The sequence below is a fragment of the Rattus norvegicus genome, chromosome 5, assembly GCF_021556685.1.
Source record: "Rattus norvegicus strain SHRSP/BbbUtx chromosome 5, alternate assembly SHRSP_T2T, whole genome shotgun sequence".
Classification (NCBI taxonomy): Eukaryota; Metazoa; Chordata; class Mammalia; order Rodentia; family Muridae; genus Rattus; species Rattus norvegicus.
This window is the reverse complement of record NC_141538.1, coordinates 172,244,543-172,357,339: the sequence shown is the minus strand read 5'-3', so window position 1 is coordinate 172,357,339 and position 112,797 is coordinate 172,244,543. Positions and strand designations below refer to the sequence as shown.

General features: G+C 46.0%; 4 protein-coding genes, 2 long non-coding RNA genes, 1 other non-coding gene and 1 pseudogene across 93 annotated transcripts; 5 read left to right on the top strand and 3 right to left on the bottom strand.

The window, feature by feature from the left end:
* The first annotated feature begins 14,936 nt into the window (after positions 1–14,936).
* Trnas-aga54 (transfer RNA serine (anticodon AGA) 54) lies at positions 14,937–15,018 on the top strand. Its single transcript has one exon. It is a non-coding gene; the product is annotated as a tRNA-Ser (tRNA).
* A 9,984-nt stretch (positions 15,019–25,002) lies between these two features.
* Positions 25,003–26,421, top strand: Eef1g-ps6 (eukaryotic translation elongation factor 1 gamma, pseudogene 6; annotated as a pseudogene).
* Mib2 (MIB E3 ubiquitin protein ligase 2) lies at positions 25,424–47,455 on the top strand. Of its 50 annotated transcripts, XM_087550371.1 has the most exons (22): positions 25,424–26,077; positions 31,246–31,417; positions 32,108–32,265; positions 33,259–33,415; positions 41,004–41,274; positions 41,359–41,530; positions 42,436–42,542; positions 42,644–42,838; positions 42,961–43,103; positions 43,238–43,333; positions 44,255–44,359; positions 44,454–44,616; positions 44,692–44,825; positions 44,900–45,048; positions 45,144–45,300; positions 45,406–45,566; positions 45,690–45,816; positions 45,904–46,137; positions 46,437–46,615; positions 46,702–46,889; positions 46,967–47,032; positions 47,143–47,454. In XM_087550371.1, exons 5-22 carry the CDS (start codon positions 41,028–41,030, stop codon positions 47,379–47,381), a joined length of 2,862 nt encoding a protein of 953 aa, XP_087406497.1. In that variant the 5' UTR covers positions 25,424–26,077; positions 31,246–31,417; positions 32,108–32,265; positions 33,259–33,415; positions 41,004–41,027; the 3' UTR covers positions 47,382–47,454. The 50 variants fall into 50 exon arrangements, with proteins under 50 accessions (XP_087406497.1, XP_087406491.1, XP_087406501.1 ...); XM_087550365.1 differs by lacking the exon at positions 25,424–26,077 and having other exon boundaries at positions 31,341–31,417; positions 43,226–43,333; XM_087550375.1 differs by lacking the exons at positions 25,424–26,077; positions 33,259–33,415 and adding an exon at positions 33,460–33,586 and having other exon boundaries at positions 31,341–31,501.
* A 1,487-nt stretch (positions 47,456–48,942) lies between these two features.
* Mmp23 (matrix metallopeptidase 23) lies at positions 48,943–51,586 on the top strand. 6 transcript variants are annotated; one of them, XM_087551460.1, is made up of 8 exons: positions 48,943–49,123; positions 49,644–49,780; positions 49,878–50,017; positions 50,087–50,155; positions 50,649–50,813; positions 50,895–51,005; positions 51,118–51,244; positions 51,359–51,586. In XM_087551460.1, the coding sequence occupies exons 1-8, from the start codon at positions 48,971–48,973 to the stop codon at positions 51,531–51,533; spliced, it is 1,077 nt and encodes a 358-aa protein (XP_087407586.1). In that variant the 5' UTR covers positions 48,943–48,970; the 3' UTR covers positions 51,534–51,586. The 6 variants fall into 6 exon arrangements, with proteins under 6 accessions (XP_087407586.1, XP_087407590.1, XP_087407585.1 ...); XM_087551464.1 differs by having other exon boundaries at positions 51,329–51,586; XM_087551459.1 differs by having other exon boundaries at positions 50,087–50,254; positions 50,682–50,813.
* Positions 51,587–52,347: 761 nt separating this feature from the next.
* Positions 52,348–78,379, bottom strand: Cdk11b (cyclin-dependent kinase 11B). Of its 24 annotated transcripts, none has more exons than XM_087660400.1 (22): positions 78,301–78,379; positions 77,901–77,964; positions 77,584–77,707; positions 77,465–77,511; positions 76,168–76,283; positions 74,253–74,380; positions 72,774–72,912; positions 69,141–69,277; positions 65,174–65,296; positions 63,996–64,091; positions 63,744–63,908; positions 63,262–63,327; positions 62,425–62,600; positions 61,556–61,646; positions 54,629–54,750; positions 54,260–54,365; positions 53,828–53,949; positions 53,637–53,744; positions 53,397–53,513; positions 53,076–53,224; positions 52,666–52,855; positions 52,348–52,583 (listed from the first exon to the last, which is right to left on the bottom strand). In XM_087660400.1, exons 4-22 carry the CDS (start codon positions 77,471–77,473, stop codon positions 52,491–52,493), a joined length of 2,253 nt encoding a protein of 750 aa, XP_087516526.1. In that variant the 5' UTR covers positions 77,474–77,511; positions 77,584–77,707; positions 77,901–77,964; positions 78,301–78,379; the 3' UTR covers positions 52,348–52,490. The 24 variants fall into 24 exon arrangements, with proteins under 24 accessions (XP_087516526.1, XP_087516531.1, XP_087516521.1 ...); XM_087660405.1 differs by having other exon boundaries at positions 63,744–63,905; XM_087660395.1 differs by lacking the exon at positions 77,465–77,511.
* Positions 78,380–80,164: 1,785 nt separating this feature from the next.
* Positions 80,165–106,101, bottom strand: Slc35e2b (solute carrier family 35, member E2B). 10 transcript variants are annotated; one of them, XM_087549522.1, is made up of 10 exons: positions 105,771–106,101; positions 105,334–105,542; positions 97,655–98,126; positions 97,337–97,472; positions 96,323–96,450; positions 93,585–93,705; positions 90,690–90,743; positions 90,048–90,120; positions 88,564–88,709; positions 80,165–84,711 (listed from the first exon to the last, which is right to left on the bottom strand). In XM_087549522.1, the coding sequence occupies exons 3-10, from the start codon at positions 97,974–97,976 to the stop codon at positions 84,474–84,476; spliced, it is 1,218 nt and encodes a 405-aa protein (XP_087405648.1). In that variant the 5' UTR covers positions 97,977–98,126; positions 105,334–105,542; positions 105,771–106,101; the 3' UTR covers positions 80,165–84,473. The 10 variants fall into 10 exon arrangements, 8 of the variants coding, with proteins under 8 accessions (XP_087405648.1, XP_087405647.1, NP_001101468.1 ...); XR_015619772.1 differs by lacking the exons at positions 80,165–84,711; positions 105,771–106,101 and adding exons at positions 88,167–88,407; positions 90,832–90,904 and having other exon boundaries at positions 105,334–105,614; XM_087549526.1 differs by lacking the exon at positions 80,165–84,711 and adding an exon at positions 88,167–88,407.
* On the top strand, positions 105,690–107,881 carry LOC148006200 (uncharacterized). The gene is made up of 2 exons (XR_015621386.1): positions 105,690–105,986; positions 107,742–107,881. It is a non-coding gene; the product is annotated as an uncharacterized LOC148006200 (long non-coding RNA).
* Positions 107,882–109,829: 1,948 nt separating this feature from the next.
* On the bottom strand, positions 109,830–111,589 carry LOC134487048 (uncharacterized). Its single transcript, XR_015621387.1, has 2 exons — positions 111,287–111,589; positions 109,830–110,106 (listed from the first exon to the last, which is right to left on the bottom strand). It is a non-coding gene; the product is annotated as an uncharacterized LOC134487048 (long non-coding RNA).
* Positions 111,590–112,797: the final 1,208 nt, after the last annotated feature.

Sequence of the window (112,797 nt, the reverse complement as noted above, 5' to 3'; positions counted from 1 at the left end):
CCCTAAAAAGTATAAAAACTGCTTTGTTATAGCCAAACAAAGTTTGGGGTTGCCTTCTAGTCATTAGCCATGAGGAGCTGATTGAAGGTTGACCCCAACGAGTTGGAAAAATAAACCTCTTGCGTTTGCATCAAACCCCGTTCTCATGTCTCACTTGGGAAGTTTCCCAGTAGCTAAGACTCACTTTGAGCCTTACAGTGGAAAGGGTTCATTTGGCTTACACTTCCACATTGCAATTCATCATCAAAGGAAGTCAGGACATAAAACAACACAAGAGGGTGGAGGCAGGAGCTGATGTAGAAGCCACGGAAAAGTGCTGCTTACTGGTTTACTTCCTATGACTTACTCAGTCTGCTTCCTTATGGAACTCAGGACTACAGGTTCAGAGGTGTCCCCGCCCATAATGGGCTGGGCCCTCCTCCATCAACCACTACACTTGATCTTAGCCAAAAGGCTGAGAATCGATTCCATCAACCACTAATAAATAAAATGACCCACAGGCTTCCTGGCAGCCTAATCTTGTGGAAGTATTTTCTCAGTTGTGGTTTCCTCCTCTCTCGAATCGACCTAAAAACTAGCCAGCTCGATCCCCATGTTTACCCAGGTGAGCTTCCTGAGTAATATCACCAAGGGAAGTTGAGGCAATACATCCCCATGGACTTCAGGCCCAGCCTAAGGCTACAAGGGGTGGGAAGAATCCTATCCCCCTAAGGCCATCAGATAGAGTCATGAGGACACTGTCTCAACTGATGCCAAGGGCTGTGGTCTTGCTGTGCCAAACTGGCTTTACTTGTGACAATGACCAGCACCCCCAGACTTGCTGTTAGCAGCAAGATTATGCCTGTTAGACCGTTTGCATACCTTACGTGCCACCTTTGGTTTTCCCTTAAAGAAAACAAGTGAGGGGCTGGAAAGATGGCTGAATGCTTCTGAGCTTGTACCACTCTTGCAGAGGATCTGAGTTCAGATCCCAGTACACATGCCAGACAGGTCACACTACCTGGCAGTCTAGCCCTTATACACACACACACACACACACACACACACACACACACACACACACACACACACTGTAAGGCTTGAAGTGAGTCTTAACTACCAGGAGACTCCCCCAAGTGAGGAGAATGGAGTTCGATGCTAACCCAAGAGGCTTATTTTTCCAGCACGTCAGGGTCGACCTTCAATCAGCCTCTCATGAGTGACCCCTAGTGGTTATAACAAGCAGTTTTTATACTTTTTAAGGGTACAGGTTACATCAGCAAGGTTATAGCTCAAATTTATTGGCTAAGCATATTGACCTTTGAATCTATTGGCTAGCAAGCACATGACATGCATTTGAACTCTCTCTGGGACCAGGGGGTCTGGTGACTCAGTCAGCAGACTCTGCAGGTTTTCAAGAATGTCCCTGCTCCTGGAGAGAACTGTGGGTGAAGAAGGGAACTTGGCCTAGCCTTGGCCTAAGGCGGGAAGCTGGTACTCGGCTTAATCTTAACCTTAGGCGGTGGGTGTAAGGTTGGCAAAAGTCTCTAAGGTCCTTCAACACTTCAAAATAAAATTAAGTATTAAAAAAACAACAAAATCCCAGCGCTTGGGAGGCAGAGAGAGACAGGTGAATCTCTGTGAGTTCTAGGTCAGTCAAAGCTACACAGAGAAACTCTGTCTCAAAAAAACAAAACAAAAACAAACAAAACAATATGCAAAAAAGTCCCCTGAAACAAACAAAACAAAGTGCCCCTAGGGTGAATTCTTCCTAGGTTTCAGTCAGAGGTGTGATGCATTTAAACATTTTAAATGTTTACATAAACATTTAAAAAGTCCCTTCTTGGGTGTGGGGTTTAGCTTACCTAGGTGCATCTCTGGGAATGTGTTGCACATACTTCTGATTCCAACTCACTGCTTCCTGATTCAATCCATCTGTGGAGCTCCACCATGCTAATATTGTCACGTGGTCATTCCATCAATCCTCCCATCCTGACTCCCACTCAATAGACTGTCATTCCTCTGGACTAATACAGGGGCCAGTCAATATGACTTGATCCAGTGCTCTCTGTTCAATGACCTGCAATAGCATTTTCAGTGTGTCTTCAGAGCAGGATGGCAGCAGGCTGGAAGCTCCTGCCTCACCCCTCAGACTTCTACCTTCTCACCCCAAAAAAATCATGGTGTGGAGGCCTCAACTTTCCAAGTTCCTACTCTCATTTGGGGGTCAAATGTTTCCCCTGTATTAAAAGCTTGGTATCCAGGCTAGGTGTTGTGTTTTATAAAAAGATAAAGAGAGGGAGAATATGTTTTGGTGGATGTGTATTCAGGTATGGGAGAAGGAGGTGCCTCCTTGGACCCATGTTGAGGCATCCCTTCCCCCTGAGGGACCACCCACAAAATTTATAGTATAGAATAAATTTTATTCAGGGCATGGGGAGGGGAGTTGAGAGGGTAGTAAAGACAGCGAGAGACAGAGAGAGGAGAGGAATAGAGAAGTAGAGAGGTTGGTCCTGAGCATATGGAGAAAGAGAGGGAGGAAGGGGCAAGGGGACAGAGTGGGAGCAAGAAGGCAAGAGCAAGAGAGTGAGGAGGGGGCAAGCAGCCCCTTTTATAGTGAGGGTGGAGCTTAGACAAAATGTTAACAATAGGGATATTGGAAGAAGATAGAAGTATTCAGAGGAAGGGCTTTGTTGGAGGACTTTAGGTAATTAGGGAACCCCACATGACTCCTTAGTGCAGAATGGCAGGAGAGCCCAAAGAACCATTCAACCACTACCTCAGCCAGTCAGCTAATAGCACTTGGTACAGAGAGGAAAACAGGTGTGGTTGTTTGAATATGCTTGGTGTAGGGAATGGCACTATTAGGTGGTGTGGCCTTGTTGGAGGAAGTGTGTCACTATGGGGGTGGATTTTGAGATCCTCCTCCTAGCCATGTGGGAGTTAGTCTTTTCCTACATGCCTTTGGAATAAGATGTAGAACTCTCAGCCCCTCCTGCACCATGCCTACCTGGATGCTGCCATGCTGCCACCTTGATGGTAATGGACTGAACTTCTGAACCTGTGAGCCAGCCCCAATCAAAGGTTGTCCTTTATAAGAGTTGCCTTGGTCATGGTGTCTGCTCACAGCAGTAAAACCCTAAGACAACAGGCTCAGGAGACTGGGAAGTACAGCCAGGTATCACCCAGGATTACCTTTTTCCCAAATTTATTTAGGTTGCTTTATGTCAACATTTGTCTAAAATATATTGAGCAAAAGCACTGGACAAAAGAATTCTCATGTGACATCTCCAAGGATCAACAAGAAAGGTGACCCAGGTTGCTTGGGTGTTCCTACTCTTTTTTTTTTTTTCTTTTTTTCGGAGCTGGGGACCGAACCCAGGGCCTTGCGCTTGCTAGGCAAGTGCTCTACCGCTGAGCTAAATCCCCAACCCCTTGTTCCTACTCTTTATGAAGCCAGTATACACCAAGGTCCATTAGGTTTGTGCCTTAATTGTCACCATGGCTTTGTGGGCTGCATGACATCAGCTAATCAACATTAATTCAACTGCCTAGCAGAGGAACAGCTAGTAGGCCTGGGTTCAAGACATCTGAAGATCTGCTGACCCCTCTGGCCAATTTGATGATTTAGTCTACTCAAATTTCCTAGGAATTTTTCATATTCAAATGTGTAGCTGGTCTTTGCTACTTTGTGGGTTCTTTTTTTCTTTTTTTTCTTTTTTTCTTTTTTTTTGGTTCTTTTTTTCGGAGCTGGGGACTGAACCCAGGGCCTTGCGCTTCCTAGGTAAGCGCTCTACCACTGAGCTAAATCCCCAACCCTGGGTTCTTTTTTTCTTAACCTTTATCCCCCCCCCCCCGCCCAGTTTCAACCTCTATCACTAGAAAGGAGAGGAAGAAGGAGGAGGAGGGGGAGGGGGAGGAGGAGGAGGAGAAAGAGGAGGAGGAGGAGAAAGAGAAGGAGGAGGAGGAGAAAGAGGAGGAGGAGGAGAAAGAGGAGGAGGAGGAGAAAGAGGAGGAGGAGGAGGAGGAGAAAGAGGAGGAGGAGGAGAAAGAGGAGGAGGAGGAGGAGAAAGAGGAGGAGGAGGAGGAGAAAGAGGAGGAGGAGGAGGAGAAAGAGGAGGAGAGGAAGAGAAGGAAAAGGAGGAGGAGGAGAAAGAGGAGGAGGAGGAGAAAGAGGAGGAGAGGAAGAGAAGGAAAAGGAGGAGGAGGAAAGGAGGAGGAAAAGAGGAGGAGGAGGAGAAAGAGGAGGAGGAGGAGAAAGAGGAGGAGGAGAAAGAGGAGGAGGAGGAGAAAGAGGAGGAGAAAGAGGAGGAGGAGGAGGAGAAAGAGGAGGAGAGGAAGAGAAGGAAAAGGAGGAGGAGGAGAGGAGGAGGAGGAAAAGAGGAGGAGGAGGAAAAGAGGAGGAGGAGGAAAAGAAGGAGAAGAAGGAAAAGAAGAAAAAGGTGGAGGGGAAGAGGAGGAGGAGGAAAGGAGGAGGAGGAGGAAAAGAAGGAGAAGAAGGAAAAGAAGGAAAAGGAGGAGGAGGAGGAGAAGAGGAGGAGGAGAAAAAGAGGAGGAGGGGAGGAGGAGGGGAGGAGGAGGAGGAGGAGATCCTTGAATCTAATTTCTTCTTGTTTCTTCTTTGAGCACTACAACTAACAAACTGCAACCAACCCCACTGAATGACCAACCACCACCAACCCAGCCTCTTGGTGGCTCTAGCATTTATATACCCTCTGAAAACTTCCCAAACTATCAAACATCACATAACCACAGAAACTATCTGTAGCTGGCAAAACCATGTCTCTGCTAGAGCACGAGGCGAATCACAATCAGCTGAGACCTGAGATCTGAGACCTCTAGTTAAAGTTTGACTGTTATTAGCCATGGTACACATCAGAACCAATACCGGTCATATCCCAACTGCACAGCCAGGCTTTCAACTTTTACTGAAACAAAATATATGGAAAAGAAAAAGAAAACCCAGAAAAATCCCCTCTGGGGAAATATCCCAGCAGTGGCTGTAGAGAGAATCTCTTGTACTGTATAGAAGTATCACCTGTCCATAAAAATGCCTCTGACCAATGAGCTGAGGCAGGAAATAGGAGGTGGGAGTTCTGGCAGAGGGGACACACACACACACACACACACACACACACAGAGAGAGAGAGAGAGAGAGAGAGAGAGAGAGAGAGAGAGAGACGAACAGTCATGTTTTGCAGGAGATTTTTCCCTGAACTCTGAGGAAGAGAAAATCCAGGAAACTGAGTAGATGATTGTCCATGCCCACACTGACATGGCACCAAGAACTGGGCGTAAGCCTGCAGGATTAAAAAACACACACATGCGGGTTATTCGTGTTAAGAAAGAATGCCCATTCTGTAGCTTTATTTTCCGAATATATACCCCAAGTTGACCAGGTGGAAAATTCTAGGAAGCACAGTGGGAAACCCTGGCTTAAAGGCTTTGGTAACAAAAGACCGAATACATGCCCCCAATTTACTGGGGAGAAATCAGGAAGACCAGCCTAAATCTCAAAAACAAAAGACTGGGAAGACAAAAGACAGGAAAGAATTTCTAGGAACAAAGGCTTCCACATGCATCAGCAGGGCTCAGCAGGGGTCAAACCCTGCAAGGGACCCAGAAATGTCTGACAAGGTGGGAGTGAAACACTGCAGGGGACCCAGGAGGCTCTGACAAGTCCCCCTATTTTATTTTTTTAAGCAAGTCCCCCTATATTAATTTTTAAGCAGCGCCTGTCTTAGGACACTTTGAGATATCAAGCCTCTTTCCCATCTTTGGAAAATTCTGCCAGTCTCAGAATTTCCTGTCTTAGGCGAGGCTTGGTCCCAAAGAGTTTCCCATCCTTAGCTAACTGCTTCTCAAGAAGGCTGAGCCCAATTTGGGCAGAAAGTTTGTCTCCTACCAAGGAGAACAACACCTGCTTAGTTGCTGCCCAGAACTGGGAGTGCTGTTTGTGCATGTGATAAGAAGCACAAAGTCGACTACTGCAACGTCCTAGGCCTGAAACTCAGAGGGCCATAACACCGAGGGCCATTGTCAAGCCGTTCCTGTATTAAAATTTAGAATTCCCAGTCATCAGCAACTACTCCAGAAAGTTAACCCACTGTGCTTGCCTAACAGTAAATTGGGGGAGGGTAACTCCAGACACTGCAGACCCAGTGGCTGCAGCAGCAGTGGCTGCTACAATAGCAGTGAAGATGTCAAAGTCTTTCCCAAGACAGTTCAGGATCGGCCATCCTTCTCTGGAACAACTGGCAGGCAATGGAACCATGTCTGAGATCCACATAACCAGGGCAAAGTTCCCGGGTCTCCAGCAGCTTCATGCAGATGGCATTCCTGTGAAGCCACAGACTACAAAATGGCAACACCAGTCACTGCAGCGACAGCCACCAGGGGAATGAGAAGGGGCAAGGATAACGGCCGGAGTTCAGTCTTCTCCGGCAAGCAGTGGTGCACAGAGTGTCAGAACGCAGGCCATGGTGGGACAGGTCATGTAGCGCCGGTAACACTGACTGCAGCAATGCCAGAATCTCTGTAGGGCGCCCTCCTGTGGTAAACAAGGGTACTGCGCATGGGCAGGCCTTGTACCTGGCATCAGTTGGCCGGTAATATGCTAATGAAGGAGCAGTACCATGCTAATGAGTTGATTCATGTTCCGCCAATCCCTGAAGGACAATTAGCATAGCCTCAGCCTGTTGTCTATATGAGGCGAGTGCTCTTGCTGCTTGGGTTCCCCGTAGCAGCAATGAAGGTGTCCTGCAATAAAGGCTGTTGACAAGGATCCGAGGGTGTTGCGTCTTCCTTACTGGACGAGGTGGGCGCGACAACTGGTGGCCTGTACGGAGACCCGAGAATATTCTCGTGGATCCAGAAGTCTTCAGCTTCAGGATGGCGATGTCGGAAAATTCCCAGATAAGGGAAGATAAGGTTCTCTGGAGGTAAGCAGAGAAGTTGAAAGCCTTGGTATAGAGGCAAAAAGGTTTGGGAACTACGGCAATGTTGTTTCCAATTGATCCTTTGTGGGTAGGACTTGTAATTTTGTTTCTTTTCTTCTTTGTGTGGAATAGAGAAGCCACAGACGGCAAGCTTAAGCCCGGTGGCGAATGGTCCCTGCCTGCTTGGAGGATAAACAAAGTGAGGAAGCCATTAGGACAGGTCAGAGGGTCCTTGCAGAGCAACAAGAAAGTATGTTGGAGGGAGAAAAGGTCTCGAAAGAAAAAAAAGAAAAGAAAAAGAGATAAAAGGAACAGAGAGAAGGCAGAGATAAAAAATGGGGTCAGTGCAGCTTTTGTTGTAGCTCAAGTTGAGACTATTGCTAGGTATGTGATTAGGCTCTGGAAACCTCACAGAGTCATACTGATCAGATTTGATAGAGGTAGACCACCTGAATTTTATTCAGAAGAATCAAACAAAAAGATAAACTTTTGTCTTGAGAATTGTATAGAGTGTGCCTACTTGGATTCCTGGTCTCAAGGAGATTTAGCAGGTGACAAGGTGCTTCTCTTAAAAAAGCAGTTTCAATCGGCCCTTGGAGCCTTGCACCTGTAGCTAAGATATGTGTAGCCACTTCAATTTTGTTTCTGATTGGTTTTAAATGTATAAATATTCTCTACATGCCTTGGTTATGGACTATTGGCTTTTTTTTTTTTTTGGTTCTTTTTTTTTTGGAGCTGGGGACCGAACCCAGGGCCTTGCGCTTCCTAGGCAAGCGCTCTACCACTGAGCTAAATCCCCAACCCCGGACTATTGGCTTTTAAGTTATTGGGTATAGTTTAAAAAAATGTAACATCAGTAACAGAAAGTTGACATAAAACTGGTAAATTTAGATGGAGTTATTCTACACAGCATGTGGCATGAGCCAAACTAGGGAAACAGGTCTAAATTGGGATGATATTTTTATGGAAATCTTATCGTAGAAACCAGGCTTCTAAAAAATTTTAAGGCAATGTCTCTTTGTTGGGGTATTGGAGACTGCACCATCATGCGTTCATATGTAGGAATTGGCAGTCAAACTTTGTAGCATGAAGGATAGACTTGGTGTTTTGGAGACTGGATTTTGGAGACTAGATCATTTGTTGGAGGTTGAGTTTTGCTTTCCAAAGTTGTGGTTTGCCCTGGAGTTATCTGTATTTTGATGCTAATTCCACTGCCCCAAGGACAGCTGCCTAGTCACTACTCAGAACTCAGGTGACCTTGTTGCTGTGCTCTGGTGGTACAAGGAGAACTTAAAGATTGTGATTAAGGATTGCCAGTGTTACATTGACTAACTCAAACTTATTTATAATTGAGAAAAAATCAAACAGGTAGAGATTGTTACAGGATTTACAAAGGATTGATGAGGTTTTAGAACTTGTGAGAGCACTACAGCCAGTTTGTTTACTCCAACTGCCATTTCAAGATAGATTTAGAGGATTGATTTTGAGTTTTCATTTCGTGAGCTTGCTTATAATTTTAGAGAGCCCATAAAGTGATATCATTAAAAATTTTACAAAAAATGGCTAACAGCCTTGTATTATGTAATTTTGTTGCTTCTTCAATGTAAGAAGTTAGAACTTAAATCTTTCAGTGTATATGGAAATTTTTACTACAAATCTTTGCTCTCAAAATGAGCTTTAATATTTGGGGAGTAGCTGTTACACTACTCCAGAAAAGAATGTTTGAAACTAATTTTAAACTTCTAAGGATATGTTAATTGGCTAAGTACCTCACCTTACCAGAGGACTTAGGTCTTTGTTTGTTATCCTCATTGGAAATAAAGCTTCAGTTGTGTTAATACAGAATTGTAGGCTAGAGTCATGGAAGTATTTTAAAAAGAAACCTGGTAAAACATATCTTATTCCAAACAACAGTTAATTGGTTATTACAAAATACTGATATTTGGCCTATTACATATACAAATTTTTCAGGCAAAATTGATAATTTTACTCTTTGCATGCTTTTGTACTTCCTGTATATTTGTGCATGCAACCCATAGGAAATGTGCTTATTAGAGACAAGTTTTCTACATGAAATCAGTGAGTGATGATTTCAGTGTGAATTGTCTGACAACTCACTGTCCTTTCAGTGCTCTGGTTCAGACAACTAAACAAAACCATAGACCCAGCTCTTTGAAAATGGTAATGGAGTTGATATGAAAAGAGGAAGACTCCATTTGCTTACTTTCAACGCCCAGCTTCACCCTGCCAGCTCAGGGATTTCTAGTAAGACTGAAATTAGACAATATTTACAAGATTTGACATTTCTAATTAATGCTTATGTTTAGGTAAATAAAGTTTGTGAGGTGCTAGAGAGATGGCTTAGTGGTTAAGAATACTAAGTACTGTTCCTTTATAGGACATTTAAGAACTCAAACTGGATTGCCTGAACCCCTTAACGAGAGAGGACAATGATACTAGACAGTCTATATCTTAATAAATAAAAAGGGGGAGTTATCCCTGTATGCTAAATAATGCTCCTTTTATTTCAATTTTAAAATTTGGATGCCAAAGTTTATGGCACCCTACAACTAGGCATACTTCTGCCTAGGTGAAATAGAAAGATCCACATATTGACATGATCCTGTCCAGGTATTTTATATGGGGAAGAGGGAATGTTTGTGTTTTTTCTACAGGATGCTACAAGAGTGTGCCAGCTGCCAGAGGTGGTTGCTGAGACTTGCTGATCCCGGTTGCATGAAGATTCAGCTCTCGTGGTTCCGGTCCCTAGAGTCATTCCTCTGCCCTGAGAGGAAGATGGAAGATTCCCCCTCATCTTTTGTCCTCACAGAGATTTTGGCGTTGCTGCAGTCAGTGTTACCGCTGCGTGTGTCCCGTCCCTCTATGGCCCGCTCTCTGACCCTCTGTGCACTGCTGCTTTCTGGAGAAGACTGGACTGCAGCCATTACTGCCCCCCTCATTCCCCTGGTGACTTTTGCTGCCTTAACTGGTGTTGTCATCTTGCAGTCTGTAGCTTCACAGGAATGCCATCTGCGTGAAGCTGCTGTGGACTGGGGAACTCTGCCCTGGTTATGCAGATCTCAGACATGGTTCCCTTGCCTGCTGGTTGTTCCAGAAAAGAATGGCTGATCCTGAACTGTCCTGGGAAAGATTTTCGCTGCTATTGTAGCAGCCATTACTGCTACAGCCATTGTGTCTGCAGTGTCTGGAGTTACCCTCCCCCCCTTCTATTGTTAGGCAAGCACAGTGGGTGAACTTTCTGGAGTAGTTGCTATCAATTGGGAATTCTAAATTTTATTATAGGAGCGGCTTGACTACGGCCCTTGGTGGTAGCAGCTGAGGAGAACCAGATGAGGTGCCCGCTACTTATCGGGAGTGGCTCTGTTTGGTGCAGCCCTATGCTGTGGATTGGTGTTCATGCTATGGTTGGTTTGCAAACTCAGATCTCAACAGAAACGTGACAAGATCGTTATCACTCAAGCACTTGTGGCCATTGAACAAGGGGCCTCCCCTGAAATTTGGTTATCTAGCCTCAAAAATTAGTCGACATCTGAGTTCTCTGCTCTTGCACCCCATGGATTTGTGGACCCATTGCACTGGGATGAGAGAGACTCAATGATTCTTTGATCAGCCCTTCTACATCACTGAGGTTTCCTCATTGCACTCGATAGGGTGATCATGATTTCCCCACTAACTCATTTTCTGGCTGGCCTCTTTTGTAGAGTTCGCCCTAGGTCGTTTAGCAGTTACTGTCACACAGCACTGCGGTATCCAGAGACGGGCAACTTTCCTCATGCACAGATCAATCTAAGACATGGGGCCCAGTGGCGATAGGGTTACCCTACGACGGATAAGGCTGTGACATAGAGGAATGACCTAAGACAGGAGCCACAGCAGATGGACGTAACTGAAGAGGCCTAGACCAGCCTCATTCTAGTAAAACAAAAAAGGGGGAGATGTAGGGCACCCTCCTGTGGTAAACAAGGGTACTGCGCATGGGCAGGCCTTGTACCTGGCATCAGTTGGCCGGTAATATGCTAATGAAGGAGCAGTACCATGCTAATGAGTTGATTCATGCTCCGCCAATCCCTGAAGGACAGTTAGCATAGCCTCAGCCTGCTGTCTATATGAGGCGAGTGCTCTTGCTGCTTGGGTTCCCCGTATCAGCAATGAAGGTGTCCTGCAATAAAGGCTGTTGACAAGGATCCGACAGTGTTGCGTCTTCCTTACTGGACGAGGTGGGTGCGACAAATCTCTGTGATGGCAAAAGACGAGGGGGAATCCTCCATCTTCCTCCAAGGGCACAGGAATGACTCCAAGGACCTGAACCAGGAGAGCTGAATCTTCATGCTCCCAGGATCTCACCAGCCACTCTGGCAGCTGGCATACTCCCACAGCATCTTGTAGGAAAAACACAAACATGCCCTCTTCCCCATATAAAATACCTGAACAGGACCATGCCAATATGTGGATCTTCCTATTTCACCTAGGCAGAAGTATGCCTAGTTGTAGGGTGCCATAAACACTCAGAGTTTCTTGGCATCCAAATTTTAAAACTGAAATAAAAAGAGCATTATTTAAATAATTGTATAGCATACAGGGATATAATTCCCCCTTTTTATTTATTAAGATATTGTTAAGATATTATTTATTAAGATAAGTCCTCGAGGATTAGCACTATTATGTGATACAGGAAGAAACTGAGGACACTGAGCACTTGTATTTATAAATTGACTTATATACCAAATTATTGTCTCCAGCATCATTGTTTTAGTGATATAAAGAATGAGATTGTAGGGATTGGGGATTTAGCTCAGTGGTAGAGCGCTTGCCTAGCAAGCACAAGGCACTGGGTTCGGTCCCCAGCTCCGAAAAAAAGAAAAAAAGAAAAAAAGAAAAAAAAAAGAATGAGATTGTTTGACTAATTGTTTCTATGTAAGGCCTATAATCTGCCTGGTGTCATTGCCCTCCCTTGCTAAGGGGTCCAGGCAATCCAGTTTGAGTTCTTAAATGGCCTATAAAGGAACAGTACTTAGTGCTCTTAACCACTAAACCATCTCTCCAGCCCCTCACAAGCTTTATTTACCTAAATATAAGCATTAATTAGAAATGCCAAATCCTGTAAATATGGTCCAGATTCAGCCTTACTTAGAAATCCCTGAGCTGGCAGGGCAAGGCTGGGAGTTGAGAGTAAGCAAATGGAGTCTTCCTCTTTTCGTGAGGGTGTGCTATCAACTCCATTACCATTTCCAAAGGGCTAGGTAACCAGCCATTTTCCATGCTTAGAATAGAGCAAACTGAATTACTGGGATATGAGCTAGTTGGTGAACAAAGCCGAGGTTATTGGCCTAGGCATTTATTCATAAATATTAATTAGAAATCTCAGAGTAGTTATTTTGGGGAAACAAAAAGGCCAGGTAGAAGGCACAAAGTTACAGTTAGCAGTCACAGTAAACCTTTGGCTGGCCTCTTGAAGAAAAAAATACCCATCCCTTCATCCATTCATCCCCTGCTGTTTTCTCTATAGCATTTGAAATCAAACTTCCCACTTTTATCTTTAACTTTCGAGTCCCACATTGAGCAGCCACTTGTAACCGGTCTTAGCTACTTCATGGGTTCTTTTTCCACACTTTATCCCAACGCCCCCACCCCCCACCCCAGTTTTACCCATTGCTAGATCGTAGGGAAAGGAGAGAGCAGAGAGACAGAGATCTCTGAATTTAATTTCTTGTTTTTCCTTTGAGCATAACACACTGCAAACAGCCTCCCTGAATGACTAACAGCTACCAACCCTGCCTTGAGGGGACCTAGCATTTATATACCTGTAGTAAGAATTTTAGTATTTTTTTTTAAAGATTTATTCCTTTATTATATATAAGTACACTGTAGCTGTCTTCAGATACACCAGGAGAGGGCATCGGATCCCATCACAGATGGTTGTGAGCCACCATGTGGTTGCTGGGAATTGAACTCATGACCTCTGGAAGAGCAGTCAGGTGCTCTTAACCGCTGAGCCATCTCTCCAGCCCTAGTATTTTTTTAAACACAGAAACATTGGACTGTTTTCATTTTAACCCCAGATGTGGAATACAGGACTGTCCGCAGCAGCTGACAATGGTTCGCCTCTCGCCCTAGCAGGGGGTGTGATTTTTTTTTTTTTCCGGAGCTGGGGACTGAACCAAGGGCCTTGCGAGTGCTAGGCAAGCGCTCTACTGCTGAGCTAAATCCGCAATCCTGTGATTTTTTTTTTTTTAACAGCTGCAGATAGTTAATGTGACTGTGTGGTGTTAGGAATTTGGGGGACTTCTCAGAGGGTGTATAAATGCTAGAGCCCCAGTAGGTGAGCTGTTGTTTGCAGTTTGTTAAGTGGTTGCGCGCAAAGAAGAATTTAGATATCCCGGAGGTGAAGATCAAAGTTTCCCCAAGGAACTTGACACTCCTATTGTCTAATAACAACATCACCCCCTTTCCTTTCTATCTCTTTCTCCTGTCTAGTATTAGAAGGGTGGAAAAAAGAACTCACAAAGGAGTCAAAGACTAACTACAGTGCCCCCCCATGTGGGGCTAGACAGAATGGAAAATTTTATTTCAAATGCCTTAGAGAAAACATCAGGGGGCAAAGAGATGGTTACTTTTGTTCAAAACACCAGCAAAAAATATATTGCAGCCCCTGGTTCAAGAATATTCCCCGGGGCTGGGGATTTAGCTCAGTGGTAGAGCGCTTACCTAGGAAGCGCAAGGCCCTGGGTTCGGTCCCCAGCTCCGAAAAAAAGAACCAAAAAAAAAAAAAAAAAAAGAATATTCCCCAACACCGCTCCCAGAGGGGATTTTCCAAATGTCACGCAATCTCAGAAATTATCTGCAGCTGGCAAAACCACACCTCTGCTAGAGCATGAGGCAAATCACGGTCAGCTGCTGTGGACAGTCAGAAGCAGCCCCACATCCCCACACCGGGTATTAAAATGAAATCATGTTCTTACAATATTTCTGTGGTTTTTTTTTTAAGATTTATTTATTCTATATAAGTACACTGTCGCTGTCTTCAGACACACCAGAAGAGGGCATCAGATCTCATTACAGATGGTTGTGAGCCACCATGTGGTTGCTGGGAATTGAACTCAGGACCTCTGGAAGAGCAGCCAGTGCTCTTAACCACTGAGCCATCTCTCCAGCCCCATTTCTGTGGTTTTATTGTTGCTTGAGACATGATTTCTCTATGTAGACCTGAGTGTATTTTCTGTGTTTATTGTTGTTGACGTTCGTTTGGCTGGTTGGTTTTTTTAAGAAACCAGAATTCTCACTACACCAATGTGCTGCCAGAAACCATCCAGTGTTCTCATTTCCACTATGTATCTAATTATGTCTGCTTTTCCATTCCCGGGGTAGAATAAAAACACCATAGTATCTTTTTTTTTTTTAAGATTTATTTATTTATTATATATAAGTACACTGTAGCTGTTCAGACACACCAGAAGAGGGCATCAGATCTCATTACAGATGGTTGTGAGCCACCATGTGGTTGCTGGGATTTGAACTCAGGACCTTTGGAAGAGCAGTCAGTGCTCTTAACCGCTGAGCCATCTCTCCAGCCCCCAACACCATAGTATCTTATCTCGTTCCTGTTGTGGAAATGTCTACTCCACCCTGTCCTGAATCTTTGATATCTTGGAGCCCTGTAGGCTTTTCCTCGGGAAGCTTAGCTAGGAGCTCAGTTCTGGTACCTCGCGGACAGCTGTCTCCCAGGGGACAGTGAGCAGTCCCTTGTGCCTGCCTCTATGAGGCCAGGACTGAGAACATACCCAGGTCTCTCTGGTCTTAGCCCAGGTGGAGAATTGGAAGCTTTCCGAGTTTTGTTTGCTTTGTTTTTCTATGTGGTATGGGTGTGATAAGGCATGTGTCTCCAGATTGCAACATTCCTTTTAAATGGAAACACTGTGGTATCAAAAGGAGCGCTGAGGCTCACAAACCTCCAGTGGGAAACAGCAGGTAAGCCTCAATGGGAAGAGTAAGAGTACAAAATTTTGGGTTGGGGATTTAGCTCAGTGGTAGAGCGCTTGCCTAGAAAGCGCAAGGTCCTGGGTTCGATCCCCAGCTCCGAAAAACAGAAAAAAAAAAAAAAAGAGTACAAAATTTTCCAGGGCCTGTACCGGCAAATCAATATGAAAGAGAGTAAACAGTTACTGAAGGTGGATACTCTGAACAGCTAAAGTTCAGTGAAAAAAAAATGTACTATGGGAAGAGGTGCCTTGGGAAGGTCCTTTAGGTAACCGGTGGACCCTATTTAATCCCCCAGTCCAAAATTATAGAATAGCAACCGCCCAAAGAGCCATTTTACCACCACCTCAGCCAGCCAGCCGATAGGGGTAGGGGTAGCTTTTGAGTTATCTTTTAAAAATATATTTATTTTATGTATATGAGTATAGTGTTGCTGTCCTCAGACACACCAGAAGAGGCATCGGATCCCATTACAGATGGTTGTGACCGCCATGCGGTTGCTGGAATTTGAACTCAGGACCTCTGGAAGAGCAGTCAGTGCTCTTAACCATTGAGCCATCTCTCCAGCCTGTGAGTTATCTTTTATCCTTGTACATAACCCTTCACCCATATTCCTGTTAGTAAGCCCAATAATAAAAATCGTTTGTGACCACCTTGCCTTTGTGGGGCAGGCGGTGGGCACCACTAAGCTAAACAAGCATGCAATGGAGATATGGTATGGATGGAAAAATGGAGAGAGGCAGACCTGGAGACACATCGGTGAGGAATAGACTGATGAAAATGACCTGCACTGCCACCTGGGGCCATGTAGATGTCCTTGGTCTGAGCTGCCCCTGAAGCCATGTTGATTTCCTCGGGCCATGCTGCCTTGGAGAGCTGTCTTAGTTTGGGTTTTATTGCTGTGAAGAGACACCATGACCAAGGTAACCCTTATAAGGGACAACCTTTAACTGACTGGCCTACAGGTTCAATCCATCATCGTGATGGCAGAAGCATGACAGCATGTAGGCAGACATGGTGCCGGAGGATCCAAGAGTTCTACATCTCGATCTGAAGGCAGCAGAAAGGGGCTCTCATCGCAGGCAGCCAGAGCGAGGGTCTCTTCCACTGGGCAGAGTTTGAGCATCCACACCCACCCCAACAAGGCCACACCTCCTAATTGTGCCACTTCCTATGGACCAAGCATATTCAAACCACCACAGGGGCCATACTGATCTGAATGGTGATGTCTGGGTCCCTGGTGCCACCAAAGGTCATGTCCGGGGGGATCTGTGTTGATATCCATGGCTGGTGTTACTATTGAGGGCCTTGCCGATGTCTATGGTCTGGGTTGTCACCTGAAGCCATGTTGTTGTTCATGGGCCATGCTGCCACCCGGGGCCATATTGGTGTTAGCAGCCCTGTGTCACCTGAAGTTATAGAGATGATTGTGGTCTGAGCTGCCTCCAAGGGCCTTGTCTGGATATGTGGACCTACTGCAGCTGGGGGGTGGGGGTGGGGAGACCCTGTTCAGGGTCTGTGCTGTCAACAGAAACCACACGGAAGCCAATGATTCTCGCTCCCTTGAACAGTAATAAGCAAGGGAGCTACTTTGGCATTGACATTGATGACTGCAGGTGCACAGTTGAGAAGAGGAGAATGCTTCATGATAACCCCAACTTCCACCCTAACTACCACTCCTTTTTAAAAAAGTAGCAACCTAAACAGGAGGCCATCGAAGAGAATTATTAAAAAGTGTGACAAGGATGTTGATGTTCTCTCTCCACAATGGATGGCTTCTGGTGGGATATGGGAGGGGACCATGCGGTTGATGAAAATTAGACTTTTTGAAAAAAATTTATTTTATTTATATGAATACACTGTAGTTGTCTTCAGACACACCAGAAGAGGGCATCGGATCCCATTACAGATGGTTGTGAGTCACCATGCGGTTGCTAGGAACTGAACTCAGGACCTCCGGAAGAGCAGTCAGTGCTCCTAACTGTTGAGCCATCTCTCCCAAAAATTAGACTTTTAAGGGATGTTTATTTTTTTGGTGGGGAGGTCACAAGGGTAGGGAGCAGACATGGAAAGGACTGAGAAACTCACCCTGAGTGTGATCAAGGTGCATAGTGTGAAATTCCCGAAGAATCAATAAAAATATGTTGAAAGAATTTATTTGTTCACCAAACTAGACATAGGCATACTTTGGTATGTAGTGAGCTTTCTCTCTAGTCTCAGTCTCTCTCTCTCTCTCTCCCCCTCTTCCCCCTCTCCGTGTGTGTGTGTGTGTGTGTGTGTGTGTGTGTGTGTGTGTGTGTTTTGCTTCCACAGGAAAAGCCTGCCACACAATCCTTGGCATCCAAACTCTCAGCAGAATCCAAAATAAGTTGGGTGAGTGCATTGTCCTGGCTATGGTTAGCAAGGCAAGCAACTGAGGCTGGGCAGCCTGAGGGAGGAGAATCCAAGGAGGAGATTCTGATATAGCCACCCGCTCCCATCTGTTGTGCCTTTTGTATGGCAGCACTTTCATGGTTCCTGCTACGGGTAGTGAGACATGTAACTAAGCTTAAGCCCTCAGGACATGGACTGTCCGAGGGGAACCCCAGGATGACCATCTTGGTCTACGTTGTATGGGGTAGCCTGCCTGCTTGAAGAAGAGGGTCCACGATGTAACATTTCACAGTCTTTGAGAGTACCGTTGAGAGTCATCAACTCTGGCAGAGACTCTCTGGCCACTGCTTTGCATAGTAAGAAATGCATCTGAGGTTGAGATGGTGGCCAGTCAAGAATGTGTTTGGGTAAAGAAGGAATTATAAGACGAGAAGGAGATGTGGCAGCATCCTCTTCTTTATTTAGTCCTTGATCTGACAAACACAAGGAGAAGCTGTGGATGCTGCCTTGTTGCTTCTTAAAGCTTAAAGCTGAGAGGAACAGAATACACATTAGATACACGCTCAGAAGCCTTTCCTGGGACCCAAGAATTTAGACCCCCTAGGAAGAATAAGAGTGAGGAGAAGGAGAACAAAGTAAAAAAAAATGATAAAAACAAAGCCCTTATATCTGACCATTAAGAAAACTAAAGACCTGTGACCCAACATGCAGATTGGGACCTTAAGAATGTCAGGTTTTGTTGAGTTCCATAGTGGGATGTGACCTTCATCAAGTAAAGGCTTTGAGAGACCTGCACGATCTAGACCAACATGTAAAGAATATTTGTAGAGTAAAACGACTTAGCAGAGTTAAGGAAAAAGCAAAGCAAAGGACTGGTATGTCTGTGTTCCTGGTAGACAGTTTGCAGCAAGCTAGAGTTCCTGAGGAACTTCTGGGATGCTTTAAAGCAAAGAGCAGTCACAAAAATCATTTTGATAAAAAGGATACAGATGAAGATAGTCCAGCCTTTCTCAGGAGCAGATGATTATCCTCCCAAATTACCCAGAGTTAATTTCTCTCTGGCAAAAGGTTATAGAGGGGAAGAGGGTATGCCCAGCCAGCACTTCCTGCAGCAGCCAGATGTGGTGGATGGAGAGGCAACAATTAGGGTGACAGTCACAGTGTCAATCCAGGACCTCTTGGATAGAGGTGACCAACAGATTCTGCAGTGGGAAGTGGGACCATGTTCCTCTTTGGTCTTGGACAGACCAGGTTGGTTCTGTCACACCAAATTCATCCAAGAAGGCAGGCTCTAAGAAAGGGCTCCAAGCTGTAGAATGTCTCAGAGAGGAAGACTGAGGTAATTAATTGTACCAAACCTTGATCTGGGGAGGAGGAAATTGATACAAGTGGATACAATGTATCTTTCCATGCTGTATTAAACATTGTTTGTGTTTGACTTTCCTATCATCTTTGCTGTGAACTTTTGAGATCACCTGACAGTTGCTTGGAACAGATTATAATGGACTCTCAGATTGATTTATTAAAGTTACCTTTGTAATCTCATTATTCATTATGGTTTGACTTTTTGTTCAAGATGTTGCCTTGTCCTACTCATCCTTCGGGAAAGGTTTTGTTATAAAGATGACCTCTGAGAGTTTTGTGAATTTGGAGACAAGAGTACACTTGAAGGAGCACACATGAGGCATTAATTAATTCACGAAGAGAAAACAAGGGTATCTCATTCACCGGGGAAAAGCCATAAGGTGGTTGATTGAAACTCTTAGAGCCAGAAGATTACTCAAGAGCTTGTTGGCCAAGGAAGCCCTAGAGATTCCAAAATGATAAAGGTGATTTGCCACAGTTGTTGACAGCATTACAAAACTAAATGGTGAGACTCTTTTGCTGAAGACATCATGCACCTTGGTGGCAAGACTTGGAGAAATAAAGCTAGGACTGGGCCTGAGGGCAGTCCCCTCCTTTGAGCTAGCTCCTGAAGTTCCAGAGGGTGCGATTAAGGAAGTTGTGAAGGAAACACAAAAGTCCTTCTTATTGTAAATCATAGAAGTGCCAGGCTAGTGTGATAGTGTTGAGTGATTATTTCTGATTGGAGTGTGTGTCTGTGTGTGTGTGTGTGTGTGTGTGTGTGTGTGTGTGTTTCATATCCCCATGAAATTTCTTTGTTTTTGTTTTTTATCTTTAAAAATATTTATTTTTATTATTCAAAAATTATGTTTTTATATAGCTTTTATTATGTAATAATAGAAAAGGGATCTTGAAGAGTCTACCTCCAGTAGAAAGACAGGACATCAAGTGGAGAGATGGGGTTGCCATCTCACAGTCAAAAACTCTGGCCCACAATTGTTCTGTCTAAAAGAACTGCAGGGACAAAAATGGAGAAGAGGCTGAGGGAAAAGTGATCAGTGCCCAGCCCAACTTGGGATCCATCTCAAGGAGAGGCTCCAAGACCTGACATTATTACTGATGCTATGGTGTGCTCACAGACAGGAGTCTATCATGACTATCCTCTGAGAGACCCCATAGCAGCTGACGAAGACAGATGCAGATAATTTCACCTAACCAATGGACTGAAGTCAGGGACTCCTGTGGTTAAATTAGGGAAAGGCTAGAAGAAGCTGAGGAGAAGGGCAACCCCATAGGAAGACCATTAGTCTCAACTAACCTGGACCCCTGAGATCTTTCAGACACTGAGCCACCAACCAAGCAACATACACGTCTGAGGCCCCTGACACATATACAGCAGAGGACTGCCTGGTCTGGCCTCAGTGGGAGAAAATGCACCTAACCCTGGAGAGACTTGAGGCCCCAGGGAGTGGAGAGGCCTGGGAAGAGAAGGAAAGGGGGAGCAGGACATCCTCTTGAAGACGAGGGGGAGGGTTTGGGGTTGTGGAGGTGGGGAATGGGATGAGGAACTGAGGAACTGTGGTAGGAAGGACCAAGAGGAGGGCAATGACTGGACGGTAAAAAAAAAGTAATTTAAAAAGACAGTGGGAGTTTTTTTTAATGTATTTATTTATTATACATAAGTACACTGTAGCTATCTTCAGACACAGCAGAAGAAGGGGCATCAGGTCTCATTACAAATGGTTGTGAGCCACCATGTGGTTGCTGGGAATTGAACTCAGGACCTCTGGAAGAGCAACCAGTGCTCTTTTTTTTTTTTTTTCGGAGCTGGGGACCGAACCCAGGCCCTTGTGCTTGCTAGGCAAGCGCTCTACCACTGAGCTAAATCCCCAACCCCGCAGCCAGTGCTCTTAACCACTGAACCATCTCTCCAGCCTGGCAGATTTTTTAGGACACTCCTTTTGGACATGTCTTTCTTTGCTCAGGGAAGTTCTTGTACACCTGACCTGAAAATTGAAAGAGCGAACCCCTAAATGGGGAGCCGAGTCTCTCGCTCCAATTGTGGGATGGGGTGCCCCCAGGAACCACGAGTAGCCATTCTTGATGTAAAAGCACAAGGTAGCTTTTATTAACGAGATCCCGGGTCTTAGCGGGATCCCGGGTCGACACGTATCTCACACAGGAGACAGAGGAATCGACCCTGAGCTTCCAAACTCGGGGGTTTATATAGGGGCATTCGAGAGGTTACACATGATTGGTCAATTCAAATGGTGCAGTTACTTTCGGCGCGAAATTACATCAGCAAGGTGTACGTGCTCTCTAGCAGCTCGGCAGGCAGGTAGGGTGGCTCATCTCACTCAGGGGGGTGAAGGAAGGGGAGGGGGTGGCTACAGATGGTCAATGTCCTTGGGGCTGATAGCTGGTTTGGCAAGTCCTATCTCTGGCTCTCCCTCAGGCACGTCCGGCCCTGCACATCTGGACTCTGACAATGAGTAACCTTTTAAAAACTCTAGTTCTAAAAAAATGAACCCCATCATCCCCGAACTGAATCACTGGTTGGTTCTGAATCTTGCCCTGGATTTTCCCCCCTCCAGTTAGAGTTGCACACAGTTGCTTGCACACAGTGTTGCACAAACTGTTCTTGGCTCCCTGCATGCTGTGACTTCAGGCAGGCGGGAGGTACCATGCCCTACTGCCCTAGAAGTGATCTCTCATATGACTTCCTGTTTTTCCCCCATAGAAAATTACTTGTGCATTTTCCTTGTGGAGCCAGAAGAAGTCTCTGGGGATTTCTCCATCTTCTTTTGCATTGAAAATGTAATTGCTCTAGGGCTATTGAGATCCCTCTTCTGGTAAAAATACTTGCCATGAAGAAGCCGATAACATGAGGGAAAGAAAGAACTGACACCACAGATTTGGACCCTGCCACGCACTCTTCATATCATGCACAATAATAATAAACTTTTAAAAAAAATGTCAAAGTCATGCTAAGTCTGTCAAGCTACCGAGTCACTTAAACAGAGCTCAGCCTTTCCAATCCCTTCTTGAATCCTTCATTGGCATCGCAGGCATTTCTGGGTTGTTGCACACCCTCTGGTGGCAGACAGCTGTCTGTGCTGTTTAGCTGTGATCTCAGCTGCTCTGCAAACGGCCAATCGTACGTAGTGCAGTCACGAAATACAGAAATGTTGAAGGATTAATATGCGTATGTCACTCACTTGTTATTCCAAAAACATTGGGGCCCTGCCAGAAATCAAAATGGGAAAGAATACAGAATTCTTTCTGATGCTAGGCCACCCTCATCCTGTCCTTTATCCTTCTTCTTGCCCCTCACATCTCCTGAACAGTGCCCAGTCCCAACCTGTGTCTTAACAGTCATGGTATTCTGCCTTTGGAGGTTCTCCTCCCTGTGTCAGTTCAGTCATTAATGTGTTTGTTTGTTTGCTTGCTTGAGACAGGGTTTCTCTTTGTATCCCTGGCTGTCCTGGAACTGGCCTCAAACTCACAGAGATCTGCTGCTGATTGCTGGCATTAAACGTATCCACAACCACCACCACCACCTGGCCTTCAGTCATTAATTTAACTAAATGTCTTTAGTATTTTATCAGATTTTTTTAAAAAAAGATTTGTTTATTTCACGTGCATGAGTATTTTGCCTGCGTGCCTGGTGCCATGGGTCACCTGGAACTGGAGTCACAGATAGTTGTAAGCTGCCATGTGGTTGTTGGGAATTGAACATGTGTCCTATGGAAAAGCAGCCAGTGCTCTTAACCACTGAGCCATCTCTCCATCCTGCCTCCTCCCTCCCCCTTGTTTGTTTTTCAAGACACGGTTTCGCTGTGGTGTTCTGGAACTAGCTCTGTAAACCAGGCTGGTCTTGAACTCAGAGATCTGCCTCTCAAGTGCTGGGATTATAGGTGTGTGCCACCACCACCTGGCTTTTGTTCAGATTTTTAAACTGTTTCTTTGAGGTCTTTCGAGTTATCTATTTACTATGTTGCTGAAAAGGGGAGCTTTTTACACCAACTGTTCATTTGCTTCGACACTATTATTTTTTTAAGGTTCACAAATAAAGCATTGTAGAAGTGTGTCCTAGGGCTATCTCTCCTCAGTAGTGTCTATAAATAATCCGTCAGTAACAGGTGTCGCCTCACTGGGATAATGATGCCCACCAGGAGGTATGGCTTCGTTGTCTGCTTGCCTCGTGTTTATAGTCATGGTGTAAGTCCTATGTTCCTTGGTCATTCCTCTAACTATATACCATAGATAGGTGTATGTGGAGATGTGTGGATACCTCAACATCCTTGATGGACAGGATTTGGTTTCAATCATCTGTTTCAAAATTGCCTTCAAACGCATGGTTTATGCCCAGGTATGTGCATTGTATCCCAGGAGACTTGCAGTCAGAATTGCTGGTTCATAGCCTGTGTGAAGTTAGTAATTTGGAAACATTTCTGTAGACTGCTCCCTGCAGAGTCTGAAATGCGGTGTATTACCAGGTTGGTTCAGGGCACAGGTTGTGGTTCTCTGTTGGGGAATGAGAAGAAGGAGACTCGGGGTTGGGGATTTAGCTCAGTGGTAGAGCGCTTGCCTAGGAAGCGCAAGGCCCTGGGTTCGGTCCCCAGCTCTGGAAAAAAAAAAAAAAAGAGAGAAGAAGGAGACTGATATCGTGCACTCAGCCCTTCTTAGTTCCTGTCCAGAACTGAAACATCATGGTAATCTTGTGGTCATCGTCATCTAGTCCTGGCTTGCCTGGAACTCTCTCTGTAAACCAGGCTGGCTTGGAATTCAAAGACATCCATATGCTTCTGTTGTGATTGTGTGACATCTGGAATGATGGGAACTTTTCAGAAGGTATATAAAGGGTAGAGCCCCAAGAGGCTCAGTCTGTGGTTGTTGGTCGTTGGGGTGGGGGTGAGGAGATTGGGGGGTTGGTTATGGTTTGTTAGTAGTACTCAAAGAAGAAACAAAAGGAAAGAAATTAGATTCAAGGATCTCTTCCCCATCCATCCTTCTTTCCTATGTAGTAATTGTGATGGGGGGGAATGGGTAGGGGTATAAAGGGTGGAAAAAGAACCCACAAAGTAACAAAGACCAGGTACAGTTCATACTGATTGTTTATACAGTGGTCTACAGGCCTTCTCCATCATGGTTTTTGTTTGTAATTAATGAACACCTTCTGGGAACATGGTTAGAGAGTGTGAGAATCTCCTGGTTCTCAACATATATTTGCCCACTAATTCCAGTATCCACCTGGTGGTGGTTCACGTCCACACCAGCTGGTAATGGAAGCTTGTCTAGTGGTTTTCTATTTCTTTTGTGCCTACACTTTTCACTAGAATTTGTAAGAAATAACTGTGTCTCCCCCCATCTCTTTTTAAAGACAGGATTTATGTATCCCTGTATGTTCTGGAACTCACTCTGTAGACCAGGCTGGCCTCAAAATCATAGAGATCCATCCGCATCTGCCTCCTGAGTGCTGGGGTGAAAGGCATGTACCACCTCTGCCCAGCTTCTCCCTCATTTTAAAAAAGTCTCTCTGCTGTCATTACAGACTCCTAGACATTTTGTTACTTATTTTATGATGTAGAGTTCTATATGGTCAACATTGAATCTGTTCCTCAAATACCTTCATGTGGCTGTTAGAAAACCTTGGGTTGGACCCTGAATCTCTTGGGAGATACTTTCAGACTTAGTTTGAATTTAAATGAAATTTGCTAACATGAAATTGGCCATTTTATGGGCTGGAGAGATGGTGATTAAGAGCACTTACTAGGGTGCTGGAGAGATGGGCTCAGTAGTTAAAAAACACTGACTGCTCTTCCGGAGAGGTTTTGAGTCCAATTCCCAGCAACATGGTGGCTCACAACCATCTGTAATGGGATCTGATGTTCTCTTCTGGTGTCTGAAGAAAGCATAAAATTTTTAAAAATCTTTAAATGCCCCATTCTGTAGATCTCTGAGGTTTTTGAAGACCATTTATCTATCTGTTGTATATTCGATTAGGCAAATGTTACTTGTTTCTATCTATATACCATCTGTTCAACTTTGAAAACAGCTACAGGATGCTAAACGAACCTTACTTCTGTAATTAAACAAGAGCCTATCATGATACAAGCTTGATTGATTGACTACTAAATTTCATTTTTTAATTATCCTAGAATGTTGGCAATAGCAGTCAACTCTCTCTCTCTCTCTCTCTCTCTCTCTCTCTCTCTCTCTCTCTCTCTGTGTGTGTGTGTGTGTGTGTGTGTGTGTGTGTGTGTGTGTGTGTGTGTATTATGTTGTGGCAAAACACAATCTTGTACTGGTAAAACTTTTTGTCTTGTTTATGTTTAAGAGTAGATTCAAGCAGCGCCGACAGCCCCACCCACTTTCTCTGCGGAATCACCATGGCGGCTGGGACCCTGTACACATACCCTGAAAACTGGAGGGCCTTTAAGGGCCTCATCGCTGCTCAGTACAGCGGGGCTCAGGTCCGCGTGCTCTCCGCACCACACCACTTCCACTTCGGCCAAACCAACCGCACCCCCGAATTTCTCAGAAAATTTCCTGCCGGCAAGGTTCCAGCCTTTGAGGACGATGACGGATTCTGTGTATTTGAGAGCAACGCCATCGCCTATTACGTAAGCAACGAGGAGTTGTGGGGAAGTACGCCAGAGGCAGCAGCTCAGGTGATGCAGTGGGTGAGCTTTGCTGACAGTGACATCGTCCCTCCAGCTAGCACCTGGGTGTTCCCCACTTTAGGCATTATGTACCACAACAAGCAGGCCACTGAAAATGCCAAAGAGGAGGTGAAGCGAATCTTGGGGCTGCTGGACACTCATCTGAAGACACGGACTTTTCTGGTTGGTGAGAGAGTGACACTGGTTGACATCACAGTTGCCTGTACCCTGTTGTGGCTCTATTAACAGGTCTTAGAGCCTTCTTTTCGCCAGGCCTTCCCCAATACCAACGGATGGTTCCTTACCTGCATTAACCAGCCCCAGTTCAGGGCCATCTTGGGGGAGGAGAAGCTGTGTGAAAAGATGGCTCGGTTTGATGCTAAAAAGTTCGCAGAGAGCCAGCCAAAAAAGGATACCCCAAGAAAGAAAAGGGCTCACGAGAAGAGAAGCAGAAGCCGTAGACTGAGCGGAGAGAGGAAAAAAAGGCAGCTGCCTCAGCTTCTAAGGAAGAGATGGACGAGTGTGAGTAGACATTGGCTGCTGAGCCTAAGACCAAGGACCCTTTCGTTCACCTGCCCAAGAGTACCTTAGTGTTGGATGAGTTTAAGCGAAAGTACTCCAATGAGGACACCCTCTCTGTGGCGCTGCTATATTTTTGGGAGCACTTCGATAAGGATGGCTGGTCCCTGTGGTATGCTGAGTACCACTTCCCTGAAGAGCTCACCCAGACCTTCATGAGTTGTAACCTCATCACTGGAATGTTCCAGCGATTGGACAAACTGAGTAAGAATGCCTTTGCTTGTGTTATCTTGTTTGGAACCAACAACAGCAGCTCCATTTCTGGGGTTTGGGTCTTCCGAGGCCAAGATCTTGCTTTTCCGCTGAGTACAGATTGGCAGGTGAACTATGAGTCATATACATGGCAGAAACTGGATCCTGGTAGCGAGGAGACCCAGACCCTCGTTCAAGAGTACTTTTCCTGGACGGGGGCCTTCTAGCATGTGGGCAAAGCCGTCAATCAAGGCAAGATCTTCAAGTGAACATGTCTTGCTAGTCGCCTAGCTGCCTGCACCTACCCTTCAAGGGAGATGGGGGTCATTAAAGGAAACTGAACATTGAAAAAAAAAGAGTAGATTCAGTAATCTACCCTTTCATCTTATCATTCCTGTATCTCCCCTTTTTCTTTTCATCCCTTCTCCACACTTTTCCCCTAACAATAGATAGGAGAGAAATAAAGATAGAGAAAAAGTAAACCCCTGAATCTAACCTCTCTTATTTTGTTTCCTCCCTGACCAAGACCATTAATAACTTGTAACCAATACCCTTTAAATGGTAACAAGCATCCATCACTCACTGAAGAACCAAAACCACCCACACCGCCTCTTGGCATCGTTCTCTTTTGGGATCCCTAAGATAATTGAGATGTTGGTCAAGTCTTAAGAAAGCTTACTTGTAGCATTTGCTGACCACTTTCTGCATGCTGAGAAAGTTCGGGGCTTAACTGAAGTCCTGCCTGGAACAGTCTGTGATGCTGGAAATTGGAGTCACCTGGAGTCAGCAGCTTTCTTGGAAGCTGTAGTGGAAGCAAGTTTTGATGAAACAGCTGAAGTCAAACAGGATGATGTTGCTATCCTGCCTAAGCTCTGGGAACAGACCAAGCTACCAACCCCTCCACCCCGCCATAGAATATTGAATCTGCGGATGAAAAGCACAGACATACATGTCACTCAATTTCAACTTGCCTCATTGGCTCTGTTGCTGGGCATTATAAGTCTCCCACGGCTAGCATGCCTTTCCCAATTCTCTTAGCTCCTCAACTTTAGATGCTCAGTTACCTTTAGTCCCAGCTCAACTTCCCATCCTCCTGCCTATGGCTGCATCTCCAAAAATCTCACATGGCTGGTTGCCTTTTGCCCCTCCGAAGCATGGCGAAAACTTTCTCTCCCCTCCTGCGGGGAACTGGAAATAAGCAGGCAGACACAGGAGAGAGAAGAAGGAAGGGTTCACTGTGTTTTGGAGAGAAAAAAGCCAGCGAGCCATGTGAGATCTCGGGAAGAGCAACCACAGGCTGCTCCTACAGGCAGGAGGTTGGGGGTGCTGAGCTGGGAATTCTGGGAAGGGCATGCTAGCCAAGGTAGATTGAAGGCGCCTAGCAGTTGAGCCAATAAGGCAAGTTGAAATTGTACAACTGTGTATGTCTGTGTTTTTTATCCTCGGATCCAATATTCTCTGGGTGGGAGGCTGGTAGTGTGTCTGTTCCCGGAGCTTAAGGGTAGCAAAAGCGACATGCAACAAGATGCTGAAATAAATATGTCTCAGTACCCTTCTCAACCTCCTCAAGGGTGAATCTTGTCAGATTGTTTTTCTCCGTGAACATAAAAGCCTTTACAGGTAACACACATTTCTGCATAGAATATGCAATGTGCACAATGTAGCTAAAGATAATTCTCTGCTCTCTGTTTAAGAAAGCAAGTAACCTGTCTTTCTTTACAAGTTAGTTTGAATTGTATAACCAAACTGCAATACAAATTTCTATCTATGCCATGACGAGTCTTGAGGATTCTGTAGCCAACAAGATTTATTGGCTATGCATTGCTGAAGTTCTGACTGCAAACATTTTCACGTCTCAGCCAGTCTCAGAGCTGTTGCTATGTAGCGGGTCAGCATATACTTTAATCCTTTTTTGTTTGTTTGTTTTTCTTCATTTCTTTCTTTCTGTTTACAGTCGAGATCTTCAGGGTCTCCCCCTATCAGATCTGATGGATTAAAGAGCCAACCTCTGCTATGTCTGGTTTATGGACAACTTAATCCCTGACTTTTTTTTCCAATTTATTTATGTAATTTTTTTTTAATGTAGTAGTTCTCTGTCTGCATGTACACTACATGCCAGAAGAGGGCGTCATGAGCTGGTCATGAGCCACCATGTGGTTGCTGGGAATTGAAGGACCTCTGAAAAAGCAGCCAGTGTTCTGAGCTTTCTCCCAACCGATGCCCATCGAGCCATCTCACTGACCCCCATGACTCTTCTTGATAAGATTTTTTTATAGCTTGTCCCTGAGGGTGGTGGAATGGTAATCTGTGCCTTCCACTGCTACAACAGATCTCTTCTCCACAAATCCATGGACGTATTCTCCATATATGACCTTAAATTTCCCATCTGTCCTTCAGGCCCTATACATTTAAGCATTATTCTTTGTTTTATCTGGGACAAACTTCCAAACCCTAGAAATTATATATCTCTGCACTTCTGAAGAGGCCAATTTAGAGGCCAAGATTTTGGTGATATTATTGTGGTAAATACTAGTGTTTACCACATCTTCAATTTCAATATTATTAATAAATACCGTTAGTTTTGGCCTCTGATCATTTATAGAAGTTTGCCAAAATACCTGTTTCTTGGTCTTTCCTGAGTTTTCTGTTTTAGCTATTGAACCTGCTCTGACCTTGATATCTGAGTTACTCATATTTATATCCAGAGCAGCACTGTAAGTGTTCTGTGGAATGCTTAAAATGGCTGATATGTGTTTAATAACCTACAGGAGGTTACCTTGTTTCTCCCTTATTAGTCTACACTCATTAGTCTACTACTGGCCCTTGCTACACTTTTGCATATCCCAGAAGGCTGATACCTTTTTCTGGAATGATTGTGGTTCTGTTGACAATCCTTTTTGAAATGACCTTTGTAAAATATAAATCCAGTGTTTCCTCAGTCACCCCTACTCCCAGAATGATGATTCTGAGACTAATTATTTATTTAAAAAAATACCTGGGCCATAAATTTCAGCTTGTTCTCTGACTTGCTCTTGACTTGTAATCCTTTTCATTCTAACCTGGGTTCTGCTACATGGTTGGTTTCCTCTCCTTGTCTTTTTACATCCATCTCCTCAGAGTTCTTGGAACGAATCTCCCCTGATTCTATCCTGAGTTCAGCTGTCTCCTCTGCGTTCCCAGCAAATCTCCCATACCTCTATTTCCCAGAACGCTATCCCTGCCAGATGTCCCACCTCCTAATTCTTCCTCAGCTCATTGGCCATAAGCTTTTTTATTGACAGGTGATCCTGATAAGAGTCTCTGCAGAACTTGCTCACCACAATTAAAACATTTGACACTTTTGAATTTTTTTTCCAAAACCTTTCTTGATCACTTCTCCTAATAAAGGCAAATCATATGAATTAGATCATTTGCCAACTGATTTCTCTAATCTATTTATCTATCGGTGCTGATCTTGCCTTTAAAGATCTGATCACCCTTCTTACATTCAGCATTAGTGTTTTCAAAGGCAAAGGTTCAATCAGCGCTTTTCTTGCTTGTGGATCTGATACCCTTCTATCTACAGTTGAAGTCAATCTTTGTAAAACGTCAGTGAATGTTTATTTTGGACTTTGCACAATCGGAGTTAATAGTTAAGGTCCTTTCTTCAACCTTGTCCCAAGCACTTAAATCTGCCATGTGGCACACTATTAAGGGTGCCATGTATGACTTGCATCTGGACTTCAGCCAGTCTCAGCTTATCTTGAGAAATTAGTACCTCTGGCCTTATATCTCATGTTATCTCCCTAGCCTCATCTCTCTTCCATGAACACTGTAATTTTGGACTGGATTCTAATATTGCTCTTCTTATAGCTTTTCATTCTTGGGGGATTATTCTGTTTGAATTGCCTAAGAACTTGATATCTGCTACACAAATGGTGAATGCATACCATAATTGAATACTGCCCAGGGACATGGCTCTGTCTGATGACTGAGCACAGTATTTCTGGCAAAGGAAAAAGTCAGTTAACTCTGTAGGTGAATTTCCTACAGAGAGGGTGGTACACGTAACACTTTGTTATGTCATTTCACCTAACACAGTGTAAAACCCAACACGATGGTGCTTGCCTTTAATCCTAGCACTAAACAAGCAGAGGCAGGTGAATCTTTGTGAGTTCTAGGCTAGCTTTAGGCTACATGAGAATTTTAGGCCAGCCAGGGCCATTTAGTGAGACCCCCCATCACGAAAGCCAACTAACCTACCAACCACCCACCCACTCCAACAAACTAGAAACCTGTCGACACATCTAAGGTTGGAGCTAGGAGGGGTGATTTATGCCCCCAAACCCCAGCACTTAAAAGGCTGCAATTGTAGGATTACAGAGCTACAGTGTTGGAGGTCAACCTGTGCCAAAGTAAGATGCTGTCTGTCCTTAAATAAAAATAGCCAGTGAAATAATTTAGTAGGCAAAGACACTTGCTTGAGCCTCTGACTTTGCATGAAGGTTATGGCACTGGTGTCCCCTCCCCCCACAAAAATAAATAAATATAAAGAAAAGAACAAAGAAAAACCAAGACTGTGCAGGAATAGACTGGGTTCACTCGTGATAGTGTGCGCCAGGGGAATATACCTGGACAGCAAGCTGGATGAGGGGACAGTTAGAACACGTGGAACTTACACAGGGAGCAAAGCTTGTGAGAGTTATTGGAGAACTAAGTTGTTATGGTCTAAGGAACATAACACAGAACTGTCTAAGATATGTAAAACAAGGTAGTGTACTGTTTATAAAAGCAAAGGCCTGGATGACTGTTTTTATCTTTATGCCTGTGGGACTAAAATCAGTAGCTGAGTGTGGGGTTGTTCAGTTCACCAGAGTTGATCCCCACTACACCCCAGATCGACGACAGAAAAACAAAAGAGAAAAACTGGCGCAACTCTGATTTTAAAACAAATTAAATCGTGCTGGGTGTGGTAGCTCATGCTTTTAATTTTCTGCATTCAGGAGGCAAAGGCTGTTGGGGCTCCATGGGTTCGAGGTCATGGCTCGAGGTCAACAAACTGAGGTCCAGGTTATGTTGCTACATGTTGCTACATTTTGCTACATAGTGAAACCTTATTTCAAAAAGAAGGGGGGAAAAAAGCCAAAAGAATTACTTTGGATGCGTTTTCGCTACATCTCTGGAAACCCCACCCGTTTCAGGCAAGACGTCACCCGAAGCTTCTGTCTCCAAGGCAACAGAGAGCGTCCTGGGAACTTGTACTGCGCAGGAGACACGTGCCGCTCTGGCTCCGCCCAGACGCACTTCCGGGCGCGACTTTGCCCGCATCACCTCTCAACGCTCACTTTCTGTTCCAAGGATGCCAGGACGCAGGTATTTCCAGTTTCTTCTTTAGAGTAGCAGAGCTCCCGCTGGCCATACCGCGGCTGTCGGTCAGTTTGCTGCCAGACCAGACAAGTACGTCATGCTCAGGGTACCTTGGTAGCTATATGCCCCACCCCCTGACCCTAAGCATTTTGCGTCACGCGCAGGGCCTCCTGGGAGTTGTCTGCCCCGCCCCCGGGCTGTCTCTGCAAACTACAGCTCCCGGCAGTCTGTGCGGCGGCCCGCGACCGTGGTCGGGGGGCCGTGGTGGGGCTCCCTGGTGGGCTAGCGCTGGAGAGGCGGCCTTGCTAAGCACTGTTGGGGGGCGGAGGACGGCGGGCTGCAGCTGGCGCCTCGGTGGCAAGCCGAGGTTCCACTGTCAGCCTCTGCGCTGCTCAGAGCCGGGTATTCCTGGGCCGAACGAGCGCGGAAACTCCGGGCAAGTGGGGGGCCGGGCCGGGCGCCCTCCCAGCGCCGGGGGCGGTGGCACGGGGCCTAGGGGGGCCTGATCATCCTGACGAGGCTGAGGTCTTGTCGGCCGACCTCGGCCCTTCAGCACGACCGGCTTTTAGTCCTTCCCCCCCGGACCCAGCTCGTGCCCGTTGCGCGTTCTCGGTGCGTGGGGGTGATGCAGCGTGTCCCAGCCACCAGACCCATGGGAGCTTTTTAAGGCGACCAGCGGCCTCTGTCCCTTCTCAGATGTTAACTGCGTCTCAGCACCCCTGGCCATAGGGTTGGATCTCCGGGGGCTTTCAGAAAGGAAGGTCAGCACGGCGGAGCCCAGTCCCAAGTCTCCAAGCATCAGGGCTTCCTGCCCGATTCTCAAGGCGGGTGGGGGACACTGGACCTCCAGACAGGTGAGCGCTTGTGAGTTTGGGTTTGGTTTGTTTCCCTTGAGGATGCCCTGTGATGATGTTATGTCAGGGTTTGTGTTTCTGTTTAAATAGGCTTGAGTGGACTGGGCAGTGAGAAATCGTCCTTTCTGCCTCCTCTGGGTTCAGAACCAATGAGAAAAGCGGAGATGCCAGGAAGGCTCCTAATGAGCTGGAATGGGCTTGGGGACAGAGGAAGGTTGGCCACTTATAGAAGATCTGGCTACACATTCCACTCTGGCCTGTTGCTTCTGATGCAACAAGTATCTGTATGTCATTATCCCACCCAAGGTCAGCCCTAGGCAGGGTGGTGAACCCCAAGCTACAGTGTACCCAGAGTTCTTCAGCAAGATTAGCAGCGGTGATACCCCTGAACCTTAATGATGTCCCCCAGCAGATGTCTCAGTGCAGGGCAGATCTGGTTTTCCAGCCTCTGTGTCTTCAGTTGACATTCTTGTTTGATTCTACTGGCATCTAGGACATCCACCTGCCTAGTAGGGGGTCTCTGATGAACCAGTTTTGTTAAACATTTTCAATTACTGTTTCAGACACCACCACAGGTATAGGGAGATGAGTCCTGAATGCTCTCTGTGTCATGTAGTTTTATTTGTCTAAATAAAGGCAGTCTGCTAACTTTTATATTATAACAATGACTTAATTTTTGTGGTTGTTTTGGGATTCCCAATAAGATATTCATATAATAAGGGGCAGCATCCCCCTACACTGTTCTGATAATTCTGACCCTATTAAATGTCCTGGCATGATGTCCCACAAATGCTTTTAATTTCAACACTTGAAAGGAATTTGGTTTATATAGTGAGATCCAGGCTAGTGAGGGCCACATTATAAAAAGAAGAAGAAGAAAGTTTGTTTCTTAAAGGAGGGAACACTGGTAGCAACAGCAGCCAGAATGGTCACTGTCTGGTTATGGCAGTAAATACTGTGTGTAAAACTGCCTCGAAAATGATCTTTCCCCAGCCTGGCTCCCTGCCTTCCTGTTTGGTTTGCTGTATTCTATGTTGGCAATGGCTGCTAGTTTCCCACAGGAAGTTTTGGCCCAGGAAGCAAATTTGTGGCCCAGGAAGTAGCAACTAAATGCCTGGGATGCTGACTAGAGGCTTCTTTGTGTTCTAAGGTGAGTTTTTGTTGTTTGTTCATTTGTTTTATTGTTTCTCCTAGCTTTCCAAGACAGGGTTTCTTTGTATAGCCTTGGCTGTCCTGGAACCCTGGAACTAGCTCTGTAGACCCGACTGGCCTTGAACTTACAGAAGTCTGCCTGCCTCTGCTTCCTGAAAGCTGGCCTAAAGTGAGTTCTACTTCTGCTGAAGCATATTTGCCAAGCACACCCTCGTACTTTAACACACCCTGCTATACTTGTAACTATCTATAGCAAAAACTCCAGGAGTGTTTGGATACTGCCCAGGGACATGGCTCTGTCCGGTGACAGAGCCCAGTATTTCTGGCAAAGGAAAAAGTCAGTTAACTCTGTAGGTGAATTTCCTACAGGGAGGGTGGCACACATAACACTGTGTTTTTCAGCATGCTTGTGACATTTAATGTGCATTTGAAAGTAGCATTGGTTTTTTTTATAAAAAGATTTATTTAGTTATTATATATAAGTACACTGTCGCTGTCTTCAGACACACCAAAAGAGGGCATCAGATCTCATTACGAATGATTGTGAGCCACCATGTGGCTGCTGACTCAGGACCTTTGGAAGCGCAGTCGGTGCTTTTTTTTTTTTTTTTTTTTTGGAGCTGGGGACCGAACCCAGGGCCTTACGCTTCCTAGGTAAGCGCTCTACCACTGAGCTAAATCCCCAGCCCCGCAGTCGGTGCTCTTAACCACTGCACCATCTCTCCAGTCCCTGAAATTAATATTGTTTGTACACTTAGTTGTAGCTTTTTTTTTTTTTTTTTTTTTTTTTTTTTTTGGCCCCATCTCTTCCCCTAGTTGTAGCTTTTAGACTGTCTGGAGCTACACAGGGCAGAACTCCAGGTCAATGCATTCAGACCCCAGGTCCTCTGTATACACTCAGGACTAAGGTTTCTGTAAGGCCACTGATGATGTCTTTGGGAGCTTCGTCGGGTTTCAGCACACATGGAGCACACAGTACCATCCTCTGTCAAGAGCCTTGTCAATTAGGGCAGGAGGATGGAAGAAAAGAGGCAGAGGCTTCCTATGTAGTGGGAAGGGCTAGCTTGTGGTAGCTGTTAGGTTGTGGCATGGCACATATATTATTCCTATGTAGTGGGAAGGGCTAGCTTGTGGTAGCTGTTAGGTTGTGGCATGGCACATATATTATTCCTATGTAGTGGGAAGGGCTAGCTTGTGGTAGCTGTTAGGTTGTGGCATGGCACATATATTATTCCTATGTAGTGGGAAGGGCTAGCTTGTGGTAGCTGTTAGGTTGTGGCATGGCACATATATTATTCCTATGTAGTGGGAAGGGCTAGCTTGTGGTAGCTGTTAGGTTGTGGCATGGCACATATATTATTAGTCAGGGTTCTCCAGAGGAGCACAACTAACTAACCAACTAAATATATATATATATGTACACACACACACACACACACACACACACACACAAACACAAACATACACACACACACACACACACACACACAAACACAAACATACACACACACACACACACACACACACACACACACACACACACACACACACATATATATACACACAGTGAATTGATAGTGAGGATAAGCAAGCAAGAGCAAAAATTTCTTCCCCTGTTTTTTTTTTTTTTTTCTTTTTCTTTTTTCTTTTTTTCGGAGCTGGGGACCGAACCTAGGGCCTTGCGCTCGCTAGGCAAGCGCTCTACCGCTGAGCTAAATCCCCAACCCCTCTTCTCCTGTTTTTTTATATAGGCTACCACCAGAAGGTGTGGCCCATATCAAAAGTGGATCTTCAGGGTTGGGGTTCAGGGTCCCCAGCTCCAGAAATGAAAAAAAAAAAAAGTGGATCTTCTCAGCTCAAAGATCCGGATTAAAGGTGGGCCTTCCCTCCTCAAACGATTTAATTAAGAAAAATCCCTCACAGATGTGTCCAGCTGCTTGGGTTTTAATAAATTCCAATGCGGTAAAAATGTGGACCAAGAACAGCTATCACAGCAGAGATGGTCAGAAAGGTGCAGTAGTGGACACTAAGATCCTTTGAGGGTGCATGTGTCCCAGAGGAGTTGGGCTGTCCTTCAAGACAGGCCTCCAGTCCTGCACCCTGAGCATATATACTCACTCAAGGTTTGGAGACTGGCTAGCCTGGGCAGCCTGGGCTAGCCTATTCAGATATGCAGGCTACTTCTTGGACTTGCCTAGAGACTTGGCATAGTAGACTCATGATTCTTTGGCTGGTGCTGTGCCCAGTATGCTAGGGACCCTCTTTCCTCTTGGCCTTGTAGTGCTTGGTCAGTCAGTCGACAGGTAAGCTTAAGGGATGAGACCTCCCTTCCAAAGTGGCATCATGTCCCCTCGATCTTTGTTGGTCATGAAGTAGACAGGCTCCTTCACTGTGGTCAGGGTACCCAGGCCATCCAAAGAGCAAGACCTCTAGGTGAATTGAAAACAAGAACTGAGTCCAAAATGGAGACCTTCCACCAGTCTGCCTAAATCTCATCTCTGCCTTCCTGCTTCCCATTCTGCTCTGTACCAACCATCCCACATACTCCTGGTGAACTTTTCTCTTCTCGGATAGTGATATCACAGGCCAAGGAATGGGACCTAATGGTCAGCTGATAACACTGCAGAGACATGGAGGCCTGGAGGGAGAGGAGAGGGAAAACCACTGGGTGTTCTTTTTTTTTTTTTTTTTTTTTTTGGTTCTTTTTTTCGGAGCTGGGGACCGAACCCAGGGCCTTGCGCTTCCTAGGTAAGCGCTCTACCACTGAGCTAAATCCCCAGCCCCACCACTGGGTGTTCTAATAGTGTCATAGAACGCCACATCCAGCTGCAGCCTTGGAGGCCCAGGAACCTGTCTCCTGTCTGGTCTGCAACTATGTTGCAGGCGGCAGTAGGGCGACATTGCCAGAGGCTCAGCTCAGGTGAGATGCAAGGCAGAGAGCGCTGCCTCTGAAGCAGAGGAGAGATCCTAAAACCTCCAGCGTACAAGGTAGTGGGGAGGGGGAACATAGGCTCTCAAGTTTAGTGCCACCAATGCCGAGTGCTTCTTGGATTTACCCATCCCAGGACTATGGGGAGGACTGTCTGTGAGAGACGTTGTGCACTGAATCTCCTGCCTGCTTTGCTACAGTTGTGGTGGGGCAGCCTTAAGCACTGAGATGCTGATTGTGAGCAGAAAGCCCTCTTGGTGTTCCTTATGGTTGTGTCTGACTTGGCTGGGCTGCTGCCGGGGAACAGCCCTTGAGACTGGCGGTTCACTGGTCAGGGCTGAGGAGAGCTTTACTTAACCAGGCCTGATGGTCATGCAGGTGCTCAATCAGTACAGGCCCCTGACAGGCCAGAGTGGCTGGTGGTGGCCTTTCTGCTACCCCATGTGGAGTCTTTGGTTGAGGCCTGGCCCTGATTCTCTTAAACCTTGTTGGGTACCCTTCACCTGAGCTCTGTGCCCTCTGACCATTCTCCTGAAGGCAGGTTCACACATGGGCTATGCTTGTTGTCATGTTTGAAGTCCACCCTACTCCATGTCTTATAAAAGTCCCAGCATCAAGTGGTTAGTGAGGCCGTCAGCCTGTGGATAAGCTGTAACTGAGAAGCCGGTCTCAGAAGGATATGCATGCCACACAGCTCTAGTGACCGCTACTGCTGATGCCGCCACCACTTCCTCCTCTTCCTCCTCCTCCTCCTCTTCCTTCTCCTCCCTACTCCTCCTCCTGCTTCTCCTATATTTCCTCCTATTCTTCATCCTCCTTTTCCCCTACCTCTTTCTTTTCCCTCGCTTTATTGCCCTGACCAGATTTGAACCTGAGAAACGAATGCCCCAGCCTCTCCAATTCAAGAATTACAAGTGTGCACCACAATGCACAGCTTTAACCTTTACTGCCCTTTAATTTTATTCCAGTGCTGGGCCGGGTCAATGGGGTTGGCTGTCAGGGTTTCCTCTGCTGTCAGAGCTGCTTGTTGAATGTGTTTGCCCACCTTTGTTGGAGTGTGAGGTTCTCTTGTAACAAGCCGTGCTCTGACTAACAGGTATGTTGGAGTGGGGACGAGGTCTTCTCAATATGCCTTCTGAGCTGTGCTGAGCTCTGGCAACAGGAAGGAAGGTTGATGTGGTTCCAGTGGAGATCAGTAGCTGGCAGAGGCAGAGCTGTCTCTGAAGAGCAGTGTCACCACTGTGCCCACAGGCCACTGTCTACCCCTGCCTCAGTCATGTACAAGGAAGGTTCTGTGTAGAGGACGCTGGGAGTGGACAGAGATGCCTAGCTTGAGAGTGCCTGCTCTTGTAGAAGATCTGCGTGGAGAGAATATGAAATCACAGCAAAGGCCCAGGAAGTGGCAAGGCCGGGAGCTTTAAAGATCAGGTAGTGAGAAGTTCTGTGGCTAGGAAGATATACTGAGAAGACCTCATCCCCACTCCAACATACCTGCGTAGCTAATTTCCCTCCAGGATATTTCTCAGTAGTACAGCCATGGCCATTATTAGGTAGGTGGAGCTGAGTGGATTGGAACTGAGTTTTCTTGTTGTCTGTCATGCCTTTGCCACTTGAGGCGAGGCACTGATGTCTGACTTGCAGCAAGCAAGCATTGTTTGGATGTACGGGCCTGGGCTATAAAACACAGAGCCTGTGGCTATTATGGGAGCCCAGCACAAACTACTTTCCTGTGTCTCACACATCTTTTCAGTCATGATTGAATCTGACAAGGCCTGCATCTGACTAGGCATGGGGTATGGACTGAGAAAGCCTGAAAAGGACCTGGTGGCTGCCTTCAAAGACCTTGTGGTTCAAGCTGCTTGATCAAGGGAGTTGTACAGAATGGAGGGGGACCCTGGATCCCCTAAGTGCAGCAAGGGACCACTCTGGCCATATCTGTGTCAGACTCCTGTGACAGACGATGATGGAGGAGTTGAGGCTACACAGGCTTTAGAGGAGCAGAGTTAGCGTCCACAAGAGCCCCTGTCTGGGGCTCACTAGCACCACAAAGTTTCCGACTTTTCACCATGAGTTCTCACTGTGGCTGCCCTGGCGGTTGTCTCTACCCTGTGGAAAGAGGAAGAAACTAGGATTTCCCCTGGTCTTAGGCCCCAGTATCACATCTTAGCAGGGACTCTAGAGCCCATGGAGAAAAGTGAGTTAAAAGAGAGGACAGACATGATCTGTGCACAGATGAGAGGGATTCCTCTGAAGAAACAGAGCTCTGCTGTTTGGGAAGACTTTTCATAGGCAGTGAGCCAGGAGAATGTGCCTGCCTGCTTTTGCTGTGGTTCTAGCAGCCCTGGGCCTGAGTAAAGGAATAAAAGTTGCAGAAAGGCCTTGAGAGTTGGTTTGGTGGTAAAGAATACTGCCTGCCCATTCAGAAGACCTCCAGGTTCAATCCCTGCTATCCACATGCTGTCTCACAATCACTCCAGTCCCAAGGGATCTCTGCCCTCTTTTGGCCTCTCCTGGTACTGTACGCACTTGGTGTACAGACACATGCCGACAAAATATCCACACACATAAAATAGTAAAATTTAAAAGAAAACCACACAGGGCCATACAGTCCAGGAGGCTTGTGCTCCCGAGACTGTGGTGAGATGCACATCCAGACTCTGCATGTGGCAGTGCCTTATACACACAGGCTTCTGAGTGGTGCTGGATTTCTCACTGTGCTTGGCTCTGGGACAGGCTGTGGTGCTCAGGCCATGACCCCTGACTGCAGACACCCAGCCATCAGCCAGCGTGTGTGGCTAGGCAGGGCTATTAGTCTTCCTTTCTGCCCACCTGTGGCTTCACAGTGGGAAGTGAGGAATGTTTTCTGAGCTGGGCAGGCCAGAAGGCTGTCAGTCTGGGGCAAGGCCTGGAAGAGGGCCCAGGCAGAAGGCTGGTGTGTGCTGTATTCTTCTTGTTGCCCACTTATCCCTGATCTGCCTCATAGCTGAGTAGTGCTACTGGGCCCCAGATAGAGTTGGCAGGACCTGTAATGCTGGCACTGCCCCAAAACAGTCTTCAGCTGCACCCAAACCATGTTGGGGGTGATCTTTCAGCCTCTTGCAAAGACTAAGTATATGTCCTAGAGCAAGACCGCTGGCCTTGCTCATTCTAGGCAGTTCCCCACTCCTTCCCCAGCTACAGGGCTTGGTGCATAGCATAGATGGGATGAAGTAGAAGTGACTCCTTGTCATAGTGTAGGAGCCCTGAGCATCCCCTGTCAGACTCTCTCAAATTCCTTTGTGTGCCTTGATGTTGGCATTTTGAAGGCTTCAAGCAGGATAGTGAGTTTGAGTTCAGTCTAGGAAAGATCTTGTACATGTTAAGACTTTATTTAAGGTTAGAACAGAGACATATCTAAAGTCAATATGATTAAGGCCACATAAGCAACCTACAGCTTGGCATGGCTGCCCACCATACCCTGCACTTTCCTGTCCACTTTTTAAACTTCTGTGATTAGAGTCACATCTTTGTTCTGCTTCCCCAAATAGCATGCATGGTAGGCTTATATTCTCTTGGGCACTCAATACTCCAGGGCCCAGTTCACCTTGAAGAACATGTATGGGGCCAGTGCTTCCTTGAGTGTACTGCTTCTGCAGCCAGACCATGATTCTTTAAAGACCGTTGGTCCCTAAAGCGTTGTGTGATTTTACTGCACTATCATTTGAAATGTGGAGCTGAGGACCGTGCCCTGCCTATGAACAGCATCCTGCTAACAAAACATTCCACCTGGGGTGCGTGTCCTGGGGTGCGTGTTTCTGTGTCTTGCCCATTTCCAGCCTGTCTGCCTTTTCCGTGCAGACCGGTGGGAGTTCTCTGTGGATGCACTGTGAGCCTCCTCACTCACATTGCTGCCTCTTCAGGTGCTTTATAACAACTTGTTGAAAAACAGCCCTTTAATTCAGTCCCGCATATCAGTGAGCTGCACAGGAAAATTCTTTGTTTCTGAAAGATGGATGGCCGTACAGTCTTCCACCTGGGTGTCTATAATGTACATCTATTAGCTTTAGTTTTTATTAATCTGATTTTTGGAGACAGACTCTCAGTATGTAGCCTTAGCTAGCCTAGAACTCACTGTATAGACCAGGTTGGTCTTGAACTCATAGAGAACCTTTCGCCTCTTCCTCCTCCTGGGCTCTGGTATTATAGTACGCACCATCACGTTGAGTCCAACTCTAGCTTGAAAGTACACCCATACTGATGGAGCATCATGGGCAGGCAGGCCTTTGGAAGCAGATCCACTAGCATGTGGCCACCGTGCCAGGCTCGGTTCCTGGCTCTTTGGGTCTGTCCACTTACGCTCTTTCCAAGGGGTGCTTTCCTCAACCCCTTCCTTTCAGGACACTGTAGTGACTTGTAAGTGTGGTGGGCACTCTTGCATTTGGCTACTGCCCTTCTGTGTCTACCAGCTTTGTTTTCCTCTCCCACCCTTCTCTCTCCTGGCTCTCTCTGGTCCTGGTCTGTAGATCCAAGCCCCGGATGGTCTTTGTTCTTTCGACCTAGTTTCCTCTGTCCCTGACCCATACTGCTCTCCCAGGTGGTCATCTCAACATGTATCCTATGATTAGCATGGCCACAGGGCGTTCTGACATAGACTAAAGATAAAACCTCTCTGTTGCAGGTCTTTGAACAACCCCCCCTCACCATGGACCTGGACCCCCATGCAGGTGTGCAGGTGGGCATGCGTGTGGTACGCGGAATGGACTGGAAATGGGGCCAGCAGGATGGAGGTGAGGGCGGTGTGGGCACCGTGGTGGAGCTTGGCCGCCATGGCAGCCCCTCGACCCCCGACCGTACAGTTGTCGTTCAGTGGGACCAGGGCACACGTACCAACTATCGAGCTGGCTACCAAGGTGCCCATGACCTGTTGCTCTATGACAACGCCCAAATCGGTGTGTGTTGATTCCCAGCTGTGGGTGGGATTGGCCAGTTGACAGAAGACCAGCAGGTCCTCACTTAGCCCATCCTACACCTAGGTATCCGCCATCCCAACATCATCTGTGACTGTTGCAAGAAACATGGGCTTCGTGGCATGCGTTGGAAGTGCCGTGTCTGCTTTGACTATGATCTCTGCACGCAGTGCTACATGCACAACAAACATGACCTTACCCATGCCTTCGAGCGCTATGAGACATCTCACTCTCGCCCGTGAGTTCCCTAGGCAATAGCCTACCTCCCCAGGGCCTTCTGACTCGTGCCTTTGACATCCAGCCAGGCTTTGGCCTCTGGCTAAGTCACTTCCAGAAGTACCTAGCAAGTCCTCCCTATGTGATTTCCTTGAAGAATAGCCAGGGTCAGGTTATTCTAGAGCCCTGAGAATGTCACTCCCCCATTTCTCACTGAAGGCTTTTTCTAGGCACACTGTGAGGCAGATTCCATGGGTGGGATTTCCTCTGTCACTTCACCCTTAGATAGGCAAGCATAGCTCCTTAGTATAGTGGCGTCCTGGAATACTGATTGTAGTTTGAGTGTAGCCACATGGATAGCAGAAACAATTGAAACACACATCATCCCCTGGTGACACCATGCCTGGCAAGGTGGTTTGCCATGGGGCAGCTCAAGCCCATACGGCTAGCTGGGAGTGGCCCTGGCCTGATGCAGAGAGCTGAGGAGACAGGTCTTTGTTGGATTGACTTGGGAAGGCAGTCAAGGACCATCTTTATTTTCTGCACCTCCTTAGTCTTTCCTATATGTAGAGAAGTGTAGTATAGGCCTCCTCTTCTGGTGAGTCTGAGGCCAGGGTAAGTGTCAGTTCTGGTGACTGGATAATGTTTCATTCCTCTGGGCCAGGCTCTGCCCTGCTGCCTATAGGCAGCAGAGACAGACTGTGCTCCATGAGCCATCTCGGGTCACTTTCCAGCCTGGTACTGGTGAAAGTCTCTGAACCCAGAGACATCGGATAGTTCCCTCTCCCAAAGCGGAGGCCTGCTGGGGAACCATTCAAGGGCAGCGGTTTGGCCTGAGATCCAGAATACCTATCCTGTAGACCCTGGTGCCATTAGGAGAGAATCTGGCCATCATAGCTGCATGGCTCAGGAGTCATTCTCTTACAGGGTTACGCTGAGTCCCCGACAGGGCCTCCCTCGAATCCCACTGAGGGGCATCTTTCAAGGAGCAAAAGTGGTACGAGGCCCTGACTGGGAATGGGGCTCACAAGATGGTGAGTGGTGGCTGGAGAGAGAGAGACAGGGAGATGAAGCTGGCTACAGTTCAGCTTTAAGGCACATGCTAAGCTCCTCGGTGTGCACACTGTCTTCCCAGGAGGGGAAGGCAAGACAGGCCGTGTGGTGGACATCCGTGGCTGGGATGTGGAGACAGGCCGAAGTGTGGCCAGTGTGACATGGGCAGATGGAACCACAAATGTGTACCGAGTGGGCCACAAAGGCAAGGTGGATCTCAAATGTGTTGGTGAGGCAGCTGGCGGCTTTTACTACAAGGAGCACCTCCCGAAGCTTGGTATGGGGCTGGCTCTGACACCAGCTGCCCTCCTGCCCTGGCTGTATATGTGTCACCCTGGCATGTCCTCTTCGGGGTGGGGAGGTTGCTTCCTGAGGCCTAGCCTGCCACCCTCCCCCCAGGCAAGCCAGCAGAGCTACAGCGCAGGGTGAGTGCTGATGGCCAGCCCTTCCAGCGTGGGGACAAGGTCAAGTGTCTGCTGGACACAGATGTCCTAAGGGACATGCAAGAAGGCCATGGTGGCTGGAACCCTAGGATGGCAGAGGTGAGCCACCTCTTCTGCTGACTCCCCTTGTGCTCCCCTTCCCAAGTCCTTTGGACCCCTATCCCTCTTCCTGCCCCAAGAGTCCAGCCTGACCCAGCCATAGCCTCCGTGACCCGCCACAGTTTATCGGACAGATGGGCACCGTGCACCGCATCACAGACCGTGGGGACGTGCGTGTGCAGTTCAACCATGAAACCCGCTGGACCTTCCACCCTGGGGCTCTCACCAAGGTGCCTAGGGGGCCGGGCTGAGCCCCACTTATTATTGCTTCTCTAATTCCTTCCATGTACCTATTCAGTCTTGGGAGTGGTTAGGCAGGACTAGGCACCAGTCTCCCCATGAGCTTGCAGACTTGAAGGAAGGGGAAAACCTGATGTGTGGAAGTAAGACCAGAAGGGACACAGATGTGAGGGATACAGAGAAGAATGAAACACAGACGTCTGAGACTAGAACCTGTGGGCCAGGGGCTCAGTCCTGAGAACAGAGGAGTATGGCAGACTAGACGTGGGGTTGCTTGCCATACTCCTGAGGAGCTGTTTGCACCACGAGACAGATGGAGTGGTCTGTAAGGAAACTGCAGTGGAGGCCAACGGTATTGGAGACTAGTTGGATAGAGTCTGTGAAAGCTGTTTGGAACACTGGACTGTGGAGATGAGACATGACAGATGGGGGGGGGGGTGTCCAGTGTGAACCTGGAGGCTACTTTAGAGCAGGTTCATTCTGCACACAAGTGTGTGCATAGATCCCTGCAGGAACCTCACATCCCAACTGGTCCTACCCCCCCCTCCCACCTCCCGCCCAACTCCATCCCCAGCTGCATTGGATCAACACTGCATTTTCCGTGCTGCCTTGTGTCTGATCAGTGGGTAGGGACCCTTGCAACAGGTCTTCTTGACCTTTACACGTCTCCAGAGCTGGACTTCGGTCTCTGCTCTTGGATGGTTATGCCCTATGGCTCAGGCTGGCCACCCAGGCCTGTTTGGGTCACCTGAGGCCCTTGACCAGCCAGACCATTTGGTTGTACTTGAGGCGGGAACTGAGGCCAAGGTTAAGTCTTCTTGCCCTGTGGAGCAGGATGTGCCCTCCTACAAGACCCTGAGTAGACACAAGTAGCTGGAGGAACTCCCCTTATTGGCCTCTCTGTCATCCAGCACAACAGCTTCTGGGTAGGTGATGTGGTCCGGGTCATCGATGACCTTGACACTGTGAAGCGACTGCAAGCTGGACATGGAGAATGGACTGACGACATGGCCCCCGTGAGTCTTAATGTCGATTGTCAACACATTGACCACACTCCTCCTCCTTTCTATGCCACCACCAACCTGTTGTGATCCCACCTCTCATTCTCAGGCCCTGGGCCGAGTGGGGAAAGTGGTGAAGGTGTTTGGAGATGGAAACTTGCGTGTGGCGGTTGGTGGCCAGCGGTGGACCTTCAGCCCCGCCTGCCTAGTGGCCTGCCGGCCTGAGGAGGATGCCAACCTGGGCGTGGCTGAGCGCGCCAGAGAGAACAAAAGTGCGGCATCCGTCCCAGTGGCTGGTGGGAGGCAGGGCCGCCCCTGGCCAGCACTTACCCCAACCCTGCCCCCAGGCTCACTGAGTGTGGCCCTGGACAAGCTTCGGACACAGAAGAGCGACCCAGAGCACCCAGGGAGGCTGGTAGTGGAGGCTGCACTGGGAAATGTAGCCCGGGCCCTGGACCTGCTTCGAAGGCATCCTGAGCAGGCAGGTTTCCACCCTGCCCCTCTGATAGCCGTCAGGGAGGGAGCCCAGAACTCATGTGCTGGCTTTCTTCACAGGTGGACACCAAGAACCAGGGTAGGACTGCCCTGCAGGTGGCTGCTTACCTGGGCCAGGTAGAACTGGTACGGCTGCTGCTGCAGGCAAGAGCAAGTGTGGACCTGCTGGATGAGGAGGGCAACACTGCCCTTCACTACACAGCCATGGGGTGAGGCCTGGGCAGGCTGGTGGGTCCTGTTGGGAATGAACTTTAGAGCCAGTGTGCAAAATGGACTGCCCCAACCCTCCCACCTCTTCCATTAGGAACCAGCCTGAGGCCACAAGGCTGCTCCTGAGTGCCGGATGTGGGGTGGATGCTCAGAATGGCACACGCAGCACAGCCCTACACGTGGCTGTACAGAGGGGCTTCCTAGAGGTGGTAAAGATCCTGTGTGAACATGGTTGTGATGTCAACTTGCCGGTGAGTGATAGTCCCTGGATTCCCTGCCACTAACCAGCCCTAGGTCAAGGAGCCAACTTGACCATGGAGAAGGGCACTGCTGTGTGACCACCCCCTCTGTTGCAGGATGCCCATGCAGACACACCCCTGCATTCTGCCATCTCTGCGGGTGCCGGTGCCAGCAGCATTGTTGAAGTCCTCACCGAGGTGCCTGGCATCGATGTCACTGCTACCAATAGCCAGGGCTTCACACTGCTGCACCATGCATCCCTCAAGGGCCATGTGCTGTGAGTGCGGGGGCTGGGCACACTGCTGTCATCCAGTCTTTTGACCTACTGCTGGGCTATCCTGATCTAGAGCACTCCGACAGGCTTAGGGAAGCCCTTGGACATACCTTCTTGTTCCCACAGAGCAGTTAGAAAGATTCTGGCAAGAGCACGGCAGCTGGTGGATGCCAAGAAGGAGGACGGCTTTACTGCGCTACATCTGGCAGCTCTTAACAACCACCGTGAGGTGGCCCAGGTCCTAATCCGAGAGGTGGGTGCAGGGGTCCCAGGGCACCCACAGGCCAGGAACCAGACCAAGTGGGATGTCAAAGCTGAGCCTATGCCACCCTCTCCCTAGGGCCGCTGCGATGTGAATGTGCGAAACAGGAAGCTTCAATCCCCACTGCATCTGGCTGTGCAGCAGGCCCACCTGGGGCTCGTACCGCTGCTGGTGGACGCTGGCTGCAATGTCAACACTGAGGATGAGGAGGGTGACACAGCCCTGCATGTGGCACTACAGCGTCATCAGCTGCTGCCCCTGGTGGCTGACAGGGCTGGGGGAGACCCAGGGCCCTTGCAGCTGCTGTCAAGGGTGAGGAAGTGTGATGTGGGTACTGCAAAGCAGGGCCCATTATAATCCAGGGAGCCATTCTCTCTAATCCAGACCAACCTGGAAAAGGATTGGGGCACATTTGGGATGAAGGGTCTCAGAGTTTCTGCACCTGCCTATCAAAGGGCACCCTTGGGGTTTGCCCTCCCCACCCTTCCTAGAACCAGAATTAGCCAGACAGTGGTACCATTGTTCAGACTTCTGGGGTAGCCCAATATCAGAAAAGGCTTCCTTCAAGTCTGTGTGGGTTTCCACCCTTATCTGTATGCCCTGCCACTCAGTTACAGGCCTCAGGCCTCCCAGGCAGCACAGAGTTGACTGTAGGCGCCGCAGTGGCCTGCTTCCTGGCATTGGAGGGTGCTGATGTGAGCTACGCAAACCACCGCGGCCGGAGCCCACTGGACCTGGCCACAGAAGGCCGAGTGCTCAAGGCCTTGCAGGGCTGTGCCCAGCGCTTCAGGTGAGCCCATGATGTGGGGTATGTGGTGGGGAGGGCAGCCATTAAGGCCATCGGGCCACCTTTCAAGCCCCCTCCTCCAACTGCAGGGAGCGACAGGCAGGTGGCGGTGGGGGTGTGCCCCCGGGCCCCCGGCATGTGCTGAGTACTCCTAACACCGTGACGAACCTGCATGTGTCTGGCACAGCAGGGCCAGAAGCTGCCGAGTGCCTGGTGTGCTCGGAGCTGGCATTGCTAGTTCTGTTCTCACCGTGTCAGCACCGCACAGTGTGTGAGGGTGAGTTCGGGGTGTGGAGGACCAGGGTGGCCCAACTGCCTAGTACAGCCCTACTAACAGTGCACTGCCCTTGACAGAGTGCGCACGAAGGATGAAGAAGTGTATCAGGTGCCAGGTGATCATCAGCAAGAAGCTTCGCCCAGGTGGGTAGGATGGGGCTTGGCCCAGCCACTCCTTGTCCCGTGGCATGCTCACCAGCCTGCACCTAATCTTAACACTTACTGTTGCCGATTCCCACTCACTCATCCTACAGATGGTTCAGAGGTGGTTAATGCCATCCAGGTGCCCGGCCCGCCTCGGCAACTGGTAGAGGAGCTACAGAGTCGCTACAGGCAGATGGAGGAGCGCATCACCTGCCCCATCTGCATCGACAGCCACATCCGCCTGGTGTTCCAGTGCGGCCATGGAGCATGTGCGCCCTGTGGCGCTGCCCTTAACGCCTGCCCCATTTGCCGCCAGCCCATCCGTGACCGCATTCAGATCTTCGTGTGAGCGCACTACACACGCTGTGGCTGAGCCCAGGCTCTCCTTCAAAACTCCTGTATTTTATAAAAAGATTATCGGACTTTGCTTCCTGTTCCTTGCCTAAGGGTGTTCGGCAGGCCCCAGAGATCCTCACCGCCCCCCCCCGCACCCTCCTCCCCCGCGCAAGCCCCACCCCACGCCCCGGCATCCGGCTCCAGTCTGCCTGTAGGTCAGGAACATGCTCGGGTTGTGGATACTGCCCACCATGCGTGCTCTGGCTGTGGTTTGACACAAGAGGGTCCAGAAATTCCAAGTCTCCAGTGGCTCTAATATCGCCCTATAGGGGTCCATCCCACTTTGCCCTTCCCCCACTTGCCTGCTACTTCCTCCGCCCCGCTGGGGCAGGACTTGAACTGTGGTTTTGGCCAAAGCAAAACGACTAGAGAGGGTCCTGGCTAGGAGAGAGTGGGGTGGAGGCAGCTAAGCTCTCGACAGTTGAGCTGGGGCAGAGGGAAGAAGCAAGAGAGGGTCCACTTGTTGGAACAAAATACTTAGTATCTAAGGGAGGGGTCTGATTGCTGACCCTTTTCAAGAACTTCCAGCGCGGCTATTCTGGGCCGCAGGGCACTCCAGACGCGTGGCTCTGACTGCTGGCCGCCACATTGTTGCAGTCACCTAGGGTCCAAAGCCCGCATGGAAGACTGGGAGGGAGTAGACTTCTGGCTAGGAGCCCTTCCTCCCTCAGCCCCGGCTCCTACGCCTGCTCTCACTGCCTCACCCACCCACAGCTCCATCCCGGGATCACAGCTGTGCCTGGCATCATTTCGGTTGCCATGCCGCAACCGAAATTCGGTACCCGACATCGTCTGCAGGGTCTAGCTTTCAGGCCTTGGGCCGTAGCCCCTGCTTCCTTGGTCCTACCGTTGCCAGACCACCACACTCAGTTCCTGACTCAGTTCCCTTGACCCCGGCTGCTCTGAGGTTGGGCAGGAATTCCAGGTCCTGGCACCCTCCCCAAACTTCCAACGAGAGCATCCTCTGGTTAAAGCAGACGCTCACTGGTCTTTTCGTCTTTCCTGAGGCACTTTTCCTACTGCAATCTCTCCCCTCTTCCCGCTCAGCCACTCTGCTCTCATTGCCACGTCCCCTCGCTCTGCGCTCCCCTCTGGCGGGTATGCTCTTTACACTCAGCCACTGAAGACCAGAACCGAGACTTCCCTCAACGAATTTCATTGTGGGTCCAGAGGGTTGAGGGGGAAAAAACCAAAGGTCATTCAGCCCCAACCAAGGGTGCGCGCGGAGCAATAGATGCCCCTACCCCAAATCCCAGCCCCAGCGCCTCGCCTTCTGATAGACCCCCGGCACTGCCGGCTGTGTTCTGGACTCCGCTGCGGACCCTACGGCCTGGTTCCTGGAATTCCACTGGGGGATGCGGACGGTTCCAGACAGGCTAGCCGGTTCACTACTTGAGCCAGTGCCTCCGAGTCCTCACCCCACCATAAGGCTGTAACTCGAGCCGTCCGCCGCCCACCCCCTTCCCACTCCGCCCCAGCTCTGCGATCCAGGTCCCTACGTCGCGCGGCCCCTTGTGGCCCTAACTCGACTGCAAATCTGCCATGGGCTGGCGGGCCTGTCTCCGTCCGGAGGCGTCCGGCGCTGTACAGGGCCGCTGGTTGGGGGCTGTCCTGAGCGGGTTGTGTCTTCTCTCCGCGCTGGCGTTCCTGGAATGGCTAGGGTCGCCGACAGAGACCGCCTGGAATGCAGCTCAGGTGAGAGGACTAAGGGGCTAGGAGGTAGTAGGTGCGAGGAGAGGAGCGGGTCAGCATCTGAGGGTGTATCGGTGGATCCACGTGTGAGGGGGTTTGTGGGAATGCCTATGAGTCCTTTGGTTCCAAGCATCTTGAGTCAGTGTGTCCAGTGGTCGCTGGAGGTGGGAGACAGCATCCATCTCTGCCCATTCCCAATACGTAATTTTAATTTTCCGTTTTTCAAGACAAGGTTTTTCTGTGTAGCCTAGGCTGACTTCTGTAGACCACCTGCCTCTGCGTTCAGAGATTTAAAGGCATGCTCCACCATGGCTGGCTCAACTCCCACCCATTCTTTACAATTCCCCGCGCCTTGGTGCGGGCAGAAACAACTCATTTAGAGTAGACAAAACAAAGCCCAAAACCTAGGGTTCATCCACAGCCTCCACCACCCCAATTGCCTAAAAGTCCGCTTTTGACAACAACGTTGGGTACTAGAGACCGGTTCCTTTGGCCTCCTCACGTCCACTTTCTTCCTGTGAAGGGAAATGTGGATGCGCCAGATGTGGGCGGCTCCACTCCCCAGGTACCCAGCCTATTGTCCATGCTGGTAACCCGAAGACGCCGCTACACGCTGACACCGGCCAGGCTGCGTTGGGACCACTTCAACCTCACGTACAGGTGCTACCTGGACCGGCGAGGGGGATAGGTCAGGCCATAACTCAGACACTGCCGCCAACATGGACTCTAACGTGTTACCACCACCCTCCCACCCCAGGATTCTCTCCTTTCCCCGGAACCTTTTAAGCCCGGAAGAGACTCGGCGGGGCCTGGCGGCTGCCTTTCGAATGTGGAGTGATGTTTCCCCATTCAGCTTCCGTGAGGTGGCCCCTGAACGTCCCAGTGACCTCAAGATAGGTGGGTAACTTAAGTACTCCCGACCACGCCCAGCCTCACAGGTATTATTGCAGCCTTGTGTTTTCCTAGGTTTCTACCCAGTTAACCACACCGACTGCTTGGTCTCTGCCCTGCACCACTGCTTCGATGGTCCTACAGGTGAACTGGCCCACGCTTTCTTCCCACCCCACGGTGGCATTCATTTTGATGACAGCGAGTACTGGGTCTTGGGTCCCACGCGCTACAGCTGGAAGAAAGGTGACCCAAGTCCTTGATCTGGTCTCCTGCTGGGGGTGTCATCCTCTCCTCCGTAGAGGGCTACAAAGGGGTTTGAGGCAGGAAGGGTTTCCTGGGGCTGAGTATTTGGGTGGCTGCTTTTAGGGTCAAGCAGTCAAGGAAGAGGAACTCTGGCTCTCAAAGGCCTGAGTCGTCGTCCCCGCCTCCCCCCCTCCCCCACATGCCACTGAAAAGGGAGTTGGAGTTGCATTCCTGAAGGCCAAGCTCACAGCCTAGGCTGGGGAAACATACTTATCTTCCCGGGCTGTGGGTTAAGGGTGGCTTGCAGCTGAGTCCCAGCGTCAGTGCTGGGCCTCCTGGAGAAGGACTGGTAGTGGAAGGGCTGAGGGCTCCCTGCTAAGCCACTGGCCCACAGGTGTTTGGCTCACAGACCTGGTGCACGTGGCAGCCCATGAGATTGGCCATGCACTGGGACTGATGCACTCACAGCAAGACCAGGCACTCATGCACCTCAATGCCACATTGCGAGGCTGGAAGGCACTGTCCCAGGATGAGCTGTGGGGACTACACCGACTCTATGGTGGGTTCAAGGGGGCAGGTGGGTGGGTGGATGGACTGTGTGGCTCTCAGCAAGCCCTAAGCCAGGTTGCCCTCCCGTTAGGCTGCCTGGACCGGATTTTTGTGTGTACATCCTGGGCACGAAAGGGATTTTGTGATGTCCGCCAGAGGCTCATGAAGAGGCTCTGCCCCAGAAGCTGTGATTTCTGTTACGGTGACTGAGGCTCAAATGGGGTTGGTGTGGGTCTCTTGAGCTCAAGTCTCTATCTTGGGCCTGGTTTGATGGGGCCTAGCACTGACTTCTCATTTCACCACTCTCTGAGTAGAATTCCCATTTCCCACGGTTGCCACCACCACATCACCCACCAGAACGAAAACGAGGTTCGTGAGAGAGGGTAGGAACATGACCTTCCACTGTGGACAGAAGATCCTACACAAGAAAGGCAAAGTATAGTGAGTAGCCAACACTGGGCAGGCGTGGGGCTCCCTGGGATACCCCGTGTGGTGTGTATATCCTGGGGTCCTTGGCACGGGCAGGGCAGGCATGCAGGAACCTAACCTCTGCAGCTGGTACAAGGACCAGGAACCCCTGGAGTTCTCCTACCCTGGCTATCTGGCCCTGGGTGAGGCACGGCTGAGCATCATTGCCAATGCAGTCAACGAAGGCACCTACACATGTGTGGTACGCCACCGCCAGCGTGTTCTCACCACCTACTCCTGGAGGGTCCGAGTGAGGAGCTGAGCCAGCTCCAGCCTCTGTGCTGGAAGCCAGCAGATAAAGCACTTTCTCTCTGATGTCTGTGTTGTTTCATGGGAGGAGGGAAGGCCAGTCTCTGCCCACCTGGATGTGGGAACCCTGGAGTCAGTCAGTATTCCTCTACTTGTGCAAAGACTTTTGTGGTGAGGACATAGTCCACAGGGCGAGAAGGGCTTTGTCAAGGTGGTCTCTAGACCAGTGGGGTAAAATGAAGCCCAAGTATCAGCAGCATTACCTGGGGTGTGCGGAAAGAAGGGTGTGGGTGGGTCAATTCAACGTGAACGGGGATTGGAGGCTGAGGGCCAGCTGAGGTAAAGGTGGGGCCCACGCAGTCATAGGCAACCCCTTGCTCAGCCAGACTGGAGGAGGATCGGAGTGAGAGGAGGGTCTGGAAGGGTTTGGCAAGATTAAACCCAAAACTTACCTCAGTCTGCTCACCCAGGTCTAGGCTGCTAGCAGTTCCTTACCCCAGGCACACTAACAGGGCCCAGCTGGGAGCCAGCATGCTGAGAAGAAGGGCATAGCAGAGCTTCCTCCAAGAACAGCTTACTACTGCTGAGGACATCTAACAGCCTCACGAGGAAAACTCCACTGTGACTGAGGCTGTCACACAGCTGGTTCTGAGGGCCAAGGTCTGTGTGGACAGTGCTCCTTAGATACGCAGTGAGAAGCTACCTCCAAGACTGGCAAGCATACCGCTCAACTCTGCTCCAGACTCGGGCCCGTGTGTGCTGGGGGCATCTACTCTGGGACCCATAGATACCCACCCTTCCCCATGAGGCAAGATAGACACCTTTCCTTTCAGAAGAAAATTTCATTTAATTCTACAAATTTACAACTTGCCCCAAACAACACAGAACAACAGTAACAACGACAATGATGCTGCCGACTCAGCAGATCTGGCTGTCACCACCCAGTCGGGCCAAGTCCATCAAGCTGACCTCAGAACTTGAGGCTGAAGCCAGGGCCAGCAGCTGAGGCTCCCTGGTTGGTGGTGGTGAGGTGGAAGCCCGTCTCCTTCAGGTCGTCGTCTCCCTGTGAAGTAAGGTGGCCATCATAAGAACTGACCCACCAGACCTCCCCACGTGGGAACCCCATTAGTTGTCATGCCTCTCACCAGCTGGCTGTAGCCCAGGCCGCCCTCAGGGGGCCTCGGACTCGTGCCTCTCTTCACCCTCTGCTGCTCACTCTTGGCAGGCCACGTGGGGAACATGGATGAGTCGATGGGGAGGGGAGTCTCTCGGAAATACTCGTGCTTGAGGCCATCTTCTGCGCTGACCCTCCTCCCAGGGAAGTAAGTCAGAAACCTAAAGAGAAGGGCACAGGGCAGGGTCTCTGCTGTGTGCATCATGGCACATATGTCCGTCACAAGCTGAGCTAAGCCTTTTGCTTTCTTGGGGATACTTGCGGTGCTGAGCCGAGATGGAAGGGGAGGCCCACTGAACTTCAGCATCCCTCAAACCCAGTGTCCTGGGGCTTCCAGGCCCTCAGGCCCCAGTGGCTGCAGACTGCTACCCTCAGACTTACTTGTTCATGAGATCGAATCCTTGATCTGATAACAAAGCTCCGAATCGCTTGCGGAGGTTGTTATAGGGATACTCGCTGAAGGTCATCTTCTTGACGGCTGGGAGGTCATTATAGCCAGGCCAGATTTTCTCACTGGGGGTCCCCAGGTCCTGAAAAACAGGGACGTCTGATTAGATACACCCTGTATGGGGCCCACACGTGTTTGCCACCTTCAGAGAGGCCACCAAAGGACCACACTGTGCCTGGGGTACCCAACCGATTCCAGTTCTGCATCCACACTGTAAGCCATTCCCAAGACTGACAGAGCACCCCCACACTCACCTTGAAAACCTTGTTAATCTGATCAATCTCTGACTTCCCAGGGAACAGAGGTTTCTGTGTCAGCAGTTCTCCAAATATGCAGCCCACTGACCACATGTCCACAGCTGTGGAGTATTCCTAAGAGTCCAGAAGAAACTGTTCAGATGCATGCAGACCCACATCAGTGTCACCTGCAGGTTTGAATGAGGCTACCATGGGGCATGAGGCAAGGAAGGTTCTCAGAGCCCTCTTCAGACTTACCTTAGCACCAAGGAGCAGTTCTGGGGCACGATACCACAGGGTTACAACAACTGGAGTGTAGGCCTTTAGGGGTGAACCATACTCCCGAGCCAGCCCAAAGTCGCCCACCTGTAACAAGGACAGGGTGGTCTGTAAGACCAGACTACAGACTGCTTTCCCAGGCACGAGGCTTGGAAAGAATAGGGGCTCACCTTGAGAATGCCAGCATGGCTCAGCAGAAGGTTAGAGGTCTTAAGGTCACGATGTAGGATCCAATTGTCATGGAGGTGCTTCACCCCACTCAACAGCTGAATCATCAGGGTCTTCACCTCCCCTGTGAGAGTGATGAGATCACACAGACGCTCTCTCTCCCCCATGAATTCCCAACGTCTCTGCAAAGGGCCCTGGAGCCCAGGGTTATTTGGTAACCAGCAGCAACTAGACTCCAGGGGAAAGTTCATTCCAGGACACTTCCAGCCAGGGTGGCTCTGAGCTCACCAGGGTTACCATTCATACGCCTGGGGTCCCTAGGGCACCATTCCTACCTTTACTCAGAGATCCCTCACAACGTGCAGAGAAGAGAATGTCCTGCCCTTATCTCATGACTGGACAGCACTGCTGTTCAGGGTGGAAGGCAGCCATACCTGGCAGGAAGGGCTGTTTCATTGTCTCCATTAGGCTCTTGAGGTCGTGTTCCACATAGTTCATCACAATGTAGATCTTGTCCATGTTGCTTCCCACAACAATTTCCTAGGAATTAACAGTCAGTATATGCATTCTGGACATGGCTTCTACCTCCAGCCCCACCCTAGAAAACACTGGTTCTTGGAAACCTGAAATTGAAGTCACACATGCTGTGAGCAACAAAGAACTACTAAGACATCTTGGGAAGCTGATGCCCTTGGAAGTGCTATTGCCTGAGCCCAGGATATCAAGGAACCCTCTTCCTTGTCCCTTCAGGGGGTAAGACTCAACAGAGGTAGGGCATGCCGAATGTGGAAGCTGAACCTTACTCTGACAGTGACGATATTGGGGTGCTGGGCCTTGAGGATGGTGTTGATTTCCCTCAGTGATGTGATTGGGAAGCCTTCCTTCTCCTTCTCCATCTTTAACCGCTTCAGAGCCACAATCTCATCTGGAAAGAAGATTATGTAAGCTGGGCATGGTCACTCATGTAAGCTAAGGCAGGAGGATTGCCATGAGTCTGAGGCCAGTTTGGGCTAAAGAATAGGCTTACCCCCCCCCCCAAAAAAAAAAAAAAAACAAACTAGACAGTTGTAGTGGTGGTAAGTGCCTTGAATCCCAGCATTTGGGAGACAGATCGCTTGAGTTCATGGTCAGCCTGATCTCTATGCTGAGTTCCAGGGTCACCCTGGTCTACATAGAATTCCAATGGAGTCAGGGCTACACAGAAAGAACCTGTTTCAAAAAAAAACCAAACCAAACAAAAAAAATCAAAACAACAACAAAAAGCCAAAAACAAACAAAAAGCCAAACAAAAAAACCCAAACCAAATCAAACCAAAACAAAAAAACCAAAAAGCCATATAAGTGAAAAGTGAGCTCTAGAGCACATCAATAGTAAACCAACCATGATCAAATTGGGCTTTTTCCAATGTTAGGGATAGTTCAATATATGTGAGCCAATAAATGTTACAAATTCCATAAATGGATTCAGGAACAGAAATTATATGGTTATCTTGATGCTAAGAAAAAGTTTTTTGACAAAATCCAACATTCTTCATGTTAAAATCCTGAGGAATTTTAGTATAGTAAAGGATAAATGTGATACACTTAACATAATTTTTGAAAGATTTATTTATTATATAAGTATACTGTAGCTGTCTTCAGACACACCAGAAGAGGGCATCGATCCCCATTACAGATGGTTGTGAGCCACCGTGTGGTTGCTAGAAATTGAACTCAGGGCCTCTGGAAGAGCAGCCAGTGCTCTTAACCGCTGAGCCATCTCTCCATCCCAATTAACATTATATTAAGTGGGGGGAAACTTCAGGGGTTGGAGACAACTGAGCAGTTAAGAGCACTCACTGCTCTTGCAGAAACCCAGGTTTGGTTTCCACATGGAACCTACATGGCTTTAACCATCTTTTCCAGAAGATCAGATACCTTTTTCTGGCTTCCTCCGGCAGTAGGCAAGCACACAGTGTATAGATAAACATGCAAGTAAAACACTCGTGTACACACACACACACACACACACACACACACACACACACACACACACACACACACACGTGTGTGTGTGTGTTTTAATATATATATTAAAAAAAGCATTTCCACTAATATGAAGAACAAGACAGGGAGTCCACTGTCTCTATTCTTTGGACAGGGATTCTTTATGCATCCATAGCCACCCTGGAACATACTCTAGACCAGGTCAGCCTCACACTCAGATTCACCTGCCTCTGCCTCCCAAGTGCTGACATTAGTGGCCTGTGTCCCTACACACAGCTATCCACTCATACTCGATACAGTACCAGAAGCCTTAGGAAACAAAAGGAATGCAAATAAGAAAGTGAAAACATCTCTATTTACTGACAGTACGACTTTACATCTACAGAAGTCATCCTGGCTATAGCTTTATGTCAACTTGACAGAAGTCAGAGTCACGAGAAAGAAAACCTCAGTTGAGAAAATACGGCCATAGGCAATTTTTTCTTTTCTTTTTGTTTTTGTTTTGTTTTGAGACAGGATTTCTCTGTGTAGTCCTGGCTGTCCTGGAACTCACTTTGTAGACCAGACCAGTCTCAGACTCTGCTGGGATTAAAGGTATGTCACTCCACAACCACCCACCTGTAAGGCACTGTCTTAGTGATTGATGGGGGAGGGCCCAGCCCATGGTGAGTGGGTGGCTGAGTTCCATAAGAAAGCAGGCTGAGCGAGCCATGATGATCATCAAGCCAGTAAGCAGGACCCCTCCATGGTCTCTGCATCAGCTCCTTTTTCCAGGATTCTGCCCTGACTTCCTTCAGAGATGGATTACTGTTGGGGGCACAAAGATCCTTGGACCCACAGACCACAGGGAAACCAGGAATGTTAAACACACAGAACTCTCTTCTCAATGGAGGAGATAAAATATCTGTTTTTTTCCACCCAGAAGGCTGGGAGTGGATTTTATTAATGATCTTTCTGCTATCTGTAGAGGCAGACCTCATCCATCTTTTGCTAGATTCTCCCTCACTGCACCATTATCTTTAGCTCTCAGTTAAACCAACTTTTAGGGGTTGTTACATGTATTTTATAGTCTGTTGACTTGGCTAGAGACCATACTAGATTCTAGACCTTTGTAAAGGAGTTTCTACGAAGTCACAACTTAAGCTTTATTGTGTACCTGGAATTGAACTGAATGTTGCCTGGAAACTTTTCCCCAAATTTACTGTGTTTTAAATGTGCTGACAGTGCACCACCTGGCATTAGACTCTGAAGTCTGATCCAGGTTGATAAGATCAGTCTGAACTGGTTTTCATTCTCATCTGCTCTCAATCACTGTTTTAACTCCTGTGGGTCCTCATTAGACGACAACATTGAAATGTAAGATAAATAAGCCTTTTCCTCCCACTTCCTTTTGGTCATGGTGTTTCACTGCAACAACAGTAACCCTAAGATAATAGGAGACATTAAAGACTCCACAAGAGAGCCACGGCCACGGTCGCATCGGTAAGCACCGCAAGCACCCAGGAGGCCTCGGGAATGCTGGAGGCATGCATCACCACAGGATCAACTTTGACAAATATCATCCAGGTTACTTCGGCAAAGTTGGCATGAGGCATTACCTCTTGAAGAGGAACCAGAGCTTCTGCCCAACTGTCAACCTGGATAAATTATGGACGTTGGTCAGCGAGCAGACACAGGTCAATGCAGCAAAAAACAAGACTGGAGTTGCTCCCATCATTGATGTTGTTCGATCAGGCTACTACAAAGTTCTGGGGAAGGGGAAGCTCCCTAAGCAACCTGTCATCATGAAGGCCAAGTTCTTCAGCAGAAGAGCTGAAGAGAAGATGAAGGGTGTGGGAGGTGCCTGTTCTGGTGGCTTAAAGCCACTTCAGAGGTTAATTAAATACAAACATTAAAAAAAAAAAAAAAAAAAAAAGACTCCACAAGAGTCCTAGAATGTCATCCTAGAACAGATAATAAACATTTTCAGTTTGATAAACAAACTTAACACACAAAAATCAAGTCTTTCTATAAACTAATGAAAAACGTACTGAGACAGATACTGGAGAAACAATTCCATTCATAAAAGAAGCAAAACATGCCAGGTATGGTGGCATAAACTTTTGATTCTACCACTTCTGGAGGCACACAATGGGAGAAGATCTTTAATGGCTATATACCTGACAGGGGATTAGTATGTAGAATATACAAAGAACTCAGGAAGCTAAAACAAACAAACAAACAGAAAAAAAAACCCAAAACGAAAAAACCAAAAAACAACCTATCCATAAGTGGGCCATAGAACTGCAGAGCATTCTCAAGAGAATTCAAGGCCAGCAAAAGAACTGCTTATCCAGAGTACCTGGGACTGGTTTCCAGAAAACACATGACAGGTAACTCTAGTTTCAGGGAACCAATACCCTCTTCTGGACCCTATAAGCACTGTACACACGGTACACAGATTTACATAAAGAGAAAGCACTTATGCACATTTTTAAAAAGTAGAAATAGTTAATAAAAATTTATTTATTTATTTATTTATTTATTTATTTACAGAGCTGGGGACCGAACCCAGGGGCCTAGCAAGTGCTCTACCACTGAGCTAAGTCCCCAACCCCTATAAAAATTTTTTTAAAAGTACTCAACATTGTCAGCCATCAAGATAATTAAAAACATGGCTTGAGAGATGGTTCAGTGGTTGAGAACACCATCTGCTCTTCCAGAGGTCCTGAGTTCAATTCCCACCACATGGTGGCTCCCAACCATCTGTAATGGGATCTGATGCCTTCTTCTGATGTGTCTGAAGACAGCAACAGTGCATTCACATACATAAAATAAATCTTAAAGGGGGGCAGGGACTCTGCTTGCCCCTGCCTCAAAACAACAACAACAAAAAACAAAACATGGTGGTTGCCCTCATGAATTCTTAGAAGCTAGAGCTGCCCACACAAGACCAAGTTAGTCAACTTTTCAACATGGATGTGGGCGGGGCTCATGAGATCCCATCCTTAGCTGAGGAGCTATTGGCAGTTGATAGCATCTGGGTAAGGTGTGCCCATGCTCTAGTGGATGGACCCACACCCAGGCATATGCTGGCAGCACTGAGTCATATTGGTTATAAAATTAGAGAAGGAGGAGGAGGAGGACGAGGAAGAAGAAAGAATATATGTATAAAATTGTCAGAGAATAAATTTTAAAAATCATGTCAAGGAGCTAGGAAATGGTTCAGCAGTAAGGAGTGTTGGTTTCTCTTCCAGATGGCCTGAGTTCTGTTTCTGAGCACCTATGCTGAATGGCTCACAATTATTGTCAGGATCCCTCTAGGATAGGCTAAGATAGCAGGTGGCCTTCCAGGAGGCAGCCCGGTGCTTGCAATAGTCTGCAATGGGTGAGCTTTATGAGGCAAAGAGACTGCATCTCAGCACCACTTCCGGTCATTATTAAGTTAATATAATAATCCCTGAGCATTAGCCCACTCTATTGAGCAGATTTCCTGCAGATCAACATAAAGATGAACTTTCACTAATTAATGCTTTTAGATGAATTAATGACTTTATAGAATTCCTGATTTGATGTTAGGAAGAAAGTTTTGGTTTTAGACAAGGTTTCTCTCTATAGCCTTGCCGGTCCTGGAACCCTGTTTTTTTGTTTTTTGTTTTTTTAAGATTTATTCATTTATTATATATAGGTACATTGTAGCTGTCTTCAGACACACCAGAAGAGGGCATCAGATCTCATTACAGATGGTTGTGAGCCACCATGTGGTTGCTGGGATTTGAACTCAGGACCTCTGGAAGAGCAGGCTGTGCTCTTAACCACTGAGCCATCTCTCCAGCCCCAGGAAGAAAGTTTTAAGAGATGGTTTTGGTTAGAACGATGTAATAAACTTAGAAAAAAGAATACAATTTGCCCACTTCTCATAAAAGTAAGGAAAGGCTGCATAATAAGAAATACAATGAGCTTTCATAATTACACTAAAGAGAGAAATAGGCTTGGGACAAATTTGTGTTCAAGGAAAAACATTCAGGCCCAAGGACGAAGCCGCAGGTATGCACTCTGAAAAAGCAAGGCCATAGAAGCATTGCTCTGAACTTACTTTCACCATCCTGTAACTCCCATTCTGTGTAAATTTTATCTATAAGGTAATTTTTTAAAGAACTTTTGTCTATAAAAAGGCCAGACAAAAGAAATAAAGATGGTGGGCTGGAGAGGTTAAGAACACTGACTGTTCTTCCAGAGGTCCTGAGTTCAAAGCCCAGCAACCACATGGTGACTCACAAACATCTGTAATGAGATCTGATGTTCTCTTCTGCTGTGTCTTAAGACAGCTACAGTGTATATAATAAATAATCTTAAAAAACAAAAGAAGTGAAGATGGTATGGTGTGGTGGCTTGGCGAGCTCTGCCTCATCCGTCCATATGTATATATGTATGTCTGTATACGTGTAGATGTATGTATATATATGTGTAAGCATACATGAAAAATTATGGAGTTGATTGAAAGATGGCTGGGCCTTGCCAGAGAGTGGTGTATGAATGTATGTGTGCCTGTGCACATTTGCCTGTGTAAAGGATCTTAATTCTTTTCCTTTCCTTCCTCTCTGGTTCACAAAAAGTCACCCAGCCGTGCCACTGAAGGGCTTCTGGCTGCCTGGCCAGAAAAGGGAGTACTAGCAATAAATCATTTATCTAACCCCCAGCCAGGAAGCAAAACGTCATAATTCCTCTGAAACCATTGGCTACTGCCCCCTGTATGACTAAGAATCAAAGAGCAAATATTATTAATACTAAACAACTTTTACATCCCGCTGACGCTCTGCCCAACTGGCTAACTTCCACAGAGGACCCAGCCCAGGGCAAGGTCCCAGCAAATTATAGCTCTAGAGACTACAATAATAGTGTGTGTGTTGGCACATACCCTTAATCTTAGTGCTCATGAGGACTTCAAGTTCAAACCCAGCCTGGACAATACAGCAAGTTCCAGGTCAACCTCTAGTACTCAGAGAGACCTTGTCTCAAAAATAATAAGGCAAGCTAGACCTGATGGTGTACACCTCTAATCCCACCACTTGGGAGACAGGGATTCTGTTGAGTTCAAGGTCTTCCTGTTCTATACAGGGAGTTCCAAGCCAGCCAGGGCTACACAGTGAGACCCTGTACCAAAAAAAAAAAAGTTAAAACAGAACAAGGGAAGCCTGGGCAAGTAGTTTAACACAGTGGTTGAGCGTCAAGAATCCCAGCATTGCAAACAATAAGAGGGAACTTATAGGTCTATTACTGTGCCTTTGGCCATTTCCCTGGCCTTCTCTCTCACCTCTGGGGCTTGCCATCTGCTGTCACAGTGAACAGCAGAATCAGAATCAGAGTTTGGCTGAACTTGGGCTTCTGAAGATACCAAGAGGCTCAGGTATACTTCGTCTGAGTTAAGACCTGGTGCTAGGTATATGGGCATAGCGTGGCCTGAGAACTGGCACCAAAGAAAGGGTAGGGTTGCTTCCAAAGATCCAATGGACCATGCAAATGGGAATCCACATTTAATAACCACGTTCTGACAGTGCACAGGTAGAGACCAAAGGGGCAGGACACCAGGGTCTGCACAAAGACCAAGGGGAGGTTCACTGCTTTTCAGAACTCCCAAGGTTGACCTTGTAGTAGTGCAGGAGCAACAAACTCATATCACTCACGAATGAATCCTTGTGGCAGAGTGGGCGACAGGTTTCTGCTGACTAGTACCTGCCCCTAGCACTCCTTTAGTAGATTACCTACCTGTTTTCTTGTCCTTTGCTCTGTAGACCACCCCATAGGTGCCTTCTTCAATCCTGTTCAGACACTGAAACTCCTCTACACTCCGGCATCCCTGTGGAGGAAGTAGGGTAAGAGGGCTCAACCGCCATATTTGATAACCTAACAGGCTTTATCTGTACAGGGCAGTCATACTGGAGACCTAGCCTAAGTGACCTAAGAAGAACAGAGTATGCATGTGAATATATGAATAAAACCAACTTAAATTTTTACTCTGCTTCATCCAAGACCACCTACCACTTTCCTGTGAAATAACTTAGCATGAATAAGAATATCTCTTTAAAACTGTGTCCTGTCTGGTGAACTAGGCCACCCTAGAGGGGGCATGGCCTGCCCACCCCCAGTGACAACCTTCCATGCATATCATGGGATACCACTGGGATACCACTACTCTGTGCGGTCTATGGCCAGACTCAACTATCTGGAAGCACTAACTGGAGGGCAAGTGACCAGAGCTCAGAAAGGTGATACACTACCCAGGACCACCATGTCCTCTACATCCTCAGGGCAGTGTTGCACACTCACTGGCAATTTCCTAAACAAGTCCTATGCACTAACACTGAATCTCTTGTAATATCTAGGGATCAAATAAAGGCAGAAGCAACAACACACAGCTCTTGGTACCAGTAAGCCCAACAGTGCTGTCAGGCATATAGGGAAGTACCACGGTTAAGGCTGTGAGAGGCTGGTGCCACGACAGACCACTGTGTGGAGAATGTCAACACCTCAGGAGAGCCATGAGCACCAACAGCACGACTCTGCTCTGTAGCGCCTACTTCATCTGTAAACGGTCACCGCACAGGCCTGGGTTAGGAGAGTGGGAAGAGTCTGACCTGCAGGGCTGGCAGGTACTTGGGCAGCTCTTGTTTTAGCTCAATAGGTGACAGAGCTGGAGAGTCGGGCACATAGTCTCCCTCGGTAGGGGCGCTGCTCTGCGGTGTCCCCTCACCAACTTCTTCTTCTCCTTCATCACTGTCCCCAGAATCTCGGTCAAATCGCGACTCTGGAACTTTAAAAGTTAAATCTAATTATGGAGGAGGAGAAAGTAAGTACAACTTACTCTCCTCCTGCTCTGGGGCTGTGTGAAGTGGTATGCCCTGTGTTTTCCATGGCAGGAGTCAGTTTAGGGCCTATCCTTGGGAAACAGGTATCTGAATACGGTCTGGAGCCCTGGTGATCTAGGCAGAGTCAGAACCAGACACTGGACTAAAATGTAAGATGTCGCATGAAGTGGGGAGGCCATGATTCATGTCTACCTTGTTAGCTACTTGAGGCCAGGCCAGGTCTCCCATCTCATAAGAGTGCCTGTGCCACCAGACCCCAGAAACTGCTCTCCAACACAACTCCATTCCCTCTGAGCATAAAACCATGGGCTCTCTTAGCATCTATATCACAGGGAAGGGTGCCATGCAAATAAAGCTGTTTCCTGCCAAGTAACATCAGCCACGGTGGGCACAGGATGCAAAGTGAGCAATGGTGTGTCCTCTAGGAATCACATCTCTCAGATCACTCTCAGTCAGGACGGCAGTTCTCTATAGCTTCCAGGGAATATAAGCTTCTTGAACTTATGGGGTCACTGCATGCCGTGGATGGTTTGTGTTAAGAGGACCACATACTGCCTCTCTCAGAGCGTCACTATACAGGGGCAGAGGAACCACAGAAGTCCTTACCAACCAAGATGTGGTTCTCATTTTCTCTGTCTTCATCTTCACTCATTTCTTCGTCACTGACTTCTTCTGTAAAAGACAGATGTCTGCTCAGATCAGTATGGATCGGAGAGCTAGCCTTGGCACTACAAGTTCACCCTGCATCAGGCTGCTCTAAAGGGTCAGCAAGGTGTGTGGAAAATAGCAAGAGTTCTTACCTATCAATCTGTGGTGGGGGTAGGGTCTCTTTGTTTTCCTGGTGATACAGGGATTGAACCCAGGGCCTCGCATACTAGCACCAGGCAGGTGGCAAGCACTTTACTATTGAAGCACATTGCCAGTCCCAATTTTGGAGTCAATGTGAGTATCACAGAATAAGGCAAGTTTATTTGGATATGTGCTTTCATTAGATGTTAAATTGGTCTTCTGTAGTACCTAAACTCTACACAGGAAACATAAAATACTTTTCTATCACTGTAATCCAATATGACCTGCCAGCTCCTTACCAGCAGACTGTTCTGAGGCTTCCTCAGAGTTGCTCCCAGTTTCCTCCTCCTCTTCCTCCTCTTCCTCTTCTTCCTCTTCCTCTGACTCTTCACTGGTGCTCCCTTCCTCCTCCTCTTCTTCCTCCTCCTCCTCCTCCTCCTCCTCAGAACCTGAGCCTGATTCTGCTACAGAACACAAGAGTCACAGTTAAAAAGGCAAGTCCTGGTTCTCCTCTGGCAGCAGCGAGGCCTCAGCCAGGCGGCCCCAGATACCTGATGAGGACTCAGCTGAGCTGGTCTTCCTCTCACTGTCACTGATGTCCTGGAGGTCCGACAGCAGGTCTCTTTCTTCCACCTTCTCTTCTCTCACTTGTGAGATAAACCACACACAGGTGAGTGGAGAGGTTAAAAACTGCACTTGCTCTCTAAAACGGTGCTATTCATTTGTTTTTCTTTGTGAGTGTTTGCCTGCATGTATGTGATACATGCCTGATGCCTGCTGAGGTCAGAAGACAGTACTGGATTCCCGACAAACAGTTGTCAGCTGTCACCTGAGTGCTGGGAACAGAAGTCAGGTCTTCTGCAAGAGCAACAAATGCTCTTAAGCATGGACCCATATCTCCAGTCTTTTTTTTTTTTTTTTAAAAGACAGCATCATTCATATATATGTATATGTATATGTATATGTATATGTATATGTATATGTATATGTATATGTATATGTATATGTATATGTATATATCTCTCCATCTCCCAGGCTGGCCTAAAGCTTACTACATAGCAGAAAATGACACTGGACATCTATCTGATCCTCTTGTTCAACCTCCTGAGGTCTGGGATCATAGTCCTATTTGACCTTTTTTTTTTTTTTTTGAATTGTGGTGCTTAAGATCAAACACTGGGTAGGTTACAATACATCCCCAACCTTTGGAACATGTTATAAATAAACAAGACAGAATCACCCAAAAGTTACATGCAGCTTACACAATGATCAAGTTCACTATTTACAGAAAACAATTAATTCATCCACCCATATTTTAATCGGAAGAACAACTTCCAAAAAGACCAGCAACGAGCACCTCAGTTGAAACACATGCCTTGTTGGGAGCACATGTGGAAGTCAGAGGACAATCTGTGCAAGCGAGTTTTCCCCTTCCTATGGATCCCAGGCATCATACTTAGGCCATCCCATTCAGCAAGCGCTTTTACCTGATGAGCCATTTTACTGGCTCACCAATACATGATTTTATTGTGAAAAATAAATTGCTTGGCAAAGTCTCCTTAATTTCATGAATTGTTTTGTTTTCCCCTCACATTTTAAAAATAAACTTTTAAGGTTAGCATATAATACAAAATAATAGGTTATATTATGGCACTTTTATATATCATAATTACAAATTTCACGTTCAGGTATCTCCCAGAAAAGACAGCCCATGCTTGCCCAGACTCACCTGGCTTCCGGTTGTCTCCCAGCTCAAAGCGCTCTCTTGGTGGCCTCAAAGGGCTGCGGCTCCAGTGGCCAACCTTTCCCTTATCACTGTAGTCCTCCCTCATGGTACGGTGATGTGCAGAGACTGTACATACAAAACAGAGCAGAGATGTTGCTGGGAGTAGCCTTCCCAACGTGGCTCCACACCATGAGTGCTACAGACCTACATACAGACCTTTGGCATTTACAGCTTCACCATCACAAAAGCCAAAATTCATTTGGGAATAACTCCAAGCTGAAGGCTATCAGCTCAGCAGGGGACCTTCTAAAATGATCTTCACTGGTTACAGAGGCCAAGGTGGGAAAGGATTCTGGGAAGATGGCAGAGTTAGAAATGCCAGGCAGCACTTCAACAACAACTTGGCCTGTGTTAGCTAATTAGTATGGAACTCTAGAATCAGTTGAGGGTCTTCAAGTTCCGGAGGAGGCAATAACAACTGGTCAATTCTGGTCAATTTAGCTGTTAGCATAGTAGAAGTTGCCACTCTCATCTCCTGGGCAATCAGTTATTCTGGGCTCCAGAGAAGTTTGCAGACAAGGACTTGTTCCCAATCATCAAAAACCTATACTCTCGATGCTATGTGCAGTCCCAGAAGGGATAAAGTACCCAAGCTGTTGAGACTGTACCCCTCTGCTTAGGGTGTCCTTTAGAGAAAACGTAAGGACCAGGGCACTTGTGTCCACTTCTGGTTTTTCTTTTCCTCTTTTAGAAACTAGATATTTAAGGACATGGACATTAAAGCAATTGTAAGCACAGGGGAAGCTAGAAATATGACTGCATATTTCCAAAGAAAGGCAGACTTAGATTTGATGTGTAAGAGGATGTGCCAGGCCAACTGTCAGAACAGACAATGTCAACAATCACAACACAGTCACACCAAGCCCTGAGGAGGGATCTGATCTCAGAGCCAAGACAGACATTTAAGTTAAATACAAACAAACAAGACCCAGCATGGGGGCACATGACTTTAATCCCAGCACACTGGGCAGAGGCAGGCTGATCTCTGACTTGGAGGTCAGGTTGGTGTACCTAGTGAGTTCTTGGACAGGTAGGGTTACAGAGAAGAGACCCTGTCTCAAAACAAAATGAAATAAAAAACAAAACACAACAACAACAAAGACCAAAAACAAACAAATGAGCAACAAGAAAACCCCCACAACCAACTGTACTGGGTAGTTTTATGTCAACTCGACACCAGCTGCCTTTGAGGAATCTCAATTAAGAAAATGAGTCCATAAGACGGGGCTGTAAGCAAGCCTGTAGAGCATTATCTTAATTAGGGCTCAATCCATTGTGGGTGGTGAGCCGGTGGTCTTGGATTCTGTAAGAAAGCAGACTGAGCAAGCCATGAGAAGCAAGCCAGAAAGCAGCAGTCCTTCATGGCCTCTGCATCAGCTCCTGTCCTGTTTGAGTTCCTGTCCTGACTTCCTTAGATGCCGAACTGTGATGTGGAAGTACAACCCAAATAAACCCTTTCCTACCCAAGGTGCTTTGGTCATGGCGTTTTACCAGAGCAATAGTAACCCTAAGATACCATCCAACAGAACAAACAAACAAACAAACAAACAAAAGCGAACAACTTTACTCCTCAAGGGCACTTGGGAAGCAGAGGCAGGTGGGTCTCTGAGTGGGAGGCAAGTCTGGTCTACATAGTGAGTTGCAGAACATCCAGAGCTATGTATAGACCTGGTCTCAAACTACTAAACAAAATACAAACAAAACAACAAACACTTACCCACAAGACATTCAAAGAAAAAGCAATTTTTGTCCTAGTCAAAGAAAAAAAATTAACCACTCCGATGTAGGTATGATGGGAGATGCCAAAAAAGACAAGTCTGAAGAAATGGCCTCAGGGAATGGAAGTCACCAGCCTACATCTGACCTCAGAGAAAAGTGTGTGGCTGATGTCCATGTAGTGGTACCATGGTCTACATTCTTGGCCTCTCTGGCAGGGGACCTGCCTGCTGCACACCTGGGATGAGAAGAAGGCAATGACTCTAAGGCATGTGCTGCCATGCTGATTGCCCAGGAATGGCTCAGAAATACAAAGAAACTGTGTAGTCCTATCTGCCACAGTGGACTTGGGGCCTCAGTTGGTCCACAGAGCCCTGTCCACTAAGGTGTGAAGGCAGCACAAGAGTGAGAGTGCTGTCCTACTCCACCAGGGCTATGAGCAGAACTCCACCTAGCACTACTTTCTCTGAAAACGCCTTCATGAAAACAAAAGACCCACAAGCCTTAAGACCACCATTATAAAGATGCTCAAAGAACTAAAAATGGGGCGAAAATCAAGGAAATGATGCCATGAACATGAAAAAGCCAATAAACATTCAGGAAATCCAGTTGGTGTCCTATGATCCCAGGACTTGGCAACCTGAGGAAGAATGACTGTTGAGAGTTCGGTGCCATACCAGGACACCATTGAGTTCTAAGTCATCTGGACTAATTTGAGACACTGGCTCAAAAAAAAAAAAGAAAAAAAGTTAGGCCTTTTAAAATATGCACGCTGGAAAATTTTAATCCTCTCTAGGGATCCCACAGCAGGTCTGAGGAGGCTGAAGACAGACTCAGGGAACTGAGAGACATAGCCATGAAAACTATGGAACCTAAGAGACAGGAAGCAAAAAGCACGGAAGAACAATCCTGAGAGCAGAAAGGACCCATGGGACACCAACGGCCCAGCCTGAGATTTACTGAGTCAATAAGGACTAGAGAGCAATGGAGTCACACCCACAGCAGTTAACTGCCGAAACCCATTTCCCACAAGACATGAGTATCAACACTCATTCTGCTCAACATACTCCAAGAAGGATGAATTCAAAATGCAGGAGACAATGGAACTCTCTCTGGTATGAGGTAACAACTGTTTGTAAGTCTTTGTTAGGCTAATGCATCATTTCTTTTAAGAGTACTATTTGAAATATTTTATGACAGGACCAACTTAAAATGGCTTCAGAGGGATAAAAACAACAGAATTTATAAGTTACTGAAGTGAAACTAAACTAGTATCAATTCAAGTATGTCATAACTTTAGAATGTTGTATATGTCCGATTTATAACCATACAAACAAAAATCTAATTTAGAAAAAAACAAAAGAAAATGAAAAATGAATTCAAATATTTGGCTAAAAAAGAGTAATAAGCTTAGAGAGTTGGCTCAGGGGTTAGGAGGTTAAAAGCACTTGTTCTTGCAAATGGTTCAGGTTCAATTCCCAGTATCCACATAGATGCTCACCACCTCCTCAGGCACCAGGCATACATGTGCTGCACAGATAGACATGCAGATAAAACACTCATACACATAAAAGGGAAATAAATAAAATTAAAGAGAGAGAGAAATAGATTAGTAATACAAAGAATGTCAATAAAGCAAAAATAAAGGATAAGATATATGCAGGATAATAATATATAACATCATTATATACTATAATATACAAAGAGCAAAATGACAAAAGTAAGCCTGTCCTACCAGCCAGATTTCAAAAGGAAAGTCTGACACGAGTTTGAGTTCTGATATCCACAGAGAGGCTCATGATAGTCTGTCTCCAGTCCCACGGGATCTGACGACCTTTCCATACCTCTAAGGACACCATGCACATACATGTTACAGACATACATGCAGGCAAAACACTCAGAAACACAGAATGAAAGTAAACCAATCATTGTTCAAAGGATAAAGTGGATAATGTACATGAAATTTAACAGGAGGGGGAGGGGCGAGGGTTTAGTGAAGCAAGCATAGGAGCCAAGAATTGCCAGTTTCTGCCTCCCATCAGGGCATCTTTCCCAAAGCCCAGTCTCGGCTGTACATCCTAGGCTCTCTGTAAGGATGAGCCACCTGTGTGAGATCTATGGCATACCTGTCAATCCCCTCAAAGTAACCCAAGGAAAGGCTCCATAGAGAAAGAGGACAGTCCCTCCCTCCTACCTTCCCTACGAGCTTCTCTCTCTTTGCGGCGCTCCTCTGCCCTCCGTTCCCGTTCCTTTTGTTCCCGCTGTTCCTTCTGTTGCTCCCTCATCTTGCGCTCCCGCTCCCTCTTCCTTTCTAACTGCTCCAGGCGGTCCCTGGAAAAAGCACACCAGGTCATCATGTTCCTACTCCAAAGGACGTTTCTTTTCATTTTTTCATTTTTGGAGGGGGGGCCTGGGAGAGCAGGGTGAGACAGTTTCTCTGTATAGCCCTGGCTGTCCTGGAAATTCTCTGTAGATCAGGCTAGCCACAAACCCAGAGATCTGCCTGCCTCTGCCTCCCGAGTGCTGTAATTGAAGGCATGCGCCACCACTGGCTGGGGTGGGGTTTCTGCTCAACTCATGTGGTGTACTTGTACACCACAAACCCACAAATGGCTTCTTAGGTGTGGAAAGCACATATAATCAAGCCATCCTGGCATGCCACAGCAGGAGAAGGCAAAGCCCAAGAAGAGGCTATCATGTCAGATTCCAAACAACGGCTCTATGGCTTCTACCAACAACTCTAGGAAAACACAGTATGGAAGTCCCCACGTACACAAGAGAATCCAGGTTAGGTCCAGCACATCAAGAGAACACAAATAAGGGGCTGGGGATTTAGCTCAGTGGTAGAGCGCTTACCTAGGAAGCGCAAGGCCCTGGGTTCGGTCGCCAGCTCCGAAAAAAAGAACCAAAAAAAAAAAAGAGAACACAAATAAAAGCTGCTACAAAGGAGGCAGAGAGGCCTCCTGGGAAAGTGAGGACGCAACTGTGGCCCTAAGACCTTCACCGGAGTCTGGGCAGATGGACCTTGAGGCAGCCACTTACTGCCCCAGTTTGAAACAGTGTAAGTTTGAACACGATGGGGAGAGCAGGGGAGCTAGCTGCTTGAAAACAAGGTATTAGAAAACGAGGTACTGAAACATGATTAAGTGGCTAAAGTCATTTTTTCATATTCCTATGCATAGACAAAAGGTTCTGTTTCTAGAGTTTTATGTTTTAATTATCCTCTGATTTTAAATGAAAACACCAGATATGTTATGGTATTTTTATTTTAACTTTTTATTTGTTAGGGTTTCATTATGTCTCCTGGACTTGCCTTAAACTTTTTAGCAATTTTTCTGCCTAAGCTCCTAAAAGCTGGCAACACAAGGATACACTACAAGGCCTGGCTATTTTTACTATTTATTGGGGGAAATGGCAAGTGGAGATAGGGTCTTACAGTACAGCTGAGGCTGGTGTCAAGCTCATGAAGACCCACCTGCTCTACTCTACTGCTGACATGTACACTCACCATTTCTAGCCTACCGTTCGTTCTGAAGGTCTTCCTTACTATTTCCATAGAGTTGTAAACTAAAGTCCACCAGTCCTGATTTACCAAAAAATGTCTTTATCTTCCTTTCACTTTTGTAGAAAAAAAAAAAGTGCCAGACACAAAATTCCTAGTTGAGATTTTTGCTAAATGGTGTAGAGCTAACACATCTCAGCCCAGTACCACCATCCTGACAGGAAGTGCAGATCTCTCTGGCAACTCTGTTCACCCTGCTTGGGGATCACTGAGCTACTTGGATACAGATATCTGGATTTCCTCAATTATAGCCAGCTTTAAAGCTAGTTTGGGGGAGAAGAAGGTAGTCTTTGTTTAGTCTTATCAAGAAATCTGTCTACATGTTTTCTCTCTTCTGTTTTACCTTACAAAAACCTACATAGACACTCAAACTTCACCTACCAAGCTCCATTTGTATCCCAAGTTCCCGTCACTGGAGAAGGCACCCTCAGTCTCTAAAAAGGGAATGGTGGGCAGAGACATTCCATATGCTATGAGTTTACATCCGGCCCCTATAGGCCTCAAACTGCCTGCTGAGCATACCAAGTGCTTCAGTGAGAAGCACTTTTTTGTGCTTTTTTCAACTTTTTTGTTTTTCTTTCTCAGTGAGAGGCTTCTCTGTGTAGTCCTGGCTGTCCTGAAACTCAATCTGTATACCAGACTGGCCTTTAACTCAGAGATCTGCCTGGCTCTGCCTCTTGAGTGCTGGGATTAAAGGTGTGTGCCAACACTGGCAGGCCTTACGATGAACACGTTAGTTAAAGTAAGAAGACATACCTACTCTAGGTGAAGCCATTCCCTCTGCAGAGGATTTTTAACCATGTAAGGGTGGAGGAAGTGAGGCTAGAGAGATAGCTCAGTGGTTAGAATACTCACTCTTCTTGTAGAGTTTTCATCCATATCAGGCAGCTTAGAAGCACCTGTAAGTCTAGCTATAAAGGACACGCCCCTCTGACCCTTCAGGCCACCTGCACTCACACACATAAGCATGTATGCAGAGAATTAAAAAAAAAAAAAAAAAAACAAACAAAAAGGATCTTTCAGAGTGGAGAAAGTGAACTGAGACTAATGTTTGAGCATTAATTCATCTCTCTGCTCTTGACTGTAGGTGTGTTTAGCTACTTCAACCTGAAGGCATGAACTGCCCTGCAATGAATGCTAACCTAAAATGGTGGAACAAGTCAGCCTTTTCTCCTCCCTTAGGCTGCCTTTGTCCAAGTATTTTATTGTAACAGGAAAGGAAATTAAAGCAAAGCATCCACATCGATCTCTAGTAAGCACCGACTATGGCAGGATTCAAACTATGAACTTGAGTGACTTTCTCTTAAGATGCTGCTACCTTTCTTTTCTCTTCCTTCTTTCTTTGTTTCTTTGTTTCTTTCTTTCTTTTTAGGAGCAGGGGGCCGAACCCAGGGCCTTGTGCTTGCTAGGCAAGCGCTCTACCACTGAGCTAAATCCCCAACCCCCTCTTTTCTTTTCTTTAAAAGACAACATCTCACTTTGTGGCTATGACAGACTCAGAATTTGGTATGTAGACCAGGCTGGCCTCAAATTCAAAGAGCTCTGCCTGGCTCTGCCTCTTTAGTATTGGAATTTAAGGTGTGTACGTGCCCAGCCTTTGCCTTACTGTACCACAGCTTAAAAATAACCCACCATGAAAAGGTATAAGACTTCATGTTCTCATAAGACAGAACCTGCCTCACTCCCCAGTGCCACAGGGTCAGAGTTACTCACAAGACACACCTTCCCACCGTGCTTCCCTCTCGGACTCCCCTACTTCAGGTCTGGCTCAACTCTCCATCTTCAGTGCCTGAATTCCTATTTGGTGACTTGTGTCAGTTAATACTGTCACCTTGACAGGGTCTAACACTACCCAGGAGACAAATCTCTGGGCACCACAATAAAGGAATTTCTAGACTGTTTTGAGGTGAAAGGATCCACCTTAATGTGGTACCAATCAATGTACCTGGATCCCAGAATGAATAAGGAGAAATAAAAATGACCATCAACATTTATTAGTCTGTTTCCCTGCTGCAGATTTAACATAACTAGCTGCCTAATATTCCTGCCACCCTGCCATGATGGACATACCCTCAAACCATGAACCAGTGTATACCCTTCCTTCCTTCCATTGCTTGTGTAAAGTGTTTTGTCACAGCAAAGAAAAAAGTTACTAGTGTAGATCCTCAGCCTTCCTCTGCAATATCCTTCCCCATCTGATCCCTAAGCCAAGTCTCTCAGTGACCACAGTCACTTTATTGAAGGTCACTAATGAGCAGGTCTCACCTCTCTCTCCTGGAATGCTCTCTTGCCATCTCCCTCCTCTTCTGTCTTTCCCATTCTCTTCGTGCTTTATCCTGTTCCTCTCGATGCCGTTTCCGCCGCTCGTGTTCTCTTTCTTTCTCTTTTACTCGGGCATGTTTCCCTAATGAGACATGAGCATCACACAAAGGGACTCAATTTTCAAACCCTTAAGTTGAACATTAAATCAAGAAAGAATGAGACTAGAGCTGAATCTTCAGTTATGAGTGCTTGCTGTTCTTTCACAGGACCCATACTTGGTGCCAAACACACACACATTCACACAAACACACTCACAGACACAAACACACACACGCTCTCACACACACACAAGCACACTCACACACAAGCACTCACACAAACGCTCACACACAAGCACTCACACAAACGCTCACACACACACACACACAAGCACACTTACACAAACGCTCACACACATACACATATATACACAAACACACACACACACACACACACACACACACACACACACACACACACACACACCTGTAACCTCAGTTCCAAGGGATCTGACATCCTTATCTGACTCATCTACATATGGCATACATAGGTGCTTGCATAAGTGAGTTCGAGTGCACTACTACGTGCATGTAGGAGCTCCTGGAGGCGGAGGGATGTTGGACATGAGTGCTAGGAACCAAATCCAGATCCTCTACAAGAGCAGTACACACTCAACCACTGAACTGTCTCTCTGGCCCTGATTCTCACCTTTCTTAATGTTATATCATGATATATTATTTTTAGAACTTAAAAAAAAAATCAATATTACACGATACAGAACAAAACTGTTTGTTTTAAATAGATTTCTACACCATGTTATAAAACCACATTAGCAACTGCATTTACGGGGTTGGGGATTTAGCTCAGTGGTAGAGCACTTGCCTAGCAAGCGCAAGGCCCTGGGTTCGGTCCCCAGCTCCGAAAAAAAAAAAAAAAAAAAAAAAGCAACTGCATTTACAGTAAGATTTAAATAGGTTCATGAGATTCCTTTAGAAGCCAGGTATACAGAATTTAGGAGGCTGAATCTTGGGTGCTAGAGGATAGACTGAGCTACCTAGCAAGATTTTGCTTTTAATAAATGTTAATTTTAAAAAACAAAATGAAAGACAAAACAAGAACAGAACCTCTTGGCAGTGGCACAAAACCAGACCTCTCAAGGCAAAGCCATTAGTTGGACTTGACCCCAACACCCATTTTTTTCTTTTTCTTTTTGGTGTTTTCATCTTTATACATTGAATTACAGCAATTGTGTTTGTAGACAAATGACGTAAAACACACATACCAGAAGGAAAAGCAAACAGTTATTCCAAAAAGTCTACTGTGAGTTTATGCTTTTGCCTAAAATTTCATTCGTCTTGACTTTTAGATACAACTGAAGAAAGCAGATCACAACAGGACACACAAAGAGTTATGACACCACAGAAAGAGCGAAGTCTCCCATACCTCCCTCTGCTGAGTGACTACGATGTCGACGCTTCTCTTTTCTTTTCTCATCTTTTCTGTGATGAGCCTTTTCTTTTCGAGACATTTGCTGGGGTGGTTTGATGGCCAGAGAATCATCCTCCTCTCCTCTGTAAGAGAAGAGTGATGCTGTGACAGCAAGTGCATAGAACCAATGTCTACTCAGAGAAAAGCATCATTCCCAACACAACTATGAGAAATGAGTGTGTTCTGTGACCAACAGGAGCGTCTTTCCACAGAGAGGGGCATGATCATTTATTAGTTTCCTTGATTGTGGTGATGGTTTCATGGCCAAGGTGTAACATGTCAAATCATTCATTATATGCAATTCATTAAGTTATTTATATTCAATAAGGCCGCTAAAGTCCTGTCATTTTTATTACCTTTAACAAATAAAAAGGCCATTTCACAGAGCTTTCAACTACTTCTTTAACACCAAGATTCTGGAAGAATCTACACTCGGAGCTTCTCTGAAGTAGTTCCCTTAGTTATATTACAAGACGGGAGAAGAAAACAAATGACATCACCACACCCAAAGAATCATCAGACATCAGCACTGCTGACAGTGGCCTCTCTAAACTCAACTTTGTATTACTTCCAAAACTGTAGACTTGCAACACAGGATAAACATTTAAATGCACCATCTAAATGGCGCTGGCTTGATTGAAGATATCACAAAGGAAGGGACACATGCTCATTTGGACTTCATAATAATTGACTCCACACAAAAGCAACGTCACAGGAGACAAATACAAATTTTAAATAGCCAGGCATGGTGGCACACACCTTCAAATCCCAGCACTTTTGAGGCAGAGGCAAGTGGATTTCTGAGGATTTATAGAGTGAGCTATAGGACAGATAGGACTACATAGAGACCCTGTCTCAAATAAAAAAACAAAAATACAAAAATTTTATTTTTTTAAATAAATACATTTATGTGAATGAATGTTTTCCAGCATATATGTATTACATTACAAGGTGGGGGGGGGTCAGATTTTTCTGGAATTGGACTTAAAGATGGTTATGAGTCACCATGACCATTGCGGCTTCTGGAACCAAACCTGTAGACTTGCAATACAGCATATGAAAACAATAAGTCGGGCTGGAGAGATGGCTCAGTGGCTAAGAGCACTGACTGCTCTTCTAGAGGTCCTGAGTTCAAATCCCAGCAACCACATGGTGGGTCACAACCATCTGTGAAGACATCTACAGTGTACATATATATAATAAATAAAGTAAGTATTAAAAAACACCGAAAAAACAAAAAACAACAAGTCAGACCGACAAAAAGCAGGCTAGGGACAAGAGAGAAGGCTGAGGAGTTAGGAACATTTGTTCTTCTTGAAAAAGACCCATGTTCAGTTCCCAGGACCCATACTGGGCATCTTTTTCTTTTTTTCTTCTTCTATTTTTCAGAGCTGGGGACCGAACCCAGGGCCTTGTGCTTGCTAGGCAAGGGCTCTACCACTGAGCTAAATCCCCAACCCCCATACTAGGCATCTTACAACAAGCTTTTTTTTTTTTTTTTTTTTGGTTCTTTTTTTTTTTTTTTCGGAGCTGGGGACCGAACCCAGGGCCTTGTGCTTCCTAGGTAAGCGCTCTACCACTGAGCTAAATCCCCAGCCCCTTACAACAAGCTTTTACTCCAGCTTCTGAGTCCTGTGGATAAAGTAACAAACTAACTAACTAACACACACACACACACACACACACACACACACACACACACACACACACACAGTCTGTCTCTGTCTCTCTCCAATCAAATTGCAAAAACAAACACGTTTTAAGTAGCTGACAATTCTGCATTGGGATACATTCACAGCTAACATAGGGCACATGTGGCCCACGGGCTACAGGCTAAACATGACTACTACAACACCTTAAATTCTCTCACCTGTCTTCCATAGAATCCTCTCTTCTGTATGGTGAGTTCCTGATTGTGATTTCCATTCGATGATCTCTCAGCTCCCCCTCCTCAAGGGAATCCCTTTTGGAATCCCGGTCATCAGACTAAGAAACAAAGAAAAATGAAGCATTAAGTTATTTTCCTCCTCAGTAACCTTTCTTCTTTTTCTACCTTTGAAAAATGGTTTGTTATGTAGCTCAAGATGGTTTTGAGCTAGAAACCCGCCTCAGTCTTTGAAATGCTGAGGTTACATTACCGTATGTATCTCACTATACATACACACATGTATATATACATATGGAATCATATGTGTGTATACCCATATATACATATATATACACACATACATACAAATATACACATATATTTATCCATACATTATGTATATATAATACATGTATAAAATATATATTGCACTGGCTGGCTTTGAACTCAAGAGATCTGCCTGCCTCAGTCTCTTGAGCTCTAGAGTGTTAGGATTAAAGTTTGTACAGCCTAAACATATCTTTAATGATAATGAGTTTGCTGAGAAACTCTAAATATACATTTTTTTGAATAGAAACTTTACAAAACATAACTTTTGTTCAAAACTCATGTAATTAACATCACATTTTTTTTTTGTAACCTGAAACCTGAGAACAGAAAGTTTAAAACATACATGAGAAGGGACATGAGACTGTGCCACAAATGTTAGCTTTGCTGAGCCAAAATTAAGACCTTAGTTGGATTTTTACATGTGAAATACATAACACATAAATTGACAATAAGTACTTCTGGCAGTATTTCTTTAAAAAAACAAAAAGATTTATTTATTTTATGTATATGAGCACACTGAAGCTATCTTCAGACACACCAGAAGAGGGCGTTGGATTTCATTACAGGTGGTTGTGAGCTGGGAATTGAACTCAGGATCTCTGGAAGAGCAGCCAGTGCTCTTAACAGCTGAGCCATCTTTCCGGGCCTATGTCAATGTTTCTTATCCAGTCACCTAACAACTCTGAGTATGTCATCGTCCAAACCAAGGTAATTACAAAGCACTGGTTTTAATTGCAAGGAAAGTTCCCACTCCATTAAAAATGCTTGGTAAATGGTATTATGAATATGCTAATAATGAAATGAGAAAAATTAGTCTGGTGGCAGTAATGATTCTAGGTTCAGAACATTTTATTTTTTAACGAGATATTATTCTCCTTTAGATACAGCTTCAGTGTGTTATTAATCTACCTTCAATGTCAACTGAGCATATGAATGTTTTTGTTAATTTTAGAATAGATTTTGGGCTCACCTGTGACATTTGGAAGTACAAAAGAACTTCACCGAAGAAGCGTTGTTCTAATGGAAAAATGAGGGCAAAGAAATTAAATCTTCTTTAAGAAAACCACTTACTTAAAAAACATAGCTTACATTTTTTAAGCGTTTTATCTCTGCTTTCTCCTCTTGTTCTTTCCTTCGTTTCTTTTCCTGGAGAATTTCATCTAACGTTTTCACTTTCCAAGAGTCCTTTTCATCACCCATTTGAGTTAAAACACTGCAAAAAGAAAAATAATTCAAGCAACCTCGGGACACAGAAAGCTATGGTCTGTCGCTCTGTGTTTTCTGAACACTTAAGTCTAATCGTTAGTGTTTCAGAATAAGTCCCGGAAGTCCCGGTAGGTAGGAAGGATTCTGCCTGAATAAGTCGTTTCTGTCACTCCTGTAAGGTTTTGGGCAACTCAGTTTACCTCAGTTCAGTTTTCCGTAAAACGCAAACATCATCATCATCATGATCCACGTAATGGTACTGTTCTAGGATGAAAGACCATCCAGGTCAAAGATCTTATTTCAGTGCCTCGCACTCAACAAACTCTGCCTTAGGTGTCAAAAGGTTGTATGAGTAACAGGTAAGATCAAGGTGTACTGTCAAACACTGGACTCACGGACCGGGTCCGACTTTTGAGGGTTCAATCACTCAAACCTGAGGCGGGGGCTGGCTCCGGGGAGCGCCAGGGCCTGCCGCCTCCACTGCCCTTAGCTCTGTGCAGCAAGACTGGTCGCGGCTGCAGTGCGTCCTTCTTCAGGAGCGGGATTCTTCAGGAACGTCGTAAACTCACATTCACCCCTCACCCCTACGCCGCCACTCACCCCTGCGCCGCTACAGCCGCCGCAGCCGGTCCTGGAGTCTGGGAAGAAACAGCGCCCGGCGCGAGCCAGGATTGTCCTCACTTCCTTCGCGGAAGCGTGCTGATGACGTATTATGAGGACGGCGAACCGCGTACGTGCTCGCTCTGCTTTTTTGCCCCTCAACAGTATCCTGCACGCACCGGAAGTGTCCTCAGCTAATGACGCACGGCTGGGAGGCTAAAAGCAAAGTAGCGTCTAGCGCCGCCCTAGGGTGTCTCTAAGAGATGACGTTGGAGCCGGTGCGCCCAGGCGTCTTTGGATGAAGGCCACGCCTCCCCCTGCACCCCCGCGTTGCCAAGCAGGACGACCTCCTGGCACAATGTAGCAGGCGCAACAGCCTTTGCACTCGCGACAAGCTACTGGACCTTACACAACCAGGCATTTGTGTCTATCTGTCAGACTTACATGAGGCCCTTCCTTGGTTTGGGTTAATTCCTGCTAGTCCCTCCAGAGTGGAGTCACATTAGAGGATCATGCCATCAAATGGAAAAAACAAGCTGTCTTTCTAACTTACCTATGAAGCATGTGATGAAGAAGCCCCATCCCCCGTACCCCTCCCTACAGGAAAAGAACATGGAAAGGAATCCAGTTTCCTCAGCCTTCTATCTTTAAAGCCCACCTCTTCTGCTTGGCCTATGAGTGGTTGGGTTTTTTGTTCTTGTTATTGTTTTGCTTTGAGACAAGGGTTCTGTAAGCAGACCTGGCCTCGATCTCTTCTGCCTTCTGGGAGGACATTTACCACCATCCTCTGTATTATTTTTGTTTTGTTTTTCATTCTAATTGCTGAATTACAAAGCTAATTAAGATCTCCAGATTGTAATTTCGTCTTGACACACATTGAAACATAGGAGGTAGAGTTTTACAGTAAGATTTTAAAGATGAAACTATGGCAAAAGCGTTTACTTAAACCAACTGGAGGTCTTAAAGGGTTCTACGATTCCACTAAAAACCTATTAACCTATCAGGGCTTATGGAAGAGAGAGCAGAAAGAAAAATTCCTGCTGCTTGTCTTGCAAATCCTGTGGGTTTAAAAAAAAAAAAGAAAAGAAAAGAAAAGAAAGAAAAAAGCAATGCCATGCACACCTTTAATCCCAGCACTTGGGAAGTAGTGGCAGGAGGATCGCTGAGAGTTTTTGGCCAGTCTGGTCTACAGAGCTAGTTTCAGGACTGCCAAGGCTAAAAAAGAAGCCCTGTCTGGAAAAACAAAAAATAGCAACATAATTAAACTTCTTGAGTTTGGGAGCAGAAACAAAACGAAAAGCAAACCATTGTGATTATGGTTATGAAATGGTAAGATGCAGAAGAATATAACAACTAGTGCACGAAAAAATTGAGGGGCATTGGAGTGAACGGTTTTGTGATCCAGTTCTTACTTTGCCTCCAGAGTTATCAGTGACCTGGTAACCAAGTCTGATTTCAGTAGCATAAATAAAACTTATGCAAGCCAGGCGATGATGGCACACATCTTTGATCCCATCACTTCAGAGGCAGAGGCAAGTAGATCTCTAAGTTCAAAGCCTGCCTGGTAAATAGAAGTTACAAGGGTTGGGGATTTAGCTCAGTGGTAGAGCACTTGCCTAGGAAGCGCAAGGCCCTGGGTTCGGTCCCCAGCTCCCGAAAAAAAAAAAAAGAAAAAAAAAAGTTACAAGTCAGAAAAACCTTGTATCAAAACAAAACAACGACCCCCTCCCCCCAAAAAAACCCAACCAAAAAAAAAAAAAAACCAACAAAACAAATCCCAAACCAACCAAACAAAACAGTTACATATTTTCATATTCATACTAGAACCATTGGCAGCTTGGATAAAAATGAGGCTACTGCAGGGTTAATTACACAATACCAATTTATTTCAGGAATCAATGAATTATCTAACAGAATTCTAGAAGGCATTAATATAATTAAATACTGAAAGAGGTGAAATACAAAACAGTATACATTTTATGATGTGTTTTAGTTCTCTAATATTGTTTGGTATAAAGCAAATATGACTTGGCTTTGACGAAGACAACTTACTACTCTAAACTGTGGCCTGTTCCAAAACGCCAACACTGAGTAAACACAGACTCACAACTATCTCTGAATCCAGACATTACAAGTGAATTTAATATGCAGTTTAAGACCCAGAAATGAAAAGTGAAAACAAACAAAAACACCACACACAACTTGCCAACTTGATTTGTTTAAAACTAAACTTGGATATGTCAGGGAGGGTTCAATAGCCACCAAAGTCAGGATCAGAGTCCCCAGGAAAACATACTTCAGAGACACCAAAGTTAAAACCTACTAAACTTTGAATTGTGGTGGGTACTATTTGTCCACAATCAGTATGTCCTGTTCTAATCCATGCAGAGAGCAAAGGTATTTATAAACTAGGAAAACAGGCTGGACGCCATATCTCAGAGAAAGAATAGCAGCCTAGCTTGCATTCTTGAAGCCTTAAGTTCTATCCCAAGCACAAGAACCAAAGGGTCGAGGTAATGAAGAGATGAAGGGGAGGTCAATGTTTACAAGTTAAGAAAAAACAAAAGATTGTTGCTCAAAGGCAGAGGGGGTCAGGAGTGGTGAAATACTTGTAATCTCAGTACTAAGAATGTTGAATTAGAAGGTCTAGAGTTCAAGGACTTCAAGGACAGTATAGGTTACATAGGTAAATGCAATCTCAGAAGGCATTGGCATGGTTTCCCATAGTAACATATTTATTTACCCTTTTCCAATGTTAAGAAGATATCACTTGGCTGAATCCCATGAGCAGCTTTTATTCTTTTTTCTTTCTTTTCTTTTAAGATTTAATATATATGAGTATACTGTAGCTGTCTTTAGACACACCAGAAATGGGCATCACATCCCACTTTTTTGTTTGTGAGCCACCATGTGGTTGCTGGGAATTGAACTCAGGACCTCTGGAAGAGCAGTCAATGCTCTTAACCGCTGAGCTATCTCTCCAGCCCACCTTTATTATTTAATCTCCTCTGATTCATCATTTTTATTTATCTCAAATTTTGTTTTTTGAGACATGGCCCTGGCAATCCTAGAACTGGCTTTGTAGACTAGGCTAGCCTGGAACTCACAAAGAATCACCTGTCTCTATCTCCTGAGTACTGGGATTAAAAGTGTAAACCACCACTACCTGAGGAACGATTATAATCCTGGTATTCAAGAAATAATAAAATTTATTTTGAAACTTGGTCTCAATATGTAGCCCGAACTAGTCTTGAATTACTATGTAAGTCTAATGTATGTGCCATGATGACGTAGTTTAAAAATAAACAAAACAAGAGCTGGTAAGATGGCTGATCTTCAAGAGGACCCAAATGAAATTCCCAGGAGCCACATGGCAGCTCATAACTATCTGTTCCAGGGGATCCAACACTCTCATACAGATACACATGCAGGCAAAACATCAATGCATAGAAATCAGGAATACATTAAAAAAATTTTTCCTTGTCTTTTACTAGTGGAAGTTTGGGGGAGGGGCTTTTCTCCCCTTCATCCCTCTATCCAATGTCTGCTGCTGGGATCAACTCAAGAGCCCCATAATGCATGCCAGTGATGTGCTACTAAGGTATACCCCAAAGCATGAAATTTTTAAAAGTGTATCTATCTAGTTTTTCAAGACAGGGTTTCTCTGTATTACTCTAGCTATCCTGGAACGTGCTCTGTAGACCAGACTGCCCTCAAACTCACAGAGATCCACCTGCTTCTGCTTCACAAGTGCTGGGATTAAAGGCATGTACCACAACCACCCAGCAAATGCATTATTTTTAAGTTGTGCATGTGTATATGCATACACAAGCCTGAATGCAGATGCCCAGCGCAGCCAGAGGCATCAGAATCCCTAAAGCTGGAGTTACAGGCAGTTGGTGAAGCACTCTAAATGAGTTTTGGGAACTGAACTTGGGTCCTCACCAGGAAACATAATACTAGTTCTTAACCATTAGTCTGTCTCTATAGTCCCTAAAGTATTTTTGAAATTAGAAATGTGCATATCTTTTTAACCATGGGTGCAGTGAGTAAGAAGATGGCTGGCTCAGGTCAATCCAGTGTTGTTTACAACAGACCAGACAATGATATAGACTCAGGAGGAATTATCCAGGATAAGTAATGACACGTGGTGCCAATATTTCTACATGTACATCAGTAACAATTCATGAAGAACACAGTATTCTATGAAATACTAACAAAGTTAATTAAAAAATATTGTTATGGAATGGTCATAACAAATGGTCAAGCAGGGCCATTCAAAGACTCTCACCCTAGCCATGTCTTGGAAGAGCTAATGGAAGCGGCAGAGTTCATGATCTTTCCACCTGTGAAGACAAGTCTGAAAAGCAGCTTTACAGGAAATTGCTTTAAGAAAAATCTTTGTTTTTGCTTCTAGTCCAAAAACTTAGAAAATCAAAACAGGCTGAGTCTGGTGGTGTAGGGGAGGGGTGACTAGAACAAGTCACAATAGGCTATTTCCTAATTACACATAGGACACAGGCAGAAATTCCAAATAGTAAGAAGCCAAGTGCGTGGAGCTCTGAGCATCCTTTGGCAAGGTCTGTGGGAGGCCAGAGATCTTCCGACCAGTATCCATGAGCACACACTCTTCAGTATCTGCAGCTGCACAGCCAGGTCTTGAGTAGACAGGCCCACTGTACAGATTAATCCAACATCTGCCACCTGTCGTGCACTGGAAGGAAGCAGAAACCTGGACAAAGTCAAATGAGGGAACGTCTTCATAATGGGGGTGGGTGACCTTACATAGCACAGTAAAGACACCTCGTCAGTGTCCAACACAGGTTGCTTTTTTTAAAAGGTGGCTTATAGATTAAAAGGCCCCATTTTGATCCATCATCATGGCAGATGACTTGTTCAAGTAAATAAAATGTAGACATAATTATTGCTCATTTTCACCCCAACATCTCCTTGAGGGGCTATTTTCATACTTTCCAGGTATGAAGCCAACTTAGAAAGCAGTGGCACCGTGGGCAGTAAGACATACAGCAGGAAGGACCAGTAAGACCTGGACAAGAAGTACCAGTGGCTTCAGCTCATATGTAATGGACAGAGTCTTACAGACTGGCTGGCAACAGACTGCACCCCACACATGACTCACACAATGTTCAGTAATGTAGAACCTCAGTGTCTCACACCCAAGGCCCCACTGTTGGCCTCCACTTCACCTTAAGCTCTGGGTACCTGGTAGCTCAGGCAGTCATCATTTGGTCCCCAGTGAAGAGCCAGCTGTGGGTGTAGTCTTCCATGTACCTTACATGCAGAGACTCGAGAAACCTCTGAAGGCACCTGCTTTGTCGAAAGGCAGTGTCCCTTTAACTACAACATAACCTGTAAACACTCAAAAGCTCTTTAAAACTTCCCTATCATCCACAGGAATCTTCACAGGGCAGACAACTGTGCCATTCGGAACAGCCTGCTTCACATTTATCATACTCAAAATGGAAAAGCACTCGAGAGCATCTGTTCGAATCAAGAGATTTTTACACAACTTCCCAGAGTGGGGCAATCACCAAATGGGTAGCAGAAACACAGGGCAACAACCCTGGAACAGGGTAGTTCAGTGTAGCACAGGTCAAGAAGGGGATACTTTTCCTTCACATAGCACTGTCCCTCCATCGTAGGGGACACTTATCTGTTCTGTCTGCCACTCTGGTTTCTCGGGGTTTTGTGTCTCATGCTAGAGTCACTGGCATCTGGAATGTCTGTGTCATAGACTGTCAAGAACCAAAAGACTTCAGGGCCTGTGGTGGTGGTGGTGGTGGTGGTGGTGGTGGTGGTGGTGGTGGTGGTGGTGGTGGTGGTGGTGGTGGGCATAGAACAATTTAGGTCTCCTGGATGGCATCAAGCAGACAGCAACTTCCGTTGGTACTGGAGCCTGTGCTTATTCCATAGTTGGCCCCACAGAGATATTGCCCAGTTGTAGGCTGGGCACAGAGACATTGGTTCAAATGCAGCCAGAGGAGCTACAGGTCATTTGAATCTTCCTGCAGGGCTCTATCAGGCAGAAGCTGAGTCCCAAATTCCCCATTTTATGTCCAGAAAGGAGCAAGAGACCTGCCCTGCATCACTTGCTTCTCTGTTCCAGCACAGAGTACAGAGGGACAGTCTGGACCTGGTCAAACATCAGGTGATCAGTGGTGCTGTCTAGAGTCTTGGGAAACCAGTGGCTCTGTGTCATCGTTTGGGCCTTGGCTGGTGGCTGTGACCAGACTCTGCATAGTCTCTTGCTGATACTGCCTGGCCTTGTTGTAGAGCAGGACACCCACTGTGACAAGGATGGTGCCAATGGCCGACAGGCTGGTGATTTTGTTTCCAAAAACGATGATGCTAAGCCAGATGGACAAGGCGTGCTTCACAGTACTGGCGACACTACAGCAGTAGAGATAACAGTCAGACTCTGGTTCACAGTCACACAGGGTATAGCCTGCTGCTGGCAGTGACTACAAATGTCACACAATGCAACAGTGCTGTGTTATCTATCCAGATCTCAGACCCAAGAGGGACATGGATGAGGTGCCCACCACAGAGGGTTGGGAGCATTAGGGGTTTTGCCTGCATCTTTGTTCTTTTATTTCTCAGGTTTTATTTCTTTATTTATTTGATGAAAAATTTCAAAACAAGGGCTGAAGAAATGTCTGAGTTGGTAAAAGCAGTGACTGCTCTTTCAGAGGACCTGGGTTTGGTTTCAATCCCTCAGATAGTGGCTTAAAACTGTAACTTCAGTCCCAGGGAACCCAATGCCCTGTTCTGGCTCCATGGGCACCAAGCATGCACATGATGTACACCAGACAAAACCTCCATTCACATTAAATAAACCTAAAGAAGAAAACCTCAAATAGAAAAGGACAGAAACACTGTAACACATCCCCAGTACCTGGGATAGATGAACGAGGCCTTGTCACACCCGTTTCAGCTTTCCTTCTTTCTTTCTTTCTTTCTTTCTTTCTTTCTTTCTTTCTTTCTTTCTTTCTTTCTTTCTTTCCTTCCTCCTTCCTTCCTTCCTTCCTTCCTTCCTTCCTTCCTTCCTTCCTTCTGTGATGTCCCAGGCTAACATGTATCTTTATAAGTAAATGAAGCTGCTTTGAATCCTGCCTCTGCTTCCGCAATACTGTGATTGTAAGAGTGCATTAGCATACCCAGGTTGGTCTTAGCTTTTTGTCTTTTTTTAAAAACATTTTATTATTTCACTTTTTGTGTATGTGTACAAAGAATCTCTTATAAGCATCACCTATCAATAAAAAAGCTTTTGGCCAATGAGCTGAGGCAGAAAATAGGAGGAGGATCATCTGGTCAGGATAGAAAGAATCTGGAAAATAGTCAGAGGTGAGAGATATTTGCCCCAAAATCCTGAGAACAGCAGGTAGCTGAACTCAGGTTAAATAAGGAAAGATTCGGGGTTGGGGATTTAGCTCAGTGGTAGAGCGCTTGCCTAGCAACCACAAGGCCCTGGGTTTGGTCCCCAGCTCTGAAAAAAAGAAAAAAGAAAAAAAAGAAGAAAAAAATAAGGAAAGATTCACCCCAGAATGCCAAGAAGACAGAAGTAAACCAGCCATGTAGCTGAACTCAGGTTAAAATAAAAGGGATAGTAAACGAAGAGCTAGCTCAGAGTTGTTATTTCTGGGAACTAAGTGGTCAGAAGGAAGATCAGTGTGTGAGTTTTCCTGCGTGTCTCTATGTGCTCACGTTCCTGATTGGTGCTCACAGAAGTAGGGAGAGGGTATGAGATCTCCTGGAAATGGAGCTTTTGGATGATTGTAAATCACCGTGTAGATGTTGGGAACCAATACCAGGACTTCTTCAAGAGTAACAAGTGCTCTGAACCGCTAAGTTAGCTCTCTAGCCCCTTGTCTTAGTTTTTTGAAACAAGGTCTTGCTATATACCCTAGGCTGGCCTTGAACGTGCAGGGGTCCTTCTGCGTTAGTGTCTTGAATGCTGGAATTACACAAACGTGCAACCACACTGCCCTATTTCTTTGAACTAAAATGTTTATTTTATTTTGTGTATATATGCATGTACCTGACTGTATGTATGTGCACCATGTGTACAGGAGACCACATAGGTCAGAAAAGGTATTAGATTCCCTGAACTGAAGGAATACATGGTTGTGAACTGTAGTGTAGGTGCTTGCTACTGAGCCTTGGTCCTCTGCAAGAGCAGTGAGCACTCTTAACCCTGAGCCATCTTCCAGTACCTGGACTGAAATATTTTAAAGTGAAGACACTGTGCTTTAAAGTGACAATATTATGCAGTGGTGTGTGTGTGTGTGTGTGTGTGTGTGTGTGTGTGTGTGTGTGTGTGTGTGTGTGTGTGTGTGTGTCTGTGGAGAGGAAGAATTTTCATCATGGATCCTAGTCTTGTGTCTAACTATTCTGCTCCAAACTTCTAAGGATTATGGCAACACGCACAACAACGCTGTGATATTTTGCCCCTAAATACTTCAGCTTACTTTGCATAACAGAATGAAACAAACTCCATGCACACTGTCAAGATCTTTACGCCCCGAGGGGAAAAACAATCTCAAGAGGCTATAATTTGTTAAGTTGAACTCATCCCACGCACCCATTTGGATCAAATAGTAACAGTAACAGCCTGTACTTTTGTTCTTTGAGCTGGGCTTATGAATAAGTTAATTTTTATACTTTTCTGCCCTTTTGAATTTTCTATGATGAGAGCAACAGGCTCTATGTGTTAGACATGCCTGGAGTAAACTGACCACAGACATAAATATCTGGAAAAAAACTGAGATTATATTAAGTGTATAGACTTTTTTCCTTGTTATTACTCCCTAAAGATACAGTGTAACAGTTATTTATAGCATTTACACCCCATTTTGTTAGTCCCAAATGTAGTTTCTATGCAAATTCCTTGCCATTTTATATAAGGAATTTAAGATCTGGATTTTGAATCAGATATGATAGTACATGAGAGACAGCAGCAGGAAGATTACGGAATTTATGGTTTTCTTAGATATATATTGGGTCCCAGGCCAGCATAGACTATATATATAAGACCATTTCAAAAAGAAATCTGTGATTCTTTTTTTTTTTTTTTTTTTGGAGCTGGGGACCGAACCCAGGGCCTTGCGCTTCCTAGGTAAGCGCTCTACCACTGAGCTAAATCCCCAGCCCCGAAATCTGTGATTCTTAGCACTGGTGGATGGTCCTGCACTAGTCTCCTTTCAGATACTACAGGACGCCTGTGCTTATTTGTTACTTCCACAACAGAAACAAAACAAAAAAACCAAAAACTTTTTAAATAAAAGATTATTTTTTTGAAATTTTATTACTTATTTAATTTAATTTTATTTTTTGAGGCAAGGTTTCTCTTTATAGCCCTGGCTGTCTTGGAAATTCTTTTGTAGATCATTCGTGTCTTGAGCTCACTGAGAGCTCCTACTCAGGAGCTCCTGCCTCCTGAGTGCTACGAGCAAAGGTGTGTGTCGCCACTGCCTGGTATGAGGACTTATTTTCACTTTATTATGGATGCTTTGTCCATATGTGTGAGTGTGATGTATCTGTAGTGACCAAGGAGGCCAGAAGAAGGGTGTTAGATCCCCTGGAGTAGCAGTTACAGGGTTGTTAGTTACCATTGGGAACAGCCATTAAATCAAGAAGAGCTGCCGGGCTGGGGATTTAGCTCAGTGGTAGAGCGCTTACCTAGGAAGCGCAAGGCCCTGGGTTCGGTCCCCAGCTCCAGAAAAAAAAAAAAAAAAAAATTAAAAAAAGAAGAGCTGCCAGTGCTCTTAACTACTCAACCATTTTTCCAGCCCCTCTTCTTCTTTTTGAAAAATTACCAACATTGAAAAATGAAACATCAAACCATGCAAGGTGACACGTGACTTTAATCCCATCACTAGGGAGGCAGATGCAGGCAAATCTGTATGAATTCCAGGCCACTAGGGCTATATAGAGAAACCCTGTCTCAAAAAACAAAACAAAACAAAACAAAACAAAACAAAACAGAAAGACACAAAGACAGTGATTCAAACCCAATAAAGAAAGCTCTCTTGTCACAGTACTTCCACAGTAAGAGCTCAGGAACAACTTGTGGCCACCAGTGCCTGTCTGGGACAACACAGACATCCCATTATTTAGCTAAATCTTGACAGCTCCGTTGTAGACAGAAAAAGAACCTTAGAAAATGTCTAGCAACATGGATTTCTAGGAAAAAGTTCCCTGCAAATCTACTTCATGTAGTGATGGCACAAAATATCGACTCACCTGAAAGTCACAGGGGAGATCTTTCCCATCAGGGCATATGCAGTGACACTCTGAAGGTGAAACAAGGCGCCATCTGTCAGCAGCAACAGCACGATGTCCTGGCTGTAGCTGAAGCTCTTCCCACTCCCACCAATCACAGGGACATCCTATGGATAAAACGAAAGGACAGGGGCTGGGGATTTAGCTCAGTGGTAGAGCGCTTACCTAGGAAGCGCAAGGCCCGGGGTTCGGTCCCCAGCTCCGAAAAAAAGAACCAAAAAAAAAAAAAACGAAAGGACAATCTTCTGGCCTGTGTTTCACTGTCACCGTCACTACTGAGAGAATATGGTGTCACTGGTATCAGGACTCTCAGGATGCACAGAGTGCTACAAAAGGAACAAACTCCTGTGCACTGCTAGTGGGAACATAAAATGTTTCTTTCAACCAACCATTCCAGTTCTAAGACTATATTCCAAAGACACATCCCATTTGTAAAGGACGTAGATATGAGAAATGCCTTTACCACGTGTGTAACTGTGAGGAAAGGTAAAGGCTATATCCAACTGCATGGTCAGTATAGACTTCCCAGTGTAACATGTTTTAAGGAAAAAAGTTTATACAGACACACACTTTCATAAACTGAGAGACTCAAGAAAAACATGTCATGAGTGCATCTGTACCTACAGGCTCACTAGACAGCCATTTAGGGAAGGGGGCTGAGGGTGAGGAATCTTCTGTTTGCTTTCAAACAGTGACTTAGGTGGGTGTGGGGACACATTTGTTCAATGCTAGCAATCAAGAGGCTGAAGCAGATATAGCTCTAACGGTCCCAGAAAGCAAGCCCCAGACCCAGGCATGGCGGTGCACATCTTTAATCTGGAACTCAACATACCTTCTGCTGGAGACCTACATAAGGACACTGGAAGAAGGAAGAATCTCTCTTCTTTGCCTGCCTTGTGGGACTGACTGAGCAACTGCTAACTCCTTGGACTTCCATTCATAGCTGATGGTGACCATTGTTGGGGAGTTGGACTACAGACTGTAAGTCATCAACAAATTCCCTTACTATATAGACTACCTGTAAGGTCTGTGACTCTAGAGAACCCTGACTAATACACTTAAATTTGAGGCTAACTTGGTCTACATAGCAACTTTCAGGCCAACCAGAGCTACATACCAGATCCTGTCTCAAAACAACAAAAAAATGCTGTTGACTTTTTTTTTTTTTTTTAGGGTTTCTATGTGTAGCCTGGGCTGTCCTGGAACTCACTGTAGACCAGGCTGGCCTTGTCTACTAACAGAGATCTGCCTGCCTCTGCCTCCCAAGTGTTGGCATTAAAGGTGTGTGCCACCACCCAGCTCTATTGACTATTCTACAGTGGAAAAATATCCCTTTCCAAAGTAAAAGATAACCTTAAAACTAATAACCTGCCCACCCTTCTTCTCCTGAACTGTCAAAGGGCAGCAGTAGCCCCAGTGTGGTGGGTGCCAGGCTGGAAACCCACCATGAAGAAGGTCCATGCTGGAATCAGCAAGGCCACAGCAGCAGCACTGGTGTAGAATTGCAGTTCCGGGGCCCTGCAGTGACAGAAGATACTTGCTTTTTCCCATGCTTGAGTCTAGGCTTCTATGCAGGTACTTTCAGATCAAAAGCTAAAGAATCAACAATACAGAACTGTGCTTCCCAAAGTGACAATGATGCCCTGGGCTCCCCAGAATGAATGGGTCACCATGAACTGAACTGGCTGTTTGGTGGTCTGAGGAATAAGTTAGGAAACAGGTAGTTTTCTCTCAATTTTTTACAAAGACCTGCAAAGCTCGTCAAAACACTCAAAGTGAATTCAGGCTCCTGGGGGTCATTCAAAGCTGTACAATGACCAAAAAGTCCTACTGGGCCTTATGAAATTAGATTCAATATGGTAGTGCATATTTGATCCCAGGGCTTGAGGGACAGAGGCAAAGATCACAGGATCTTTGTGAATTCAAGGCCAGCCTGGTCTACATAGCAAGTTCTAGGACAACCAGGACTATATAGGGAGATGCTGTCTCGTCCCCTCCCCACTCCACCTCCACACACTACGGCCATCCTACTACTGCCACCAGACACAAAAATAGAAACTAGAAATCCTCTTACTGGAGATACTTACGAGAACCTGTATTTGTCCCCACTGAGAAGCTTTTTTGAAAAAACATTCTGCAAACTAGAACAAAGACAACATGTTAACATTTAGTTAGTGGGTAGGCAGCTAATGACAATGGCTACAAAGGCAGACAGCCACCAGCACTTACTTGCCGGAGGCCAGTCCTGTACCAGCTGTGTTCAGCATCATCTCATTGAGAAGTAGAACTGTGCCTATTGTCCCTACAGACAAGTAAATCGAGAATGCAGAACCTGAATGGACCGACCAGCTCAGACATCAGAGAACCACCACGGTCCTCATCTGCACACTTTGAAAAACCCAACAAGGGAAGTAGAGGCAAGAAAATTAGAAGTTCAAGGTTATCTTGAGATGCAGGAGTTAGAAGCCAGCTTGGGCTATGTAGGACCCTGTTATAAACACAAAAGAAGGGCTGGAGAGATGGCTCAGGTGTTAGGAGCACTTGTTACTCTTACAAAAGAGCATAGGTTTGGTTCCTAGATCTGACATGGTGGTTCACAACCTTCTATAACTCAAGTTCCAGGGCATCCTGTATCCTCTTCTGACCTCCATGGGCCTCTGAGGGTGTCGGGTACATGTGATGCACATACAAACATGCAAGCAAAGCACTCATACGTCTGCAATAAAAACAAACTGAGAACAGGACAGGTGGTACACACCCTTGATCCCAGCACTCAGGAGGCAGGCAGGCCTCTGTGTGTTCAAAGTCAAGGCTAAGTAGAGAGACTCTATCGCAAATAAACAAAGAAAAGAAAATCTAAACTAAAATAAGCAAAGTAAGCAAGCAAACAAAAAAAACCAAAATAATTCTTTTGGAATGAAGTTCACATAAATCAGTATTAGGATACAAGTGAATGAGGACTCCCAGGACATGTATATAATTGAATAAAACTATTCATGCAAACAAACAACCCAAAGGAAAACTACAGATTTTTAAGCCAGACCAGATAAACCACAATGAAAACACACAAGTAGCCAATGGGAAAATAAAACAATTCTGGCTTCAAAAGTGACCTCCGAGCCAGGGGATAGTCCACTTGGGTGGTAGTGGTAGAGGCAGGCGGATCTCTGAGTTCCAAACCAGCTAGGACTACACAGAGAAACTGTCTCAAAAAAAATAAAAGGGGGGGGGGGGGACGACCTCAGAGGCTGGAACTTGACCCTGCCTCCAAGCCTCTCGCTGACAGAATAGTGACCAAGGAGGCTGTCTCAAGTAATAGAACAGTATGAATAAGAGCATTTGCAGACATTCAGGATTCATCTGGAGGTTCTGCCTTTTAGAGGCTCATGCAACAGGCAGTAAGAAAACAAGGAAATATTCATGTTCCCTGCAGATTGGCTTCTGGGCAAATTCAGTGTGTGTGTAAGATCAAGAGGAAGTCAGGAAAAATCAGGCTGTGGAGAATGTCTAGTGATGAAGTTTTTCACATGAGGTCTTCTGTGTGGTTAACCCTGTTAGGTTCCTGAGAACCATGAACTTGCAGGCCAGCCCAGAGGGAATCACTCCTAAGGTGAGCACTTTCCATTTCTGTTCCTGACAGCAAGGCCAGCTGTTGTCTTCAGCAGTAACAGTGATAACAAACCTGTAGAGACTTGTGGTAGCTCATTTCCTTCTGTCAAAAAAGGAAGGCTAGACATGCTAGTATATGCCTCAGAAGACAGAGGCAGGTAGATCCTGAGTTCAAGGCCAGCCTGCTCTACAAAATTAGTTTTAGGACAAACACAGCTAAATAGAGAGACCCTGTCTCTAAAACAAAAATAGGAGAAAACTCAAACTGATTAGAAGTTCTGAATCAATAGGTTTTGTTTTAAACCTGTGATGGCAAGGAAGGAGACGATCAGGTGCACTGTCTGTGGCCAATACCTGTCCTCTCCACACTCAGGAGATGTGGCAGGGGGACTGCAAGTTCAAAGACAGCCTGGACTACAGTGAGAAAAGGAAAACGACTAGAATATGACATCTGGTCCTCAATCAACTGTGTGACCCAAACACTAACAATAGCAACCCAAAGTTTTCCTCCAGGACCTTGCCACATGGCTGGCATCTGCCTGAGGGCTAGTTTTTTATCCTTATCTTTATAGTTCTGACGTCAGGAGGATCCAACAGCTTGGCTTCACAGCCTTGAGATGGTCTCTGGCTTCTTCCTTGGTTTTATTTAGATTGACTATGTGACATACAGGGTTAAGTTTGTATTTTTCTTTTTTTTTTTTCTTTTCTTTTTTTCGGAGCTGGGGACCGAACCCAGGGCCTTGCGCTTGCTAGGTAAGCGCTCTACCACTGAGCTAAATCCCCAACCCCAAGTTTGTATTTTTCACGAGCCAATGACATGCTTCTTAGAATTATCATACTAATCACATGGTTTACTGCGCGTGCGCAGGTGCTCGCGCGCGCGCGCGCGCGCGCACACACACACACACACACACACACACACACACACACACACACAGAGTGCATGTGTCTGGGTGGGGTGTGTATGAATGCCATGGCGGACATGTAAAGGTCAGAAGACAACTTCACTGTGGTGGTAGTGCTGTTATTTAAGGTAGCCTCACTGTGTATCCCTGGACAGCTTAGAGCTACAGCAATTCTCCTAGTTAACACAATGACTATCACAATTACCGTGACTGTGTAACTATCCCTCTAGTTAGCATTTTAAAGAATCAGGACTACGCAGCCTCAAACTCCATCTTGGTTTGGAGAAAAAGTACCTCATCTGGAAGTCATTGTACTTCTTGAGAAAAACCAGGACAGTGGAGACTAGCTTTGAGTCCCAGTAGTGGGACTGAGCTGTTTAAGTATGAACATCTGTGGACTAGATAAAGTAAAAACAGCAAGTCTTAAACAAACCCTCCTTCATCATTTCCCCGTGCTCTGTGACTCACCAATCCATAATGTTGGTGGATAGTGCAGCTGAAAACCCCAGGATGTTGAAGCTTATTTCCGTGGCAGTGCATAACGCTAGTCCTCCCATGACTGGGATGAGGGACAGGTTGACCAGCAGCCCTGACAAGAACAGAATAGGAGTGTGCGTAAGAGTGGGTGCATACAGGCAATGGCACATTATGTATAGGTTAGAGGACAGCCTGTGGGAGACAGTTTTCTCCTTCCACCATTGTGTTGTGGGGATTGAACTCGAGTTGTCATCCTTGTCAGCAGACTCCTCCAGTGTACTTATTGGGAAGGAAAAACAAACAAAACAAACAAAAAACACCAAGCCAAGCCAGGTATGGTTCACACCTTGAATACCAACACTAGGGAAGCAGAAGCAGGCAGGTCTCGAGTTCAAGGCGAGCCTGGTCTATAGAGCCTGGCTGCAGGACAGCCAGGGATATACAGAGAAACCCTGTCTTGAAAAACGAAAAACCCAAAACCCCAACACTGCACAATAAATTAAAATACCGAGATGGTTCAACTGCTTTGACTATTGCTGCTCTTTCTGTGGACCCCAGTTTGGTTACCTGAGGCTTATCACTGCCTGTGACTCAGTAACAGGGGATCTGACACCGTTCTGGCCTCTGCAGAAACTCATACATATGCCCCCCCCCCCCCCCCCGATATTTAACTAAAAATGCATTCAATGCAATGCAATCACCTTTCCCATCTACATTACTCCTAGAATTGATGTCAGGTACTATTCAACACTTTTTTAAAAAAATTTGATACACAGGACTTATTTAAATAGTCAAAGAAGGGCTGGAGAGATGGCTCAGCGGTTAAGAGCACCTGACTGCTCTTCCAGAGGTCATGAGTTTAATTCCCAGCAACCACATGGTGGCTCACGACCATCTGTAAAGAGATCCGATGCCCTCTTCTGGTGTATCTGAAGACAGCTACAGTGTACTTATATATAATAAATAAATCTTTAAAAAAAAAAAAAAAAGAAAACAAGGACAGGGACTAGAGAGATGGCTTAGCAGTTAGAAGCACTGACTGCTCTTCCTCAGCAACCACATGGTGGCTCACAACCATCTGTAATGGAATCTGATGCCCTCTTCTGGTGTGTCTGAAGACAGCTACAGTGTACTCATATAAATTAAATAAATATTTTAAAAACAAAATATTTATTTGATATAATATTCCGCACCTTTTTTTTAAAATCATTTTGTGTGTTCTGTAGACATGTATGTCTGTACACTAACTGTATGCAGTGTCCCTGAAGGCCAGAAGAGGGAATCACATAGGATCCCAAGGAACTGGAGTGTGTGCTAAAAATTGAAACAGTATTCTGGAAGATCAGCCAGTGCTCTTAATCACTGAATCAACTGCCCCATTTAGCTTGAATATAACCATCTTGAATATGCTGATTTTTATTTATTTATTTATTTTTTTGGTTCTTTTTTTCGGAGCTGGGGATCGAACCCAGGGCCTTGCGCTTCCTAGGTAAGCGCTCTACCACTGAGCTAAATCCCCAGCCCCCTGATTTTTATTTTTAAAGATTTGTTTTGACTGATGTCTATGTGTACGTATCTATGTGCATGTGTGTCACTTGTGTGCAGGTGACATCAATAGCCAGAAGAGAGTGCTGGATTCCTGGAGCTGGAGTAACAGTCAGTTGTGAGCCTCAAATATAGATCCTGAGAGCTAAACTCAGGTTCTCTAGAATAGCAGCAAGTGCTCGTAACCACTGAGCTTTTTTCTAGCCAGGAACATGCTGAGTTTTAAAGGGTTCATGGAGTAGGGGCACTGGAGAGGTAGTCTAGCAGATCAGGGCACTGGCTGTTCTTGCAAAGGATCTGGATTCCCTATACCCACATGGTGGCTCATAATCATCTGTGAATCCAGCTTCAGGAAACCCTTGGGCATCAGGTACCACAGTGTGCACATATACAGGAAAGTAAAACATCCACACACATACAATTTTAAAATGTTTAAGAAAAAGCTCATAGGGTGTGTATCTGACATGCTAAGGAAATCATCTGAAACAGTTTATATATTATGAAAGTAAATCTGACCTCCTGGGCCTTGGGAAGGATGGAAAACAGTTGCCTTAAGAGTCACAAAGTGCCAGGCGGTGGTGTTGCATGCCTTTGATCCTATCACTCAGGAGGCGGGGCAGTTGGATCTCTATAATAAGTTCAAGTCCAGCCTGGTCTAAAGAGCTAGTTCCAGGACAGCCAGGGATATACAGAGAAACTCTTGTCTCCAAAAACTCCTCAAAGAGTCACAAAGTACACTCGACTGTGCATTAAAGAGGAGTACCTGTCACTGAATATGGGCACTGCTGTATCAGCTTTGGGTCAAAGATGAGCCCTTAGAGGTATGGCCGGATGGTCATTTTCCAGTTTCTACTCAGCTCCCCACCCAGCTGAAAGTCATGAAGTACAATCCTCCCAACACCTGAACTCTCCATTACAGTAGCCCCAGCACACCAGTAGGCTTGATGAAGCACCTGCTCAAAGGACTGCAGAAGACCACATGTGACCACCAAGGACACTTTTCGAGCAGTGAGAGCAAGTGACTGTAACATGGGTCAGTCCTAGGTCTGTCACTACTCTGCTCTGAGGAGCTCTGGAAAGCTGAATAAAACCCGGCACATGATAGGCAGTCGGTAACACTATAGGTGCTGACTGCTGAACCAAGGATGAGGAGGCCCAGACAGAAAGACCCAGAGAGACCTTACCTGTGTACTCCCCCAGAATCATCCGAGACATGATTACAGTGAAAATGGGAGCGGAGCTCTTCACCGTCTCAGCAAAGGACACTGCCACGTTCTTGAGGCTAACTAGCCCTAAAACCACCGTTGCAAACCTCAAAACAAGAAATGAGCATCATGAAAGGGACCTGTCTACTTAAAATCAGAGGCTCTAAGTGCTCAGCCATGAGCAATGGGCACATCTGGTTCCTCATTCCAACCAGGTTGAGTACCAGGTAAGGATGTCACCATCACATTCAAGGATGGCAAACCCCTTCCAACCACTATTGAGCTACTTTGTTTGTTTGTTTTTTTTTTTTTTTTCGGAGCTGGGGACCGAACCCAGGGCCTTGTGCTTCCTAGGTAAGCGCTCTACCACTGAGCTAAATCCCCAGCCCCGAGCTACTTTGTTTTTTAAGGGTAGGGTCTTACTATACACCCTGGCTATCCTGGAACTCGCTATAAGACTAGGCTGGCTTTGAACTCCCATAGATCTATCTGCCATTGCCTCCCAGGTGCTCTGATTAAAGGCATGCACCACACCCAGATATCTGAATTACTGTTTACAGTCTCTCTATAAAAGAATCTGAGAAAGAGCCAGGCATGGCAGAGCACACCTTTAATCCCATCACTCAGGTGGCAGAGGCAGGCAGATCTCATGAGTTTGAGGTCAACCTGGTCTACAAAGTGAGTCCAGGACAGTCAGGGTTACACAGAGAAACCCTGTTCTGAAAAACTAGCCAGCCAATCAACCAACCAACCAAACAAACAAACAAACAATCTGGGAAGGAATGCATCTGGTGGCATTAAAGGCCACAGAACTAAAATCTAACTAATGGATGTCTCCCGACTGTATAGCCCTATAATTGTATCCTGTGCCCTGAACACATACTCAACAGCAGTAATCACCAAGGCTTCCAATAGGGTTTCCACACTTAGTAACTAGAAAGGTATTTTATATCTTAAAAAGAAAAATAATTAAGACAATCAACTCATTTTTACCTCATAAGGCCCACGAAGAGCATAGTCATGATGAAATTGGGTGGGTAAGAGAGCCGGGTTTTGTGTTGATATAAACAGCAAGGAACAAATATTTTAACACATCCAATTAATGTCGTTGACAGCATCTGCACAGCACCTGTTGAGGGAGGCATGCAGCCAAGCTGAGAACAAGTTTCCCACACATGAGCACTGAATATCACCCTTCATTTCAGAAGCATATCTGGGTAAGTCCCTTTTGTCCTTTCCCTCCCTCCAGGTGGCCTCTGGTCACTCAGCACTGGGGCCACCGGGAGTGAACATTGAGCAAGGAGTCATTACCTAACATGCTAGGCTCTCCTTCTAACAGAGACAGGATGTACTTGTTGAGGAACAGAGTACAGAAGCTGAAGAAGAACCACAGCGTGAGGTAGATGAGAGCTCTTGAACTCCACACGCCGAGGTCCGACTCAATGACAGTAGTCTCCGTGATGGTGACAGTAAGCAGGCTCTCCTCTGGGCTGCCATCACCTTTAGTAAAGACAATCTTCTCACTCCGGTGACCAAAAAGAGACCCCCAAGTGAAAAGTGTTTTCCCTTTTGGCTCCTCTTCACAGCCAGGAGCTGTCTCCTCCAGCACTTGGGATTTTGCTGCTGATGACATGCTGAGGGCACTTGTGAGGAGTGAATCTCAAAGATGAACCACATGGATCAAAGCAACTGCCCAAGCAGAGAGACACAGCTGGAGGAAGAGGCAGGAGTCCTGGTTTGCATGAATGTTGACCCCAACATGCTAGTCTCCAACAAAGTAAGGCTAAAATGGTAAGAAAAGAGACCACATTATTAATTTTGAACATCTTATATTCTTTTGTAACCTATGTAAGATGAAGTACAGACATATATGGGAGACCAGAAAACAACCTGGGGTCCTGCCTTCTGCCTTGTTGTTATCGCTTTCATTGTCTGCCACTAAGTGAACTAGCCAGCCCACAAGCTTCTAAGTCCTCCTGTCTCTACTTTCTATCTTGCCTTCCAAAGATTCTCCTATTTTTTGTTTTCAATCTTGCCAAAGAAGCACTGAGATTATAGTTGTCAGGCCCTGGAGTCTATACTGAGCTCAGGAGGTACCAAACTGAGGCAACCCTCTTCCTCTTCCCAGGCTGGTCCTTCCATGACTGGCTCAGCTCAGTTCAGCCCACACCAGGCTTTGGCCCCAATTTGTAACGACATTGTTTGCATCTTCTCAGCCCTTTGAGGGACCAGGAAACACCCACAGATAGGAGCTGAGTGTTCTCTTGAACTTCTGTCCCTAATACTTCATGCCTGGTTTCTCCACACCTTCCACAGAAACCCTCTAAACTTTTACCCAGAGCTTCCACCCGTTCCTAACTGGGAAGCTGATTCACCACATTGAATATTTAATTTATAAAAGTTCTTGATTCCATTTCAAATTGGCCTGTTCTCATTTTTGTTCTTTCATTCCTCTTGCACATCCTTTCTGGTCTCTGCTGGTTTATTATCTATCCACAGATCACAGCAACTAGGTCCATTATTCTACTACACAGGTAAATCACCTCTTATCCTGGCTTGAGGTTTGCCAAGGGCTTAGGACCAGTTTTGTGCTACTTTCTATGCTAATGGCATCAGTTTAAAGCTTAGCTCAAGGATGCTGACACCTGTGCTACATTTGCAGGTGAGATGTCTACCATTCTTTTTTTTTTTTTTTCCTTTTCTTTTTTTCGGAGCTGGGGACCGAACCCAGGGCCTTGTGCTTGCTAGGCAAGTGCTCTACCACTGACCTAAATCTCCAACCCCTGATGTTTACCATTCTTAAGGCAGAGCCAAATCATCCTGTTCTCCTGTAGATTTTGGCATTTTACTAGTTCTGGCTATGAGCAGTGTCTCATCTTTGACTTGCTCCATCTCATAAGGACCACGGGATACCTCCTTTCTAAGGAGGACATCAAACTTCACCCCAGGCTGGAGATGTATGTCATAGAGTGCTTGCCTACCATGCATAATGCCTGAGGTTTGAACCTCAATATTGAAACAAGCAGATAAACAATAAAATACAAAACAAAGAACAACAACAAAATACAAAACAATACCACCATCAAAGAAGCCTTAAAGGGCTGCCACTGGGCTTCCTGGTTTCTGCTGCTATGGTTTGGAGCACTCTTCCACAGAACCTAGGTCAATTCCAAGTACACACATGGCAGCTTACAATGATCTTTAACTCCAGTTCCAGAGGAGCTAATACCTACTTCTGGATTACACAGGCACCAGGCACATATGTGGTTCACATATGTACATGCAGACAAAATATCCACACACACAAAAAAAAAAATTTAAAAGAACACTGTAGTGACAATTCTGGAATTTTAGTTTCTTTAAAAACACAGAAATATTCTAAGAATGTGATTTCATTTTAATCCCAGATGTGGGGATGTGGGGCTGCTTCAGACTATCTGCAGCAGCTGACTATGCATCGCCTCGTGCTCTAGCAGAGACATGGTTTTCCAGCTACAGATGGTTTCTGTGACTGTGTGACATTTGGAGTTCAGGGAACTTTTCAGAGGGTGTATAAATGCTAGGCTGTGGTGGGTGGGGCTGGTGGTTGTTCAATTTGCAATTTGTTGTAGTCCTGCTCAAAGGAAAAAAAGATTCAGGGATCTCCCTCTCCTCTCTTTCCTTTCTCTTCATTCTAGTGGTAGGGGGTGAAATTGGAGGGATAAAGGGTAGAAAAAAGAACCCACAAAGTTGCAAAGACCAGCTGTAGGGCACCTCTTCTTTCTATATGTAAGAGTGCTTTGCTTGCATATATGTTTGTGCACCATGTACATGCCTGGTACTGCAGAAGTCAGAGGGTATGATCACCTAGCACTGCAGTTACTGAGGATGTGAGCCAGTATGTGGGTGATGGGAACCAAACTCAGGACTTTGGCAAGAGCAACAAGTGCTCTTAATCATTAAGTCATCTCTCTACTACCATTCCTCTTTTTGAGAAACATTACAGATATTAGCTTCATGCCCTTGTGGCTATCAGGATCTCTACCTTCTCAGAATCTTTAGTTCATGCCTCCATGTTTGCATGTGCCTGACTCATATAGAATATTCTGTATGTATACCAGAGAATGTACACACTGCTTGCCAGTGAAGACCTCACCTACCTGTAGTTCAGAGGACCTGATACTCAGCTGGGATACTTTACAGTCTGACTTGCTCTCGTTGTGGGCAATATCAGAGTCTGTATCATCACCCTTCTCCACCCACAGTGCTGCCAAGTCTCATCATTACCTTGATGTCCCCCAATTCTAGCGTGTATCTTTCTTGTTCCCATTGTGACTCTTCACTATATAGAAGTCTTGTAGTATGTCCCAGAGCATTATAGGAACAATACTGCTCCTCTAGGCCTTTGAGTGCTGTTATGCCAGACTTTGCTGTTTTCTTCTTACTCATGCTACAATTTGGTTCTAGTGACAACCTGCTGGGTAGCTGAACCTCCTAGGCTCTAGGGCTGGCCAGACCCTGTGCTGGGACAAAAAGAGAGTTCAGGCTCCACTACATCCTCCAGACCAGGAGAACAGACTGACTGAAAGGAGAGTGGCCGTTTTACTATCTGGAAGGCAGCAGACAAAAAGAAGGGACCCAATATCCTGAACATTGAAATCAGAGAAAGTCGAAGAAAGTCTTAGTTTCAGGCCATGTTTAAGGACCTTTGATTAGTCAGGGGCAGCCAAGCAAGGAAAAGCTGAGAAAAGCCACCCCCGCAAATGTACAGGGGATTCTGTTTGCTCTACTAGTCAGAACTATCTAACAGTGCAGATGCAAACAGACTCCACATGTTAACTGTCTGGACATGACCTTTTAAGAGTCAGTATAAGCACCTACACTGAAGAGCTCACAGCTACTGTGACTCCAGTTCCAAGTTATCTCAGGTCCCTGGCCTCAGAGTGCATTGTCCTTACAAGCACAGCCCCATATGCAGATGCACTGTTGTAGTCAACGAAGCTAGGAAGGAGCGGGGGAGCCAAAGAGCCACCTACTCCTCAACATTAGACATGGAGTAGTAGAAGTTTGCCATGCTAGTTTGTTTTGTTTTGGTGTTTCCTCATTGTGCCCAATTTCCTCCCTTGGAGTGTAATGTATATTCTATGCTATTGTATGTTGGAAGTATATTATTTAATTTTCACCTTACAGGGGGTTACAATTAAGAGATTGCTTTAAGTTCCAAAAGAGATTTTGGACTCTTAAATATTTGAATGCTTGGTCCCCAGGTGGTGAAACTATTTGGTAAGATATTTGGTGGCCTTGTTGGAAGAAGTGTGTCACTGGGGATAAGTTTGAGATTTCAAAAGGCAATAGCAAACCTACAGGCCTTTTTTAGTCCCAGCACTGGAGACAGAGGCAGATGGAGTTTGTGGCCAGCCTGGTCTTCAGAACGAGTTCCAGGACAGGCAGGATTACACAGATTAACCCTGTCTTGAAAACAACAATAACAAAAAAGAATAAAGGTTCCAGAAGAACCAGGTTTGGCCAAGGGCCTATAATCCCAGCTATCCATGAAGATCACACATTCAGGGTCTGTGTAGGCTACAAAGCAAGTTCAGGACTAGTATAGGCAACTGAGTGAGACTTTGTCTTAAAAAGAGTTTAGTGGTAGAGTACTTAACATATATGAGGCCCTCTGTTCAAATCTCACTACCATTGAAAAGGAAAATTTGGGAAGGGTATGATGGCAAATGCCTTTAATCCCAGTACTCAAGAGGCAGAGGCAGATGGATCTCCATGAGTTCAAGGCCAGTGTGGTCTATAGATCAAGTTCCAGGACAGCCAGGGTTACACACAGAAACCCTGTCTGGAAAAAGAAAAAAGAAATTATCAGGCTGAAGAGATAGCTCAACAGGTAAGAATATTGGCTGTTCTTCCAGAAGACTCAAGTTCAATTCCAAAGAAACACACAGCAGTTCACAGACATCTGTAACTCCAGTTCCAGGGGAATTCAATACCCTATTCTGGCTCCTGGAGGTACCAGGCACTCGAGTAGTGCACAGACATATGTGCAGGCAAAATACCTATAAACATTAAAAATGATAATAATAATATGGACGTACTAATAGAAGAAACTTCTGAGCAGATTCCTATGTCAGGTTAAAGACTGTAAGGACTCTAAACAATACTAAGCACAAAGTACAGCCCTGTTTATCTTGCAGAATCAAAGGTCAGGAATTCCAGATTGAGCAGTAAGTAAATATTGTGGAAAATGAAAGCCAGATTCAGTACTAAAGACAGTTACCATATGCAGGCAGCTCTCTAGTTATACCTAGCTCACCATTCCCATTCAGTGTTCTCAATAAACAATTCTCCCTCACCTGCAAAAGCACAAGACAGTTACTAATCCAGAGGGAATTAGGATAGAACGAGTGTGGCTAGGATAGAGGTATAAAATTAGTTATGGGCTCCTGGTAATGGTAGAATCAGAGGATCACTCCGAGCTGGTGCTCTAAGTGGTTCAGCACTTGCTGAACTTCCAGAGGACCCAGGTTTGATTCCCAGCACTCACTACAGTATACAACCATCTGTAACTCCAGTGCTAGGGGATCCAATGGTCTCTTGTCTCAGAGGGCACCAGGCATGCACATGAGGTCAACATTCATATATATATAAAATAAAATTACACATAATTTGTTGGCTATCATAATACCACATGGACAAGCTCCTGAAGAGGTAGCAAAGACCTTTGAGTTTGGCTCTATAGATGAACCAAGGGCTACTCAACTCTAGTATTAGCAGAGTTTGACTCACCCAGTCCTGGTCCAGTTCCCAGCCCACAATTCCAGTCGATTACAAAGATAAAGTCTTAGCCTGCAAGAAGCTGAAGACCACCAGCAGTAAAGAGCTGCTTGCATTTAAGAACTTGTAGTTGATTTGACCTACACTGGTCTGGAAGCCAGTTACAACTGCTGAGTCTCAACTCTACAGGAAAGGTCTTAGTTACCATGTCCCTCTCAAATTGGAAACTACCTCCAGAAGAGCGGATGAAAAACTAAGTCATAACTTCCTTTAAGACTTCCTTGCTAGCCAGGCACTGGTTGCATACACCTTTAATCCCAGTACTTGAGAGGCATCTCTGAGTTGGAGGACAACTTGGTATGTAGAACAAGTTCCGGGGTTGGGGATTTAGCTCAGTGGTAGAGCGCTTGCCTAGGAAGCGCAAGGCCCTGGGTTCGGTCCCCAGCTCTGAAAAAAAAAAAAAAAAAAAAAAAAACCAAAAAAAAAAAAAAAAAGAACAAGTTCCAGGACAGCCAGGGTTACACAGAGAAACCTTGTCTCAAAACAACAACAACGAGATGACTCCCTTGCCCGCAGGGCCTTGCCTCCTGAGTTTCTGCTCTAGGCTCTGTCATAAATATGTACAGAGCTGAAAGAAAAACAAGATACACACTAGCTGAAAGAGAAACAAGCCACACTCTGCCCTAGACCCACAGCAAAGACATGATGTCAAAGCTACAAAAACCAACCACCGATTGTCTCACCCAGATGCTGGTGAGACTCCCCTCCCCTTTTTTTGAGACAGGATCTTAAAGGGTAGCCCAGGCTGGCCTTGAATGTGTCAGTTCTTCTGTATCAGCCTTCAGAATGCTGGAATCACAGGCACACACCACGATGCCTGGCTCAAGATGTCACTTTTATTTCATTTAGCATTCTAGTTTTCCATAGTCTAGTTCCATGGACCCCAGGTTAAGAATGTCTGGGCTGCTTGCTTGAGGGAGTGTGGGGTACAATGGCTCTCTGACAATCCACGTCCACATAAGTGCCATGACATAGATTGGGTCACACATTAAGTTTTTAGTGGAGGATGTAGCCCACTGGTAGGCGGCTAGTGTAGCATCAAAGCCAGAGATTCAATCCCCAGTAGAAAATGGAGTGACAGGAAAGGGACGAATAGGGTAGATGAAAGGAATGTCTATTCTGAAACACAGGACTGAGGTACTCAAATACCTGGCCAAGACATCTGCATTGGCCAGTGGTCATTCAGTGAAAATGATATCAAGTCTCCAAATACCATGCATGTCTGAGAGTTTATCTAAGGGAAATAATAATCCAGAAAAGGGCCTACATGAACTCACAATCTGCCCACCTCGCCCTGCTTCTAACAGCGACACTGGAAGCCTCAGACCGCTCAGTAGTGAAGAATTTATACTTAAGGGAAAGTCACTCCCGACTAATACATTGTACTCTGTGGCTCTGATAGTGTTTATCACTTTTGAAGAATGGATACTTTCAGGATCGCTGGTGTGGTATGCTCAGATATAAGACATAAAATAGTTGAAACCATCCACATAGGATTTCTCTGTTGCAGACAGGTCCTTCATGTTGTTCAGTCTCCATCTTCTACACCGGAAAAGAATTGCTTTAATGTAAAAGCCGCCCAATCTCTTTTTAATGGGCCTTTTTTTGCTATTTAAAATTTTTTCACTGTGCTTTCAAATGTGCTCTGCAACCAGGGTACTTGTAGTACAGTCCTACAATTGCAGTTCTGAGACACTGAAGCAGGAGGGTCACAAGTTTAAGGCCAGACTGGGCTACCCATTAAAGATCCTGTCTTAAAAGAAAAAAAAAAAAGCACAAAAATTATTTTTCAATTTATTTTTAATAGAGTACAATCATCCCATGAGTGGGCGACTAAACAAATACTGAACAAGGCACCCACCTCTAAACTTCAGTTTTGGGTTTGTTTTTCTTTTTTTGCATTTCAAGGATTCAAACCATCAATGCTGCAGTGAATTTGTTTTATGCCTGAAAAGTACCGGTTGAAGAAAAACCGCCAGCTGGCTAAAACAAAGTTGAGGACTGGGACAGGGCTGAGTCGCCCACTCCACCGCACAAAATAACACGTTTCGGGAGGCAAAATCAGTAGACAGATGACAGGGTGACTGCACTTGTCATTGGGTATCGCCTCCTTCTCGGCGCCTAATGCAGTCATAACCCGCCCGCGATCCCGCTGGTGCCCACCCTACCTGTGCGTCCAGCCCGGCGAAGCCCGCCACCTGGGCGCCCGGTGCCAAGGGTCCCTAAATTGACCTGGGCTGACTCCAGGGCAGGTGCCCCCGGTCCCCGGCTCAGTTCTGAGGGCTGCCACTGGAGTTTATGCACAGCCTCCGCCCATGCTCACGGAAGATACAGCCAGTTTCCCCACGCCGCCGACTCGGGGCCCAGGAACTTCAACCTGAGGGGTTCAGAGCCAAGGGCGAGAGCGGCTAGCAGACATCCTACGGATTTTAGATTTGGGACACACACTGGTGGGCGGAGAGGGAGCCGGAAGTGACGCACAGGATGCCCTGGCGGACTGGGAACGGAAGAGGACACGCCCCCTACCGACACACTAGGCACCTTCCAGGACGTTCCACCGCAGCCCACCATGGGGAACTAGGAGGCCCTAACGGCGCATTCTCACCTTCGGTAACGGTCCGCCACAAACCACGGGACGGGCGACGATGCGGGGCCACACCACCGCTTTGTGGCCTTCCGCTGGCACCTTCCGGAACGTCCCACCACTCCAGGGTCTGTGATGCTGGACGAAAGCACAAGTGTCGCTCCTCTCGCCTGTGGTACATTCCAGAACGTTCCATCGAGACCAAGGTGGAGGAGCCAATTCTCTGAGGCCGCGAAGGTACGGACCTCTGGGTCAAACCAGGGTTTGGTTTCAAGGAGCCTAAAATCTGACTAGAAAGTCAGAGTACGCGAAGCGCTCAATGGCGAACCTACGAATGACCCCCGTACGCTCTGAGTCTTGGATGAGCCGGGGGCGGGGCCAACACCGTACGGGCGCGGCCAACACCATAGCGACGGGGCGCTCATTGGTCGAGCTTCAGAGGCTCCGCCTTCAGGCAGAACGTTAGATCTGCCGGGTAAGCTCCCCGTGAAGCCGCTAGCTGCCTTCTTGGCCTTTCTTTCTTTCTTTCTTTCTTTCTTTCTTTCTTTCTTTCTTTCTTTCTTTCTTTCTTTCTTTCTTTCTTTCTTTCTTTCTTTCTTTCTTTCTTTCTTTCTTTCTTTCTTCCTTCCTTCCTTCCTTCCTTCCTTTCTTTCTTTTTCTCTCTCTCTCTCTCTCTTTCCTTTCTTTCTTTCTTCTTTCTTTCTTTCTTTCTTTTTTTTTTTTTTGTTCTTTTTTTTCGGAGCTGGGGACCGAACCCAGGGCCAAGCGCTCTACCACTGAGCTAAATCCCCAACCCCTTTTTTTTAATCCCTGAAGGTCATTTTGTGGGGAGGTTTGAGGCTGTGCCTTACCTCAGCTGGTGATGCGCCCGCAAAGCTCTGCTTTTGGTCAAACCTTCCTTTGTTTTGGTTTTTTGAAAACTAGTAAGGTTTTTCCTTCAGATCTCGCTCTGAGTGAGTTAAAGTGGAGCTTTCTTACTCTTAAACCTTTTCCACTAGAAAACTCTTTCCACATGCAAATCAAACATTTACTGATAACCTTACGTCTATCTTAAAACAATTCTTTGTCCGGGTGCAGAGAACAGTCTGGTCCACTTAATGAGTTCCGGGACAACCAGGTCTACGTAGTTCTGAGACCCTGTCTCAACAAACAAACACCAATTTTTTAGTGCACTACTTAAAAGCGAAGGCAAACTGGGGAATGAAAGAGAAGATGCGCTTTTTAAATTTTCACACAGATCACTTGACAATATTTGATACCACCGGACGTAGAGTGTCTTCAGCATTTTTCAGTTGATGTTTTGATTTTTATCAAAATGAAAGTATGTTTGATTTTGTTTAGTTTAGGTATGTTTAGAACCGTATCAGTTGGAAATTCTGTCCTAATTACACGCAAAATTTTAATAATACTTTAAAAAATGAAACAACTCAGAAACGTAAGCAAGAATTTTTTTTTCTTTTTTGAGACAGTGTCTCACTTTGTACCCCTGGCTGGCCTGGAACCCGCTGTGTAGAACAGGCTAGTCTTGAACTCACAGAAATACGCATCTCTGTCTTCCACATTCTGGTATTATGCACACCTAACTAAGCAAAAAAAATTTTTGAGTTGTTTTATTTGCTCGTTGTTGCTGTTTTGAATTGGTTTGATTTGGTTTTTTGAGACAGGGCTGGTATATCCCTGGCTGACTTTGAATCTGAGGTGCAGCCGGGACTGACCTTGATCTTACCCCACAAGTGCTGGGACTACAATCATGTGCTACTCGCTGTGCCTGGTTCAACTAATAGTTTTTAAAATGATCCTGGCTATACAGTCCTAAAATCTACTAATTTGACAGCAGTAGGAAAATATCAAAAGTCCTTGCTTTCTGTAATTAAAACTGTGTGCTCTTATTAAAGCAAAAGCCCTATGATGTACCCTAGGAACACTGCAGTTCATAAAATACAACGTTCTTGGGCTGGAGAGATGGCTCAGCGACTGACTGCTCTTCCACAGGTCCTGAGTTCAATTCCCAGCAACCACACGGTGGCTCACAACCATCTGTAATGAGATCTGATGCCCTCTTCTGTTGTGGTCTGAAAACAGCTACAGTGTACTTATATATAATAAATAAATAAATCTTTAAAAAAATACAATATTCTCTTCTGGGAGCTGAGGTTCTCTGGCAGTGATGATTGGTTGGTATGACTGCATGCACAATGTGAAGTGTGCCTGTTTGTGTAAAAATAAAAAAAGGCTTCAGGGAACTTACACAAGAAAACATAGATGAGGTCTGCATTCATTACATGTTTGATTTTGAATTAATTTTAGTCTTTGCCTGTTGATAAACCTCTTACTGTTATTAGACAGTAAAATCTCAATCACTTGATTCTACCAATGAAGACTCATGGGGCAGATGCCTGCTGTCTCAGAAAAAGAAGCAGAGAAAGCACCCAGTTGACCTTCTGCCTCAAGGCTACTTCCCACCAGGTATACCCCTCTCTCAATAAACCTCCAAACTGAATGTCCCTCCCTTCTACTTCCTGTGTGACAGATTTTACAGAGTTTTTTGTTTTTTTTTTTTCCCGGAGCTGAGGACCGAACCCAGGGCCTTGCGCTTGCTAGGCAAGCACTCTACCACTAAGCTAAATCCTCAACCCCATTACAGAGTTTTTTACATTTAAATTTTACTTTTTTTACTTATTCACTTTACATCCTGTAGACTTTGCAGGTTTTTAATCATACCCAATATGCTTACAAATCTTGAGATGAGATTTATACCTTAGCAAATGTGAGCCACCATACAGTTGCTGGGAATTGAACTCAGAACCTCTGGAAAAGCAAACAGTTCTCTTAACTGCTGAGCCATCTCCCCAGCACCCCAGAGCCAGCTTTTAATTGTTTAATGCCACTCATACACCTGAATCCCGGTAAAACTAAATCCATTAAGCTGAACACAAAGAAAGCTTGTAGTAAGGATTTCTCAGTCCTGGCTATAGACAAGATGCTACAGGAGGGAGCTGAGAGGCATACCAGCCAGGCAGGAGCTTGTGCAGGGAGGGGTGGGCTGCTCATGCTTCTGCCTACTCCTTTGCTTTCTCTCCCTATGGCTAGGTCAAGCTCTGGGCTCCCGCTTGTAACAAGCGTACAGACCCATCAATGGTGATTTAAAAGACAGAACATGGGGCTGGGGATTTAGCTCAGTGGTAGAGCGGTTGCCTAGCAAGCGCAAGGCCCTGGGTTCGGTTCCCAGCTCTGAAAAAAAGAAAAAAAAAAAAAAAAAGACAGAACATTTGTGTGTGTGCTGGGGAGACCAGACAAAAACAAACAGGGCTTGGAGCTGAGAAAAAAGTAGGGAATGTCCATCTTCCTGTTAGCGCACAGCATTTGTAACGGTCTCAAATAATATTAGGATCTAGTGCCTTGGGTGGCCCTTTGGATCGATTGTCTAATAGATGTCGAAGCCAAATTTTATTACAAAAGCAAATACATTTAGGGCCCTTCGTATTGGGCATCAGGTGGGGAGGCTGGAGGTTTTCCCGAGGAAGAATGAGGCGATGGAAGACACTTCCCATGGTGAGAGAGGAAGGGAAAATGTCACAGTAACATGCAGTCCAGTGCATCCCCAGAGTTCAGGGAGCACCAGAGGAAGACCCAAGTGATCCATTCCTGGATTGCTGCACTCAAGAGAGACTCAGTACCAGGGCTTTTTTGGAGGCCAGAAGGTAAGGTCAGAAACTGAGCTGGAGGAGTATCCTCATCCACAGGAAAGTATTGGAGTCACAGAAGCCAAGAGGTTCCACAGGAGCTGTGAGAATTAAGGCCGCTCTGAAGGGAAGGTGGGTGAAGCAGTCAGGAAGCGGTGTGATAGCCCAATTGGGTCTAAAAAAACCTTGTAGGTCCAAGGGTGGGGCTATGGGGTCAAGTGAAGGACTTACAGTTAGACTTCTGACCTGAATCAGAGGCAGCCCTCAAGGAGGGTGGGTGATGGGATCAGCTTGGATCTGTTCCTCATTTGGGCTCAGAATTGAGCACAGCTTAAAACTCCAATTCTCATTATCCTGTTATTATTATCAAGTGATGTCAGAAAATCACACAGACATGTTTGTGTCTCAGAATTTTAATAGTAAATTCAAAAGATGTGTCAATTTTGTTGGCTTTACTTTTCCAGCTAATTCAGATTTCACCTGGTAGATGTCTCCCATTAGCAATCACAAGTTTCTTTTTTAGTTGTTTTGGCAAATGGATCTTATATAACCCAGAATTGTTCTTGAAATTTCTCTATAGCCGAGGGTGGCTTTGAACTCCGGTCATCCTGTCTCTAATCTTCCAGGTGCTAGGATTTGTAACCGTTTGGGTTTTTCCAAGCCTGCCCCAGCTCCTGAAAAAGGACATGGAAACTTATTCATTCCTAGGAAATGGGTTTATTCCTAGGCCTTAAGCTAGACCTGCTCCCCATCTAGCTCTTAACTCAATTTAACTGGTTTATATGAACCTAAGTCTGTCACATTGTAGGCTACCTCTCCTCAGTTTCATAAGGCTGACTTCTTCAGAGTCCAGATGGTTAATCTTTCTCATGCCTAACTGCCTAACTCATTCCCAGAGTTTCCGTCTCTTCTCAGAATACCCAAGTTCTACTTTCTGACTTTGCTTTTTATTTTATCTAATCATAGGGTGCCTTAGACAGGCAAGGAAGGACAGAGACACATCTTCACACAGTGCATATAAACATTACCCCTACATTATTCCAGTCTTAATTACTAACATTAGCTCACAGGTCATACATTACTTCTTGCAGAATGATGTGTAGGTTACAGAATAGTTAATAAAGGACTAAAGAGGGAAACTTTATTAATGCCAGAGGCAGAGAAATCTTACAAATGCACTTACTGAAGGGGGTTAACTTTTATCAAAGCCAGTTTACAGAGCTATTTGGACACACACCTGGGTCCAAGCTTACTAGGTCCTGATGAGTGGAAGTGCTAGTGGACAGCTTTCAAGAAAAGCTTGGTGGACTGCTGAACTGAAGCCCTAGGAGCAAATAGGAATTTCCTGCACTGGAGATCTGATAATGGGCCAGGGACACCATCATATACCAGTATTAGGGTCCTCTTCTCATCATGTGATCCATTTGAGGAGTTTTTAGCGTTTGTTGGTCTGGCACCCAAAGTGGTCTGATCCCCTGTGGTTTGTGCTAGACAGGTGGTATTATCTATGTACACAAACAAAATGCAGAGTCATTCTGCTTCAGCCTTGTACTCAGAAGGAACACAGTCACTCAGAGCATTTATCCAAATAACAGAGCAGAACATGACCTGATCTCCACATGGAGATCCCAGGTTGTTCCTTACTGGTGATCTCAAGGCACAGGGTAGTAGCATAGGCAGGAGTGGAAAGGTCACAGGATCCAGCAGTCCTGTTTCCTTCAGTTTGCATGTTTGTCCATTCCTGAGCTTTTGGGTATAGAGTAGATGGAAACCTGATCCAGCCTAAGGCAATGCAGGGTCTTCTAAATGTCCCTGTTAGGGCTTAGGGACACCTGAACGGCAGCTTTAACTTACATGGCCTGAGGTGGCTTCTCACTCTCCTTGGGTCTTGTGAACGATGAGCATTCCATTGTGAATGACCAGCATAATGGCTCAGCTGTTAACAGCACTGACCTCTCCTTACTAGAGGTCCTGAGTTCAATTCCCAGAAGCCACATGGTGTCTCTCAACAACCTGTAATGAGATCAGATACCCTCTTCTGGTGTGTCCAAACAAATAACTCTTCAAAAAAAAAAAAAAAATTCTGGCTCAGAACGGCAGTTGAGCTCTGGAGCCTATTCTGTAGTCCTGATTGTTGATCAATAGCAACCTGAGTGCAATGAACTTTTTGTTATCTGTTTAAATACTTAAAGATGAATGTTGAAAGACACATCAGCTCTCAAGGCTATTCTGTTGTCCCTGACTGGACAGTTTTTGCTGAATAATTCAAATAAAGATCTTTCTTTGCTGGACTCTTGTGACTGCTTAGATTGTTTTCAATTTTTGGACTCCAACACTCTCCCTCTCTCCCTCTCCCTCTCCTTCTCCCTCTATCTTCTTTTCCTTTCTTCTCTCTCCCTACCCCCCTCTCTTTTTCCCTCTCTCCCTCCCTCTCTTTCCCTCCCCCCTCTGTGTGTGTCATCATGTCTCTTCTTCTGTAATCTTACTGTGTATCTCTGTCTTCATGTCTCTTGGTCTCCATATATTTGTCTTTCTGATTCTTCCCCCGTCTCTTTGTGTCTCCATTGTTTCTGTACATCTGTATTCCTCTGAGTTTTCCATATATCTCTGTGTGTCTTTGTCTCTTAGTAAGTTTTTTGTTGGTCTTGTTTCATTTTTTTGAGACCAGATTTCTCTGTGTAACTGACAAGAGCCATATAGGAAAGGCCGTGCCAGTCACCTGAGTTTTCTGGCGATGGCCCACTGCTTCGCATGTCTGCAGTGGGTGAGCTCTGAGAGGCATGAACCCCAGAGACTTGGTCCCAGGATTGCTTCTCGATGCTGATATATCTTTCCTACCACTATTACATAGCCTAATGATTCCTGAGTATCAGCCAACCCTATGGGGCAAATGTCCTTCAGATCAATATGAAAATGTGCTTTCATGTAATAATACTGGTTAGATGAACTAATCATAATTCCTGACAATAATTTTAAAGAATTCCTGAGTTGACTCAGGTAATTTTATGCCCCCTGTTGAATAAAAAGCTGCAAATAGAGTTTTGTGTTGCAGCCACATAAATCGCACTAGGAAGAAAATTATGCTTGGAACAATTAATGATCAAGAAAGAACGTTCACTCTGGGTCAGGTCCAAGGATGAGGCAACAGGTGTCCACCAGGATAAAGCAAGGCCATGTGAGACTTTGAACTTACGATGAGCTTGTGGAATGATAAATTACTAAGAACTTATAGTTTACACCTGGCTATAAAGCTCCCCTTTGTGTAACATTTAATCTGTGAGGTAAGTTTACAAAGAACTTTTGTCTAAGAAGCTTTGAAAAGGCTGAGAGAAAAAATAAAGCGTGGCTGTTGGGGCTCTGCTCCA

Coding starts and splice junctions, on each gene's coding strand:
- Mmp23 (NM_053606.2), top strand. CDS start 48,971: ATGGGCTGGCGGGCCTGTCTCCGTCCGGAGGCGTCCGGCGCTGTACAG. Junction 49,124..49,643: donor CCGCCTGGAATGCAGCTCAG/GTGAGAGGACTA, acceptor CTTCCTGTGAAG/GGAAATGTGGATGCGCCAGA. Junction 50,814..50,894: donor GGGACTACACCGACTCTATG/GTGGGTTCAAGG, acceptor CCCTCCCGTTAG/GCTGCCTGGACCGGATTTTT.
- Mib2 (XM_087550352.1), top strand. CDS start 41,028: ATGGACCTGGACCCCCATGCAGGTGTGCAGGTGGGCATGCGTGTGGTA. Junction 41,275..41,358: donor CTATGACAACGCCCAAATCG/GTGTGTGTTGAT, acceptor TCCTACACCTAG/GTATCCGCCATCCCAACATC. Junction 45,049..45,143: donor CTTCACTACACAGCCATGGG/GTGAGGCCTGGG, acceptor CTCTTCCATTAG/GAACCAGCCTGAGGCCACAA.
- Slc35e2b (XM_087549522.1), bottom strand. CDS start 97,976: ATGTCATCAGCAGCAAAATCCCAAGTGCTGGAGGAGACAGCTCCTGGC. Junction 96,451..97,336: donor CTCTTCGTGGGCCTTATGAG/GTAAAAATGAGT, acceptor TCTTGTTTTGAG/GTTTGCAACGGTGGTTTTAG. Junction 84,712..88,563: donor ATCTCCCCTGTGACTTTCAG/GTGAGTCGATAT, acceptor CTACTGCTGTAG/TGTCGCCAGTACTGTGAAGC.
- Cdk11b (XM_087660395.1), bottom strand. CDS start 77,694: ATGGGTGATGAAAAGGACTCTTGGAAAGTGAAAACGTTAGATGAAATT. Junction 63,909..63,995: donor CTCAGCTGAGTCCTCATCAG/GTATCTGGGGCC, acceptor TGTGTTCTGTAG/CAGAATCAGGCTCAGGTTCT. Junction 53,514..53,636: donor AACTGCTCCTTGGTGCTAAG/GTAAGTCTGAAG, acceptor CTGGACTCTTAG/GAATACTCCACAGCTGTGGA.